The sequence below is a fragment of the Acinonyx jubatus genome, chromosome D1 (genome assembly GCF_027475565.1).
Source record: "Acinonyx jubatus isolate Ajub_Pintada_27869175 chromosome D1, VMU_Ajub_asm_v1.0, whole genome shotgun sequence".
Taxonomy (NCBI): domain Eukaryota; kingdom Metazoa; phylum Chordata; class Mammalia; order Carnivora; family Felidae; genus Acinonyx; species Acinonyx jubatus.
The window spans coordinates 33103262-33247440 of NC_069390.1; the positions used below are offsets into that span (position 1 = coordinate 33103262).

General features: G+C 38.8%; 2 protein-coding genes and 1 long non-coding RNA gene across 4 annotated transcripts; 1 reads left to right on the forward strand and 2 right to left on the reverse strand.

Annotated features, from left to right (window-relative positions):
• Positions 1-10015: 10015 nt before the first annotated feature.
• Positions 10016-68269, reverse strand: BBOX1 (gamma-butyrobetaine hydroxylase 1). 2 transcript variants are annotated; one of them, XM_027072966.2, is made up of 8 exons: positions 68055-68269; positions 61230-61658; positions 59859-59973; positions 42033-42231; positions 25852-25957; positions 20436-20632; positions 12938-13104; positions 10016-10565 (listed from the first exon to the last, which is right to left on the reverse strand). In XM_027072966.2, the coding sequence occupies exons 2-8, from the start codon at positions 61446-61448 to the stop codon at positions 10405-10407; spliced, it is 1164 nt and encodes a 387-aa protein (XP_026928767.1). In that variant the 5' UTR covers positions 61449-61658; positions 68055-68269; the 3' UTR covers positions 10016-10404. The 2 variants fall into 2 exon arrangements, with proteins under 2 accessions (XP_026928767.1, XP_014922374.1); XM_015066888.3 differs by lacking the exon at positions 68055-68269 and having other exon boundaries at positions 61230-61694.
• LOC113603432 (uncharacterized) lies at positions 63199-67114 on the forward strand. The gene is made up of 3 exons (XR_008290420.1): positions 63199-63472; positions 64831-64966; positions 66694-67114. It is a non-coding gene; the product is annotated as an uncharacterized LOC113603432 (long non-coding RNA).
• A 37366-nt stretch (positions 68270-105635) lies between the features above and the next one.
• On the reverse strand, positions 105636-107656 carry FIBIN (fin bud initiation factor homolog). The gene has a single exon (XM_015066887.3). It carries the CDS (start codon positions 107202-107204, stop codon positions 106569-106571), a length of 636 nt encoding a protein of 211 aa, XP_014922373.1. The 5' UTR covers positions 107205-107656; the 3' UTR covers positions 105636-106568.
• Between the last annotated feature and the right edge of the window lie 36523 nt (positions 107657-144179).

The following is a 144179-nucleotide window of genomic DNA, read 5'->3' on the forward strand; positions in this document are numbered from 1 at the left end:
TCTGTTCACAGTATACTTATTGTACATTGTTTTTTCTCAGCTTTATTGAGATATAATTGACATATACTATTGTATAAATTTAAGATATACAGTATTTTGATTTGATGGATTTATGTATTACAAGATGATTACTACCATAGTGTTAACTAACACTTTTATTATGTCACATAATTACCATTTCTTTTTGTGGTAAGAATATTTAAGATAGGATCTCCCAGTAAATTGCAAGTACATCATACAATATTGTTATGTATAGTCATAGTATAGTCATGAGATCCCCAGAACTTATTCATCTTCTACCTGGAAGTTTGTACCCTTTGACCAATGTCTCCCCATTTCCCCCATCCTCTGGCCCCTGGTAACCACTTTCTATTTCTATGAATTTGGTCTTTTTAGATTCCACATATAAATGAGATCACACAGTATTTGTCTTTCTTTTCTGACTTATTTCAAGTCATGGCCCTCAAGATCCATTCATGCTATCACAAGTGGCAGGATTTCCTTCTTTCTCATGGCTACATAATATTGTGTTGTGCATATAATATACACACACACACACACACACACACATGTTTATACATACTATATAAATGCAACAGAATATTATACATTATAGCTTTTAAAACAATTTTTTAATGTTTATTTTTGAAAGAAAGAGAGTGTGAGTGGGGAAAGGGCAGAGAAAGAGGGAGACACAGAATCTGAAGCAGGCTCCAGGCTCTGAGCTGTCAGCACAGAGCCCAACACTGGGCTCAGACTCAGGAATGGTGAGATCATGACCTGAGCTGAAGTCGGATGCTCAACTGACTGAGCCACCCAGGTTCCCCATATACAGTATAGGTTAAAAAAATTTTTTTTAAGCTTATTTATTTATTTTGAGAGAGAAAGGCAGAGTGCCAGTAGGGGAGGGGCAGAGAGAGGGGGAGAATCTCTGAGTTGTCAGCTCAGAGCCCTACATGGGGCTCAAACCCATGAAACTGTGAGATCATGACATGAGCCAAAATCAAGAGTCATACAGTCAGCTGACTGAGCCACTCAGGCACCCCTGTATGATAGTTTTTATACATTATTATATATTATGATATATGTGGATATATATGATATATGTGGATCATCCTTATCTGTTCATCCATTCATGGACTCTTACGTTGTTTCCATACTTTGGCTATTGTAAATAATGCTGCAGTGACCATGGGAGTGCAGATGTCTTTGATATACTGTTTTTATTTTCTTTGCATAGATACCCAGAAGTGGAATTATTGAATCCTATGGTAGTTCTATTTTTAAATTTTGAGGAACCTTGACACTGTTTTCTATAGTGATGGTGCCAATTTACATTCCCACTTAAAAATAAAAGAATAGTTGTTTTCTTTTTAGGGGATACATATTACTTATGAAAATCTGTTGGGATTCTGACCCTTTGGCTCAGGAAAATGTGCACACACATATCACACACACACACACAAATATGCATATTCTTTTACATATCATTTCAGGGTGTTTATGAAATCCCTAAAGTCAAAACCCTGGACCTAGGAGCCCATGAAAGAGAGCAGAAGACCCCTTGCATTTATAATGACTGGCATATGATATCAGCAGGTTAATACTGAAAAACATGGGGAAAAAACCCCATGAAAAGCACTCAGTGCTACCTACTTGTATTACATTCAAGTTCTAGCTGTCTCATGGTCCTTAGGTATTCTGTTCTATTTTTTTTTTTCAGTCTTTTTTCTCTTTGCTTTTCATTTTTGGAAATTTCTATTTTCATATTCTCAAGCTCAGATAGTCTTTCCTCAGGTGTGTCCACTCTACTTATAAGCCCATCAATGACATTCTTCATTTCTGTTACGGCTGGTTTTGATCTCTAGCATTTCTTTTTGATTCTTGCTTAGAATTTCCCCCTTCCTTCTCATATTATCCATTTGTTGTTGCATGCTGTCTACTTTTCTATTAAAGATCTTAGCATGTTAATCATAGTTCTTTAGAATTCCTGGTCTGATAATTCCAACACACCTGCCATCTCTGACTCTAGTTCTGAGACTTGTTCAGTCTCTTCAAACTCTATTTTTGTTTGTTTGTTTGTTTGTTTGTTTATTTTAGTAAGTCTTGTAATTTTTTGTTGCAAGGTGAACATGATTTATGCAAGGTGAACATAAAAAGAACTGTGGTAAATTGGCCTTTAATAAGGTAGTGATAAAGTATAAGTGGGAGGGTAAGTGTTCTATAATCCCATGATTAGGTCTCAGTTGTTTGGTGAGCTTGTGCCCATGGACTGTGAACTTCACTGCTTCCCAATTTGTTCTCCTCTTTAGGTGGTCCAGGATGACTGAGAAGGTCTAGAGTAGTATATTTATATCTTCCAAGTAGGTTTAGGCTTTCACATAGTCCCAGCAGATTAAGCACTGGTAAAATAATTTATCTAGAAGGTGGTTCTTTTTCAGAAGAACAGAATACATTGGCACATTTCAGTACAGTTCACTTTCCTTCACCCTGTGGGGACAACAGGAATTTATTTATTTCTTCTGGTGTTCATTATGTGGACCAGGCAGGGCTCCTGGAGGTAAAACTCACAAAAGTAAGAGGTCATTCCTATGACTGGGTGTCCCTGGTGGTTTTATCTCTTAGGCTTGTCCATCTTGAGCCTTCAGCAGTTTGTCAGTTATAGTTCAGGTCTTCCTATCTTGGTACCGGTTCCTGTGGAAGTTTCTACTCTGGCAAGTTGTGATTCTCTGTATTTGTCTTCTGTCTGTACATTTTTCAGGGAAGTGGTTTCCTCTATGACATCACTTGTCTGAGGGATCTAAAAAGAGGTGTTGAGTTTTCAGTTTATTTACCTTTTTTACTTGCTGTGAGGATGGAGCAAGGACTTCGAAGTTTCCAGTCCATGTTGGACTAGAAACTGGAACTTCCCTGTCAGAGTATCTTAAATGGTGAACAGACTGATTCTGGTAGAGGCTGGGAAAGCTTTTGAGGCTAAAATTTGGTATGTACCTAGATAAAATGTGTTACACAGTAGAGGAGGGGAAAGCAATGAGGTCCTGCCTCACACAAAAAATTGAGACTTTTTTTGGGTGACTGAGATCTTGAGGATGTGACCTGATTTCATCGAGGATGTGAAGAAGAGTACTCAAAGAAGCAACTACCATAGTTCCCCTCATTTATTCTACAAACATTTAGGCACTGGGGAGACACAAATGAAAATGTCTCTGCTTAAAGAGTTTACAATATATTGGACACTGTTGGTTGGCTGCCTAGCTTCTAGACTCATGGCTCTTTATTTCTTCAAGGGCACCATGCTGCCTCCCATGTGAGAGTTCTTACTCTATTTGCTCTGAGAGGCATACTCTCCCTTACCCCTTCACCTAGACAAGTCTCTCCTCTCTACTGTAGACACTGGTGGTTGCCCACACACCATTTAACCTTCATCTCCATTCTGAGGTTTTAGTTATTCACTCCTTCTCTACACAGCCATGTGCACCAGTGATAGAAACCACTTCTCCAGCCCAAGGGAAGGTCCATTGTCATGTATATACCATTTCCTTTTGCCAATAGTTAGTTTAGGAGAGTGTATTTGACCTAATTCTGCCTGAGAAGGCACGAGGAGAAGCCTGTCAGAGGGGTTCTAGGAAAGGCTTCTGTTCTTCCAAGAAAGACATAAGAAAAGTCATGTCTGAACACAAGGCCTGGAACTTCTGTAGTCATTCCACCAGCTTTCCCAGTGGATGAAGCACACATATGAAGGAAGACAGAGCCAAGATAACTACACAGAGGTGGGACTAGAGGTATAAAATGTGAGAGGGCTTCTGGACTTCATGTTTTGTGAGATAAAAAATTTCCTTACTGCTGGATTTAGAGTTTCTGTTAATTGAGGCCAAAGTACCATCATTGCGTATCATTCTTCATCAAACAGCTCAAAAGCTGTTTCCTCAGTGAAGCCTTCCCTGAGTCACACTTTCTTCATATTAGCCCTGTCCTCTTATTTTATGCTCCTGTAGCTTCTTGGACTTCCCTCCTCTAGCATTTGCTATAATTCAAAATTATTTATTTCTGTGATTATTTGATCAATGCCTGATATTCCCACTAGACCATTAGCTCTAAGAGAGCCCTTATGTCCATCTTGCTCACCCCTGTCTTACCAGTGCACTGACTAGTGTCTGGTGCATAATCATGCTCATGAATATCACTAGAATGAGTGGGTAAATATACAAACCTGTATGTAAGCCTCAGTGGGAGCCAGGAGGAAAAGGGTGCTTAAGCAGGAAATCAGGAAAGATTTCACAAGGAAGATGAAATTTAACCTGAATTTTGAAGGAGGAGGAGGAATTTTCTAGACTTAAAAGGCAGTGGGGAAGAGTATTCCAGGCAGCTGTAGAGATAGAGAGGTATGCTCCAAGCCATTCAGTCCAACCAAATCACATTTTCATTGCAAGAGATTTCAGCTCAAATGTGTCCTCAAAATAATATTTATCATAAAGGGATTTTTTTTGCCTATAAAATATCTATTATTTCTTAGTTTAAATTCTTGAACAGTGAAATTACCCTCAGCGTCCATCAGTTTCTCCATAGAATTCCTTCTTTTGCATAAATTCCCTGTACCAATATTCTCTTGCTCACCTTTTAGTGGTTGGCTAGAGGGAGCAATAAGAGACCAGTGAAGATACTTTGTGACCTGTCATTCTAGTGATCTGTGAACTTATTCCGATTAACCAGCCAAGCAGCTAATATTCTCCAAGTCAAATCAGAGCAATGGAACAGAAAGTAAGAATCCCCACTGCCAAATACGGGTAAATTCCAATCCAAGTTACCTCAGATCTATTATGAGTTTGGGGGAAAGTCAAATCTTTAGACTATTATATCCAGGAAACCCAATCATCCTTAGTCGGCACCAGCTGCCGTAGCCCATAATATGTCATATCCTATATAACACTTCAGAAATTGTTGCAACCGTATCCAATCCTTCTGTCCTTCCTTTCCAGGGTAGAAACGATTTTTGACAGAGAAGGAAACATCTAGGCCATGGGGTGCTGCCTTGGAATGCTGTCTTCTAGCAACAACATATGATATGTAAGAGGTCTAGCTGAGTTTGAATAGAAGCCACTGCAGATTCTTTATGTTTGGAGTGTAACTGATTCCACAAACTAGGCCAGTATCATTAGCTTATCATTCTACCATGAGGCTTGTGACCTTGGTCACAATCGCTAAATGTCTCCGGGAAAACAAGTGATGATTTCATCCACCATCTATATACTTTCCAAGTGGAGCGCTCCAATCCCAGGGTCTATCCTGAGCTGTGTGTGTATATATACATTCAGCTGCCAAGTGGACTAACTCAGGGGCAATTCAAATTCAGTCCGTTCAAAACTGGATTTGTTTTCTTGCCCACAAGCTTGCTTCTGCTGTTGTGGTTTTTCTCTCCTTGTACTTGGAATCACTGTTAATGTATCTCTCCCAAGTAGCAACCCAGGAGACATCCTAGACATCTCCCTCCTTGAAGCATCCCACGGCACATAAAGTTCCTCAGTCTTCTAGATTTGGCTTCTTAATATCTCTCCTCTCCTTGTCCCTCTTCCAAGAATTCTCATTCAATCCTTTCTAATTTCTCATCCGGCTTCTTGCAGTAAGTAGATTTACAACCTCATAAGTGGATTTATGGCCTCTAGTCTTGCTCATTTACAATTCCCTCCACAATGGAGCCAAATGGATCTTTAACTAATCAAAATTTGATAAAGGCACTTTATTGCTTAAAAACCTTTAAATGGCTCCTCACTGGTTTCAAGATAAAATATCAGATCTTTATTGCAACATACATTTCAACATTTCATGACTTGGTCCTGTCCCTGCATCCAGCTTCATATATCTCTTCTTACCCTAACCTATGCTCTTCTTCTACAGCCTCTGTTATTTTAACTAATAATAGTTACCATCTGTTGAATACTTACTTTCAGTTAGAAACTATGCTAAATGCTTTACATCAGTATTTCTCAAACTTCTCTGATGAGGCATATCACCCAGGATCCTTGATAAAACTAACAGTTCCTGGGCCTTATCCAAGACCCGCTGAATTATGATATTTAAGGAAGGAGTCTAGGAAGTTATATTAACACACACACACACATTCACAGAACTAGAACAAACAACTCTAAAATTTGTATGGAATCACTAAAGGCCAAAGGGCCAAAGCAACCTTGAAAAAGAAAAGCAAAGCTGCAGGCATTGCAATTCCAGACTGCAAGTTATATTACAAGGCTGTAGTGATCAAGACAGTATGGTACTGGCACAAAAATAGACACATAGATCAATGGAACAGAATAGAAGACCCAGAAATAATCCCACAACTATATGGTCAATTAATCTTTGACAAAGCAGGAAAGACTATGCAATGGGAAAAAGACAGTCTCTTCAACAATGGTGTTGGAAAAACTGGATAGCAACATGCAAAAGAAATAAACTGGATAATTTTTGTACACCATACACAAAAATAAATTAAAAATAAATTAAAGGGCTAAATGTGATACCTGAAACCATAAAAATCCTAACAGAAGACATAGATAGTAACTCCTTTGACATCAGCCATAGCAACTTCTTTCTAGATATGTTCCCTGAGGCAAAAGAAACAAAAGCAAAAATAAACTATTGGGACTACACCAAAATAAAAAGCTTTTTCATAGAGAAGGAAACAATCAACAAAACTAAAAGGCAACCTACTGGATGGGAAAAGGTATTTACAAATGACATATCTGATAAAGGGCTAGTATTAAAAATATATGAAGAACTCAAAACTCAACACCCAAAAGCCAAATAATGCAACTTTTAAAAAAAGGCAAAAGACACGAACAGACATTTCTCCAAAGAAGACATACAGATGGCTAACAGACACATGAAAAGATGCTCAACATCACTTACCATCAGGGAAATGCAAATCAAAACCTCAATGGGATATCACCTCACATCTGCCAGAATGGCTAAAATCAAAAACACAAGAAATAGCAGGTGTCAGCAAGGTTGTAAAGGAAAAGGAACCCTCGTGCACTGTTGGTGGGAATGTAAACTAATACAGCCACTGCGGAAAACAGTATGGAGGGTCCTCAAAAAGTTAAAAATAGAACCACTCTATGATCCACCAATTGCACTATTGGGTATTTACCTAAATAATACAAGAATACTAATTCAGAGGGATATGTGCACCTCTATGTTTAAAATGGCATTATTTACAATAGCCAAGGTATGGAAACAGCCTAAGTATACAAAGTAGTATAAGTATACAAAGAAGATGTGATATATAATACATATGTACATATATATGTGTATATACATGTATATATATATGTATATATGTACATATATATGTGTATATATATATGTATATATGTGTGTATATATATATGTACATATATATATATATTCAGCCATAAAAAAGAGTGAAATCTTGCCAGTTGCAATGACATAGATAGAGCTAGAGAGTATAATGCTAAGCAAAATACATCAGTCAGAGAAAGACAAACACCATATCATTTCATTCATATGTGGAATTTAAGAAACAAAACAAATGATCAAAGGAAAAAAGAGAGACACAAATCAAGAAACAGACCCTTAACCATAGAGAACAAACTATACCATAGGGGAAGTGGGCAGGCGGATGGGTTGAATAGGTGATGGGGATTAAAGAGGGTACTTGTTGTGATGAGCAGCGAGTGATGTATTGAAGTGCTGAATCACTGTATTGTACACCTGAAACTAATATAACTAATATGTTAACTGAAATTACAATAAAAACTTAAAAAGCCAGAAAAGATGTGGTAAACACACACACACACACACACACACACACACACACACACACACACCATGCTGACTTATCATTTGAGAAGTTTGGGAAAATACTTTACATGAATTTTCATTTAATCCTCATAAAAAGTTAATGGGACAAGAACCGTTACTAGTGTCATTTGTAGATAGAAAAACTAGGGTTTAAGGAAAGATATTATTTGTTCACATACACATAGTTAACTGATTGTCATCATTATAGTTTGAACTTAGGCATCCAATCCCAGAATTTACACCACTGCTATTCCATGATTTTTCACTTTTAGTCAATACATGCACTCTGTTCACTCTCAGTTCTTTGTGCCTCTTCTGCCCTTTGACTTGGAGAGTTATGTTCCCTTTTTTGCCTGAAAAACTATGATTAATACCCATTTAACTCAGACTGAAGCTTTGATTAATCAACCCAGTCTGGCTCTGTTGCCTTCCTATGAACCATTCTGTTAATATAGCACTTCATCATCTATATCCTTATCTGTTTCCCTACCAGACTATAAACAGTCACATCTCAAGTCCTTCTGTGTCCTAAATCTAGCAGAGTGCATGATATATAGCAGGTATGTGATAAATATCAGCTGAATGAATTAAAGTATAATAAGTCATGTTAGGGACTCCTGGGTGGCTCAGTAGGTTAAACGTCTGACTCTTGATTTCCGCTCAGGTCATGATCTCACAGTTCGTGAGATAAAGCCCTGCGTCTGGTTCTGCACTGACAGCATGGAGTCTGTTTGGGATTCTCTCTCTCCCTTCTCTCTTTCTCTCTCAAAATAAATAAACAAGCAAGCAAACAAACAAACATTAAAAAAAATCACATTAGCCTGGCAGTACCTAGGGTTTAGATGCTGTAAATGAATGAAGCCAGGGTCACTCCAGAAAATTATTTTTAGAATAATTTAGAATTATTCATAGAATCAGGCCATGGCTCTATTGAGCTCGACTGTTTTCATTCTAGGAGTGTCTTAAGAGAGATGGGATTGAAAACCCAACCCATTTCTTTTGAAGTTCAAAGACATTAATCATATGTGATATATTACTGTAGCCCTGATCAAGACCACATGATAGGAAAGGACAATGAAGGCCCCAGAAAAAAGGCAGTGTTGTCAGGGAAAGCGGAGTCTAGGCTGTTGATGTGGACTCAAAACCAGAGTTTGGAGAACCAGTGGGGAGTGGTGACAAGGGCTCACAGCACCTGTGATCTAGCCTCCCAGTGCCGTGGACACCCTGTGAGTGTGAAGTAGAAGGAACACATGGATGGAAGTAGTACTTTCACTTGTTCTTTTTTTTTTTTTTTCTAATGTTTATTCATTTTGGAGAGACGGGGGGTGGGGGGAGACAGTATGTGCATGTGAGTGGAGGAGGGGCAGAGAGAGAGAGAGAGAGGGAGACAGAGGATCTGAAGCAGGCTCTCACTGACAGCAATGAGCCCGATGTGGGGCTCAAACTCACGAACCATGAGATCATGACCTGATCTGAAGTCCAATGCTCAACCAACTGAGCTACCCAGGTATCCTCTTTCACTTGGTCTTAATGCAACAGGTGGAGTTCCATGGTGTTGACAGTCATTAACACTTTCCAAATAGGAAGCCTGGTTAGGTCCCCAACAATATAGACTAAAAATCTATGTATTACCAGGATTTCAGCAAATGGTAGTGCTGAGGCTCCCCTTTCAGCAGCAGTAGGGAAAGGACTGGTCTCAACATAAGTGGCATTTCCATGGCTAGCCATGACGTCTGTGTTCCACCACTGGGGACAAGGAGTGACCATACAGGAAGGCAAGACCAGCAGGGGAAGCTGTCCCGAGATTAGCAGACACTGTATCTGTGTATGAGTGTTGCATGCACTTTAGTTAGACCTTTCCTAGTTATTAGTTGAAGGCAAGGAATGAGAACTGATTCACAGACAGGTGTAAGCTATACTGGCAATCCTTAGGAGTGCTGACTCAGGGCAAGAGAAACATAGGCAGACTAGATTTCCCCTTCATTTGACATGTTTGGGTTTGGTGTCATAATTTAGTTGTTAAAGAAAATGTTTGGATCAGAGGTTGTTGAGGTCTGAAAACCTGGATAACAGAAATCTATAATAAAAGTGAATAAAACAGATCTTCAAAAATATGAAGCCTTACCCCAATCATGCTAAGGACAGTCACATGCAGTCATGAAAATTGAGACTGTACAGAAAACAGAGCAGGAACATGTTTTATTTGAGACAAGTTTTATTTGAAACACAAGCTTTATTTGAAACAAAAGCTTTATTTAAAAAGGGATTTATTTGAAAAAGTTTTATTTGATACAAAACTATTTGTAGGCATTCTGGAGCCTCTCATATACAGGCAAAAGAAATTAGATCATATATGCAATAGAGCAGAAGAAACACTTTATTTGGAAAGGAAAAAACACTGCTAAAACATCTAAAATGTTGGCATTGTATATGATTATGAGAAAAGGAAAACCCTTCTGATAAAGAGGGCATGTTCATGAAAGAAATTAATATGTAAATGACATAGATCATAGTCTGTGAAGACAACCTTGCCATATCTTACAAAATACACTCATTGGAATCTTACTGAAATTGTAGACAGGAGATTCAGTTTGTGTTCTGGATACACTGCCTTAAGATACGAAGCCTTGACATTACTACATCCCAGTCGGCATAAGCTCCTTCCAGATGGCGGGATATCTCAGTTCCTGCTTCATAGCTACGTCGGCCATGAAGTAAGCGCCAGTTATCAAAAGTAATCACATCACCTAGACAAAACATTTTTTCAATATGAATAATCATGTGTTTCAATGATTTGCAGAGCTAGAAAATATAAAATGCAAAATAACATGGATACTTTGTTCACATCAAGAAATAGTATGTTTCTTTTTTTCCTGTTGTTTTTGATGTTTGTTTTATTTGTTTCAAGTTTTTATTTAAATAAAAATGAAAAAGTTAACATATATCATAATATTGGTTTCAGGAATAGAATTTAGTGATTCATCACTTCCATATAATACCTGGTGCTCATCACAAGTGCCCTCCTTAATCTGCATCACCTACTTAACCTGGTGCCCCACCCACCTCCCCTCCAGCAACCCTCATTTTGTTCTCTCTAGTTGAGAGTCTGCTTCTCTCTTTCCCCCTATGTTCTTCTGTTTTGTTTCTTCAATTCCACATACAAGTGAAATCATATGGTATTTGTCTTTCTCTGACTGAAAATTGTACATTCATTTTTTCACCCAATCAGATCATTGAATGCAAACTGCTTTAGACCTTTTGACATTTATAGTCCAGGCTTCTGTAGACACTTTTATAATTTTTACCTAAAATATTATCTTTAAAAAATGTTTATTTATTTTGAGAGAGAGAGAGTGCACATGCACATGCACACATGACCGGGGGAGGGGCAGAGACAAAGAATCCCAAGCAGGGTCTGCACCGTCAGCACAGAGCCAGATGAGGGGCTCCATCAATCCCACGACCCTGAGATCATGAACCTGAGCCCAAATCAAGAGTCAGACACTCAACCGACTGAGCCACACAGATGCCCCTAAAATATTATCTTTGTGTAAAACTTTGAATTGCTCTTTGTGGTTGTTAGTTAGCTCTTACTTAGAAATATTTCTTTCCAAACCAATTTCACAATAAATTTCATATATTGGAAAAAAAAAGAAATATTTCTTTCCAGTTTAACAGCTTCAGATAATTATAAGGATAGTGACTTGGTCTGTCTTCTATGCTCCTAGTATTTTGTGTACATTATTTCTAAGCCTCATAAAAATACTGAAAAGGGTGTTAGTTCCATCTTTTCATTTGAGAAAACCGAGGCTCCAGGAAGTTGAGGGATTTGCCTAAAACTACACAGCCATTAAATGGTAGAGCTTCAATTCCAACTTCTATTTTTTGGTATTTTTCTCTCATGATATTTCCATTTTATATGTTACTGCTCTTAAAATCAACCTGTTGTGACTGCCTATCAGTGGATTTATAGAGGTTTCCAATATTACTTTATTATGCCAAAGATCAATTAAAAAGCTAATTATGATTAGAATCTTCCCCTCAGCCAAATCAACAGCAGAGAGAAATTCTGTTTTTTATGATAGGTATCAAAAGCCTCAAGTTTGAGATCACTTCACTGAGTCAAGGTGGTCCAGAACAAACACCATGCTCTCTATTCCTTTATTTCAAGTAGCTGGACTACTTCAAAAAAATTGTTTTAAAGTTTATTTATTTTTGAGAGACAGAGAGAGACAGATCATGAGCAGGGGAGGGGCAGAGAGAGAGGGAGACACAGAATCCGAAGCAGGCTCCAGGCTCTGAGCTGTCAGCACAGAGCTCTAACCCAGGAGCCGTGAGATCCTGACCTGAGCGGAAGTCAGATGCTTAACTGACCGAGCCACCCAGGTGTCTGTGGCTGGACTACTTCAAGTACACTTCATTTCAGGTAGCACTATCTCTGCCAGAGCAAATAAGCTAAATGAGTAAACATTAATCCTCTACTTTAGAGAGAATCATAGGGATAATTTTATTTGTTTTCCAGGATAGAAGAATTAAGACTCAGTTTGTATTGACGGGCTATCAGGATAGAAAACCTAAGTCATCAGTCTTGACATCAGAAGTGAAATTTCATTTGGTTTATAGCTTCTCTCTCATGTATTTATTCTTTAGGTTGGAGGTTATTAAATTTTGGTGTGATTAAAGATTACCTATGAGTCTGCTAGAAATGAATATTTTTAGGGGCGCCTGGGTGGCTCAGGCAGTTGAATGTCTGACTTCGGCCTAGGTCATGGTCTCGTGCTTCGTGAGTTTGAGCCCCACATCCAGCTTCCTGCTGTCAGCCTGTCAGTGCAAAGCCGGCTTGGGATCCTCTGTCCCCCTCTCTCTGCCCCTCCCCCACTTGCACTCTCCCAAAAATACATAAATATTTTGAAAAAGGAAAGAATATTTTTTAGTCTGAAGAGGCAATAGAGCAGTGGTTGGGGCCAGGAGTCTGCTATTTAATCCAGCTGGCTTCTCGCAAAGATTGTTATAAGTGTTCCACATGCCATATATGAGAGAAACTGCTCTAGATCTTGCTCTAAATGGTTAGGGTTGAAGAAAATCCCTGTGTTGAGTTTGAGAAAATGTGTTCACTGACCTGGATTCATCTTGAAAGTAACCTTGTATTCTTTACAGTTCATGAGGTCAACAAACTCCTTCAGAGCAGCATAAAAAGGCTGAACTCTTTCAACAGGTACATCAAATACAGTGTCTCTGGTTGCATTATTGAAGTTGATGCGGATCACTTGGTCTTTATCATCTAATCTATTTTTTAAAGAGAAAAAAGTTAAAATATATAAGCCATGAAGTATTTATTTACATTTCTGAGGGTCAATTTGTCTTGGGAGATGTGTCTGAAATACAGTATTAATGAATCCAGAAACATGTACAGAAGGTATTGAGGTTATCTGTGGTACAGTATAGTCATTTGCTGTTTATTCATTCAAGTTTTTTTCTTTTAATTTTAAATCCAGTATAGTTATACAGTGTTCTATTAATTTCAGGTGTATGATATAGTGATTCCACATTTCTGTACATAGTGCTCATCAAGATACATGTATTCTTTTTTTTTTTTTAAGTTTACTTATTCACTCTGAGAGAGAGAGAGAGAGAGGGAGAGAAAGAGAGAGGGAGAGTGTGCACAAGCAGGGGAGGGTCAGAGAGAGAGGGAGAGAGAATCCCATGCAGGCTCTGCACGTTAGTACAAAGCCCAATGTGGGACTTGAACTCATGAACTGTGAGATCATGACCTGATACAAAGTCAGGCACTTAACCAACTGAGCCACGCAGGTGCCTCAAAATATGTACGCTCTTAAACCCCCTCACTTATTTCACCCCTCCTCTGGTAATAGCAATTTGTTCTTTATAGCCAAGAGTCTGTTTCTTGGTTTGTCTTTCTTTTTTTTTTCCCTTTGTTTTGTTTCTTAAATTCTACATAGGAGTGAAATCAGATAGTATTTGTCTTTCTCTGACTTATTTTGCTTAGCATTGTGCTCTCTCTAGCTCTATCTATGTTGCAAATGGCAAGATAGCATTCTTTTTTATGGCTGAGAAATACTCCGTTATATATACACACATACATCACCTCTTTATCACACCTGGGCTGCTTCCATATTTTGGCTATTTTAAGTAATGCTGCAATAAACACTGGGATGCAGTGTATTAATGTTTTTGTATTTCTTTGGGTAAATATTCAGTAGTGGAATTACTGGATCATATGTTAGTTCTATTTTTAATTTTTTGAGGAAGCTCCACGGTGTTTTCCACAGTGGCTGCACCAGTTTGCATTCCCACCAACAGTGCATGAGGGTTCCCTTTTCTCCACAGCCTCACCAACACTTATTGTATCTTATGCTTTTGATTTTAGCCATTCTGACAGGTGTGACGTAACATCTCACTGTGGTTCTGGTTTGCATTTCCCTGAATATTAGTGATGTTGAGCATCTGTTTATTTTGGAGATCCATTTAGCAGGTGTTTTTTGAAATCTTACTACATAAGTGCCTGAATGTTTCAAATTAATTTAAAATAAATGTTACTGAAAGATTCCAGTTAAAAAAGTTGTTTTTTTTTATGTTTAGGAAAATGAATTCATTCTTCATTCTTTAAAATAGTAGCTTTTATGTATTAGAATATTTTTATGTTACAAGTTCATGGGTCAACCACTTTAAGGTTTTTAAGTATGATTTTATTGAAGCATGACTGGGAAGAAAAATCTATTTTCTAAAAGTTTGAAATGCACTGTTCTAATTCCATCCTTAGTTTATTTTTTTATTTTTTTAAAAAAATTTTTAATGTTTATTTATTTTTGAGACAGAGAGAGACAGAGCATGAACAGGGGAGGGGCAGAGAGAGGGAGACACAGAATCTGAAACAGGCTCCAGGCTCTGAGCTGTCAGCACAGAGCCCGACGCGGGGCTCGAACTCATGGACTGTGAGATCATGACCTGAGCCGAAGTTGGACGCTTAACCGACCAAGCCACGCAGGCGCCCCTCCATCCTTAGTTTATAGATAGGGAAACTAAGACACAGTGAAAAGAAGAATCTAGCCTAAGATATGTTCTTTGTATCTCTCTATACACTATTTATCTTAGTATATAGGCTTCTAGAAGACCAATACTCTAACTCATTTAGTGTTGTATTCTCAGTGAGCCTGGACATAATAGGCAGTTAATAAATACTCACTGCATAAGCTACTCTCTATATTTTTTCAGTGTCTTGGGACAGTACCAAGGTCTTTTTAGTATTTTGGAGATAGTATATTGTGATCACTCTATCCTTCCTTAGAATATGGATCATGATCATGACAATGTAAGATAATACTACTTTTGTTATAAGAATAGGTACCATTATTTCTGCATTTAAGCTATTCTGGTTAGAATTGGCACAACACAAGCATTGTCTAGACACAGAAGCAAAAGGAAGAGTTTTTGGTTTTTTTTTTAAGTTTTTTGGGAAGGTGAACTTTCAGCTAGTCCTAAAGCATTGACTAACTCTCTCATTTGTTTATATAGAAATAGGAAGGATGGATGAAAACTGAAGGTGGGCAAGGAAGGTGGCCAAGTATGGAGGGGTGTTCCTGGGCCAGCCCGGGAGGTGGTACTATGAGCCTATATGTGACTGGGACCCAGACCTGATGGGTCAAACCAAACAGACTAGCATGTGTGCCAGGGCTTGGTGACACTGCTTTGGGGTCTAGATCACACTTACCTGACCAATCACACAGAGTGAACTGTTAACAACAAATCAGGGTACAGGAGGAAAATGTGACTGCCTATAGTATCCAAATTGTAGCTCTCTGGGTCCCTGTGCTTTGTGACTCAGATTAATATTTAATCCTTTTAGCCAAAGGCAATTGTAATGGTAAACTCTAAGAATGGGTCATTAGCTTCAACTCTTTGCTTTTTGATAGTGATAGAAAACTACCTATTGGACCCACACTGGGGAAAAAAGTGAAAGAAAGGAATTGGTTTTCAGTAAGGCTCTTGGGCTCTTAAAACGAGAATTTACATATACTGATTAAAAAACAGGAGTGCTGGGTGGGTCAGTCAGTTGGGCATCCTACTACAGCTCAGGTCATGATCTCACAGTTCAGTTCATGAGATCGAGCCCCGCGTTGGGCTGTGTGCTGACAGCTCAGAGCCTGGAGCCTGCTTCGGAATCTGTGTCTCCCTCCCTCTCTGCCCCTCCCCCACTAATGTGCTCTCTCTGTCTCTCAAAAATGAATAAACATTAAAAAACTTTTTTTTAAATAAATAAATTAAAAAAAACCCAAATATGACTGAATAGGCAAGGAGAGACCTTCTTCTTTCCCCCATCCTCTCCACACAGGTAAAGAATATTCTGTGGCTTGCAGGTTGCAGCTTTATGAACAGAGAATCAAGGAAAAGGTCCATCAGCAGAAGACTGTAGACCTCCAGGTTTGAGTGGCACAAAGGGCAGTTCTTGACCTTTCAATTGCCCTGTTCAAGTTTACATTGCAGGTTTCAGACCCTTTCAAAGTTTCTGAGAACATTTTGTCTTTTATTCTTATCTTTGAGAATTGCCCCTGATCCTCTTTCCCTCCTCTCTCCCAGTTTTATTCTTGGTACATACAATGATAACACCCTTTGTACCATCCTCTCTGTCACTGACAAGGATGTCACAACTTTGAACCTTCTTGGACGTCTTCCACCCAAGCCAGTCTGGTGATCTGTTTCTTTTTCACTAACACTGTAGTTCCTTGATGGAAATGGTTGTGCTAGCAATGAGCTCTCCCTTTTAGAGTCCATGTGTGTATCCTCACCTATCAGTGAAAGGAATTTTGTGACCCATTAATTTAAGAAAAATCAGAACTGTATGCCCCATGGACCATTGTATTACACTTTCATTTCTTTATTTCACATATATAGATAATAATAATCAATATTGTCTCTTTCTCTCTGTCTCTTTTCATTCGCCTGGTGTTTACTCTGTCTAAAAAAAGACACAAATTCATTATTTAGCATTTTTAGCAATGACATGAGGGGAAACAGAAAGCAAACTTAATTATGAGTCTAGAGAAGACATTATTCTAACGATTGAACAATGTTAGAGGAGATGATTGGTTGACATCTTGAAGATCAACCTAAAATGTCACAGTAAGCAGGAAATTCTGCATGCTACCACAGAATGAAAGGGAGGTCCCAATTCAGGGTTACATGCTGAGGAAGTGTAAAAGGCCCCCATCGATGAGGAGTAACTGGCTATAGACTAGCGATATGTAAAAGGTAAACATTTAAACGTAAACCAGCATCATGGCGACTACAGATCAGCAAAAGCAAAATGTCATCAGTGATGCCAATAAAAGAGCCCAGTGAAAGGACTCAGAGAATCATCTCCTGCACTCAGAGGTGGTGCCATGAATACTCCTCATTAGTTGCAATAGTCGGTCTCATTGAGAGATGTGATAGTTGATAGGATTTTTTGAATTTGTTGTGGGCAAGTCATTGTGGTATTGCCCACCACATCACATTTTATTAGGATCTGCAAGAACAATTTATTTCTCACTTAGAACTATGTTGAATCTTGGGAATTGTTTATGTTCCCTCCTTACTTTGGTCTATAGAAACTCACAGCTGAAACTGAAATCTATCATGAGTAGATGTATTGGACTTTCTAGAATTTTGGCTAGCTAAAATTTATTCTGCCCTTTCCAGAGCCAGGCACTGTGATAAAGCAGTCTATCCATTGTCTCTATAATTCCCACTTCGATTATGTGTGGTAGGCATTAAAATTACTCCCTTTTTACCAGAAAAGAGACAGCTTAGCAAGTCTAAGTCACTAGAGCATGATCACCGCACTAACAAGCCAAGGAGTGGGAATGGTGTTCATGCGACTGAACTTGTAATCACTAGGATGCACTGGTGTAGCTTAATCTGATCCTTATGATTTTTTTCCTAGTTTATTTGTTTATTTGTTATTATACTGCCTTGCACCTAACTCTGCCAGCAGCCTCCGAGATGTTTTTTGTACTAGATAGAACATATACATCTCGAAAGAGTTAAAAATTTAACCGTGAGGAAAATTAAATTAATCCAAACACTCCATAGACAAAGTTCCTCAATTAATTGAAAACCCTATTTGTTTCACCTCCTGTTGTTAAAAATACATTTTTAAGTGGATTAATGTTATTCACTTGATGTTCCCAAGGGATATCCCCAAGACCTTGAAAATGGCCAAATTCTGGAATTTTACTATAAAAAACAACAAAGCCAAATTGCGATTCAGATGACATACACTCAACTAATGTCACTTACTTACTAAGGGTTATTTGTTCTTTTGTTTGTTTTGCCTCCATTCTCTAGCCTGCAATTATATTCACAACAAAACTGAAATCTGTTATGGGTTTTTAAGGCAATTTTTGAATAGTTAAAACCGACCTGTTAAAACTAAGACTCCAACAGTCATTTCTTCTCTTTCCCACTGTGATGACCAGACCACTCAGAGAATGTTATTCTGAACTACAATTTATTTTTGATGGCTGTCTTTCTCTGAAACCCTTCATCCAATCTGTCAGGAAAATATGCTGTTTCAACCTGCAAAATACATCCACAAGCAGACACTTCTCCACACTGCCACTACCACCATATGGTCACTCATGTTCAAGTTACCCTCACCTCCAGCCTGCTGTCCTGCAGCAGCTTCCTGACTGGTCTTCCTGTTCCTGCCTTTGCCCCTCTCCACTGTATTCAGCACAGCAGCCAGGGTGATCCATTCAAAATAAACATAAATTTATCTAAGTATACGTGTCTCTCTTCTGGTCAAAATCTTGCAGCAGCTCCCTATTTCACTAAGAGGGAAAGGCAATATGTTTTTAAACAATGGATAACAAGGCTCTACATGAGCTTAGCTCCCATCTGACCTCCTCTCTTAACATTGCTCCACGCGGGCCTCCTTGCTGTCCCTTGAACACATCAGATGTGTTCTTAAGGTCTTTAGGACATTTGCTCTAGCTGTTTCTGGAAACTGCTCCCCTTCTGAGCAAACTCCTTCACTCCTCTAAGTTTTTGCTCAACTATCACCTACTCAGTAAAGCTTTTCCTCACCACATACTAAATGCAAGTTCCATCATCCCTAAGTCTTTGGTTCTGCAGATTCCCCTTATTCTACCCTACTACACCTGTTTTCTTAAGTACTTAAAAAATGTTTTAATGATCATTGCAATTCACTCGTTTGTTTTCAAATCTCTAATTTTCTCTTCCCCCATTAGACTTGAAACTACATGAGGGCAGGAATCTTTGTTTTGTCCACGGATGTATCCCAACTACCAAGAAGAGTGGCTGCCTTTAATAAAAACTTGTTGGATGAATAAATGAAGGTCGCATGTTTATACAAGAGAGATGAGTTAGGATATTGGGGATTTGATTATTCAGTGACTTAATTGTCATATTATTTGTCTGTTTCTCCTAAAAGAAGAACACAGACTCAACTCTAAAATTGGAAACACCCCCAAATTCATGAACTGAGATTTGATTAAATAAATCCTTTCTTAGAAACACAAGGTAAGATAATTCTTGAATAAAAGGATAAATTTGTGGCCTTTGTAAGTAAATCCTTGGAAAAATTATGAGGAAATAATGTTAAATGAAAAAATAACAAAATCTTCTATATAGGGAAATATGATTTTGGTTGGCATTGATTTAGGCAGACATTTCTGGTTTTTTTTAATCAGCTCGTGAGGTTCAGGTGAGACTGACTCTGCTCCAGAGATGAACACGTAACCCAGAATGGCCAGTTGGAATTTTCTGATTTCCTGGCCATGGCAATCGCTTCAAGGATGGACTTAATTACAAATTGGGCAGTGGGTTGTCTAGTTTTGTTACAGCTATTGGGGAATGAGGACTTTCTGTGTGTGTGATTACCAGCTCTAAAAACAATGAAAGTGTAGGGCTTCTATTGACATCTTTGAAAATTAGGCCAACACAGAGGACGGCATAGCTATAAGATGAAGAAAAAAGAGATCAATATCAGATGATGTTGTTTAACATCAGATGATGATGGATTTACCTAATTTGAGTTATATTCTTTCCCTTCTGGCTGAAAGGATTTTGACTAGTACAATCCTAACTGATTATAATTCTGTAGAACTTGTATTTAAAATAAAAAAATCAAGTGTAGGGGCGCCTGTGTGGCTCAGTCAGTTAAGCATCTGACTTGGTTTCAGCTCAGGTCATGGTCTCACATTTCATGCATTTGAGCCCCGCATCAGACTCTGTGTTGACAGTGCAGAGCCTGCTTGGGATTCTCTTTCTCAATCTCTCTCTCTCTCTGCCCCTCCCCCACTTGCTCTCTCTCAAAATGAATAAATGTAAAAAAGTTTTTAAAAATCAAGTGTATATAGTCTTAGTTATTTCTCTTATATAATTAGCAAGAGATTTCATGGAATTTGATCAAGATTTTTTTATGATGAGAATATTCTTTTTTCTTCTTTTTCCCTCTAAAATTGGATTAAACTGTTAATAAAAAGTAAAGCTCTGGAGTTAATCAAAGCTCTTCTGTTTAAGCTTTACATTTAGGTTAATGAAGTTTTTGCAGTCAGCTGTTTAACTGCTATGAGAAATGTATAAATAGTACTTACTCTATAATCTTGTGTTTGGATTGTACAGAGAAATCACAGTAATCCACTCCAATGTCTGTAAAGTCCACGAAAGTGGAAGACAAAATCTGGAATGCTCGAGGATTTTTTTCCTTGAGCTTTCGGCATACATTAAACCCATCTACAATTTCTGAATCACCCCCCGTGACTGTTTGTTTTATGCAGTGCAGAAGCTGAACCTGTGAAAAGAAATAGAGAAATGTCTTTTAAAATGATAAACACACTTTTTGACACTGTTAAAGATTCAGACAGATACGAATAAAGTCAACAAAACTTTTAAATCTCTTTTGTGTCAGCAGGCAAAGGGATTGGAGAGAAAAAGTTGCTTTTAATCAACACCCTATAGTTCAAACATTGTTTCAGCTTGAGACATGAACACAGGCATAATAATTTTCGTTTGTAAACAAAAGGCACAGATCATAATGGCTACAGGGAGTGAACACTTCATATTGGAATATTTATGTACGTCATATTGGCTTTACAGAGGTGGTGGGATTTAAACTGGGAAAAGGAGGCTGGATAAGATTTTGGACAGTTAGAGGGGCGCCTGGGTGGCTCAGTCGGTTGGGCTCCTGACTTCCGCTCAGGTCAGGATCTCACAGTTTGTGGGTTCAAGCCCCATGTTGGGCTCTATGCTGACAGCTCAGAGCCTGGAGCTTGCTTCAGACTGTTTCTCCCTCTCTCTCTGCTCCTCCCCTGCTTGCGCTCTGTCTCTCTCTCTCTCAAAAATAAAATAAACATTAAAGAAAATTTTGAAAAGATTTTGGATAGCTAGAGCAGAATGGAGAAAGCAAATCACATGCAGTGATCATGATATGAAAAAATGCACGCTGAACGGGACATCAAAATGTTTGCCTGCAATAGGGGGTCATGACTGAAAAGAATGTCACGACTGAAAAGAATAGACCCAGTTGAAAAGGTAACCGAAGCCCTCATCATGGCATCTTGAATGTCAGATGAAGAATATTGGGCTTTCTCTTGGGTACAGAGGGGAATGGTTAAAGGCTTGTGAATATGGATGTAAGGTAGCCAAGACTGAGTTGAAGAATATTAGTCTGGGGGTGCACATAGGATAAATTTTTTAAAGGGGGGAGTTAGTGAGAAAGTAACTCCTTAAGAATTTAATGAGACAGTTCAGGTATAAGGATACAAAGGGAATGGAGGTTAGGTGGGGCTATGAGAATGAATAACCCCAAGAAACACTGGGAATAAGAAAACAAAACGATAGTTATTTTTACTAAGATTTAGGGAGAAATGTTTGACATTATTTATTTTGAAAAGCAAAAAATAGTAAAATTTTAAAATATCATTTTTTGAATGAAGTTTATATGACTCCTTTTGGTAAGTTAGCATGTGTGAGTGATTTTGAATACCTAATTTAGACTCAGCTTTTCTGCTAAAAGAAACGAACACTATTTAGCTGTGAAAACTTCATTCTAATTTAAATAAAAGTAAAAATCAAGTCCGACAGTTCTTGTAGAAAGAAAGAGGCAAATATGATCAAACATCAAGACCAGGAAAAGCATGAGTGGGAAAAATATCCATTTGGCTTGGTTATTTCCATAGATGGTCTAGAACGGGGCTATCCATTCAAACTTTCTGCAGTGATGGAAATATTCTTTCTGCACTGCCCAATACAGTAGACTCCAGTCCCACATGGCTGTTGTGCACTTGAAATGTGATCAGTGTGACTGAGGAAACTGCATTTTAAATTTTATTTCATCTTAATTTAAATTAAAATTTAAATGATCACATATGGCTGGTGACTATTGTATGGGATAGTGCAGATCCAGAACACAAATCCTGCTTTCTTTCCCCAAAAGGCACAGATCTTCTCACTATTTTAAATCTTATACATACTTGTTCTCAAATTATAGTTGTACGTTTATCAATTCCTTACAACAGTCCTTAGAATTTGATACTTTCATCTCCATTTTATGGTTGAAGAAACTGACACCCAGAAGTGAAAAAGCTGGGCAGCTAGTAAGAACGTAGCTACTACCTGGTAACACTGACATTCAAACCTTGATCTATTTGCTTCAAAATCTTCATAAAGCAAGTCCTTTCCTATAAAAGGGGAAATCCCTTTACAGGACTCTTAATAATTCAGTATTGTGTGGTGTGTGTATGTATGTGCTTTGTAAACTTAAATTCCCATTTCAGGTTGACAATGCCCTTTTTTCTGATGTTAGGGGAGCACTAGTCTAAATTAATAATGGTTCTGCCTTTAAATTGATGCCAATTTGTAGGCTTGAAAAAGTATGTACATAAGCTGACCAAGTCATCTTAGAAAACCATTTCATCACCAGGCTATGAAGGGTCAAGCAGCATGATTAACGAGGGAGAAATGAAGACACCAACCTCAAGTCTACCAAACTCTAAAAAGGCAAAATAATGACAGACCTCTCTCTTTGAGAGAATCAGTGTTCTTTCAATCCTCTTAGATTTTGCCATAATGAAGTCACAGAATATTTCAAATATAAATCTTTAAAACAGATCAACCGATGTCTTTTACATAGATGCAATCTTAAGAAAGAAAAAAGATGACTGATGCTGCCAGACAATACTTCCATGGCTAATTCAAAAGGTAAATAGGTGCCTGATGTGTATAAAATCCAATTTTATTTCATGTAAGTCACTCAGGACCAAAAACATTTTCTTTCTAAATGTTACTTTATGGCAGCATGTGACTTTTGGCCAAAGACAGTGAGCAAAGGAACATCCGTTTCATTAAAGATGTGTCTCCTTATCTCTGCCCCACATGATCCAAATTGATGAAACTCCACTTTCAACAGGTAACTTACTATTCAGATCATTTCATCTGCACTGAAAAGAAAAGCGACTTATTCTATATGTCATAAAAAACCTCAAACTTTAGTACAGAGACCCCTGAATGATTCAAAATGGAAACTTGAACAATAGCACAAACAGGTGCCTACAATCTAATTGTTCCCGTACTACAATCTAGACATTTTAGGAATCATCTTTCATTTGAAAATCTTCTGTCAGGTCTTTTATCCTTGGATGTTTCACTTGCTGACAGAGACAGGTACAACTCTGCGGTGTTTCTCTGCCTCTTTATAGCATATCTATGAAGTCTCTGTTACATGAAAGGTGCTGGGTTAATCTCAAGATACAGAAAAGTGTAAGATTCAGTTCCTGTATTTGACGAGTTTTTAATGTATGACAAAGCCTATGCTCATCACATTATACCAATTATGGTAATTAGAAAGTCCAACTCAAGACCAGCATGGTGTGTTGAAAAACTATACAGAGGCCTGGATTAAGTTTCAAGTGTTCTATTAGTCAGATGTCACCCTGTGAAAGCATTTAACCTTGCTGTGTGTCATTTCACCCTCATTTCATTATTCCAACATAAAAAGGCATAATCGTCTCCCTTACAGAATGTTAGGAGGGATCAAAATAATATAAGTAAAAATACTTTGAAAAAGTATAAAATGCTATGAAAATGTCAAGCATTATATTATACTTCAAGAATATTTGTAAATCACTTAAAAATGTGATTATGTAATGACTTTCCTTAGGCTTTCAATTGTAACCCAGCAATAAAACCTGAACTCATAAAAACTAGCAGATAATTTAAAAATTAAAATAGAATCTTTAGTTTTCTAGTGTAATCTTTTTTATTGCATCCAACTTCTCCAACCTGTCTTTGGTTGATGAACTGAGCTGATTAGTTTGGCTTTTAATCCCAAGTTTTAGCCAATCTCTGGGAAACATTTAGAACAAATCACATTGTGTGTCTTCACTGGCCCCTCATCTCCACCCAAAAGGTGACTATAGGACTCCTGTCACTGTCATCATTTTGTCCAAAAAAATCATGTGGTGTTCTACAGTCAACAAAATAATTTAAAACATGTGAAATTAAATACTAAAACTAGCTTAGTTAACACTGGCGAGGAAAATGGGTTAACTAGGGCACGGAGAAAACTTGTTCAGTTAACATGATGAAGAAAAACAGATTAATTTTGATTTTGGCCCATTTTGCCTTCACTGGCTAGAGAATTGCTCAAAATGTCCAGTTCTGCTTACCTTTGAAGATACAGATTTCTGTGTGGAGATTTCATTTAATCTCATTTAGCTATAAAAATAGGAACAAGATATCTTTCAAAGGTATCGTTCTGGCCATTTATTTCTTGGTTTAACAAAATGATGCTTTTGTAAATATGTTGCTGGTTTAGTAGAATGGCAATTTTGTAAAAACGCAGTGGCAGAGCATCCTTCCAGAAATTGTCCTGGAGGGTTTGTGGCTCCATGCTAAGCATCTCCCTCCTTGAGGAGCAATCCGATACATGGGAGAGTAGATGGTTTCCAAATACAGTAAAACCTTGGTTTGCGAGCATAATTCATTCCAGAAACATGCTTGTAATCCAACGCACTTGTATATCAAAGCGAATTTTAAGAACCATTGGCTCACTTGTGGTCATGTGACATTTGGCATCACGTACTACTCATATTGCAAGACATGCTTGTTTATCAAGTTAAAATTTATTAGAAATCTTTGCTCATCTTGCAGAACAGTTGCAGAACAAGTTACTTGCGATCCAAGGTTTTACTGTACAGCCATGGTTATTCTGCTCCTTGCATTCCCACCCCTTTGTAGTGAGTATTTGCAGCTCATAAAAGGTGGGGTTTACTTCCTCACCTTTTGAAGGTAGGCTAAACTTATGATTTCTTTAGATTAATAAAACATGGCAGAGGTGACATTGCACTGATGACTAATGTAGATCTCAAGAGGCCTTCATGTTTTGGCTTGCTCTCTGAAAATTTGCATAAGCCTGGGCTAGCCTGCTGGTGGATAGCAGATTAAGTAGAGCAGAGGCCAGACACCTTAGGTTTTCCACACAGGTCAACCAGTTCTTAGCCAGCCCAACAGCAGAACTGTCCAGCTGGACATAGCCTGAATTATAAAAACATGTGCTAAGTAAATGGCTATTCTTTTAAGCCATTAAATTATGAAGTGGTTTTTATGCAGCAATCGTTAACTGATACAAATGATGGCCATGTGACTTTATGGGAAAACCCTCAATTTTATTCCCTGGTTTTATTTTCTCTTTTAAGTCTCTTGGGAACAGTAAATATGCAAAAAGACCTCAAGATGCACTGCTATCATAAAATTTGTCTAGGCAAAGCAAAATGTGCCAATAATTATTTCCAGAAAGAAACAAAGAAATTTTTTTTAAATACATGAAAATCTTCTCTCCCTTGGGAATGTTAGGCTATTCAAGATTTAGGTATAGACATTTTGTTTCGATTGTGCTTGAAGATCTACATAAGATAGATTAGTTAGTGAAATATATGGACTTGTGGACTCAAAATATAGAAGGATATTGGTCCTTGGCCTGCCTTGTGGAAAATATGTTGAGGCTCACCTTACCCCAGGTGGATGATGGAGGGCTGGATAATCAGTGTGAAAGCTTAGCTTCCCGGTTGTGTAAGCCACATTGTTTGCGTCAATTTTGTCTTGCACTTGCCAAGTATGTCTGTAAAATACAAGAAACATATGTTTAAGCAGGCTGTCACCAAGCCAGAGGAAATGTGTTAGAATGAACTGGATACATAGGGGAAATGGAAACTTTTCATTTTATGAAATAATTACCATAATGATGTGAGCCAGGAAGAGAGCTCGACCTTTCCTTGTCCAAAGTAACCATTTCAGAATATGCATCTCCTCCCTTCTTTTCCCTTCTCCGAAGAAAAATACATTTACACATTAGTCTGTCCCACAGAGTTTATTGTAGGTTATGTTTTTTAATAGCTAAATGCATTTAAAAAGCATTTATTAAAGTGAAATTCACAGAACATAAAATGAACCATTTTATGTGGTTTTTTTTAAGTTTATTTTGAGAGATTGAGTGAGCAGGGGAGGGGGCAGAGAGAGATGGAGAGAGAGAATGTCCGTGCTGTCATCACAGAGCCTGGAGTGGGGCTTAATACCATGAACTGTGAGATCATGACCTGAGCTGAAATCAAGAGTCAGATCCTCAACTGAGTCATGCAGCTACCCCAAAATAAACTATTAAAGTGGACAATTCAGTGGCCCTTAGGACATTTCACAATATTGGTAACCCTTACTTGTGTTTATCTAGTTTCAAAACATTTCCATAACTCCACATTGAAACCTCTTACCCGTTACAAATTTTCTTTCCATTCTGTCCTTCTCTCAGTCACTGGCAAACACCATATCATAAATCTATCTTTAAGTTTTTGGGGAGCTGCCAAACTATTTTCCATAGTGGTTGGACCACTTTACTTTCCCACTAGCAGTATGTGAGGGTTGCAATTTCTTCACATCCTCATCAACACTTGTCATTTTCTAGTTTTTGTTGTTGTTCTTGCTGCTTCTGTTGTTATTTTTAACCATCTCAGTGGGTGTAAAGTAGTATTTCATAGTTTTGATGTGTATTTTCTAATGGTTAATGATGTTGAGCATCTTTTCATGTGCTTGTTGGCTGTTTGTATATTTACTTTGGAGAAATGCTTGTTCAAGTCCTTTGCCCATTTTTAAATTGAGTGTTGTGTTTTGTTTTTGTTTTTTTTTTAAATTTGTACGAGTACTTTATATAGCCTGGATACTAGAGACCCTTAACAGACATGATTTACAACTATTTTTACCCCTTCTATAGATTGTCTTTTTATTTTCTTAGAAATGATATTTGATGCTCAAAAGTTTTAAATTTTGATGAAGACCAATTCATCTATTTTTGTTGTTGTGTTTTTGGTGTTGTTTCTAAGAATCCATTTCCCAATCCAAGGTCATGAAGATTTATCCTAAGTTTTCTTCAATGAATTTTATGGTTTTATATCTAGGTCCTTGATCTCTTTGAGTTAATTTTTGTATGATGTGTGAGGAAAGGGGCCAACTTCATTCTTCTGCATGTGCATATACTGTTGTCTCAGCACCATTTTTTGAAGGGACTGTTCTTTCCTCATTAAAAGGGTTCAGCATCTTTGTTAAAAATCAATTAACCATGGATGTGTGGGCTTACTTCTGGACTCTCAGTTCTGTTCCATTAGTCTATATGTCTATTCTTATTTCAGCACCACAATATTTTGATTACTGTAGGTTTGTAGTAAGTTTTGTTTGTTTGTTTGTTTTTTATTGTTTTTTTTTTGATTGGTAGTAAGTTTTGAAATCAGGAAGTATGAATCCTCCAACTTTGTTCTTGTTTTTTTAGGATTGTTTTGGCTATTCAGAGCCCCTTGCAATTTCATATGAATTTGAACATTGCTTTTCCATTTCTACAAGAAGGCTACTGGAATTTTGGTAAGCATTACACTGAATCTGTAGATTACCTTGGTAATAATCACATCTTAATATTTTGTCTTCCAATCCATGAATGTGGGATGTCTTTCAGTTTATTAGGTCTTTTTAAATTTCCTTCAGTGTTTTGTAGCTTTCATTTTACAAGTCTTCCACCTCCTTGGTTAAAATGATTCCTAGGTATTTTATTCTGGATGTTATTGTAAATGAAATTTTTTTTTTAATTTCTTTCTCAGATTGTTCACTGCTAGTGTATGTAAACACAACTGATTTCTGTGTATTGGTCTTATATTCTGAAACCTTGCTGAATTCATTAAATACCTCTAATAGCTTTGTGTGTGTGTGTGTGTGTGTATGTGTGTGCACATATGCATGCATATTCTATGGGGTTTTCTATATATCGGATCATGCTATCTGTGAAGAGAGATAAATATACTTATTCCTTTCTCATTTGTATACCTTTATTTCTATTTCTTGCCTAACTGTCCTGCCCCAAACTTCCAGTACAATATTGAATAGCAGTGGTGAAAAACAGCACTCTTCTCTTGTTCCTGATCTACAGGGAACATAATTAATTTTTATTTTATTTTATTTTATTTAATAAATTTTTAATTACACTCGGATAACTATTACTCAGATCAGGAAATATAACTTTAAGCTTATATGTCCTATCCCAACCAGAATCTCTCCTCTCTCTTCTTCAAAGTAACTACATCCATAACTTCTGTATTTATCATTTCTTTACATTTCTGTATATTTTTACCCTTGCATATGCACCCTCAGACACTATGTTTAATATTTCCCATTAACAACAATTGTTAAGTCTTTCAAGTCTCTTAATCAGGTTTCCCCTCCAGCCTGTTCTTAAAATTTATTGTTTGAAGAACTTGGGAACTTGACCTATAGAGTTCCTCACAATCTTGTCTTTGCTGATTGCATATCATGGTGTAGTTCAACATGTTTCCCTGTCCTCTGTGTTTCTAGAAAATTGGCAATTAAGTGCAGAGGCTTGGGCAAACTCTACTTTCTCTCTTTTGCAAAACTACAGATGACATTGTGCTCTTTTATTCCAAGGTACAGAATTTTGAGATGTCTTTCTTTTTGTGATGTTTGTACACACTTATGCTCAGTAGCTAGATCCACTAAAGTTATTGGGGGTCTCAAATAGTGAAATACCAAATTAATAATTTCTTTTTTATTTATCAGTTGGAATACTCTTAAAAAGATCTATCTACTTTCCTTCATCTAGTATTTGGTTACTCTATGTAATAGCTTACTTAGCGATAATGAGATAAATACTTGATTCCTTCACTTTATTTACCATTTTATAATGTGATGGATTAGTTTTCTCTCACTCCAAGATGAATAATTAGTTTTTTTTGAAAATAATACTATTGTTGAAAATATATTAAAACTAGATAGAGGTAATGGCTTCACAACATTGTCAATGTACTAAATGACACAGGACTGTGTCAATTAACTTTAAAATTGTTAATTTTATGTTATGTCAATTTTACCTCCAGTACAAAAAAAAATAGCTTGGCTTAAAAGTTAAAAAGAAAGTTAGTAAAAGAACTAAGGATTACTTGCAACTCTGTGGCCAGAAAATAAACCAATATTCAGATTTTGTAAGGCTTTTCCTTTGGAAGATTGAGGCCATGTGTAATTAGAAGCAAGCTGTATTTTAAAATAAGCCAAAGCTGGTGTGAAAATTGTGTCACTATATATGCACATCATTTTATTGCTGTTATAATGTCTATTTACTAATTTATGTTCACATTTATCAAATCATTTTTCAATAAATATATGTTGAACAACTACTCTATTCCAGGCATAGTTTTAGCATTAGAGATATAGCAGGAAACAGGGAGTAAGAGAGACAAATAAACAAGTAATTACCAAATGCAGTAACAGAGATGAGTGCTATGAAGAAAATAAAGCAAGGTAAAGAGGTTAGGATATTGGGGGCCAGGAGAATATCATGGCAGGGATAATGCTTTGGGGGGTGCTCCAGAAGACCTAGAAGAAAAGAAGAAATGTGAATTTCTGGGAGATGTGTTTTAGAAAGAGGAATCTGAAGTGAAAGGTAGGATTTCTTCCCCAAGTTCTGGGATTGAGGATGAAACTAGCTATTTGGCTCCATGTTGTTTTTTTTTTTAAATTTTTTCCATTAAAATTTAAAATGGAAAGGCTGGTAAATCTTTCAGCAAAGTTTAAAGTACCATCTATATGTGGCCATAAGCTGGAAAGAGACCCAGTGAAAGAAGAGGAGTATATATAGCCTGCTGCAATTCATTTCAAATATGAGTCAGACAATCCATTATACTGTAGTGACTACAGCCAGGAAATACATGTTCTCTATGAATTCATGTCACTCTATGACCCATACCTAATATAGATTCTGGCTCTTGTCACCATCAGCATTCCAAGAATAATCAACATGTAGTAAAGGACTTAAGGATGCTAAAAAAGGAGTTTTATCAAATTGTAGAATATATAATATCTTCTAAGAAGATGATGCTTTTGATATTGTGAGTAGGAAATGACTATATTTAGATTTTCTTTTCAAGAGTGTTGATGGTTTTGCATTGATTCACCTACATTCCCTTTTCTGTTTTCTCCTATGATCAGGGGTAAACTAACTGAAATTCATGCAGCCAAGAGCTGGCTGAGATTCAAGGTGAACGCATTAGCCAGGGAACAGATCTTTTCTTTGTTTGACATTAACTGGCTGTAGAACAGGGATGGGGCCTGTGACTTGGCATCATCAAAGCAGTTCTCCAGCCTTCTGTGCTAACTGGCAGAGGATGATAAACATTTTTCGTCTTAAAGTGTCTTAGGCACGGTATGGGATGTGTAGCCTAAAAGTCTATAGGCGCACGTAATGATAAATCCCAGGAAAGGAGCTTGCCAATTCCAATCATAAAACATTCTCATAATAGTTATAGCATAAGTCTGGAAAAATCCTAGAAATGTCATTTGGTCTACCTTTCTACCTCTGTATAGAAATGAATCAGGCCAAGAAGGCTGCTGCTGATTGTTTATGATCCTAAGTTTTCACATATCCTTCTCAAATCCAAAGGAAAACACAGCAGAAATAAATGCAAATGTGACCCATTGGCCTGTGGAGAAACTGTTTTAAAAGCTCACTTGTGGGACCTTAGTGAGATGAGGGTGTATTTACATGCATCTTTCATTAGAAATAGATTCCAGTGTTCTTCCAAGTAAAACAACTCGAGCAGATTATCAGGAACCATCATGACTGAGGCAGAGATGAAGCACCAGGTTTCTCTAAAACTAGAGGTAGGCTCAGCATAGCATCTTAATCCATTGATATAGACTTGCCTGGTGTTGTGCAAGGACAGGTCATTGAAACTGTGCACACAATCCTGCTTTTGCCAGAGATGCTATTTTAAACAAATCTACGTATTTCCACTGAGCTACTTGTGTCATTCTCAGAATTGGACAAACCAAACACAGACTCTTAACTACAGAGAACAAACTGGGGGTTACCAGTGGGGGAGGGTGAAAGAGGTGAAGGGGATTAAGAACACAGTTATCAGGATGAGCACAGAGTGATGTATAGAACTGTTGAATCACTATATTGTACACCTGAAACTCATATAGCACTGCATGTTAACTATACTGGAATTTAGTTCCAGATAAAAGAAATTTCTTTTATATTTTCCATTTAAGGATTTTGTCAAAAGCTTCTGAACATTAAAATTGTGACTTTTCGAGACTATTTTGTGGGCTTGGTTTGAATACTAATTCACTAGATCCATCCAAGTTAGATGGCCAGTCATAGATATTCATGATATTTCATCATGTTTTATGACAAATTTGAATCTTTTTGTGTGTATAGAATGCTTACATATTGTTTTTGCTAGATTTGTTCTTTATAGCATTGGCGACAGATTTTATAATCTTTTGGTTCGTGGCACACTCTTGGAATATCATGCTGGATTTATTAGTAATCTTTTTCTTTTTTAAAGTTCTACTTATATGAAAAGATGCTCTACCAGTGCGACCTGGACTTATTATCACCAAGAGCTACAATCTCTAGTCTCAACCCACTGCAAGCTGGTCTCCTCAGGCAATAGAAGAATGCCTTCTTTTGATTATTATTACTTGTCCTGTTGGATCTAAAACATAATGCTCATATATGTTAATTTTTTTACATTTTTTAAATGTTTATTTTTGAGAGAGAGAGACAGAGACAGAGACAGAGCATGAGCAGGGAAGGGGCAGAGAGAGAGGGAGACACAGAATCCAAAGCAGGCTCCATGCTCTGAGCTGTCAGCACAGAGCCTGATGTGGGGCTTGAACCCACCACAAACCATGAGATCATGACTTGAGCCAAAGTCAGTGTCTTAACCAAGTGAGCCACCCAGGTGCTCCATGTTAATTTTTTTTTGAAGTTTTAACATAGAAAATTAAATTTCTAATTTATAGTCATCCAAATAAAGATTATATACTGTGTAATATTTCTAATTGTAGTTGTGACACATGCACAGATGACTTCCCAGATGCAGTCACTCTGCAGAGCTTCAGATATTTATTTTTCCACGATCACTTGTTAGATACACACAACGGCCAGGAATTGAGGGAGTGAAAAGGACAGACATGGTACTTGCTGTACCTCATGGAATGTGCAGTCTGTGGGGAAGGAAATTATTGTGATTTATCTTTCAAAGCTAAAGTACAAGGTCTTATGAGAATAAAGAAGGGAAGATTAAGTGGAGACCTGAAGATTGAGTAGGATTTACCCAGAAGGGCAAAGATCATTGTGGGGGAAGGGCCGGGGGTGGGGGGGGGGGGAGAAATAGTATGTGAAAAGGCCCAGTGGAGGGAGAGAACATGGCCTTTCAGAGGAAGTGAGAGAAGTCCAAAATGGGCTGGAATGGAGTTTGCTCTGTGGCTGTTGTTGGCTTTGCTTCAAATTTCTGCTTCCCTTTTTGTCCTGTAAAGTCTTACAAAAAGTCTCATTACATTAGGGAACTGAGTTGAAACATACCCTTTATCTCATAGCATTTAACCCACTGCCAAAAATATTTGTTGAATGAAGGCATGGACTGTAAAACAGTAAATTGTGTTACTTTCCTGGTTGTCTGGCTATTAACTTTAATCTTGACCTAAGTCATATGTTTTAGGTATATTTAAATTATGAATAATTTGGCCACCAATCATAAAGCTTTCTTCTGAGAAAAAGACTCCAAATTAAACAGTACAGGGACAGTAAGGACAAAGGAAAATGAAGTTCCAGATAAAAGTAAAGGAGAGAAACCAGGGAATCTTAGAATGTTATTAGCCATAGTTTGGAAACACAGCTTAAAACCATAACAAAAAGTTTCTGAATCATATCTCCTTTTAATAATTAAGGAAAATTCACATAAAAATTAGCAACATCAAATGATTAAGGTTTAATGTCATAAAGTTATTTTACGAAAAAGAATGCATAAGGGTGCCTGGGTGGTTCAGTCGGTTAAGTGTCTGACTTCGGTTCAGGTCATGATCTCCCTGCTCGTGAGTTCAAGCCCCACATCCGGCTCTGTGCTGACAGCTCATAGCCTGGAGCCTGCTTTGGATTCTGTGTCTCCCTCTCTCTCCGCCCCTCCTCTGCTTGCGCTCTCTCTCTGTCTCTCTCTCTCTCAAAAATAAACATTAAGAAATTTTTTAAATAAAGGAAAAGAATGAGTAGCAAAATAACATACCTACAGATAATACATACCAGAAGGACATGCCCTCCAAAGATAAAAAATATTCTAGTTTTTCCATTTCTAATTTCTATTTTCTATTTACAGCTACTTCTGTTGAGTCCAGAACACATTGATGAAATGATACAATGTATGAAAAGTAACCTAATCAGATATAGAAACTCAAGTATGGGATGATATATTCAGAAAGGAAAAGTCTTAAAAATCATTAAAAATGAAAACTAAGCTAGAAGAAATGCCCTATTGAATAAGCACAACAGATAACACCTTTGGATAATTAGAATATAAAAAGGAGAAAAACATAAATATCAAAAAAGACAAGAGATAAAGATTTGAGAGAAAGTAATACATTAAAAGGAACAGGCACAGAAGGTTTAATATATATATAATAAGAGTCCTCAAAAGAAGAAACACAAAGTAGAGAACAAATATTAAGAGCTATGATTTTAAAAAATCTTGAAATAAAAAAAAAAAATTTTTTTTTTTGAGAGACCAAACCAGACATTGCCTGGAAGAGTTGTCCCAGAACAACCAACACTATAAGAGTCTGTAAAATCACTGGTCTTTAAAGGGAAAAATCTTTTGGGCATCCATGTAAAAATATCAAATTATTCATAAGAAAAAGAAAATGAGATTACCAATAAAACCGTAGTGACATATTAAAGATTCTGTGAGCCAAGAACTTTATATTTAGCCAAACTGATTTTCAAGTATAAAGACCTTAAATTGCTGTCAACATGCAAGAATTTAGAGAATATTGTTCTCATGGGTCCTTCCTGAGGAATTTACAAGAGAATGGGATTCAGACAACCCAAATGAACAGAGATATGTTCACATGGCCCTGGTGCTAAGTAGTAAATTTTATTTACTAATAGAACTAATAGAGAATTTTAAAAAAGATATAAAAAATCTAAAAAATTGGGAAACTATTGTTAACTACTGCACATTTTGGTGATAATACTCTATCAGGAAAACAAGATAGTGAATACCATAGAATTCAGGAGAGCTTTTGGGGAAAGAATTTTTCTTTCAGGAAAGATTTTTCAGGAAAGAATTTGGGGAGAAAGAGGGGTTTGTGATCCTTTGGGGTATGTGGATGGGTTCTGGAGTGACTGGTAATGTTCTATTTCTTGACCTGCATGGTGTTTCAAGAGTGTTTGGCTTATAAAATTTTATTAAGCTATACATTTGTTTTGTGTGATTTTTCTATGTCTGTATTATATTTCACCATGAGAAATAAAATTTATTTTTAATTTATTTTGAAAGGTTAATACTCCCAATAATAAAAATAAAGACAGATAGTGATAGAAAGGTAACAAGTACCTCTATAAACATAGAGAAAAATGTTATAGCAATTTCCTCCAAGGTTCTGAAGGCTTTCATCATGAAAAACTAAGAATGCAATGCATTGCAAAAAAAAAAAAGTTTATGAGAATTCCACCTTAAGCACATTTAGTGGTTTTCTAGGGGGGGTGTTAGGTCAAATTGTGCTTAATTTATTTCATCAGAACAAGATCTAGATCCTAGTTTAGATTTTTGATGTGAAAGATTAAAATATAAACTTTATCTTTTCTTGCCACAAGTTCTCTGATTCCTTGTTAACTGTCACTTTCCCTTTGCATAAACAGTTGGCTATAATTTGAATTTAATAGAGGGGATGGGAATAAATATTCCGGTGCTGTCGTCATGACTTAGTTTGACAAATTTCTATATACCCCCATTAAATTATTCCCTTGCATCTGAGCTGTAAATGAGTAGAAGCCACATTTGATAGTTAGTAATTAGTTAATCATTATTATGGCCTTAGGAATTATGGGGGGATGCTGGGTAAACTGCCATAGGAGTACAGTGCAAAGGAAAGACTCCAGAGTGTTGAATCAGGTAAACCTGGGTTTGAAGCCTGATTCTTCTGCCTCAGTTTCCTTATCTCTAAAATGGGGGCAATGGTTCTTACTGGAATTGCAAAGATTCAAGATAATGACTCTAAAGCATTGAGTTCAATACTTAGCATGTAAAAGGTGCTTCATAGACAATTATTTTCCCCCGTTCCATTACTAGCTGCCTGTCCTGGATACTCAGGGGATAACCAGGGAGGTAAGGGATGTGGCTGGGGGTGGGGGGGGTTGGGTGTTGGGGTCAGGGCTTGTGGAGAAGCAAGTGGCTTGTTAGGGTCTCAAAATTTCCTCAAGTGATTTCAAGGGGAGCATGAGACACAGAAATTATTTTTCCTTTCATTCATGAGATGACCTCATACTCAAGTGGTTTTGTTGGCAGCAACTTTAATTACTGCGAAACTGAATATTACAAAGGGAACCCCAGGGACTGTCTCTTGGCTGATAACGTAAGCTGGGGTTCACAATGGCCCAGAGAACAGAGACTGTTACTTTGCTTGGGAAACCCTAATGCTCACAAGAATACATATTTTAAAGGTTCTCTCCCCTCTACTTAAACACGATGATGGTCAGTACTAAATCTAAACAACTCACGAAGAAATCCCAGTGTGAATTTTTTTACCAAGTAGGATGGAGTTACTATAACTAGTTTCAGAACTAAGACAGGTTTCCTTTGTTTTCTTCCCAAGTCTAAATTACTTTTTAGGTTGATGTTTCATAACTCAGAAGCCATTTTTATTCAAGAAGGGCTGTGTGGTTTTCTCCAGCAATTTCTTGGCTAGAAACTTCACCAAAATGGGTAAACTTGTTTCATTTTGTTTTGTTTTCTTTCCCTGTTTAGTCCCCACACCTCACAAATATTTTCTGGTAACATGTGTATCAAGTAAGTAGCTATTTCAAAGTCAGGTTTGGAGGGAGTGCTAATGGTAGGAGCGATTTCTAAGGGGCCAGCTGCCAAGGAATAATCATATTTTTCACTCATACACCCTCAATCTTTAATACAACCGAATGTGTGAAATGCTGCTGGGCTGGCTTACAGAAATGCTAGCAGAAATCCAGTGAATGCTGGAAAGGATATATTCTTGTACTCCCCAGAGGCCATTTCAATATTGTTAATTTTTAACTGGCCTGGCTGGTGTATTTGACAAACAGCCCACTAGAAACATTTTAGGCTTGACATTATGTTATTCATCTGATGAAGCCTGTATGCAAGAACTGGGCAGCAGTTGTAGCCTCTTACATTTTTCCAGCAAACTTTCATCTAAAGGTTTCAAAGGGCATGCCAGGTATTAAAATAGTCCTGTAGAAAGAGAGAAGCAAGTCCTCAGGAGAGGAGAATCATAGAGCTCCAGGAAATTACATGAAAAGCTTAGATCACCTTCTCCCCTACAAATAGCCAGTGGTGGAGCCATGATTCAATTCTGATTCTCTGCTGGTCCTATGGGCAGCTCTCTGGGCAGTAATGTAATATACAGATGCTGTGGGGTGTTGAGACCTCAGTTCTCCCCTTAATTTTTGGAATGAAGTGTTCCAAAGTATTTATTTAAATACTTCCACTACAACATGTGACTGTATAAGTTTTATTCAATAATTATGCAGCTTCCACGCTGGTCTCCACAAGATAAAATTTGACTACCACCAAGATCCTTAAGTTTCTTTCATCCCTTTTCTTCATTGTCTCTGCCTATGTTATTCCTTATGTTAGTGTTTCAGAAAAACATATTTTTCATTTTCACCTCATTATTCTTATTTGTCTAATCCCTGCTACATGTGTTAATGCAACTTGCTTATGCCAGCAAATAAAGCATTCTTAGAAAGAAGAAAAGCTGAAACTTCTGGACTGTATTCTGGAAAGAAAGCAGTCTTGTTAGCTAAGGTTGAAATTTGTATTCTCTTCTGCTTAACTTCCTGATGAAGAAGGGTCACTCAGAATTGCTCACAAGGTTAATTTTCTAACTAAATACCGACAATGCTAAGAAAAAACTTTTGTCATCTTGGCCAAATGAATTGCTCAATATCTTAGCATACATTCCCTTTTATTAAAATTTCCTGGGTGATCACTGTATGTCAGGCACTGAGCTAGTACTGAAGATATAACCGTGATTAGGCCACCATTTCAGCCTTCAAGGAGCTCAAAATGACAGCGACAATGGCCATGAGCTATGCAAGCCTTATTTTCAAAGATTATCCTGGCTGCTAGTTACAAGCAGAATACCTACTTAATGCCCAAAACTGGTCGTAAATATTTTTAAAAAATGGACACTGAATCCCTTCCTTCTTTGTGTGTGTCACACACACACACACAAACACACACACACACACACCATTACATGTAAATATGATGTGAATAATAAAACCCTGACCTAGCCAATTTATTTTGTTTTTCCACCAATTGGAAAAGGAATATTTTTGGAGTATGATTTTGCCCTTTCAGGGAAAACTGGTGGTTGCTAGAGGGGAGGTGAGTGGGGAAGCGCGAAATAGATAAGGGGGATTAAGAGTACACTAATTGGGATGAGCATTGAGTAATATATAGAATTGCTTATATTGTACACCTGAAATGAATATAACACTGTATATTAATTATACATAATTTTTTACATGATTAAATAAAAATTTAGAAAAAAATATTCAGGAAGGTATTTTTATTGATTTGGGGAGAAAGTTCAGGTACATGAGATGAGGCTTTTGGCCCCACTCTATACAACTATATTGATCCAAATTAAAGGTTTAAAAACAGGATTTGGATTTGACCTAACAAAATAATGACAAGCATCTGAGAAAATATAGATGTGGAAATGACATATACTTTTGTCCTCAAAGCTATTACCATTTTGATTTAGTATTTGAACATAATTTTAGGATTATGAAGTGCTGAATAATTATTGCATTTATCTGCTGCTTTATGTATTTTTTAAAGCATCCAGGTGTTCATCAATCATTAAGCATTTATTCCTTACCTCCCATATGCTGAAACTGTGCAAAATGCTGGAATCTACTGTTTTTTTATATACCCCACTAACGCTTTAACAACTGAGAGAAGAGCTAAGAACGAAAAATAGATTTTATAATTCTTACTTTAGACCCATGCAATTCAAGTTCTCTAAACTATTTGGATGGAATCCTATTTGAATGGCAAAGTGCTAGGTGGATATTTGTTTCCCAAGCAGGACATGTCTAAAGTAGCACCACCCTATTATTATTTTTGGCATCTAAGCAAGAGTAGAAACCAGGATCTTTGAGAAATCTACACGGAATGCAAAGTTGCCCTTTAACCTTCCTCTCCCTGCTTTCCTTTCTCTATCCTTCTCCTATTTCTGGCAGTCCCCTCTCTCCATTATTTATTGCCTTCATTTATTCATTCCATTCACTCACTCACCTGCCAGTTACTTTTTCAAACAAGAGTAAGGCACTTTGCCAGTGGAGAAACAAAGCTATGAAAAAGAGAGACCATGGTTAAGGCAACTACTGATTGTTATAAAGAGAAGTCATGTCCAGGCACTACCACAGTATAAAGAAGAACATGAAAAATGCCACTTCATGTACATAATTGTGAGAGTTGGGAGGATAGAAAGCACCCAAGCTCTATACCAACAGAGACCTGCCTTCTCTTAAAGTACCCCTGCTCTCAACCAAAGGTTTTCACCTTTGCTACACATGAGAATCGCCTGTAAAGTTTTAAAAAGTCCTGGTACTCAGATCACATCCAAATCCTGTTTTGAAAAATCTCTGGAGACTGGACCCAAATGTCAGCATTTTTTAAATTGGTTATTCCAATGTGCAACCTCAGTGGAGAATTATTGCTCTAAATATCCCTTCTTTTAAATCCCATGTTACAGAAACTTTAATATCGCTTTCCACATGATTGTGGGAAGGAGCAGAAAAGGAAAATAACTTGAGGAAAACACTTACTTTTCTCATCCTCTTAATAAAGAGCAAACAAGCAAACAAATACAAACAAAGCAACAATAGCAAAACTGTCCTCTTCTGTAAGTTCTTGCGGTAAAGAATCAAAAATTACCACCACCACCACCAACAACAATAGAGATCTTGGTAATCAGTTGTAGATGTAGCAGTGAGGTGGGCAGAAAGGCATTTCTTAGCATGTGGTATAGCTTGAGAGCTTCAGGAGACAGATGTGACCTCTGCACAGAGGATGAGGTGGAATAGGGCTAACCCTGTCTGGTTAGAGGCAAAGGTCTTGGACAAACAAAGTGTAACAGTAGCAGAAGGTCTGATCTGTTTTTGACAACCAACTTTGAATATTTATTTCAATAAATTTCACAATGTTAGATCAGGGGCCAAATTATCAAGACTTTTTAGGATTTGTAACAACAAAACAAAACGAAATGTAAGTTATGAACCAGGACAAAGAATCTGACCCTAAATGTGAGGGATGGGGGTGAGTATTAGAAAACTATAACAAAGACCACCCACCGCCCCGGATTTGGCTGCAGTTGTGCAATTATGAAATGGGTTGCATAGATACAAAAAGTGTCTTGTCAGTAAATAAAAATTGAGTAAAAGAACATAGAAGAGATCTAGTTTGAAGTGTTCTGTTTATGTCTGGTGCCTAAAAGCATCCTTTGCATGTTCTAGCTTTATATCATCAATAGTGAGGTGGATTAGGAAGCCTGTGGATAAAATAGACCCCAGTTATAACTCTGGTTTTTTTGGTTTTGTTTTGTTTTTTTTTTTACTACCTGTGAAAACTTGGGTTATAGTTGAATTCTCTGAGCTTCAGTTTCCTTATCGGTGTACAGGTGGATAATATCTGTGTCAGAAAATTATCAACATTAAAAAAAGAACAAATATTGGGTTGAGGCTCTTAATAATTTCAAGGCTTTTCCACCTCTTTCCTTTGTCTTCTGTTACTGATATAATCTCTAGAACAGCTTAAATTCTTGTAGATGTAGGGGAGAGAACAATCTTGACGTAATTTTGGTAATGGTGGAAGTAAATTCTTGGGGTGGGGGTGGAGTCTGGGTCTTCTAAGCCTAAACATGATAGAGTCTTCTGCCATGATTCAACTTTTTTTTTAAGTTTATTTATTTATTTTGAGAGAGAGAGAGAGAGAGACAGAGAGAGAGAGAGAGAGAGAGCAGGGAAGGGACAGAGAGAGAGGGAGGGAGAGAATCAATCCCAAGCAGGCTCCACACTGTCAGCACAGAGCCCAACATGGGGCTCAAACTCGTGAACCTGTGAGTTCATGACCTAAGCCGAAATCAAGAGTCAGACGTTTGACCAGCTGAGCAACCCAGGTTCCCCTGCTGTGAATCAACTTGATCAAATCAGTGGGGGCAAGTGGTGGGATATTTTTGAATCCTCTGTTTATCTATGTCTGTAGAGTCTTGCAAGAGGATCTTACTCTAGATTAGGGATGGCAAACTCAAGGGCAGGCAGGGCCCTTGTAGGTCTGAGGTGGGGGTGGGGTTGGGGGGCGGAATTTGTGCAACCGGAGAGTGAGAACATGCTCCCTTCAAGCAGATGGTTGCCATGTAGGGATTTAGCCTCAGTTGTTGCCAGATTTGATTTTTCAAGAAAAGTCAGATCCATATTTAATGTAAAATCTCCCACTTTTTAAGTGTTGACAACGAATTCTATTTTCTTTCAACATCCTGTGGGCCAAATAAAACATATCTGAATACAGCCTGTGTGCTACCAGTTTTGCAACCTTTGGATTTTGAAGGTTCTTTTCGCTCCCGATGTGCTCTGCTCAAGCAGAACCCAAGAGCAATTGTATACATCACAGGAAGGGTTCACCCTACAGATTAGAAATACAGTAATATCCCCACTTGTACCTAAGTGTTTCCTGTTGTGTTTCTTATCCATAATTAATGTTACCTCCCAGGTAATTCTTATGCAAACAGCTTCTTGTTTCAAAGTTAAAGTCAGTTACATTTCCTGTTACTTGCTGAAGTGCATAGACCTAATTTTCTGCAGGTTACTTTTATCTTTTTTTTTTTTTTTTTAACACATCTGGTGGGCGGCTTTAAATTCCCCAGGGCCCTACTTTATTTTGCACTGAGTCTTGGGTGGTAAAACTTTAATGAACTTTCAGTATTTATAAAAATCTTGGAGAAACACAGTCTTCCATCCCACCTGCTGTGAACTGAATTGTGCCCTCCCCCAAATCCCATGGTGAAGCCCTAACCACCAATATGAGTGTATTTGGAGAAAGAGCCTTTAAGGAGGTGAATAAAGTTAAATGAAGTTGTAAGGCTGGGGCTCTTCTTTAGGACTGGTGTCCTTATAAGAAGAGGAAGAGACACCAACAATGCAGGTACAGAGAGGAAAGGCCATCTCCAAGTCACAAAGAGAGCTCTCACTGGAAACCAAACCTGCCAGCACCTTGATCTTAGACTTCTGGCTTTCAGAACTGGGAGGAAATAAATTTCTGTTGTTTAAGCGACCCAGTCTATGGTATTCTGTTAGGGCAGCCCTAGCAAACTAACACACCATCCATCACTAGCCTGTCTTTGATGTCTGATGTCTTTGGGCTTTTAGGATCCCTTAAGATTTCAGTTATTCTCAGGGAAATCCCACTTTTAGATTCGCCTTCTCATCTGACTTCCTGTTCATGGCATTATGGAAATTTTGTATCTCCAGTCAAAAGTGTCCCCCTTCTGGGAAATATATCACACTTTACATATAATGGCAGAATACAGACTATTTGGTGACTCACCCATAAAATGTAAGGTAAAGGAAACCAATCCTTTTCCCAAGTTTTAAAACTTCTCCTCGTTTGTCAGATGCTCCTGTGAGTCGTACTATGCCTACTTTCTTGAGGCTGGAGAGCCACTTGTATGCATGGTCATCATTTTTTAAAACATCTTCAAAATCCAGTGTAGGTAGCTGGAGCTCTGAGCCCCAGTACTGACATTCTGTGAACAAGAAAAGAAAGAAACCAGGTGGGGTTACATTGTGTTTATATAGAATGAGAATCTCCGAGAAGGGGCTAGTTCATTGAAGCTGACCTTTGATTTATCATGGAATTTACAGAATTTCAGTCATATTAGGAATACCCAGGTTACCAGATTTTCTTCCCTGGAGACATGCCAATCTACTATATACCTCCTGCCTACCATTGCCTGACCCATGACAGGTATTCACTATACCTCATGTGTTGAGGGAATGTTTAACTTGTGGATAGCTCTTGATCTGTATGTCCTTAGGGCTTCTCTGCCTGGACTCTGCTTGGAAATAATGCTGAAATATTGTGTGTTTTCATCACCAAATAGCATTGCTCAACTCCAAATAAATGATAAAATCTGAATGATGGACTTAGAACAGCATATGCGTATTTCTGGAGGTGGGAGGAGTGTTTGCCTTGGTAGGTACAACCTCTTCCTCTTACTTCACTTGATAAGAAGCTTTCTCTGAGGCCAAATCATTCTTTGGAGTCAACAAAAACAGTCCACAGGGACAAAAAAGTGAAAGGTGTGGTCATAGGACGCATAAAAGATGCATTTTATGTAGACCCTTTGATGATAATGCCACACCAGATAAAGTCAAATCCCTCATGATCAAATGCTCATAAAAAATGTTTACTTAAGAAACAGAAAGGAAAACAAAGGGAAGAAAATAATTTGCTTGCCAACCAGGCTCTCCTAAAGGAGGCGGAACGCAAAGATGTCATTTTGCCAAGGGAAATAACTCAGATATTAGCAACTGCATTCAGGAAATACCCAACTCTAGTTAATCCATTTGATTTCTTCATTTTTGGAAGAAAGTGTTTGCCTTAGGAAGGCAAACCTTCCTAACAAGTGACAGAATGAGATCTTACTATCTCAATTATCATCCTGAGCAATGCCTCAATCTTCTAACTGGGGGAACCTATGGCACGTTACAGAAAACAACCCCAAAGCCCCCACTTGAGGAATGAGGAATGGGTCACTGTTCCCGTGCAGTAGTTGTAGACTGGAAATCATTCCCCCTTTGATGTCAACATGGCTGTTTCTGCAGACACAGGGATTTCTTAGGAGTCACATGGTACTTTACAAGTGAAAAGGTCCCAGCAGGTTCAGGAGGTCACTTCCTGAACTTCCACCAGCTAGTTAGCCACCAGCTAAACAGCCATATGCAGCTGGTATCGTGTGAGAGAGGACATGAACAGGGGGAAGAACACAGAGGCAGAGGGGCCTGGGTTTACATCATTGGGTTGCATCTTGCCAGCTAGTTTCTTAGTGTCTTTTCTGAGCTGCCGCCTCTTGAGTTACAAAACGCCCATGGTTACATCTACCTTGCAGGTCATTTGTTGACCATGCAGTGAGATAATGCAAGTAGCCTCGTTCAGTGCCTGGCACATAGCAGACCAGTGCTGCTACTACATTTGCGGAGTACTTTCAAGATGGCGGGCACAGTGCTGGGTGCTTCCCATATATTATTTCTTTTAATGTCCACAATATAAATATGCAATAGATGCTTTCAGCATTCCCAAACTATAGAAGAGGGAGCAAAGATCCAAGTCATGCAGAGTTAATGATTTGCAGAGCTGGTTAGTCAGATCCAGGCAACAAATTCCAGAGTCTGTAATTTTAACAACTACACATAAAATAAACAAGTGATGCCTTAAAATGCTGTTGTCACATATGAGAGAACAGATGTGTGAATGTCTATTGCTTATTCTGTCCCTTATAAAGGAAATCTACCAGATAAAAAAGAAAGGAAAGCATGTTACAATTAGGACCACTGAACTTGTTTAAGCACTGGTGTTTAAAGGTAAACCCTGAATGTAACACTGAGTGCTAATTATGCTGGAATTTAAAAAAAAAAAGTTAAAGATAAACTTTGGCTCCTAGTCCTGATTTTAAATGCAGCAAAAAACATGATGAGTAGGTTTTGTGGCACAACACTACAACATTGCTGTCCACCTTTTGTGAAATGAACCAAGAATTAAAAACCAGCTAGCTTCTTTCTTTAATGTATGCCAGTGCATTTCAGGGGTCCACGCTGGTTTGCTTTTACTTAAGGCCATTATCACTTTCCAGAGAATGTCAGCGATGGTGTATCAGGGAAATATAATACATAGAGATTGAAAAAGACATTTTCGCAAGATGTAAATGTTTTAAAAACTTTGAGTTCGCATTTTGACTACTTTGTGGTTTCAAGGAGGATCTCCTTAGGGCACACACTATGTACATCTCTATACATTTATAGTATGTTTTAATGAGTTTTTGTTTCTACAGGAGTCATTTTCCCACTACAGAATCACCCACACACATGCACAGCAGCGCATGCAAACACACACTATTCTTTGTTTTAAAAGCACAGGATGACTTAGGTTCTTTCAGTAAATATGTTGTTACTCTTTACATGTATAAAATTAACCATATTCACACTGGGACTCCCGTAGGAAGCAAGGCTGACTACGCATAGCATATCCTCCACAATTTCAGATTTATAAGAGTTGACTATCAGAAGGTGGTTACAATGCCTTTTAGGTTCTGCAAAGTTCACAATTTTCCAACTATAGCTCTCATCTTGGCACGCCATAGAAAGTGCTTTACAAAAATCAGCAACCAGGGGCTACATCTCATTATAGAACCTGTGTTCTACTGTGAGCCACTCATACACTCAGTCTGCTAAGTGTGATTTTTCAGAGATAACACGGTGACCAACCAGTTTCTAAATTCATCATAGCATCCACGATATAAAATACTCTACTTTGCAGGGAGAACCACATTTCAATAAATCCACCTAAAATCGTTTCATGATATCTGCACAGAAACTTTAACATTGAAAACCCAATTTAAAAGTGTTTCCCCAGTCTCTCCCAACTACAAAACATAACTACAGGGGACTCCGGAGAAAATACGTTTGACTAGAGTAAATCATTTGTCAGGTGAATACATTAAAAGCAAATTTAAATTTCACACTTGGATCTGGATACATAAACGGTATGGAAAATGACGGAATATTTAAGGCATGAACCACCCTTTCTAATTTAACTTATGGCCTTACTAATAAATACTTCCTTGAACATGTGCTTCACACATCATAAAATTTATGAACCAAACTCCATGCTGGCTTTCAAGGAACCATTTGTACAAGGTTTCCTTTTCACAGGGAGGCATGGCATTCCTGGATCCTGAGTTGTATTTCAAAAAAAGGAAAAGACACAAAGAAGCTCTTTAAAGACTCATGAGTACAGCATGCTGGGTTGCAATGTGTTATTTGGAGTTTAGAACCTTCTGTCCACCTGCACTGACCTGTGCTTTTGGCTCTGAACTAGCTCGTCTAATAGGCTGAAGATCAGTCAAACTCTTACTATCTTTTCCTGTAAATACTTGGCAGGGGCCCAGCCAAAACCAAAATCTGACCCCAGTAGAGGAAAAGTACCTCGGTGGAACTAGGACTTCGAGTCTCTTTTCTGTGCTAAGGGGATCCTGCGCCTTTAGACATTATTTTACTTCTTGTCGGGTGAACTCGACAGGTCTCAAGAATCTGATCACTTGTCCTCTCAGACTGAGATCTTCCAGAAGCTGACCTGAGATGAGGATTTGAATGCAAGCAATGTATTAAGGAGGTATCCTGTGGAAGAACTAATAGTGGGGGAAGCAAGATAGAGAAGGAAGCCTCTGGAAACCACTAAAAATTTTTTTAAGTGTATTTATTTATTTTGAGAGAGATGGAGACAGAGAGAGAGAGAGAACATGCAGGCAAGAAGCAAAGAGGAAGAGAGAATATCCCAAGCAGGCTCCACATCACCAGTGCAGAACCCGACGTGGGGCTTAGGCTCACAAACCACGAGATCATGACCCGAGCCCAAGTCAAACGCTCAACTGAGGAACCACCCAGGTGCCCCAGAAAACCATTTCAATGAATGGTTAAGGGAACTGCTGGCCCTCATGGCAATACTGTAGATGATACTGCACAGTCGTCCCACCCAGGGGCAAGGAAGCTGGGGTGTGCAGGCCACCCATGGCCATGCCTCATTGGCTGCTTCTCTAGGCATTCACTCCTGGGTCTTTCTGGCCTTCTCTGTGTGTTAGCCAAGCACGTTCCTCAGGCAGAGAAAGGCCTCTAGCAGAGTGTCAGGGTGGCAGTTGTGCACTAGAAGGTGGCAGGTGTGCATAAGAGCACTGAGGGTCTGTGGCGGGGCACTCTGTGATGCCCTCCTTTGGGGTCTGTAAGAATGGGCTCGAAGTCTGTCTTCTGTGGTCCCTTGGCATTAAAACACACCTCAGTCACAGTGCTTACCACGTTATGCTGAAATAAGCTTGCACTTATTCAACACATATTTGTTGAAAGCCTAGCTATGCAAAAGAGATCACATTTAGTGAATAAAAATAGATGTGATTGCTGCCCTTGGGAGGGAAAAAGTGGCTAAGCAAGGAAGCAAACAAACACCTAAAAGTAAACATTGTCGCAAGTGCTATGGAGGTAACAAACCGGGTGAATGTCTTCCGGTAAACAGTTATTGGGAGCAGGATGGGGAGCATTTTTAGACCTGGCAGTTAAGGAAGGTCTCACAGAAGAGATGTTGCTTAAGTCAGAGCCCAAGGGGTGAAAGAAGGCAGTTATGCAAAGGGCAGGGAGAAAAGAATCCCAGTGGGAGGGACAGTAGGAAGAGGGGGAATCTCTAATCTTGTTGGGGGAGCTCAGAGTTACTGGGCCTAGAACCCAAGCAAAGGGGAGGGTAACAGATTAAATGGAAAAGTAAGCAAGGGTCCATCAGGCAGGACTTCTCTCTCTCTTTCACTAGATTGCAAATTCCTTGCAAGGGACAGAGAGCATGTCCTATATGTTTATTTCCTCACCACTACTGCCCCCTTCTCTCCCCTCCCCCAACCCCAGCATATAGCCCAAGGCTGGCACCCAGTAGATTTTCAGAAAACTAATATGTTCTGTGTCCTAAACAAACCTTTGCCTTTTTTCCCTTTTGCTTGTTTTCTAATGAGGACTAGAGACTGGTAGCAACCCCTGAAAGTTGACTGTGTCTGAGTACTCTTCAGAATTTTAGAAGATGGAGAAATCCATAAAACCTTTTCCCTAGGTGATAATCCCACCAAACTCGAAAAGTCTCCCCAAGGATGTATGAAACATGCTTCTACACAAGTTCATGCTGCTTGAAAGGAGAGAAATACGTTTTTGTTTTGGACCGTTAGGTACCTGGTACCTGGTATATTCTATATGCTCAGCCCTATGACAACAGTGACCTTCTAGTTGGAGAAACCAAGAACACATAAAACCAGGCAGGGACACTAAAAGGCCGGGTGTGAGGAGTACTTGAAAATAGAGCTAACGTTTATCGAGCCCTTATGATTCCAGACACTCTCGTAAGCACTCTGTATGGATTAATTCATATAATCCTTACAACAACCCCATCACAGAGGTTCTAGTATTATTCCCATTTTATAGATGAGGGGACAGGTCTAAGGATTTTCGATAATTTGTGCAATATCTCACAGCTCATACATGTCAGAGCTGGGAGGCCACACAAATAATTTGATTACAGATATTCCAAAATTCAGTTTTACCCTCTGCTCTTGCTGTGACTGTCCCCTCTGACATTCCTGAAAAGGTTTTGGAAAACCATCTTGATCCCTTTCAATTATGTACACTGCATGCATCTTCCTGTGGAGAAACCCATACTGGTTCCAGACGGCTCCAGCTGTCACAAGCTGCTTCTTTATGCTGAGGCACAGTCTACCTTTGTCGCCTTGCTTTTAGGTGCTAATTCTGTGCTCCATAATCACACAGTATATGACAGTCTTGGAGATGCATACAAAGACAGCTACTGTGCTAAGTTTTTCTAAGCCCAAATAGCTTTTTTATTCCCCAGGTTTTTCAAGTTTTATGGCTTCTGAGCCCTGCCCCTAGGCTCTCTGCTCTCCAATGTACGATGTGTTCTGAGTTTGCTGATGCTCTCCAACAGCACTGGTGTCTTGAATCAGACGCAATACCATAGATGTGGCCTGGCCCATATCTGCATGGTGGGCTCACTACCACATTTGCATTCACGTGACCCAAATCCAATGAATCCTTTTTGGCTGTCTCAACCCTGTTAACTCCAATCAACATTTCAGTCAGCGCAAGTGTGTAAAAATTGTCTGTCAGTTATGTCTTCATTTTCTGAAGCTAGCTCACTGAGAATGTGTGAAGCACATGTAAAGATGAAGATACAGGTCTAATTTGATAGGGACATTGTATCAGAGTTAATAGCTCGAGGTCTGAAGGTGACAGACCTGGATTCAATTCTGAATTCTGATACTTCCCATCTGCAAGCACTTCAGAAAGTGATACATTCTCAGGGCATTTGGGTGGCTCAGTCAGTTAAGCATCCGACTTCAGCTTGGGTCATGGTCTCACATTTCATGGGTTCAAGCCCCATGTCAGGCTCTGTGCTGATGAGAGCCTGCTTTTGATCCCCTCTCTCCCTCTCTGCTCCCCCCCCCACTTGTGCCCTCTCTCTCTCTCTGTCAAAATAAGTAAATAAACTTAAAAAAACGGAAGTAATATACCCTCTCAGCTCAATTACTTCGTCTGGAAAATACAGGATGAAAATGACCTGCAGGGTTGTTATGAAATTTGAATGATATGCTATCTATGAACAATTTAACATGGTGTACCTGATTAAATCTGCACATGAACCAGAGCAGCCAGATGTGAACGTGGCTGAAGGAACACACACCACGATGACTGATCTTATTGCATGTCCCTAATGTCTGCTTAACTCTCTTACTAGCTGATCATTTCTCACATTCTTTAGCCTCAAACCTTCCACTCCCTCCTCCCACTTAGGCTCAGCTGTCAGCTTTGCCTTTTATTTCAGTGGAAAAATAGAACTCCGAAGAGAACTTCCAAATATTTCCACCACCATAGGCACCAACCGGCCAGTGTCCATGTCCTTATGGCATGTGATGTGTTGTAGATATATTTGTAAATTTACCAATGTGTATTACATATATATATTACATATATATTTGTAAACTTGTCTTTCTCTACCGGACTGTCAACTCCCTATAGACAGAATCTTTGTCTGTTTTGTTCACCACTTCATCTCCAACACCTAGAACAGTACCTGTTCTAAAATGTAGAAGACACATATTTGCTGAATGAATTCACAGTACATGGTGGGTGTTCAATAAATGACATCTTTATTAATATTAGTTATTTCCCAAGATTAGTTATTCCCCAGCTGGCTAGTGGGGAAGAGAGTCAAACACACAGATAATGACCATACAGTGCAATAATTGCAGTGACACAGAGATAGGAGCCCACATGAATCGCAGCCACCATACGTACAGGTGAGAGTGATAGAATGGTATTTCATAGAACAGATACTCTTTAGTCAAATCTTGACTCCGCTATGTATTGTCTCTTTGACTTTGGACTAGCTATTTAATTTCTATCTTTTTCCCCTTGTGTAAAATAGTTATAATGATGCTGCCTTTGTGAGGTTGTTGCTAGGACTAAATAGAGCAATAAATATTAGGTGCTGAGCTCAGCACCTGACACAGAGCAGTGCTTTTAAAAATGTAAAGAAGGAAGATTGGTGAAAGACTAGGAGCAGAGATAGAGGAAGAAGAGGGTGTATGATGTTGGTAGTTTAGACAGAGGGTTGGCGGTGGAGGCAGTGAGATGTGGATGGATTCTAGATTATTTTGATAATAGGGCTAATGGGTTTTCTCGATGGATTGGGTGTGTAGTAAAAGAGACAGAAGAGTCAAGGGTGATCCTGCTGCCAGAGAACTGGCGTTGCCTCAACTAAGATGGGAAAGAGTGGAGCAGGATTCTGTAAGACCATCTGTTCCCATCAGGGGGGCTGTCTTTCTGCTGGCTTCCTCATTTTTTCCTTATTGCTCCAAGGAAATCACTTTATAAATTCCCTTTTGGCTGTCCATCGTTTATTTGACCTGATCAATTTATTCTGGGCTAGAAGCTCCTATTATGTCCTGTCAAAGATAGAGCTTAGAGATTCTGTGCTTCTTTCCTGTATGAACACATTGTTCTCTTTAGATTCCTTCCCTTTATCTTCATTACTGAGATTATCTACTTTTATTTTTAAAATTTTTTTTAATGTTTATTTATTTTTGAGAGATAGAGAGACAGAGCACAAATGGGGAAGGGGTAGAGAGAGAAGGAGACACAGAATCTGAAGCAGGCTCCAGGCTCTGAGCTGTCAGCACAGAGCCCGACGTGAGGCTCAAACTCACAAACCACGAGATCATGACCTGAGCCAAAGTCAGATGCTCAACTGACTGAGCCACCCAGGCACCCTGAGATTATCTACTTTTCAATGGTCATGAAATTATAGCTAGTTTGGATCAGGGATTTTTTTTTTTCATCAAAGGATCTAGTTCGTACATGGAATATGATATATCTGCTAATGGCTGGCATTTTCATCTGTAGCAACCCTTAGCTAATAGATAACAGCCACTTTCTTCCAATTTCGCTGATCACCTCAGCTTCAGTAAACATTTCTACATCCCTGATTGGAATTAAGTTGATAGTTGCTCAGTCTTTTCACTGTCTTCCTTAAATTTATTTAAATGAAACTATCTGCCAGGTAGATGAAATTTTGGCTCAGACTTCAAACCAATGTCTGAGCGATTAAAATCCTTTTCATGGCAACAGTTCACCTCCAAGCCACTCTTATGTGTTTAGTCAGGAATAAGACATGATTATTCTCTATGTAAGGGGAACTCAAGCATAAGACTTTGTCATGCCACTATTGTTTATTTCCCCTTCTGTCCTTACCCAAATACTCTTTGCTACACCTCTGCTCCTATGTTCATGGCTGACTAAATTGGAGAAAAAAGGGAACAAGTACTTACATTTTATCATTTATTTTTCACATTCCAAAACTGAGAGTTATTGCTTTCTTTTTGTTTTGTTTTGTTTTAAATTTTTTAAATGTTTATTTATATTTTGAGAGAGAGAGAGACAGGCAGACTGCAAGTGGGGGAGGGGCAGAGAGAGAGAGGGAGAGTCAGACTCAGAAGCAGGCTCCAGGTTCTGAGCTGCCAGCACAGAGCCCGATTCAGGGCCTGAACCCACCAACCGTGAGATCATGACCTGAGCCGACGTCAGACGAACAACCAACTGAGCCAACCAGGTGCCCGTGGTTTTTTGTTTGTTTGTTTGTTTGTTTTTTACATATGGAAAAAGTGAAGTTCAGGTCATTTATGAAACTAAGTCAAGTCATACAGCAGAGAGTCAAAGCCAGCTTTGCTGACTCCAAAGCCAGTTCTCATTACGTAACACAGTGTTGTTTCACAGGTGAAGAGTGGTCTCAACATACCACACTTCATTTTCTGTCTCGAAAATTCTAACAGAACTGTTTTTGAAAAATGTGTAGGTTTCTGTTGTTATGTTACAGGCTTGCATTTTAGTATTGCCGGGGAAATAAGGTCTATTTTCTGGGCTTTCCTTCTCATCTGTAGTTTGTAATTTGGCTTAGGGATAATATAAACAGAGGGTGGAATTGTTGGCAAAGGGCTTCACTGGGATGTGAGGTGGGTCTTGCAGAATGAATGGGTGAAGTCTGTCCATACAGGAAGAATGGAATAAGTGATGGAGGAAACAGTCAGAGCTTGGACAAAAGTAGGGATCTACATGGATGTGGAGGGGCACCAGACTGTGGGATGTGGGTTTAAGAGTTTATCGTGCTGCAGTGAGACATCGGAGCAAGGGGGAAGGGAGATGAAGATAGGCATCAGGAAGAACACCTTGCAGGGCTGTGCAAGGTGGGTGTGAATAGAGGCCATGTTGTTTCAGTAAGCAGGCCATGAGATAATAAAAAGCTCCAACTAAGCTGTTGGCAAGAGGGACAACCTATGTAATTCCTTCCCCCATAACCTGTTGAGTATCAGTCTTCTCTGGGCAAGCGGGCAATGTGCATAGAAACCTGATGGCCAGTGGAAGAAAAGGAGAAAGAATTTCAATAACAGAATTCTGCATTGTTTTTCTTTTCATTTTTCTTTCTTTTTGTAAACTGATGTACTGTTCAAGAGGGTCAAGCCCCTCTCAAGGATGTTCTCTAGTTATTTATAGCTGCTTTTGAGAGAACAATGTGAAGATGACATGAGTATATATATAAAGTGCAACATTGCTTTTCACCCAACCTGGCACCACTTAAGAAGGTGAGTAGGTACCATTTCTATCTACAGATGAAGATTTGGCGCTATGGAAAAGTAAGTGGCTCAAAATCACAGACCTAACAAGGCCTAATAGGGTCAAGAGCACTCATATTTTAGTGCTATGTTGCTCTTTTGATTAAGACCAAAGTTACAGATTGAGAAAAATACAAAATTTTGACACAATAAATAAAGTTAAAGAATCCACTGAATGGAGTAGAGCTTAAAAATTATTATTTTTTAATTTACTGTTAGAAGTTAGACAAATTAACAGAATGTATAAATAGCAACATCATTTTTTGACATCTTTTTTTTCCTATAGGGATAAGACAATTGAAAAAACATCAATCAAATTTTTTTCCACTGACATATTTGAAAGTTTGGGATTGGAATTTCAAAAAGGAAATTTTTTGTGTGTGGTATTTAATTTCTCAAAATATTTTTAAAATTCTGAATGCTAGGTGATTGCTTTCATGTTTATTTAATAGAGAAATTAAATATAATTTAATAGATTTTTAATGTGATGATATTTCAAGGAAGAAATTTAAGTACAATGAAGATATCTATTATCCCAAAACTAACGTTTTGTGTTTAAATGTTCTGTCATCTTGAAGAAGCGAAGTGGAACCAGAAGTGAGAAGTAGTAGATTTTTAGTCATTTGCCCTATCTTTTTTTTTGATGGGCAAATCTTCCAATGTGTAGGCACTAGCAAAGAGGACAGGTTAAGTATATAACTTATGTGTAGGTTTGGCAAAAGTGATCCTGGCATATGAAGCAATCTAATTTCACTTCTTGAAATTATCACCATTTGGAATTTTCTAAATTTATAAATTCAAAATTTGCAGTCCAACTGCCATATGTTATAAAATGCACTCCTGGGCTATAAGAAAAAAACAAGCCTAGTTTGTGAGAAACTGAAGCTGTCACTCATTGAAGAAAGTCCACTCTACTTTTACTGTCTTTGAAAAAAAAAAAAAAGAAAAGAAATAAATGTACTTTAGTGTAATAACAGAAAATCCCTTTTCCAAGAGTAAAAAACATTAGTATATTTTCCTTAATTTTGGAGAAAATATGAAAAGGAAATAGACTGTAATCACTCTTCCTTAAGATGCATTTGCTTTAGGCTCTTAAATATATGCTCAGACCTTTTCAAGGCTTTGAGACACCAGCTTTTTAAGGTCCTGCTCAGCATTAACATTAGCTGATGCAAGGAGGCTTCATTTTACGAAGTGGTTAACTAACTAAAAAATGATTTTTTAAAAAAAGAATATAATTAGTATTTTTTATCTAAGAATTTTTTTTTATATTTATCTATTTTCAAGAGAGAGACAGAGGGTGAGTGCGGGGTGTGCAGAGATAGAAGGAGACACAGAATCTGAAGCAGGCTCCAGGCTCTGAGCTGTCAGCACAGAGCCCGACTGGGGGCTCAAACCAACAAACCGTGAGATCATGACCTGAGACGAAATCGGATGCTTAACCGACTGAGCCACCCAGGCACCCCTTATCTAAGAATTTTTAAAAGTCATAAAAGAACATACAGCCTTTTAAAAAACGTTCTGTAACATATCCAGTTGTAAAATAGACTTATCTTGAATATTTATCTCTGAGGATGTGATTATGTGTTTTCTTGCTGGAAGTATGGATGGAGATAAGAAAAGGCGAAAGGAAGGAGACCTTGAAGTTCAGAAGTGAAAACTGACACTAGGCAGAAGGCTGTGGGAACAATGTCCGGACCAGTGGCATTGGCTGCGTCTAGGGCACCAGGCTCTTCTCAAGCAGGGAGGCTCCTGTCTTGTACTCACTGACAGGACAAGGGCAGCTCCATCCCATGTAGGGACTTTAGACTCTTTAGACATGATGCCCAAATTTATCAGGTACAATGCAGAAATCAAGGGGGATAATAAATGGTATGTAATCCAGAGAACACATTGGAAGACATCAATATGGCACAGAGGACAAATGAAGTGAAGTACACAGACGTTCAAGACACCTGTATTCATTTTATAAAAATCCCAAAGACATTTCTCTGAAAGTCAGTAGGTCCATGGGCAAAACAGAATAGAGACTCTTCTTAAACATATGAAGACTTTGAGTGTGTCTCCCACCTGTGTGTCAGAGTGCGAGCCTGGGTAAGGGCAGGAAGGGAATGTTGACTGGGTCCTTCTTTGGGAAGGAAAGGCATTTGGGTACCTGATGTGATGGGCTGATCATTCTGATGCAGCTGTTTTTTAACAGAGCTGTTCTGAAGCCACTGACCTGGCAGCCCAGATACAGTGGGGACATTCTAAGGCAGCCTGAAGAAACAAGCTCCCAGCCCTTTTTATAATTACCAAATAATATATGAAGCAAAGACCCTCACTCCATCCCTGACTTGCACTGCAGACTCCTACCCCTGGGGGTTCAGGAATGGCCAAACTATGGGGCAAGATTTAGGGACGGGGTGAATTGTCAGTTGGGAGTTAGACACACTTATTGTGTTCACTACTTGCCGAGTAAAAAAATAGTGATCTTTGCTTTTTTGACAAATCTCTGTAAAAATAGCCTCTGTACCTGACCTACTCTGTTCTTTGTGCCATAATAAAAATCTTCATCTTCAAGGAAACACATGACCTTCTGCAAGAAAAGGGGAGCTCTGCCCCCCCCCCCCCGCCTTGTGAAAGGCATAGAGGTTCTACAGGGTCCTGACAGTTACAGAGAGTTTTGACTCCCTTTTGTGGAATGTTCCTTTTGAAACAAAAGAGGGGCTGATGGCTATAGACTGATGGCAGATAGCTATGGACTAGTTAAACGGACAGGTAAAGACTTGCTCTGCTGTATCAAATTGAGGGGAAATGTTCTTTTCTGATTGTGCAATGTACTCAGTCCCTGGGCTGCTGAGAAAAGTGAGTGGCCTGCTTCCATTGAAAAAAAGATTTTCTTCAAATTACAATCTTTTAAACCTCAATTTGAAATAACAAATATTATTAAAGTCAGAGAATAGTGTACAAATATTTCAGTACAAATTCAAAGAGGTAGGAAAATGAGTACTCATTCTGAAACTGAATGTTAATGGAAAGAACAAATATTTAGGTTCATATAAGAAAGGTCATGCTATATATAGATTTTTCCCATTTCAGTCTTATCAATTATATTCTGGGAATTTTGCATCTTGAAGTTAAACACAAAAATTAGTGTATAATTATTTCTTTTTCTTATGTTGATTTATTTTTGAGAGAAAGACAGAGCTCAAGCCAAGTAGGGTAGAGAGAGAGGGAGACACAGAATCTGAAGCAGGCTCCAGGCTCTGAGCTGTCAGCACAGAGCCCAATGAAGGGCTCAAACTCACGAGTTGTGAGATCATGACCTGAGCCGAAGTTGGATGCTTACCAACTGAGCCACCCAGGCCCCCTAATGTATAATCATTTCAATTTGACATGGAAGCTAAAATACAATTACATTTTTTTAGTTTATTTATTTATTTTGAGACAGAGGGAGAGACAGAGAGCCTGCTCTTGTGTGTCAGCTGGGGAGGGACAGAGAGAGAGAATCTCAAGCAGGCTTAATATTGTCAGCGCAGAACCTGATGCAGGGCTCCATCTCATGAACTGTGAGATCATGACCTGAACCAAAATCAAGAGTAAGATGCTTAACCAATGGAGCCATCCAAGAGCCCTTAAAATACAATTACCTTAATAAAAATCTTCATATTTCCAATGTTTTATTACAGTTTTCAATGTTCATGCATTTGTCTGGAAACATTTACACACTAGGCTTCAGCTTTTAAATTGGTGGAGAATTGAGAACAAGTTCAGGAACCTCTTGTCCTACAGGTCAATATATGTTTCTCTTAAATACAAATTCTTCCCCATCATCTCTGCTACTTCCCTAGGCTAAGTTCTCAGTGCTTTTTGTAGGACTATTTCTAGATTGTGCTATGGTTACCCTCCTCCCTGTCACTCCCCACTCCAGTCTACCCAATACAGATGACCATGACCAAACATTTCTGATAAAGATATAATCATTCCACTCTCTTTTGTAAGATAGATAGAAACCAAGGACCAAAGGGGCTACTGGGGGAGGGGAAAGCAAAATCACAGAAAGAGGAAGATAAGAAGACAGTCACGAGCTTTGTAAGCATTTGAGAAATTATATACATTTGGTCAAAATCAGAATGGATATAACTCTGAATATATAAAATGCATCTGAAAGAAAATAAAGCTAACTTCTTAAACTTATAAAGATATTAAACTCATTTCTCTGGCCGTATAGGAAGAAAATCAGCCTGGGAAATGAATGGAAAGGAATACACCTGATTTCTATGTTGTGAAAATGTCCTTGCGGAAGGTTTTGGACTGAGCTCCTTAGTAGGGCACTGAGGCCGCTTCATGGTTAGGCACCTTCCCTATTCCCTGTGGCTTTAATGATTTTAACTTCACCAATATTAAACTAACTGGTGTTTCCTAAGGCTACCCTGGTATGTCACACTTCCATGATTTTCTACATGCCCTTTTCTCTGTCAAGAATTTCCTTGCTGTCTTTGCCTGACAAACTGATTCTTTAAAATCCAGCTCACATATTCCTGGCTTCAAAGATTATGTTTTTGTCTCTTCAGATTCCTTCCTCTGTGTTATGATTAACCTTCTTTGCATGCTTTCTTGCACTGAAATAATGGATTGTACTTATTTCTTTTCATGGCTAGGGTCCCCCTCCTAGACATGATAAATCCTCAAGGACAGAATCGGTGTCTTTTTTTTTTTTTTTAACTTGGTATTTCCTTAAGGAGCTTCCTGAACAAAATAGATGCCCAATATATGTGCAACCAGATCAAAATTTATGATGGAATGACTATTATCCACATCTTCCTTCCAGCTGTGGCTGTCCATTGACAAGAGTCTTTTCTGGCTGATCATCATGTCTTTTCATTTTTGAAATTGACAGCTAATGCCAAGGGAAGATCAAGGAAAAGTGGTTTGCATCTTGATGCCAGATTTTAAAAGTCTTTTCTAACTCTAAGGAAAGAGCAGAAGAGGTAACATGGCCACTGAGGATGAAAAACAAAATCCTTCCACAAGTGTAACAGAGTTTGTTTACATGTTCTGGAGTATAAATGTTTGAAAATAAGTGATGGCAGTTCAATAAGGTGTCAAATTCTACAGGCAAAGAGCCAGAGAAGCAATACTCCAAAAATGGCTCATTGCTTTCTCCTTTACCCCACCAACTGCACAGCTCGGGGATATATTTTAAAAATCTGATCTTGTTTTAAACCATTAAAGTATTTTCCAGTGTCTAAATAGCAGCCAGTTCTCCTTATATTATTCATGACTGCTGCTGTCAGTGTGACTGGGTTTTTCCACAACTTAACTGAGTGTAGTATCATTTCCACTTTGCTACTGCCTGATAGTACTGAGAAATATAAGCTATAAAACTGCATTCGTCAAGAAATATTAATGGAGGAGGGTGGCTGTGTCTTTTTACAATGCTTAAAAGCCTAAGTTGTAATAATAAAAAGTTGGCTTTTATTCCCTGCAATAATCAAAAGAAGAACTTGAAGGAAATGAAAGCAAAATCCAACAGGATTACAAAATTAGGGCAGAGTGAAGGAAAAATATTTTGAGTACCAGAAGAAATCTAAAATAAATAAAAAAAATAATAATACATTTGTGAAACTGCTATTTGACCCAGACAATTGCTACTCAGTTATGTAACTGGAGACTCCTTGAAGTCTCTGTACAATACTCTCACTGGGGAAAGGCAGGATAAACATCTTTTTCTGGATACCTATCTGGATTCCACCAGCTAGCTGGGCTACATAAAGGAGACAGTGGATTCCTGGTGGTTTAGACAGAAAGCACCAGAGCAAAACCTTGTCAGTTGTCCGAATGATGAGATAAGGCCATGGAGGAACCTAGTTCTTTTTTTTTTAATGGTTTTATTTATTTTTGAGACAGAGAGAGACAGAGCATGAGCAGGGGAGCGGCAGAGAGAGAGGGAGACACAGAATTGGAAGCAGGCTCCGGGCTCTGAGCTGTCAGCACAGAGCCTGACGCAGGGCTCGAACTCACAGACTGTGAGATCATGACCTGAGCTGAAGTTGGATGCTTAACCGACTGAACCACCCAGGCACCCCAGAGGAACCTAGTTCTTGACAACACCGGTCTATGCCTGAACAGGAAGGGAACAGTATCATGCCCTATTTTTTTTTTTTTAAGTTCATTTATTTATTTGACAGAGGCAGAGACAGTGCAAGTGGGGGAGAGGCAGAGAGAGAGAGAGAGAGAGAGAGAGAGAGAGAGAGAGAGAGAGAGAGATTGAGAGAATCCTAAGCAGCTTCATGCTGCCAGCACAGAGCCTGACACAGGGCTGGAACTCAAGAAACCACAAGACCATGACCTGAAAGGAAACCAAGAGTTGGATGCTTAACCAACTGAGCCATTCAGGTGCCCTCATGTACTATTGATAACCATAGAACAAGGTGAAACTGTGTGGTTCAAGCTAATTAATTAGTAACATCTCCACACCCAGTAAACTGTTGCAAATCTCTCATTTAAAACCACCTATTATACATGTTTGAGAATTTCAGATCTGAAAGGAGTCAGGTGAAATCTCTGTTTTGGTGTCACAGATTTCAACAGGGCCAGTCCAATATATCTAGTTAACAGTAGAAAAGAAAGTTCAAGGATAATTGCCTTGTTAGTGTATTTGTAGAAGTCAAGTTCTACTAAATATATAAGAATCATGATATTTTTAGAATCTGCCTTTGACTCACATAGTTTATGATGCAAATCTTCAAACCATACAGAGAGCAAATAATTAACTTTCTACCTGAATTAAGTACTTCTTTTATTCTGTCTTTCAGCTCAAGAATGAAGACTTTTTCCACTGAATCCAACTATTGCAGATTTTCGGAACATTTTTGTGGTCACAGATTCTCTTGAGACCCATTGAACTCTCTCCCCACACAGATTTGCTGTCCACATGCATGCACACACACACATGCTCCCATGCACACTCAACACTGTGCACATAATTTCACTGGGCTCTGGGATCACATAATTTTATCTGTGGATACCAGGTTAGGAGTTCCTGTTGGGTTGGTTTTGTGTTGTTCTGGCTTTAGATAAAATTAAGAAGGGCGAGACTGCCTTTGGTTCATCCCTCTCCTTTGCCGTGGACACTCAGTGTCTCATGTCTCGTGTGCCAGGTTTCACATTAGAGGACAAGGGTACCAGTATTCTGTACTTTGCCTTTTTCTGCCTCTTTTGAATGTCCAGAACTCCTCTATATTTTCTTTCATCTCTACCCAAATGATCTGTGTTTGGTAAATCATTAAACATCCTGCCTAAATTATAATAATGTTTTAACCAAGGCACAAGGGTTTATATTTGCTTCTGAGCAAATATCTTACCATAAGAGTTTTAAAAGACATTGAAGACCATGGCAAGGTTACCTGGCAAAAATAATTCTCTTTGGAGTTTTTCTCTGGCCTGCTGTGAAAAGCATCTTTTCTTCAGCCAGTCAGCTTCAAATTCACTGTAATGCTCATTTGGCCACGTGATATAAACCTTATAACACAGAAAGCAGATATCACCTATATGTATATTATGCTTCTATGTACTTTGGTTCATTATTGCTCTGTTTTTTAATGTTAATTTAAGATAAGCAGGGGATCCACCTAGCCCTTACTTCTTTTACTTTTTACTTTATTTTTATTTTCACTTATGTACTCACACGTATACAATGCTCTTTTGGAAGACAGGCGAACTGAAAGCCAAAGTGATACATCTGAGCTCTGAGGCCCCTTAAACATCACAGAAAAAGTAAAATGTGACTCAATCTGAAGTTCTCATTCTGTATCTCCTAAATCTGTTGTTTCCAAAATTTCTGTGATGACTTAAAGTGAGCTATCACTGAATTTAATATTCCTTCCAAGAGTATCAGAACGAGGAAATGATGAGGAGGAGGCAGATCATAATAATAAATGACAACAGCACTCTGAGTGCATCCTGTGTAACGAACACTACAGGCATAACTCCTCTAGTCCTCATACAACTCTAGAAAGAAGGTACTACTCTTATTCACATTTTCCAAGCGAGGAATGTCTGAGTAAATATTTCTAAGGTCACACAGCTGGCAAGCGGTGAACCCTGGGAGTAAAGTCCTTCAGTTCAGATAAAGACAAGAGGGGGAAGAGCCATGAGCTAGCTGTCACATTTGCTTTTCTGAGAACTATCCTCATCACTTTGGAAGAGAGAAACACAGGATGGTGGTCACATCTACTTGGTGGTTTTGAGAGGCTTGTTTTCCAGAGTTCTAGAGCAAGCCTTGCGTATCGACTCACTCATTTGACTAAAACTACAGTCGTCGATACAAGTTTTTCAGTGTTCACTGCATGCCGGACACTGTGTTAAACATTTTTACCCATATTACCTCACTGAATTCTCATGTAATCTCTACAAACAAGTTCTGTCAGTTTCCCTATTTTACAGATGAATAAACAGAGGCCCAGAAGCACTCTTGTTATTATAGAGATAGTTTGATTGTGTCTTCAGGGCTGTTCACGAAATTCCTTCACGGAAGGAATAATGAGCAATACTGTAAGTTTTATTAAAAACAGTAGTAGTGATAAAACTACGAACAACAATAACAGAAGCTTCCATCTACTGAGCATGCTTGCCTTGTCCCGAGCACTACACAAACATGGTTCTCTGTGTAGTTATAGACATGATCAAATGAAACATAATCCCTTCTTTAAGTTATTGGACAGTAGCCCCTTCAATGAACTGGGGAGATAAAGGAGAGATAATTTAGAGATAATTACCTTTTTTCTGTCAAACGTCAAGCCTTTAATACCAATGTTCACATCAAGAGCTTCGATGAGAAGTTTCCGTGCTTTTGCAGAATCCAGGTAGCAATCGGGGCACTGGCAATTGTCTCTCAGCCATACAGCAGGGTAGAGAGACTCCGCACCGTCATGCCAGAAGATCTGCAACAAGTGAGCCCCATCCACCACTTCTGCCTTTTGGATGGCACAGTGCATGTTTCTGGTTCTTGCAGGTGAATCCTGTCAGCTGCCTGCTGTGACAAATCTGCGTTAAAAGGAACCTCAGGCGGCTCAAGTCTGAACTTGACTTCTAAGAGTGTGAACAATTCAAGTGGACTCTGGCTCCTGCTGTTCAGTCAGCTGCCAGAGTCTGCGGCTTGACTGATCAATGCTGGGACCTTTGTTCTGATGAGAGTATCTCATATGCTGTAAACAGAAACACAGTGACTGAAAGTACATAAGATAAACATGCTGAGTCAGGATCCAGATGAAAAGAATGCCTTGTTTCTTCCAGAAATTTTAGATAATAAGTTCAGAACCAGTGACATAGGCACTTTGATAATTATGTTTGCATGAAAGCTCTGAAAATTTTTTTAAAGGAGAAAAACACTCCACAAATTGGAAGTATAACTAATCATACCTGTGCTATTTTAACTGACATCCAATTACACAAGCCTTTTGCAAAAAAAAAAGTGTTTTTATGATACTAAATTAGTAAACTTGGTCTACTGATGGAAATTTTAATGCAATTATTGATTGTAACAGATACTATAATCTGGTACATTGTGCCATTTCTATCCTACCATTTACTTTTTGACTAATACAATTCATTTTCTAAGTGCAGTATGAAAGTTCCCAGGCTCTGCAGGCTTCCCATTCTCATCTTGCTTGATTTTGTTCTCTGGGATTTTCTGTTTTGATATAATGTGCCTCGATATTTTGGCTCATTTAATCTAAACCTTTACTGGGTATTTTTATGAACCTTCACTTTACTTTGGAATACATGACTTCTTTTTAGTAAGAAACACACCAAATTTGAGGACATGAAGTATGTATAGGAAAGGGAAAGAAGCGAAAAGAGGCACAAGGTATTATGGACTGAGTACATCAGTGTTGATTACGATTCCATCAATGACCACATATTTGGCTTTCAGAAATTGTGTCAGTGCTCTGAATTTCACTTTCTTCATACATTATTTTCCAGGACTCTAAACTTACATGGGAGAAATAGAACTTACATGGACAATGTAGAATTTATGTGGAAAAAGTAGACCTTCTTAACTTGTTCCATATAACGATTAGCCCATCATTAGTAGAAGGTGACATGTGATGATAGAAAGAAGACTTCATTGCCTTGGGGTGAAGGGGAGGCACACACACATACACACGCATACACAGAGTGACTGTGTAACAATTCCCTTCTAAGTACCAGGCACTGCAAGGCACCGGAGGGTTCAATGACAAGCAGAATAAAATATGAAATACAGAAAATAGCTCTCTTTATTCGTTCTTATATATACAGTTAAACTTATTCAAATAATACTAATCTTCTTTTTAAAAACATTTATTTATTTGTTTGTTTGTTTGTTTGTTTGTTTAGTGTGTGTGTGAGAGAGAGAGACCATGAGCAGGGGAGAAGGGCAGAAAGAGAGAGAGAGAGAGAGAGGGAGAGAGAATCTTAAGCAGGCTCCATGCTCAACACAAGCCTGACTTGGGGCTCAACCTTACGACAGTGAGATCATGACCTGAGCCAAAACCAAAAGTCGGATGCTTAACTGGACTGAGCCACCCAGACACTCCATAAGCATCTTCTTTGTGTCTGATATGCTGCACCAGAAAGTTCAAAGATTACCATGAAGTTCCAGAGTTCAAGAAGAAGTGAGATGATTATGAAAGTAAACAAGAAAATACAGCTTGGTCCAAATGGCACTAAGAGCTGTCTGAGAGGTTCCAGGACACTTGCTTAGAGAAGACGTCTATTTGAGGAAGTCTTACAGGATGTGATCAATGCTTCTGAATGCATACTAATTCCTTGTTCCTCTAGACACCCATATGGAGATGTGGCCATGTTTACCAGACATGTGGTTATACCAAGTCTTCTTCTCTTTACAAGGCTATGTTTTATCAGTGGGTGGCAAGCAGATGAGAGATAGAGAAGATTCTGGTTTCAAAGCAAATAAACACCAACCTGGATGATGGAATGTCCACAGGCAAAACAAAGCAGGAAAAAATCCATATATGTATGCTAATTTGTTTACCTTGTTATTCTTTTTGCTACTTAACCTGATGTATTTATAAACTGATGGATTATTCATTTGCTAAAATTACTTGCCAAGAATCAAAGGCAAAAGGTACCTCAAAATATCAACACACACAAAATAAACATATGTAGCTTTCAAGCTCACCCTCTTTATACTGAGAACATAGCTATCTTTTAAAATACATTTTTCATATTGGTCCTGGCCTGATTTTTCAAAACAGCACAGGATGTATTTATCCCCCTGTAATAGTTCTTCAATTACAATGAACCATAATCAAGTGCCTTTTCATCCCTCTCTTCTCTAAATCTACTCAACTTTTCAGCCTTTGCTTTATAATATGTGATCTCTAGATTATGTACTTTTCAGGGTGCATGGTCACTTTCCAGTTTACAAATGTTCTTCAAAATGTGTGGCTTCGAATTATACAATATAGAACAGATAGGATATTTCTAGTATAAAAAAGAAAAATTAATACCTTAATGAAGAAAGAAGGTTGTTTTTCTTTCTTTCTTTCTTTCTTTCTTTCTTTCTTTCTTTCTTTCTTTCTTTTCTTTCTTCTTTTTTTTTTTTTTTTTTTTTTTTGCCTTGAGAGTTTGGAAGCATAGTGGCAATTGTTTACAGGATCTTACAAAAGAATAGCTAGTTTGGTTGTACAATAAGAATATTGGTTTTAATTATATTGATGGTAAGATTACAATATTAGTAAGAGTTTACATTTACCAAATGCCTTCTTCATGCCACTCATATTTGAAGTGCTTTACATACAATGACTCATTGAATATTCATTACAACTCAGTGAAAAATGTACTGCAATTACCTGAATAAGCCACAGAAAAAAGAGGTTAGGGGATATCAGCATACTGATGATAGTAGAACCCGTCTTATGTTCTCCAAGGGAGTAAGACAATTAAGAAAAAAATAAATCTGCTTCATTTATGTTTATCATCAAAATTCCATGTATGTTGGTGTATACTCGAGACCCGACTCATTTTCGAAAATGTGTTCATTAATGAGTTTGAAAATGTTGTGGTTCAAAGGATTTTTATAAAACTAGAACTTGATACATTGATTCTTGATACATTGTTTGAAGGGCACATTTTCCACCATAATAAACATTGTCCCTGTGCTTAAAGATGACACTATGCCCATATCCCACTTACTGTTGAAGTGGTAACACCTAAAGGCATCTGTACCAACAAACACTAATTACATTCCAACCTGCCATTTGAAGCCTTCCACCTCTCTCTTTTTTCTTTCCTTCTTCTACTTAACACGTTTGAACTGGGGAGGAAAAAGCACACTTCCAGATATAGGGAAACCTGACTCTTTTCCCCCAGCCTGCTTGGCCAAATGGATATCCTGAGGAGGGTTATTTCAAGAGAGGAGGTGTCATCAGGACCAGGGGCTGATGGGAGTTGCCTGAGGCACACGGGAGAGTGTGGAAGAACTGGAAAAACTTGGGTGTTGCTGAAGGTAAGTTGTTTGGGTATCTGTGAAGGAACCTGTTGGGTCATTTCTACTCTTCACTATCCTTTTGTCAGTTTGTGACACATATGATTGATAATCTAAACAAAAGCAGGGAGAAATGGGAAAATGATTTCCCTCTTTAACTTATCTTGGTTTATTTCAACCTCTATTGCAGCAAATGCAACGAACATTCAAAAAGAAAGAAATATCAAGGATCATCAGTGTTTAAAGGCAAATTCTTTCTGAAACTTAAACGTTTGTACATGAGTGTAATTTGTTGAAATCTGTTTTTCCATTTAGCCCACTTGACCTGTTAAAATTGAGCCCTTTTTAAGTTAAGCATCATGGACATGTAGTTATTTGATAAATAATTGTGTTTCTCTGAATAAAAAAAAAAAAGGAAAAGTAAATATTCCTAGCCATAGATATAGATATAGATATACAGATATACTCTTTGTTAAATTCATGAATATATGCTAAATTACGGAGCACCTATAAAACAAAAATGTTTATTTGTTTTAGGACTAAATTATTACTGAGCTTCTCCTCATTCACAATTATACTTTGGTTTATGAAGTATCAGATTGGTTTTGGTGGGAAGGAGGAGATTTGCTTGTCCTGAAAAACAGATTTTGGATAAGGGGGATTTCAGTCTGAAAGAATAGATTTCTTTTAACTTAATCCAATCACTTGTGTGTGTGTGTGTGTGTGTGTGTTCCTTTCTAGCTGACTCACCATATTTTTCCCCTTCAGAGTTATAGAAGTTTATTTGGGACTCCTGTTTGGCACAACTAAACTGTCTGTTTTAGAGATTATCCTACTTCAGCAATGGGTGTGGTTTTTGTCTTTTTAAAATTTTTATAAATTTGAGTTTTGTCAGCTCGTTTTCTCCAGCAATGTTTGGAAACTTGAGAAAGTAGCTCTGAAAGTTATTTTATGCATTGATCTTGGAATTAAAAGAACCTGGAACTAGAACTCTCAGAGCCTGAAAGAAACAACTTGTGATATAGGTGGGCTAAGTGCCCTCATCTGAAATGCAAGGACAATGGAAGCTCAGAGATACTGAGTGTGATTTGTCCAAGCCCGCAAGGCTGGCTAGTGGGAGAGGTTGCTCCAAACCTAGGTTTGCCAGTTCACTGTGCACATATAAACATTTTCTAGTTCTAATAAAAGAGAGTGCAAAAATTCCTTGAACACTAATTACAGCTAATTTGAATCATAGGTTTTGGATAGGATTCTCAGGAAGTTGATGCAGAACCTTCATAGTTACTTTACATAAAATTTAAATTGATAGAAATTAATATGTCTGAGAAGCCAGATTCATCTATTGGATTACTCACCCCTAAAATAAAACACTATAATTTTTTACTATTTTTCATAATAGAAGGAAAGAATAGAGTGGACTTATGTTATCGAATGTCAGTATCTGTTAATTTCCATTTCCCTTCTTTAGTTAAGTCATCAGACCTGCTCTCAGATAGTAGGATTCTCTCCGGTGTTTGACCTCCTGATTCTAGGTAAGTAAGATCAGAAAATAATCAAAATGCAAGAAATATGCAAATTGCATGACAGAGAATTTGTGTGTGTGTGTGTGTGTTGTATGCATAAAACTATTTATTTTGCACTTATTATGTTATAGCCCCTCTGCTGATGCTTTCAATTACATAAACCTTATTTAATTCTTATTTAATTCATGAAACTATGAATTTAGTGCTATCACTTCTATTTTACAGGTGACCTTGAGCTTGGACAAGTGAGGTAACTGACTTGAAAGCAGAGGAATAGTAACTTGACCACTACTCAGTACTACATCATGGAGAATCTGTGGCTGAATAATTTTCCAGGCAATAATTTTAAGTTACCAAAAATGTGTTATTAAAATAATAGCCAAATCTCAAGTTTGTTGGTTGTTAGTTGACCTCACCATCCAACATTTCATCACTGCAAGAAGAGGGCAGAAAGTTTTCCAGACATTACACCATAAAGGCTTAGAAGGTATTACTATTATTTTCTATATCAACTTTTAAATCATAAAACTAAACTCATTTCCACTTGGTAAGGTAGAGGCTGACCAGACTGTGAGTGTTTGAGTGTCTGAACTTTAGTATCATTTGAATACATGCCCACTCTACTCATTACACTCGCTACCTAAGAGTCTTCAACTTGTTTTTTATTTGTTTTTAACTTGATTTAGTGAGTGGCTGAGCTGCTTAATAATTCATGAATAGACTCCTGTGAGTAATGAATTCTATAAAGTCATTAGGAAAAACAGTCCCCATTCTCTTAAGTAGGTTTACCATTCTGCCTGCTATCTTGTTTAAAGTATCAAATTTTGTGCAAACACTTCCTTCCTAAGTTATAAAAAGGAAAACTTTTTTATAAAAAGCTTCACTCTGGTAGCATTGCCACATTCAGACTGATACTTGTACATCAAAGTGTTTGTTTGCTGATATGATGTATATTTTTCTGGATCTAGATTTTATGACTGCTAAATCTTTGGACCAGAACATATACTCATTATGAGAAGTCCTATGTTTTATAATAAAATCAATTCAAGATACCTGGCATATCTCTTCTTGAGCTACATTCAAAAGCAAAACAATTGAAAGCACACACAAAGTTCAGTCTTAATTGATCAGTATTCTAGAAAAGCATGTTACATTCAGCTTTTTGGACTTCACAAAGGGCCAAGGTATATAATATGCAGTCCCTGTCTTTGGGTTGGATTGTGGATTATTCAGTGAATATTTCCAAATCCAGCCAGAACGCTCCCTTTCCCACCACCCAGCCTGTTTTTTAGACAGTATGCTCTCTGTCCCCTCTGTGTGCTTTCTGGATCAGCTTAGGGACTGTAAAGTAACTTGACTACTAGACTAAGCCAAACATAATTGGGAAAGGAAAGCTGCCAAGAAGCAATCAGATCCCCTGCATTCCAAAATCAAGCCTATTCCAAATGCCTGATGGACCATCCCCATCGCAGCTCACACGGCTGTAAGACACATGTGCCTGGATTTTCAATTGGATGCCCCCTACCTCCACCCCAATCCACAGACCTGAAGCCCTTCAAATAAAGCAAAGATGAGCTCAGTCATACCTGTTCTCAGATGTGCTTTAGGCGCCAAATCATGCAAAATTTACCGAGGAAAGAAAAGGTCAGCTTTGATCCTCAATGTCTTTTGGGGGAGGGAGCCTCCTGGTAACCTGCACATCCCAGATTGATCTGCCCGCAGTTTCCCTATGTCTGACATCTGATGTAGTGCTATTACTTGGGAGCCTTTCTTTCTGCTCCTGGCGGCTCCACAGAAGCCCTGCCCCCAGACACAGCTGAGGTTTGCAAATGAGGAAGGATGTCCCAACCTGAAGGTGTAGCAACTCCTGAAGGGAGCTGGGAAGGAGAAAAAGAGAGAGAGAGAGACGGAAGGGAAGGAAGGAAGGAGGGAAGGGAAGGGAAGGGAAGGGAAGGAAAGAAGGAAAGGAAAGGAAAGAGCTTTTATGACCTAGAGGAGAAGCAGTTAGAAAGAGAAAGTACTTGAACACCTATTAGTGCCTGAAACCACAAAACCCCCAGACTCAGTGCAAAGCATTGCCTTAGTTCAGAGTTTTCCTGATAGAAGGAAAAGCAGTTCTCACCTGTCTGGTCTCCTGACCCTGAGCCAGCAGCAGCAACCAAAGCAAGTGAAGGAGACTCCTGTCTCATCTGTTCAAACTGACAGCTCTTTTACTCTAAAAGTCACTTGGAGAAAAGACATTGAGATGAACATTTAACAGGGAGAAGCTACTAGCTCCCACCTCAGCAGAGGTGAGGTGATGTCTACTTGCCCATAGAATATTCCATTTGAGCCTCTTTGGAGGGAGCTTGACTATTTCAGGGGCAGGGAGGAAGGTTGGGATGGGTCCCCTTAAGCCTGATGCCCTCCTTCCTCCGCAGCTTTGGCTGAAATGAACAGTAGCTGCCAGAGACCCTGGGGCTTTTCTGAAGGCACCTGGTTGCCCAGTGACTTGACTCACAATTACACAGGCCTGAGGGCAACAAAAGGGAAGGCCGGGGTGAGCAGTGTGCCAGGGACCCAAAGCCTGGCTGCCAGGCATTCAGATGGAGAGTGCCCAGTGCAGGGGGAGGGCTGGTGGACGAGTCTCAAGTCCTAGTTCCTGACGGGGAAGAGAGTCCATTAGAAGAAAGTCTACAGATGACAACTGAAATCCAAGGGAGAGACACTTGAGCCCTGGGCCTTTGTCCCACAAAACCACCCTTCCCGAAAGACACCGAAGCAGCCTCAGCCTGCAACTTGTTGCTTCTTGCCTGAAGGACTCTCACAGCTGTGAGACAGGCACGAACAAAAGAGCTAACCATGGAGAGAGAAAATGCAGCCCAACTCTCCCATGGCCTCTGCTGTGGTTTCTTGCCCAGGACAACTGCCCCTTCCAGAACTGCAGTGTTCCCTTCCTCAGTGATGCCTTGTCAGCGACTTCCACAGTAAAATGTAAACGGTGTCTCTTCATTTGTCATCCCCTCCTCCATCTTCCTTCTTCCTTTCCCCCAAGTCTCTGGGTCAAATTACTGACACCCAGCGTCCAGTGAAAATAACAGCAAGTTTTATTCCCAAGTATGGGAGGAGAGTATGTGCACATGGCAGGCCCTCATAAATGTTGCCAGCATTTTAAACCCACGGTAACTGAGGTTATATGTATGCCAGAAGCAATCAGTTCATTATATTTTAAACATTCAGATGACATCGTAGACACAGATTCAACTAATTTCACATTTTGTGCTTTCATAACCATCACTGGAGTAAATTAGGTAAATTCTATTCCAGCTTTAAGAAAGTTGTTGAAAAAAAATGTGTTGCACATACATGGCTTCTTACAGAAGAGTAAAACAAAACAAAACAAAAACAAACCTATCAATGATTCAAGTTTTGGTTTGTTTTTTAAGTTTATTTATTTTGGGAGAGACAGAGACAGCATGAGCAGGGGAGGGGCAGAGAGAGAGGCACAGGGAGAATCCCAAGCAGGCTCTGTGCTGCCAGTGCAAAGCCAGACATGGGGCTCAAACTCATGAAACTGTGACATCATGACCTGAGCTGAAACCAAGAGTCAGAGAGTAGGATGCTCAACTGACTTAGCCACCCAGGTGCCTCAACAGTTCAAATATTAAATCCTGCACATAAAGAATTAATTCCCACATCGGACACAAACAACAAACAAATCCTACTCTTGACGATGTGAAACCTCTTTAAGATGAAAAAAATACAACGAGCATTTCTCAGAGGACTTTCTCCTATCTGTTTTAATGTTTCATAGTCTTCAGCTTGCTTTCACATGTGGCTGCTTACTGTACTATCCTGGAAGCAGCAAACCATATCAAATTCTGGATTTCAGATGGAGAAAATGAGACCATGATGGTTCATGAGCTATAGAAGGTGACCAAATGTGCAAGAGACACCATTGGTACCAGAGCCAGAAATGTGGACACTTTGCCCATGTGTTTTTGTTTTTGTTTTTTTTTTCAGATTTAAGAAAAGTTTATTTTTAAAATTAACTCCATGCTAAGTACGGCTAATGAACTTACGTGTAGCCAATGCGTTACACATTAGAAACACTGAAATAGAAGATGAGTGTGCACAAACAAAAGATGCTCTGGATTTCTTGAAAGCCTTCTTCGGTATTGCCCCAACAGAAAGATGGGAGGAAACTGCGAAAGATCTGACTCAGAGATTTGAAGGTGGGTGGTGTTTCCAGAGGAGGAAGTCTGGTGATTCCAGGGGCAGCCTACTTATATTGTACCATATTTAACACACCATGATGCTCAGGGAGTTGTCTTGGGTTTGAGAAGATCTTCTAGATGGCAGGACTAGTTAGCTTCCATGAAATCTAGTACCTCTGGGAAAATTCTGCTGCTTACAAATTTCCTATTTTGAAAAAGGAAAACCGGTAAGATTTACAAAGAATACTTACCGTATAAATAGGTGGTAGATAGCAGTGTTCTTTTGGTTTCAATTTTAGTAATTTTCTAGAGGTTTAAAAAGTACAAGAAAGGTTTTAATATTAAAATAGACTGTAATTTATATTTAATTTTATATGAAGAAGGCAAACAAAATGGCCCATAATCCCACTGCCCTCACATGATTAAGAAAAATATAGAAAGATAAATGAAAAGTAAGTCTTTCTTCTCCTTCTTTCGAATTCCTTTCCCCAAATGTCATTTCTGTTTCATTTTTTTTTGGCCTGTATTCAAATATTTACTATAGAGATGTGTAACCCAGTGGTGTGCTGTTAAATACTGAACAACCAGTTCTTAGTGCCCACAAGGTCCTAATCCTCAGGTAAATAACAAAAATGTTTTCATCAACCATGGTGAAAGGTCCCATGAGCAAGGAGTGAGCCCAGTCTAGAAATTGCAAAATGATTCAGCCAGGTAGGTATAAGGAACATTTGCATTGAGTGGGAAGCTGTCCTCAGTCTGTCCGATAACAAATACTGTGATGATAAATAAATATTAATAATCGTTTTGCTAACTAAAATAAATAGCTAGGCTCTGAATTTTTAGTCATTTGGTTTCTAAGAACTTAGTAATTTCTGAGTAAATAATAAGCTGTCAATAAATGGCAAATATTAATTTTTTTTTTTTTTTTTTTACTTGGGCTGAAGAAAAGGGTGGTAATATAGCCAATTTGATCTTGGGGATAATTTGTTTTAAATAATTAAATGATTATATTTCCTCTTAGCGGAACATGAACTCCATGAGGGCTCTGGACTCCTGTATTCAGTACTGCTCTTAGAACAGGCAATCGTGGCCTGTGTTTTGGGGAGCTCTACTCTGGCCCTCCTTCATCAGTACTACTCCCCATGCGTGATCCATCTGTGAGACCAAGGGACACACCCAGAACCTGCACCAACCCTTCCATTCTAGATAATGCTCTGCAAGCACAGGCCCTGAAATTTCACACTAGCAAAGACTTGTGCCTACTTCTAGTGTCTGTGAGTATTCCCTTCTCTTTCTCCAGGCCACTGAGGTTGCACTGTGGCCCTGGTGTGTACTCACATAGACCAGTGGGATGAGCCAGGAGCAGCTGTGTATGGTGTATAGAGAGATGAATTTGAGATGTGTATTCTGGAGTATCCACACAGTCTCCCTCCCTGTGCAGGATGAATCTTGGGGTAGGATGAGAAGTGGAGGGGTCTGTGGCTCTAGAGTCTAGGGACTGGCCTTCCCTCCCTTCCCAAATTCTGGTACGGAACAAGGCATCTGGGAATTCTATTAGTTTTGTTGTTGTTTCAAATTTTTATTTAAATTCTAGTTAGTTAACATATAGTATAATATGGCAACAGGGAATTCTAAATTCAAGCTTGGACTTCTACGTTATTATGAAGATATATTTTTCAAGGTTGGAGGATGGAACATATTTTATTCAACAGTTAGATTGTTAAAAGCGATGGTAAGTGTTCAACAAGATACCCTCTGAAAACAACCACCACCACTACCTAATATGTAGCATTTGCCATTTGATGTAGTGGATATATCTTCCTGTCATGGCCAATTTCAAGGTGCAACATTTCACAGATGCAACATTACTGCACATGAATTTGGGAAGAGACGCATCCAGTTGGCTCTTAGCAGCTGGCTGATAGAAGCTGGATCCAGAACATCACTGTTTATAATTTTCAATATTTAGACATAGAGTATAGGGGCTTCAATGTATACTCTCATCCCTGGCCCTCCAAATGTTAATGATGCAACCTAGTACACAGAAAAGTGCTGGCATGTAGTCGACCTCTTGAATAAAAAGTCCTATTAGTTGTGTGACTTTAGGTAAGCCGTTAATCTATAAAGTAATCTGTACTTTACAGAGTTCTTGACCAAACTATACAGTTCATGTAAAAGCATCTGGCATAGTTCTTGGCACCTTATATATAATCAATAAATGCTGTTGAAATAATGGATAATTGGCATTCAATAAATGTTAACATCTTTTTTATTATCATATTTGGGAAAAATTCAAATTTTTTTTATTTTAAGCCATTCTTAGGTGTTTGTAATTTTCTGCAGCTGTCTCTTGGTCAAGACAAATGCCCATTTCTTTCAGGGTTTTTTTTGGAGAACCCTTTGAGATAGACATCTCGTTTTATCCAGTTCCCAAGGGAACAGTGCTCACACAATGTTACTCATTTTAGTAAGTTTGGTAAAATTCCATTTGGCTACAAGTCTATTATCTGAGCCTAGGGGAGAAAGGCTGTATTTTCCTGTACTCTAACTTTGTTCTCAGCTGTATTTTGTATCCTGCTATAGTGGAGAGAAAAAATGGCTTCGAATTAATACTTAAGATTTAGTCATTCCATATATTATCCTCAGCGAGGGATATATTGAGTTTTCAAGATGAACATTTGAGAAATAGGAAGTATAAAGGATTCAGCAGTGGTATTCTCCTCCTCACCTGCTTGGTTAATTGCATGAAGCTTAATGATGAGTGATAATTTCTACTTGAGAAGGTTGTCACCCATGAACATATTCCATTGGTTGGTAATTGATACACTTAGTATAAGCATCGTTTCTTTTCAGTAATCCTTAAATAGCAGGTATCTTATTTCTCATGAGGATGTTTGCTTTCTCCTAAAGTATTTCAGTGTTGCTACCATGTGTTCAATGAGCCATTTGTCCCCCTTCTCAACATTTTTAGCAGTGAGACATTTTTTTTCTCTTCACAGTGCCACAAATAGTTTTTCATTTTACCTACAAATTCCCACAAAAAATTGCTTAGATGAATTCTGTTTCTATAACTTCAAAACTTTGGAAAGAAATCTCTCGTAAACATAGAAAAGATCTTGTCTGGGAATCTTCCTTTATACTAGTAAAAATCAGTTCTTTCTCCAAAATATCTCCAAAAAAGAGTGTTCTATAATCATATCACAACAGAGTGGAAAACTCATCTGATAGGCTGTTAATGACAGCACAGTTTCATCAATAAAAATATCAACTTAAAGGCAGAGCTCAGGAAAATCATCAGTATATGTAGAGTATAATTAGCCATTTAGAAGAATCTTAGACATATTCTGATCTAACAATCTTATTTTCTAGATCGTTACACTGAAACATGTCTAAGCTAAAAACATTACCAACCCAGATATCATCAGGGGACACTGTTGAGATTTTCAGTTGTATATTAGTGAGAATAGGTTGGGTTATTGTGCATAAATTACAGCAAAAGCTTGGTAGCTTAAGACAACTGAGGAAGGGGTATTTGCCCCTTGACATGACATGCCCATCGTGGTTGGGTAGTGAGATGTGCTCCATGAGCTCAAGGATCAAGATTGATGAGGTTCTGAAACATCACCAGATGCTGTGGCAGAGGAACAGTAAGAATGGCTAATCATGCCTAGAATTTAAAGAGACTCCCACCTGGGAATGTCACCTGTCAGTTCACCCATTTCACCAGTTAAGCAAGTCATTAGTCATGTATCCCTTCAAGGAGGTAGGGAGCTGCAATCCAACTTTGTTTTTGGAAGGAGGAAACTGGAATATTTGTGAACAGCCCCAATGTCTGCAAATCCTTACTACTCCTACAGTTAAGATAATTTTCAAATGTGTGAACTCAGACATAGATAGATAATAAACATGGAATATACTAAGGCATAATACGACTTTAAAAGAGATGTTTAGAGAATGCAGTTATAACAATTAATTCTAGAAAATTATAACGGCATTTAATGGCTAATTGGCTGAAAAGTTTCTTCCATCTCTCACCTGACTAAATTAGTAAGACCCAAACAGTTGCAGGATAAATGATGTTAAGATATCTAAGGAAAGGATCAGTAGGAAGGTGAGGGATCATTAGAAAACAGAAGTTCAAAGGGGAAAGCTGATACCCTCCTTCCAGCACCACCAACGGATTTGGCAATACAGATGGATGCATTAGTGTCTGCTAACACATCCCAATAACATTTGAGACCCACACGTAGTTCTTGCTCAATAAGCCATTTTTACATCAAATTTTAACTTTCATGGATTTCTTTTTTCTTAGAGGAAGAGAATGGACTTCTCAGGCTAATATGAATATTTAACATTGGAAGTTAAGGGTTCTTATTCTAATTCAACAAGTTGATCTCTAGTTTATAAGCTTTAGTTGAGGCAACCTCACTAAGTCTTATCAACTCTGGGAGACTGATACTTCTGGATCTACATGGCTAATAATTGACTGTGGGAAATTCACTTAGGAAATCCTACTGGATAAGACCCTCCACTCACCAATCAGGTAACCTGGCAACATCTGAGCTCCTGCCTCAACCATTCCTCACCCTCCCAAAGACGTTACCCTCCAAGTGTGATGTGAAAGGTGCTAGTTAACGTGCCTTCTTAATATGATCTCCATTCTGCCCAAAGTCAGTCCAATAGTGGTGTTACTGGGTGGTGAACTGCACAATTCCTCGGTCCTTGTCTTCTTCAAGGAAAGAGTTCAGTGGACTCAATAGAAAGTTGAAGCGGCTAAGGTTTTGTTTGGCAAACCAAAGGTACAACCTAGAGCCATAGGAGGGGGCTGACCCAAGGGTGGGTAGCAGCCGGCTGAGTTCCACATTGTGTGTGTGGTTTTTTTTCTTTTTTTCTTTTTAACGTTTTTATTTTTGAGACAGAGAGAGACAAAGCATGAATGGGGGAGGGTCAGAGAGAGGGAGACACAGAATCCCAAACAGTCTCCAGGCTCTAAGTTGTCAGCACAGAGCCCAACGCAGGGCTGGAACCCACGGACGCGAGATCATGACCTGAGCCGAAGTCGGCTGCCCAACCGACTGAGCCACCCAGGCGCCCCTGTGTGTGTGCGTTTTTTAAGGGGATCTATTTGGTCTCCTCCTTCCTATCTTATTGTCATACCACCCTCTGGATCCATCCCAGTTTCCTCCTTCCAGCCTTTGGCGCAGGGTCCTGTCTGCCATCTTCCCATGAGCGCCTAAAGCGCAACTCATGGGGGGGTGGGGCTAAAACCTCCATGTAAGCAATATTATAATGATATTATAATAGTCTTGGGGTTACTAGAGGACACCGTTTTCCTTAAGTGTGCATGCCCCAAAGTTGGGCCAGTCCCTGCAGCCCCTATCTCCTGCTTATTAGCTGTGCTAAACCTCAGAAGGGTTTGGTCTAAGGGAGATGGGTAGTCACTGGGCAGAGACTGGGTGGTCGCTGGTAATCCCCCATCTGCCATACTCCCTTCTCCCTTCCTGCTCCTGTCCATCTAACTGCCTACTCTAGTCAATGTGCCATTGACTGCCAGACACAGCATCTCCTCGTTAAGATTGAGTCTGGAAATTTCCTGAGATCTTTTAAAACATAACTGTCCTTTGAGAAAAATTCTACTTTGTCACTAATGTTTACTAAGCCTTTCTCATGGAGCAGACACTTTGGTCACTGTTTTATGCTTTATTTTGTTTAATCTTCACAAAACTCAGTGAAGTAAATGCTGTTATTCCTACTTTACAGATGAGTGAACTGAAGCTCAAAAGCTTGGTAACTTGTCAAAATTACCAAACTAGTAATTAGGAAGGGTAATAGGATTCAATTGCAGTTCTGAGTTCAAAACCGGAGCTTCTCATTACTATGTAGCAATGTAGAGGGTAAAATACAAAATACAAAGTGACTACAATCATCACTTACTCATTTATTCAACAAGCCTGTTTAAGAGCACACTATGAACTCTTCCAGATGCTCCTCAAGGAGTTATTATTCCATTGAGGAACACAGGCAATAAACAAAGAAATTAATGGGATAATTTCAGTTAGTGGTAAGTGCTATGAAAATACTAAAAAGGATAATAGGATGGAGAGAAATTTTACTGAAAGGATATTAGTGTGCTGGTCAACAAAATCTTCCTCCCACCCTTCCTTCCTTCCTTCCTTCCTTCCTTCCTTCCTTCCTTCCTTCCTTCCTTCCTTCCTTCCTTCCTTCCTCTCTCAATCTCTTTCTTTCTTTCTTTCTTTCTTTCTTTCTTTCTTTCTTTCTTTCTTTCCTTCCTTCCTTCCTTCCTTCCTTCCTTCCTTCCTTCCTTCCTTCCTTCCTCCTTCCTTCCTTCCTTCCTTCCTTCCTTCCTTCCTTCCTTCCTTCCTTCTTTTTTAATTTTATGGAGAAAATACTCAAGCTGAGACCTGAATGATGAAACAGAACCAGCCTTTGGGAGAAAGTGAAAAACATTCCAGGCAGAGAGAACAGGACAGGAGAGAGTATGAGAACATTTCAGGTAGGGAGAAGAGGAATGCAAAAATGTTTGAGATAAAGGTCAGGGTGGTCAGGCACTTGAGGAACCGGGATACCCTTGCAGATACACAGATAAAGGGTAGAGTGGGAAGAGACAAAGTTAGACAGATGGGCAGGACTCAGTTAAGACAGAAAAGAGGGAAGTGGAGCCTGGTTGGCTCAGTCTTTCGAATGTCTTAACTCTTGATTTCCTGCATTGTTAGGCTATGCATTGAGCATGGAGCCTCGTGGCTCACATGCTCTTTTTCTTAAAAAAAAAAAAAGGCAGAAAAGCAAGGAACAACATCTACTCTTGGATGCAAGTAAAAGGTTCAAGAAGGAAAAGGTAAGGAGTCTTGCAGGACAGAAGTATGTATACAAATATATATCTACAGTAAAACCTTGGTTTGGTTTGTGAGCATAATTTGTTCTGGAAACATGCTTGTAATCCAAAGCACTTGTATATCAAAGCAAATTTTCCCATAACGAAATAATGGAAGCTCCGATGATTCATTAAACAACCCAAAAACATTCATATATAAAAATGATTATAATACTGTAATATAACACAAAATAATAAAGAAAAATAAACAAATTAACCTGCCCTTACCTTTGAAAACCTCCGTGGCTGGTGTGAAGGAGACAAGACAGAGGAGGGTTATTGTGTAGGACGACTTTCACTATCACTAATGGAATCACTGCTTTCTATAGGCTCAATGGAATCTTTCTTTTTGTACAACTTTAACGAGGAACCTATCCAATAAAACTTGCTTTTGCCTTCTTTTGAGGATTTCACAGAAATGTGGCATTGCAGTGTCATTAAACGGATTCAATCGCTTACACTGCTACAGTCTTGTTTGGGTGGTTGTTTTCTACAAAATTTTGCACTGTTTCTCACATTTTACACATCCCCCTAATATCATTTGAAGTGAGGGATTCCTCTGTTTTTTTTTCTCCTCTTCCTCTGCAGATGAGATGCAGTCATAGACTTTCTTATAAAATCTTGCAATTTTTGTCACATACCTCGTTCATACTTATCGATGATTTACCTGTTAACTTCCACAGTAATCCTCTCCTTCTTACAGCTTTTCTTTTCAATTTTTTTCTGCATGGGGGCCATTGTATACATTTGCATGGATGCTGACTGCAGAGCAGTATTAATAAACTCTTGTCATATACTGTATTTGATGTAACTGGCAATAAAGCCTCAGAGGAAAGGGTCTATATCTGCAGGCAGCCTGACCTAGAATGAAGCAAATCATTTCTAAGCTTACTCTTGTATGGAAAAGCAAAGGACTGTCCATAGGTGCTTTGAAGTGACAAAAAATACACCAGTGCCAGTTGTGGGCACCTTCCAACGTTCTGAAAAATCACTGATTTCTGCTAAAAATCACTGATTTCTGATTTGAGACCAAGCATCCAAGCATGGGAGATGATCACCCACAGTCCCACAGTGAGAGAATGAGAGAGAACCATTGGCTCAGGTGTGATCATGTGATGTTTGACGTCACATGCTACTCGTATTGCAAGACATCACTTGTTTATCAAGTTAAAAGTTATTAGAAATGTGTGCTTGTCTTATGGAGCACTCACAGAACAAGTTACTCACAATCCAAGGTTTTACCAGATTTCTTTCTAGGGGCAAGCCCTGCTCCCAGTAATTTATCTTCTAAGGCCCAGAGACATATACTACAGATTTGGTTTCAGATATGCAAACCTTTGTATTCCTTCAAACACCTGTTGGAACACAAGATGGGAAGAGACTGTCTGTAGTACTGACTGCAGTTAGGTCCAGCAAACATTCTGGCAAACAGCTGGGCCTCCGCCACACCCACCCCCTCCAAAAGTTAGTGCTTAGAATTTTTACATTTAGAAGGATATGTAACAAACTGATGGCTGCTGAGGTTAACTCAAAAAGCTGGAAACAGGACAAAATGAATGCTACCTGTGAGTATGTAAACTGATAAACTGTTGCCTTCCCAAGATTATCAAATGGTTCTCAAACTAATATTGTAACATTGGTAACATTGGTCTGAATCCTATAGGCACACCTTGAAAATAATGGATTTCTTTTGATTCTCAATACAAAGGTCAAGTGATCTCAATGGTGGACCGTGTCTTTTATTCTTTAGATTCTAGGAGGCCCAGTAGGGTCCAAGGAACTCTCCATGCTGTTTTCTGGTAAGTGTATTTCCTGCGTGAACCCTTTCTGGAAACCAGCAATCAAATTACTTCAACAAAGTAACAGATAACTCTATTTGCTGAACTGTTGTTTAACAAATGGAATACTCTCCAGACTGTTTGAATACCTCAACAAAATGCTTAAACATATGCCTGGGAAAATGGATTTAGGATTTGATAATATGCTGTGGAAGATGAATTTAGAATGTGACTGGAAAAAAAAATGCTACATTGAAATCTCTTCAAGAACATGGTCCAAATGTGTGTAATCCATGGGCAAACTTGCACTTGGGAAAGCATATTAATGTCTTTTGCTCACTTGAAACTAGATCCTAAATCTTATATTCTTATCCAGATGTATTTACAATACTTTTTATTTGTTCTTAGCTTTATAGGGTTCTTTGTTTTTCTTTCATGATCATTTTTCCAATTAGCTCACGAGGCCCTGATTGCATTTTTGGCATAAAGGAGTGTAACTCCTTACTCACTGCATGATTTGGGCAGTGGGAGAAGAGGACACACTGTTTATATAAAGCATTTGAGAAATGATTTATCTGTTAATTATTTGTCTCATCATATATCAATTACTCAAAATATTCAGTATTTTACTACTTCAGAGAATATGTCATCTTGAGTATCAAAAGTCACCAAAAAAAATGCTTCATCCAGACATGTGTACTTGATTTGCAAATACAGGAGTAAATTTTAGTTTTGAGATGCATTTAGATAGATAAACTGGAGATATAAAAACATGTCATTGGAGAAGTTGTTTTACTCTTCTCATAAATTACTTAAAAGATTAGGTTGGTCCATTAATGGCTTTTTTAAAAGAAATGATAAACCCAGAGTTCTGAGACTGAAAGCCTCTTGAAATACAAGTGGAGATCTGGAACTCATTTGTTTTAGAGTACATCAGCATTACTTGGCTCCTCTCATGTGCCTAGTCACAGATGTATCTAGGGCGAGATTTTTAAAGATTTCATCCCACTGTAATTAATAAGAGGATTATTATCAACTGCCTTATCAAACAATTTTAAAATGTTTTTATTCATAACTTACTATGTTTGATACATTACTAAGTTAAGTAACAGTAATGAAAATGTCAAGCACACAAGAACTGTGGTGTATCTCATGTGTTAGTATCTCTATACTAACTTATTTCTTATGGAGGATGGAAATAAAAGATAAGCCGTAAATAGAGATTATGGCCACATAGTTCTGGAGAATAAAGACCTTTGCTTTATATTTAAAGAAACATTTTTATCTGTGCCATTTTATTATAAAATCTTATATGATCATAAAATTTTAATACACAACTAACATTCTCTCTTTATTCCCTTCTCCTCAAACTAGTTTATAAGAGAGAATCATGGTAACACTTCGCAGAATATTTTTCCAGATTTTAAATGTCTATTTAGGCTTATATAAAGGTGGCCTATACACACACACACACACACACACACACACACACACACACACATATACACGCATTTATACACGAGGCATGGGTAAGTTCATGTGTATACATAGGAAATAAGATCATATTACATATAGTTGTGCAACTTACTTTTTCTCTTATGTTGTGGAAACCTTTCCATGTGTGCACACATAGTAATACTTTACTACTGTTTTCAACCACTGATATTGAAACAATAATATTCCCCTCCCCCCCTCCCCTGTTTGGTAAAACTGGAACGGGTTATTCAGGCCTGCCCTTAGGAGAACATGGAAAAAAAGGCCCTCTTATACCCAGTGGGAGGGAATGTAAATAGTGATGATATGAATAGTTACAACAGCTTTCCAGGTAATTTTGGCAGTGTATAACAAAGTCTTAATGTGCAATACCTTTGGCCCAGAAATTCCTTTTCTAGTTCTCTAGTTTGTAGAAATAATCTCTCATATGCACTACGATATATGGAAAGATATGTTCATGGCAGCAAACTCTGAACTGAAAAAAAATTGAAAGAATATAAAACCTAATGCTTATCAGTATAATAGAATGGCTGGACTAAGTCATACCTATCCATTTATTTCTCACATAGTGCCAGTTGCCTGGGTTCTAGCTGTTCTAGACTGAGCGTGGCTGTAGTTCATGAGTTGGATTCATGCCCTCTACATGTGTCTCCCTTCCCTTTTGGACCAGTGACCAACTGAGGCATATTCTTCTCATGGTGAAAGGCAGGAATGAAAAAGGGCCAGCCAACCCACATAAATCCTGTTTAAGTTCTTGCTTATGCCAACTCTGCCAACATTCCATATGCCAAAGCAAGTACCATGGCCAAGCCCTACATGAATGGGAAGGATTCATGCTATTCTCTTCCAGCCTATGGAGGAGGTCAAGGGAGAATGAATGACCATTTGAAAATAATCTGATGTCTAGTATGTTACTAATCCAAACTATTTTAGACAGATCCAATATGTTTCCAGTAAATTTTAGATACAAAGAAGTGCAGTCCAGTCTAGCTGAATTTAAAGCCTCCGTGACATACTTAACTTACTGCTTTGTCCTGCTCTTTTGCATCCAATTTCAGACTGACCCAAGGCAAAGATCTCTTCTCTCTCTTCCTTTTCTTGGTCTCTCTAGAATGGAAGAAGATGGAATAGGACAAGTATCTCTAAGGTAGCAGGTCACTTCAATTCTACATGTCTCTGGTAGTTTCTGAGTCTCTGACTAAGACCCGCTGGCTGCTGATGCCCGTGTATGGCAAACATGCAATGTTGATTCTATTGTGGGATGCAAGAGGGCCCTTTGAGGTTTCCTTATTGCCTAGTTTTCTAGTAAGAGATTCTTTCTGCTTTACTTTCTTAAAACCATTCAGTTTGTGCTCCTGGAAGTTTATCCTATAGCTTTTTGATGCTCCTGATATCTTACTGGGTGCTCAGCCATCTTGGTTGTGTTACCAGTTTTCTGTTCAACTGCCTTTTACAATGTCCACTTAACCTTGAAAATTTCACACACCTTTGGAAGTCTCACCATTGATGACCTTATCTGCATGCTGCCATCTTTCCTTAGTCCCTTTCTCCTGCTGAAATAGGCATATTAGCATCTGTATTGCTTAAGCATAGGTCCAAACTGAGGAATAAGATGACAATTCCACACTGCCGCAGGCACCCCCAGGCTCTAACGTGGTTCCCTGAGTGCCCTCTTCACTTGGTTTGGGGTGAGATTAGGAGGCACCATCCCCTAGCCCAATGACTCCTTACTCCCATACACCTCTGGCTCTTTCTCTTTATTTAGTCTGGAGGTTGTGGGGAATGAGGAGAGGAAGATTAATTCATGTAGCTGAGATACAGTTGGATTTGGAAGAACCATGTCTATTGTTTCTAAGTAAGTCTTAGAGTTTGGCTCAACTTTGGTTTTCATTCAAATGTCTTTTTTTTTTTTTTTTGGTCAGCATTGGGTCTTAGGAGTCAATTCTAAGGAAATGGGAAAAATTCCATACAATTCCATATTACATGGTATAGGTGAAATGGATTTGCAGTCAAGAGCAGCTATGCTACTAGGGAAATTGTTAATCCTACAAGATATAACTTGACTGCCATGGAAAGATCCTGTATTGGTTAAAAATACACACCCTTAAAATTCTAAATCAATGGGAGCCTAGGGATAAGTGCTGTTTCCATAAGAGAATATCTGTCTTTTCTATTATCAGTTCAGCTGTCAGGCACCTTGTGTCTTGGTGGGCCAGAATTGGGTAGATAATTGGAACCAGCTTGAGATGCCAAGTGGAAAGTTATCCCTTATAATCACCATATATAGTACCAGCTGTAGTCTTTCCAGCAGAAAAATTCTCATCAAAATAAGGAAATCGTTATTCTTTCCAACACATTGTGGATAACATTATTGATGTAAGCTAGACTTCTGACTACCTGTCATGATGGAGAGGAATAGGGGTGCTGGAATGAGAGAAATACACATCATAATCTTTACCTACTACTTCCTAGCTCTGTGACTTTAGGCAGTTAACCTTTCTAAGTTTGGTATCTGCATCTAAAAATTACAGATCTTAATAACTACCAGATGACATCATTGTGGTTAAATGGTGCAATGTATATAAAGCCCTTAGCACTCAGTGTGTGCTTAACAAATGGTTACTATTATTATTTAGAAAAGTATGAAAGCAGATAACTGATTGAATTAGTAGGACATGTACATGCTTGGCTGGAGAATATCTGCTACTATCTCCTAATAACTTAAATTGTAGAAATGTTTAAATTTGTTCGAAAAACCCTCTCTTTTTACAACTCTTAATTTTGAAGAACCTGCAATGAATATTGATTATTCTTTTTTGAAAAATATTGATTATTCTTGAATGTATTATACTCTAATTGACTATCTGGCCAAAAGTAAATAAGTAAATAAATAAAAGGAAAATTCTATGTTTTGTGAAGCAATTCCCAGGAAAGGTGGTCTTGGATGACAATCAACATATACTGACTTTCAGTGTTATGATTGTTTCCGTTTTTAATTATATTCCTGTGTTCATTCCAATGCATGCACACACACAGCCTCAGTCAATGTAGTTTATTCCCTGAGTTACTAAGTCAGGGATGGCTAGCTCTTTGTATAGTGCAAGTTGCTTCATGGGCATCCATGGATTCAAGAATAATGAAGAAGCACTTCACACAGCTTTGCTTGGGGTATGTTTTTCATACTCTAGTAAACTCACTACTTTAGTCCAGGAAGCACATGTGCCCTAGCATCACAGAACTTGTTGCTCATGGCCTGCCATTATCATGTGATAATTCAAAGTCATTTTTGCTCTATGGCATTATTTTCACAAGAAACAACCTATATTACATTGGGCAGACCATGAGGTTTGGAGCCTATAGTGGAAGTTACAAGCTGTCCACTCAATTTACCTCTTCCTACATTTACCAGACTCCCTACAGTTAAGTGTGCTTGTGTGGCATTTTCTCAAATGCAACTTGAGTAGGAATAAGGAATATCACTCTAAACCTGGCCTATATAACCCCCTAGTGTGTTCTTTCATTTTCTCTCATACATACAATAGTAAGGATCTAGAGAGTTATGGAGACACAGGAGGAAGGAATTTAGGCCAAATGATGACTCAGTGATGTGACTCAAATGATGTGCCTGGGACCCTTATGTGAATGAGAAGTAAATAACTACTACGGTAAGCCACCGATAGTTTGGGGGTTAGTGTCACCGCAGCTTAATCAAACTAACACATAATCAATAGAGTTACATCCAAATCTGATATTTAACTTTTATTAGATACATAGCGTTGGGCTATTCACTTATCCTCTCTGAGCCTGTTATTTTGTGTAAAATGTGGATATAAAAGTAGCTACACCACAAATTATTATTAGGATTTTAGATAAGGTATATTGACCACCTAAGTTAAAGCTATATAACGCCATTTTTCCTTTTGTTTTGCCTCCAGGAGCACAGGTTTGGATTAATCATAGTCTTTAGTCACAAAGTACTCTCATCACTGGCTCACGAATGGCTGCCCTTATTTGGCTGTTTGCTTCTTTGTTTATACTTATTTGTTTTTTAAAAATACAACCACTTAAACATTCACCACTCAATGTAAGAACTAGAATTTTGCTTGAAAGTCCCCTTTGGCTACTCCATTAGGGGTAGGTCACAGTTATCTAGCATGGCCAGATGTCAGATGATTGAAGATTGTTCTTTGGTTGTAGGGCTTTTAATCTGTACAGTTAAGTCTACTCCAGCTCCTCTCCCAATGTGATTAGAGTCCAAAGTAAAATAGCAAAGTGACATAACAGAACCTTTAGCTTAGTAGATGGTGCCATCAACCTCTCTGTCACAGTGATCAGGTCAAATTCCCTATCTACCACTTGCAAGCGTATAATGATGAGAGTGAATGGCAGAATTTGCCACATGACATGAGTGTTCATGTTTGCAGAATCACTGTCCATCATGGGGCATAATCAGTGTGCTGGGGTCAAACCCTTGAGGTTAACCAGAAGTGGTGTCACCTTAGGTATTTGACCGATGCTGGTTTCCATGGTGCTTTGTAGGAGGCCAGCTCCATTTCTGGGAGATCAGCTTGCAGTGGATTGGTCTTTAAAAGTTAATCTTTACCTCTCAATCCTATTCATCTAAATTTTTCCCAATATTTGGTAATTGTCAAACATTAACATTTTTATTTTTATTATTTTGCCAGTCAACAGGGTCTAAAGTGGCATTTTATATTGTAATTTGTATTTTCCCAATATCTGGTGAAATTAAATCTCTCTTTGCACATATATTGATTGGTAATATGTTTCCTTTACCTCCAAGTACTTGCTTATGAATTTGGTCATTTGTTATTGTGTTATTTGTGCTTTCCTTATGATTTCCAAATGTTCTTTATATATCGTTATTAATCTTTTATTGGTTATACATGTTAAAAATATCTTCTTCCAGTTTATTATACAAATTTTCATTTTCTTTAATGTGTCTTCTCATTAGTAAGTGGTCTTGATTTTAATGTAAATTCATCCATTTGTTTTCCCCTATATTGGCGCATTTTGTGTCTTAAGAAACCCTTCTCTACTTTAAGGTCAGAAGGAAATTCACCTATATTCCCTACTAAAATGTTCTGTTTTTTGACATTTAGATCTTTAATCTATCTGGAATTGATTTTTGTGGGGCTGGCAGAAATCTAATTTTATTTTTTCCTATATGGATAACCAATTTGTAGTGGCTTTTCTATTACATCATTGGTAATCTCTGGAATTTGAGTTTGACATTCTAGGGTTAAACTCATGCATGGACAGAATGGACCACCACATCCTTTCTTCCCTGAGACAGACAAAGTCCCCATTATTACCCTACTGAGATGGGGAAGGTTCTCTCCTCACCAATTCTTTTTTTTTTTCTTTAGCAAACCTGATTTAACTTTCTTTCTTACATTTTTCTTGGTGGCAAAATTATTTGATTTGCTTTGTTCTAAGCCATTTCTCTTAAGGAAGTTCTTTCAGGGTGATTTCCGTGGACCTGGCCATATATTATTTTCCCCCAAACCTCCCTCCCTGTCATTAAGTGTTATGTGTCTTAAGTGTCCTTCAGTGCAGGTTTCATCATTGATATTCAAGGGTCACTTTGAAGAAAGTATAGGCTTTAGTGTTCCACATAGTTGGGAAAGAACATACTGGGTTTTGAGTGAAAGGCTGCTGAGATGGTTTTGTGTGCATGGCATATGTGTACCCAATAGAAGGGGCAGTGTTTACTGGGTTCTGTGGCCTTATTGATGAAATCCAGATCTCTGTGGTTAGCAGGAACTCGTGGTTTTCAATGACAGTTCTCTTCAGGGAGAGAGGTTCATTCTCAGGAAGGAGTAAAAATACTACTTGACAAAGTTAACATATAGTCTTGTTTTGGTAAACTTTCGAGCCACATAAATACTGGCTTTTTTTTTCCATCAAAGTCGATTCTTACTATTTTTAAACTGTGTCTTACTGAGTAAGTTTCTTAAGAAGAAGAGTTTCCCAGGATCACAACTGCAATCTCTCATTTTTATTTAACAGACTTTTGCACAATTGCCAAGTAGAATTGATATAATCCTCGATAAGGGAGGTACTATAGAAACCCAGTAACATAGAAAACATTTTATTTTCTGTGCTTCAAAAGGGAAAAACCAATCGACGTTATTATCCTCAATTCCTATTCGGCATACATTCCTTCATCTGATTCTGCAAACCAATGTTGCTGTTGAGTCAGAGTCTGTGGTTAAACTGAAGGCTCAAGCTAACAGTGCGGTCCCTTACAGTCACTTCACAATGACACACTGCCGACAAACATAGGCAGTTACTTTGGAACAACATTATTTGTAGATCCGTGCCAGAACTCCTAGTAATAGAGCAACACATAATTTGTCCACGAAGTGTTTAACTAAAGAGTTGCTGAAATCTCATTTGTCAAGATTCCGGAATGTGATCTTGTGAGCACAATTTTCTGAATGGTGGTGAAATATTCTAGTTTCATAGTTCCTATGGGTTTGAGAAAAGCCTGTTCAATTCATGTCAATTCAATTCAATCCAACTGTAGTGGCTGAATGCCTAATACACAATAGGTCGATCGTACTGACTTTATTGAGCACCTATAAGTAGACGGCACTGTGCCAGGGAGGTAATGAGAGGCCATTTTGCTGCTTTCATAAGGAGACTAAAAACTTATTGACAGCAAGCAATAAAAATCCCTTTGAATACCTTAAGCAAATGGATTTAGTAGAATTTCAGGATCATAGCATCAGAATTATTTTGTCTGTCATTTATAATACCCATATGAACAAATCACCATATAAAAAAATTTATATAGCTACAAATGACTTAAATGTACACTTGTCATTGTGCACTTGTCCTTTTCTCCATATATTCATTTTTGTAATATGTATGACAAAATAAACATCAATAGTTTATAATGGGCACCTGGGTAGCTCAGTAGGTTAAGTGTCCAACTGTTCACTTCAGCCCAAATCATGGTTCTCATGGTTCATGAGATCAAGCCCCACATTGGAGTCCATACTGACAGCACAGATCCTGCTTGGGATTCTCTCTTTCCTTTCATCTCTTTGCTCCTCTCCCATGTACACACCCTTTCTCTGTCTCTCTTACTCCCTCAAAATAAATAAATAAACCTAAAAATTTTGTAAAAACAATTTTGAGTATATGCATCCTTGTTTATACCTTTTGGAATCCAGATAAAAAATTTAAGAAAACATGGGTAATGTGTATAAATGTTATTACCCTTGAAATAACTTGAGTAATATTACTGAAGATATAATGAGCATGGGACATGTTGTAGAAAATTAGTCTTTTGTGGTTTTCTTCTGTGAAAAATCTCTTGATTTGTACCATACATTAAGCATTTATATTTGGTTTGTCTCAGAGCTAGTGAGATCGCTAGATAGGAATACTTGAATAAAGTGTTGAAATATTCAGTAAGCTGGAATCTACAGTTTTGATAAATCCCATAGTTGGCAATGGAGTTGTATTAGAGATCACTGATTTCTAGTGCAAAAGGATTACCTAGCCAAGGCTTCAAATTCAAGATATTTATCAAAAGTGTCCTCAAATGCAATAAAAGTGTTAGTGCATTTTTTAAAAAGGTTGTAAAAAGATAAGGCTTAAGAATAATAGAAACCAATGTATAACCAAATAATATAATATGATATAACCTAATGTAATATACATTGTAATAGATATAATAGATAATATAGATTACAAATTGTGAACTATAATATATGAAGTATAATGTATAATACACTTTGCATTTATTGTGTATGTGTGTATATATATATATTGACATGTATATACACATATAGATTAACATATATATATATCAGTCTACATACATCAATCCAGAGGCCCAAAATGCAGTAAGCTTGGACCATTTGACAAATATCTATATTATTCTGTATGCTGGTGATATTGCAGTGACTGTCACTCTGTTCTCCCCTGTCATAGGAATGGCTGCCCCTGAAAACCCAAAATCTTCTGATTGACTGAGATTTGATCATAGTCCTATATTGGCTGAACCAGAGTCTGGTCCACAGTTGGAGGTAGGTATTTTCAAGCCAGGAATTACCTTTCCACCAACTTTAAATACAATGGGGAGAAGGTAATTTCCCTCAAAGAAATTGGCTGACCATTGAGAAGAGAGATTATATTGGGAAATGCCTACTGCAGACAAGATGAACATTGTCAATGTTGCATACAGAAGAAGGAAGATGAGGACCAATAAGGGACCACTGAATTCAGAGATAAATTAAAAGACCATTACTCTTGGTGAAAGATGAGGGTAACCATGAAGGGCTCTCTAAGAACACACAGGAAGTGAAATAGGATGGCCACAGGGAGTTAAACTATAAAACAGACACTAAGTTTGATGGATAAAAGACAGGCAGAGTTATGTTAAGAGAGACAGATTCCTGACCAGGCCAGTAAGACAGGATTGAAACCTGACTGAAGGCATTACCTTATCAAAGGAAAGAATGTGTCATTCAGAGGGGAGGTTGGCTAACAAAGGAGAAGCAGAGAGACACAAGCCAGAGAAGCTAGCTAGTGCCCAGATTAGATGATATAAACATCCACTTTTCACAGGCAGATACCTCCTTATCCTGGAAGCAGACACACTGGAGTCATTAAACATTCCAATCACCAGAGTTGACTATAAGACATCCAGTTCTTTGCCTACCAAGGTACCTTCTAATAAATTGGCTTTCATGTGGCTTTTCTACTGGGAAAGAACACGCAACAGAAAAAATTGTTCTATTTCTCTTTCTAAACACATATCCTGGGTTATACATTCACATCAGCAGGAGTCATCATCCCAAACATAATTAACTCTGAGAAACTGATAAAACCAAGTTTATGAGTAACTTTTGAGAAATGAGTTTCAGTGAAGAGATGGTTGGCGAAAGCCAGACTTCAGGGGGTTAAAGCATGAAAATGTCTTAATAATAACACTCATGTATACTTTTGTAGTGTCTTAAAGTTTGCAGAACACTTTCACTTATGTTATCTCATTTCACTATTTTGTGAGGGAAGCAAGAATTTCAAAACCCACTTGAGAGTAGGGATGTTGGCATTTAGAGATTATATGATTTTCACATGAGAAGTGTGGAGAAAGACCTATATCTTCAACCATGTAGTGTTTTTCCTTTGCTCTATATTTCCTATAATTTCTTAAGCATTGTGGTGATCACTGTGGGATTGTAAAAGGTGGGTGAGACACCATTCAGTTTGCTCAAAGAGCAAACAGTGGGATAAAGCTACGTGCTTACATCTTTTATTTTGTGTTTAAGCTTTAAGAGGGAACAAATCAGTCATTTGCTAATCCAATATAAGCACCAGAGTTATGATGGAGAATAGGCACAGATGATCTTGGCTCTCAACAACCTTCAAATATAGAAGGTATTGGGTGTCTACTTCCTCTTTGCTTTGAGGTCGAGGGGCTTAGAACACCATATTATTGGATGTGTTTGACTATACATAGTCCCAGGGACATTGTATGAATTATTTCACAAAATTCTCTTGACCACTTTATAAGAGAACTTTGCTAAATCAAAATCTTTTGAGGAGGCTGTCAGCTCACTTATCATTTTCTTTGCAGATGTCTCTTTCCTATAAACTCCATGAGGGCAACTGCTAGCTGTCTTGCATGGAACTTAGCATGGAAGGTGTTCTGTAATATTTCTTGAATTGAATGGAAAGAACTTGTCTTTTAGAGATAAATAGTTCAAGTTCCCAATTTCTAGAGATTGCAAGTGGTGAATCAAGATTCAAACAAAAATCCAAATGAGCCCAGAGTCTGTGTTTACTTGTTGAACTGAATCTTGTCTCTCAATATATTGAGTTATAGTATCTTTCTGTTCAAACTCAACTCAGAGTTCTATAACCATGAATTTCCCTTCCATTTATGCTAACAATTTATCTATTCTTCTGCTAAAACAGACAAAACTAAGCTTTGAACAAAGATCAAAGGAATGATTTAAAGAAAAATTTAAAAACAGATAGAAACCCAAGATGCATGTATATTTTCATAGATAGTACATATATATGCATGTATGTATATATGCTTACATGTATATTATTTACATGTATATGTAAATATATATGCATAGATGTGTATGTATATATTTTTGTATACACATACATATATTTATATATGTATTGTATGTATGTGTGTATGTGTCTAAAACCAACATTTAAAAATACATAAAAGTATAAGGAAGAAAATTGAATTATTTAATTTTGCCACCCCTCCCATATATATTTTACACACACATTGACATCAGCTCCATTATTTTCTGTTTTCATTTTTATTCTTTTTGATCTTCATTTTCTTATCTTCATTGCTTGACTTTATTTTTCTTTTAATTTTTTTTTAACGTTTATTTATTTTTGAGACAGAGACAGAGCATGAACGGGGGAGGGTCAGAGAGAGGGAGACACAGAATCCAAAACAGGCTTCAGGCTCCAAGCTGTCAGCACAGAGCCCCACGCGGGGCTTGAACTCACGGACCGCAAGATCATGACCTGAGCCAAAGTCGGCCGCTTAACCGACTGAGCCACCCAGGCGACCCCATTGTTTGGCTTTAAAGGAAGGGTCTTGGCTGCTTACCAGCCTTGAGACGATGTGTTTATAGCATTCTGGCTTTGGACCTCTTTGGAGGTCCTCTTTGGACTCAACTTTGGACCTCTTCTGCCTTTCTCTTTCTAGCAGGGAAATATTTTCTAAGAAGGAGGAAAAGGGTATTTCCATGTTTCTCTCTTGCTGACTTCCTCTTTTAAGAATTCTTTCTTTTTCTATGTAAAAAAATTCCCAAATGGACTATGTGCTTAGGAAACGTAAAATGCTTTCTTAAAATTTGTCCTCACATTTAGGAAGAAGCATTTCTTCAAATTGAGAAAGAATTTTCCCTTTAACTCCGATTTCTAGCAGAGGAATAGGGCAGATTCCACATCTTCTTTTTCTGAGCAATTTTTGTAAAATGAATATCTGATAATTCAGGGGATTCCTTAATTAATTAGTAGCTGGATCCTTAGAAGGTTGCTCTAAAAATAGCTTTGAAAAATATTCTAAAAATCTGCCACCACAGAAAGTTTAGTGATAATGTTACTTATATGAAAATAGTTAATTGAACAGTAACTAGAAAGAAAATAATCCCCCACTCTCCTGCTGGACATAACGTGAAGATTTTTTCAAAACAAGCCTTATCTTCTCTGACTTCCCTCCCAGTTCTAATCCCCTCATTAAAAACTGTTACGGGCAACATATGGAGCACCTGGGTGGCTCAGTCAGTTAAGTGTCTGACTCTTGGTTTTTGTTCAGGTCATGATCTCATGGTTTGTGAGTTTGAGCCCCACATCAGGTTCTGTGCTGACAGAGTGAAGCCTGCTTGGGATTCTCTCTGCCTCTCTCTCTACCCCTCCCCCCACTAGCTCTTTCTGTCTCTCTTTCTCTCAAAAATAAATAAATAAACTAAAAAAAGTTAAAAAAAAACTGTTACAGCAATGTCTACTTCTCAGCTCATTTGTCATAGCTGCAACTATTCATCTATTCACTTAATCTACAAGTATTTATTGAGCATTCTGCTCTGCGTCAGGCATTGTTCTAAGCACAAAGTTCACAGCAGGAAGCCGTATAGTGAGGTCCCTGTTCTCTCACGGTTTTTTTCCTGTTGGGGGAGGCAACAGAAAAGTAAAGAAAATAATTTTAGGTAGTGATTAGAGTTTTAAAGAAAATTAAAAAAGCAGGATAATGTGAAAGAAAGAGAATGTGGTAGACGTTTACCTTAGATAGGATGTATTTTAGTTATCGCTTTGTAACAAATGATCTCCATACTTTGTGGTTTAAAAAAACGGCAATTTAAATTTTTCACGGTTCTATGGGTTGACTGGGTTCAGCTGGGTAGATTTCCTGTTTCACATTTGAGATGTGGTTGCTCATGTGGCCACATTCAGCTGGGAGACCCTTTGGTCCTGCCATGATCAACATGACCTCTCACCTTCCTGGGTCTCTCTCTGGGATCTTTCATTTAGTAGTCTAGCCCAATGTTCCTCACACTATGGTGGATAACTTCTAAGAAACAAGGGTGGAAGCCAAGCCAAGAGGACTTTCAAAGTTTGAGCCCAGACTTGCCACAGTGTCACTTTCAACATAGTCTATTGGTTAAAGCAAGCAAGATTCCAGGGGAATCCAGGGGCATCCAGATACCAGGGGATAGAAGTAAATGCCACTTTCAGATGAGTGAAGCAATAAAGAAATGGGACTATTTCTTTTTTTTTTAATTTTTTTTAATGTTTATTTTTGACAGAAAGAGAGACAGAGCATGAGCAGGAGAGGGGCAGAGAGAGAAGGAGACACAGAATCTGAAACAGGCTCCAGGCTCTGAGCTATCAGCACAGAGCCCGATGCAGGGCTTGAACTCACAGACCACGAGATCATGACCTGAGCCAAATTTGGATGCTCAACCGACTGAGCCACCCAGGCGCCCCAAGAAATGGGACTATTTCTAATTCATCAAGAGGTAAATGATTATTTGATTACTAACTTGTTTTATTAGTCTTTCAGCTCTGAGAACCTATTGTTGCTCACTGTTGCTACACAGGTGTCTAGAACTGCTACCAAAAATGAATGACAAAGTCAATAAATACTAGGGAAAGATGAGAAAAGCAAACATTTGGTTCATGTTACCACCTACCCATCTTGTAATCATGAAAGGTGTTACATTACAAATCATAGAATTCTTTTCCTTGAACTGTAATAAGATGCTGATATCCGCTTGACACAGTGATCCCAGTAATTTTTACCAGTCAAGTTGTTATGCATCATATCAGAATTGACAGGAGCCTCAGAGAAGGCTTTAGGGAGGTAGAATTAGCTGGGCTTGGAAAGATATATAAGGTTTGAAAAAGTAGAAAGAAGAGACCAAGGCCTATATGTTCCTTTAGATGGATTAGAACAAGGTGTCCTTTCTTGGCAGATGAATAAAAAAGAAACAAAAGCCAAATAACAAAAAGACAATCTCTTCCTTCTGGCTGGATGCATCCCCTTGGGTTTGTGAGCAGACAGAAAGTTATGTGTGAAGAAAAAGGAGCCCCTTTCTTCAGACAGATACACTCCTGGTCCAGGGACTGTGGCTTCACTTAATGCATTTATGGGTTTCACCAACTTCTCATGGTATAAGGCAATTGTGAGAGGCTATCTGGGTAGGAGCAGTCTCAGGGAGACATAAGTGAAGGTTATGCTTGAGTTCTTCATTTTCAACTCCAGAGCTCCTCTTTCTTATAAGCAATGGTCTTTCAGGTTGAAGATTCATACCTACAGTTCTTTATTTTAGGATGAGTTGATTCTACCCTGCTATCAGCTGGGTTTATAATGATGACTAGCAAGTATCCAACAATGATTATCTTTCCTCCATGTCAAAACCACCCAGTGAAGAATGAAAGCTCCAATCAACCAGATGTTTTGTCTACATAATGCCAAACTATTAGTTAGACTAAATCAACACCTCTCATCTCCTTTAATTGTCTTGCCAACGTGTAGGGGAAGCCCTAATGAAGGGAAAGACCAGAAATCCAGTCTTTTTGTCTATGGAGGCCAAGGAAATAAAATTAGCCTGTTGCTAGATGCTTTCACTTTTCAGTCAGATGTTGGGGCTTTATAACCATGATATGATATGAAATATATGAATTTGCATCAAGATGCCTAGAACACTCTAGTGTCTCTATGTGCTAATATATTAGACAAACTTTTATAATACACATCTTGCTAAAATTCTATTTTCTTTATGCCTTGAATCCTATAATAAATTCATTACCTTTGGGAGGATTTTAGTCTGATATTCAAGATCCTAGTCTAACCACTACCAATCCCTGGTCCCAATACATCGTTATGTTTTACATGTTATAAAACAAGGGTTTCTCAACCATGATCTATTGACATTGTGGGCCAGATAACACTTTGTCATAGTAGTTGTCCTATGCACCATTGGATGCTTATCAGCCACCTTGGCTTCTTCGAAGACTGATTGCTATATGTCACTTTACACTTCATAAAATGGTGTAGCACCCATGCCAGACCATATACCAAGCTGAATTCTCTCATTTGGTCTTCTTCAAAATCCTAGGCAGTTTCAATCATTTACCACACACAGCCCTGATAACAAAAGGAAGAGCCATGATCAGTGCATGTCAGGCTGTGTCCGTGAGTCTCTCCTTAATGCTGTATTAAAGTTTATAATGGTCTAGGAGATATTATCCATGAGATAGTTTGATTTGGTTGCATCTTCCTGTTATTGAAAGATGGAGCACCTGGGAGAAAAAGCCAATTGAATTCCCATCTTCCCTGTGTATTTCCATTCCAGGGCTTTCATTTGCTTTTAATGACTTTCTCAGGCCTTCCTCTTGAGAGTGAGACCTTCCAGGGCTGAGCTCAACCCAAACATGAAACTTTTGGGAAAGGGTTAGGAAAGTCTGTTCATCTGTTTTTGTAGAAGAGGGAAAAAAAGATATAAAGTACCTTTTCTCCCATTCCCAAAATAACTTAGTGTTTGGGCTTTCAAATTAGCATGTGGTCAGACCTTTATGAAAAAGTCCAGAATTAGTTTAAAAAGACTTGAATTTAAGATTCCCCTTCTCTCCACTTACTGAGCAGAGTCATGAGCATGAACACACTGCTCATCAGATATTGATGAACTTGTGGGAGAATAGCCTGTACAGAGTGGTCCACAGTGGCTTCTTTGGGTTCTCCTTTGGGTCTTTCTCCTTCATTTTTCCTTTGGTTCTCTACTCCACAGGATCTTCTCCAAGTTTGCTATTCATTCTATAAAACTCCCTTATTCACACGCAACTGGGGGTTCATTCGTTTGTCCATTTAAATGTATTTTGAATTCCTAAGGAGTGCTAGACACGGTGCATGGAGTTTTATGTATATTATTTCATTTATTCACCCCAACTGTACTTTGAGGTTGGTATCATCACCACCAATTTCCATAAAAGAAACCCAGGGTGTGGGGAGAATAAGTAAACTGCCCTTGGACATTAATTCTGCAAGTACAGAAGAGGTTCAACCCAGAGGTTTATCTGTTGGCAAGCACATGCTTTTAGCCACTGCAAATCATTATTTCTTGTAAAGCTAGGAGATGTTGGTTATTGTTTAAATTACAAAAAGAAAGTTTGGAGGAACTTGGAATATTGATCTTGTCCAAAGGAGCCAGATCTTTGATTAACTTGAGGTGGAAAGGAATAAATGGGGCTGTGGGTTCCTGAATGATGGAAGACACATGGGGAGAGATGTCAGATCAAAATACAGAAGAACTTCCTAAGAGTTGAAACTCTCCAACAGATGAATGCACTCCTACAGAGAGAAGGGAGTGCCCCATAATTAGGGGAGTGCAAGCGTGGGCTCTATAATCACTTGGAAAGGCTGTAATATTATAGGGAAGATTCAAGCAGCTGATGACCTGGTGAGTATTGAGCTTGGCCCTCTGGGCTGTGATTCTATGACATCTTGGCCTTAATACCATGAATTTATATGACCCAGAATAGGTTTCTTCACCTGTTTAGACTTCAGATTCTCCATTGGTGAAGGTTATTTCTAGCTCTGATGTTCTCAGTTCTCAGGGCCAAAACTATATGTAAGAATATAGTTACAAGTACAGTTTATTACTATTTTAACCTGACAGAGGTTAACATAATATTGAAACCTTGGGTTTCACTCTCAGGTTGTCTGGCTCAATCCTGGAAACTTGAGCCTGGGGTCAAGGTTCTCTCTTGCTAATTTTCTCTCATTTCTTTCTCAGTTAAATCCAAAGTTTGTTTTATTTAGCTCCTTGGTCACTGAGGAAAAACTTTCTCCAACTGTTCCTGAACTCCTGACTTAAAGACCTCCTGGTACTTCCAGAATTAGGTTTCCCTTAGAGAAACCTAATAGATAGAACAGCTCAGAAGAGACTGGTAGTCAGAGAAGGGATTTTGGCAAGGCTGGATATCTGGGAAGAGACAACAAAAAGAGTTGGCTTAGGCATCAGGTGACATTCTAGAGAGGTAGCTGAGCAGTTTACAAGCAATACTTGTGAATGGTTGTTGCAAAGATTACCTGTGTTAAATATATGTGACACTTTCAGAATAGTGTGCTGGACACGTGGTAAGGAGTGTAAAAATATTGTCTATTGTTTCATTGTCAGTACCATTATTATTGCAATTATCACCCTCTGAATCTAGTTCAGTGATTGCACGTACTACGTACCCAATAAATATTTGTTGAATGAATACAAAATGAATGAACAGTCCCTTGGAAAAATAGTTTTTTAATAATGGTTGAAAATCAAAGTGATGGCTACATGTTTGGTAATGGTAAGGTTTTTACAGAGGAAATGGGAAAGCCCTGTAAACTCTGACATCCTGTTAATATTACGTCGTTATTGTGAACTGTCAGTCCAGATTTTTCACTGTGATTCTTTTTATGGTGAAACTCTCAGAAATTATAGGGTCTATGGAAAATGTGATTGTGGGATACGTATTTATCATTAGTCTGGCCTTTGCCAATTTCTAAGCCTGAATGAGTTTTTGTTTGAGCCAAACAGTTAAAAATCATTATACTTCTGAAGTTTTCCAAGTGACCAAAATGCCTCTAATTAGGAAAGCAATATTGCTTATTCACTCCCTATATGTATTGCTCATTATATGCATGTATCACTGGGCCAACACGTCTGCTTTCATATTGAAGAGGATGTAGATTCAAGTCTTTGCTGGGCATGAGTTGCAGGGGTCACCGTGCCCTATCCTGAGTCCTTGTTCAGCTGAGCCAAGGCCCCTCCCCTTGCAGCCTGGGTAGAGGTTGCAAGGGAAGGAGCAGGCAAGTTAGAGAATTACTGAGCTGCCTTCTTACTTTATAAAGTCTTCAAAACTACAGATGTTCCCCAGCTACTCCCACTGAAGCCCACTTAAATGTGTGGGCGTAACTAAGGCTTGGATCATTCCCGTCTACCAGCACCGGCAAGCCCGTGACCTGGAGACTCTAGAGGCCTACCAGGCAGTTGGGGACAGCAAATCACACAGACAGAGTCTGGGGTTACGTAAAGAGACTCATGTTTTCACCCTACTGCTTTCCATATCAAGGTCACCGCAAATGGGATCTCGCCTTCACTCTGGTAGGCCCAACAACTGAATTTTTCCAAGGTACCCAGAACCAAATATGCAATTGGTGCTCAATAAATATTAAGAATTAATATTCCAGGGCACCTGGGTGGCTAGTCGGTTAAGTGTCTGACTTCAGCTCAGGTCATGATCTCACGGTTAGTGGGTTCAAGCCCCGCATCAGGCTCTGCACTGACAGCGCAAAGCCTGGAGTCTGCTTCGGATTCTGTGTCTCTCTCTCCCTCTGCCCTTCCCACACCTGCACTCTGTGTCTCTCTGTCTCATGAAAATAAATAAATGTTTTAAAAAATTTAAAAAAGAAGAATTAATATTCCTACTGTTTCTCACCTGTAGCCCTGTTGCCGAGTTGTGAGAGTTCTTTCACTCTAGCTACCTGTATCCTGAAATTCCCATTTCATGCACCTCACCCTCATGCTGGAGGCAAAGAGCAAAGGCACTTTAACATTTGGAAAGAAAGGATAAGTAAGATTTCTAAGTTATTTCCTGCTTCAGAATTCATTCTCTTGGCCCAAATAGCAAGGAATGTTTGCAGTGTAAACACATGTACAGTAGCATCTCTTACATGAATGGGAGAAAATGCCTTTTGGCTTTGGAGGTTCCTGCCTAGAATTGGAAGGAAAGTCCATACTGGTTTATGGAACATACATAGAAAGTCTAAGGCTTATTTGAAATGCATTTTTTTTTAAAATTTCAACCTTTTCAAAAGGTTGCCCCTTCTGAAAAGACAGTCTTCAATGAGCTACACATGGTCAGACAGTGTGGGATTACTGGCACTTTTGCTGAAGATTATAGTAACTCCTTTCCATACATGGGCTTATCAAATCCTCACAAAATCCATGCAAACTATGTGTCATAATCCCCACCGTACAGTGGGGAGAACTGAGTTACACAATTTGCTTAGATTCTGCAGTTAATGAATTGCAGAGGCATTACGGGAAACAGTTTTCTGACTCTATTTCCCACATTCCTAACGGCAAGAAGAGGGAGAGAGAGAGAGAGAGCGAGCAAAGGAGGAAACAGGAAAGAAGGAGCTTGGCTAAGCCAAGGGGGAGGGGAAAACCTAGGCAGAAGAAAACTGACACTTGAGGGGTAGGCAAAAATATAATTCAGAGCAAAGCAAACCCACTAGGTTTTCTGCTCTTTATAATTTAATTTGTAGTAGAATCATGTGGAAAATGTTAGTGGTTGACTCAGTGGGACTGCCAGCAAAGCATACATTTTGAAAGTTGAGTGGAGCGCCCACATTTGCTTGGTCTTGGAATGAGCACTGGGCAAAGATCAAAGCAAGACAAGACGTTCAGGAAACACGTTCTTTAACTGCCTGCAGGAGGAAACTTTTCACAACTGGAAAATGTTCGCCATTACTGCCAATCTTGGAGCATGGAGGCTTTACCTCATTAATCATAACTGTCAGGTTCCTCTCTGTAAACAGCAAACTGTTGACACACAAAATATCTTCTGTGTTTGTGTGTCTGTGTGTGTGTGTGTGTGTGTGTGTGTGTGTGTGTGACGAATAGCAAAAAAGGGAAATGGTGCAATGTATAAGCCTTCTGAGAAAATGCTTCCTAGAGTCAAAACAAGATGCTCTGTGCTTTTACCAAATACATGGCAATGAGAAATTCTGAAGTTATCAGAAAGCCTCAAGAGAAAAGTTTTACATTTAGATATAGTGTATCTACTTAAAGCTCCTGTGAAGAACAATTCAGAGATGCAATGATGATGCTTGAGATCATTAATAAAGGGAAGATAGATATCTAAGCTTTAGTGCAATCACAGTTGTTTTTGTGTACTAGTCTATTATGTGAGGCATTCCTGTGGTTGAGCGTAAGTCTCCACCTTTGCTGGTGTGTAATTCCAGCCCATCAAGTAGGTCAGACAGGGCTTGGACTGGCGGGCCAGAGATGGGGCTTTGAGTCACAGGGGTCAGCTGGGGTCCATATATTTCCTGATGTAGCCAGGGGAGCAGCTGAATTCCATTCCTACATATCCAACCACCTTGGTGGGGGCAGGGAAGATCAAGAATCTGAGAGAGTCAGTGCTGTCAAATCCAAAGTTTGAGGAAGAGAAGAAATGGAGCCAAAGAGTTATAGAATTGAGAAGATTGAGAAGGATGACATTCTTCTTGGACAAAAGCAACAATGGGACATGTAGAAGATTGAGGCCAGTTCCTGCCACCTTCACCACTACCACATTAGATCAAACCTCCATCATCTCTCATCAGCATGACCTCATAGCCACCTGACCAAGTGGCCCTCCTGCTTCCATTCTTGCTTCCCTACAGACAATCTTTCCCAGAGTGTCTTTTTTGGGTAAATCAGATCATATCACTCCTCTCTTTAGACCTTCAGTGAGTTGCAATTCAAATGGAAATTGGATCATTGAAATTTGGGTAAAATCCAAATATTATTCATTAACACTCATTTATATTAGTTACATATGCATATATATGCTATCCACATATGTCATCTCCTTAGATCTCCTGTGCATTAAAATCATAACAATATCCAAATTTCTTATGATGGCCATCTGGTTTCTATATTACCTTGCTCATTTCTCCTCTCTAATTTCAAATTCTTTAATCCTTTCTTTGATTTACTCTGCTATAGCCCCACTGTCCCCCCCCCCCCCCCCCTTCTCAAACATATAAAACTGTCTCTGCTTGAAGGACTTTGTACTTACTGTTCTTTTACCAGGAACGTTATTTCCTGTAACATGTACATTCTTGGCCTTCTACTCAAGATTTAAGGCTCTGTTCTAATATCTCTTACTTCCTCAGAGAGATCTTCCTTAAGTATCTTAACTAAAATAGTACATATCACTGCCTGACATTCTATTATATATATATTTAGTTTATTCCTCATAACTTACCCTGCCTAAAGGAGTCCTAATGACTCATTCAATTTGCATATTTCAATATCAGATCAAGGAAAGCATGGATTTTGTCTGATTGCTGTATCCTGAACAGTGCCTGTACTCAGTAGGCATTCAATGAATGTATTTTGTTCCGATTTTGGCATACATGCTGCTGAAGCAAGCACTCAGTGAATGTATTTTGAATGAATGAACGAATGAGTGAAAGGCATACCTGTAAGGTTAGTGGTGGCTGGACAAGAATTCCTCATAGCTGGCTTCATTCCTGACTGAATAACTTTTCTAGCTGTGAACATTGAGCTCCCATCACCAAATAGTGACCATCACCAAATGGTGAACACCATGAACTGTCCTGGCTAGTTCAGCACCTATAAATGTGTGTTACCAAATATGATAGTACATGGGAAAGTTCTTGGAAAATAGAATATTTAGCAAGAAGCCAGTTGTCCTTAGGCAAAAAATCACAGAGCAACACATGCACGCATAAGAAGATACCTCACCCAACTTAAAATCAAGCAAAGAAATAAATTCTTTGAGAAAAATTGGGTTTGTATATTTTTAATTAAGGAAATCATATAAGGAAAATGTTCATTTTACAGGCCATTTAGAATAGGAAGGGAGTTAAGAAATTATGTGTCTAGTGTCCTGCCTTCAGAAAGTAGAAGCAACATTAGTGGTTACTATGATGGTAGAGGAGACAGACCGTCTGTATTGGAACCTTGACCCCATTCTTGTCTGGCTGTGAGACCTTGAGCAAGTCACTTAACCTTTTTGTGTCTCAGTCTCCTATCCAAAGAAAATAGAACATCTGCCTGAAACATAGCACTGGGAGGATTGTATAAGATAATGTACTGAAAACATTTTGTTTAATATTTAATAAATATTAAATATTTATCATTTAATGATGTCAGCTGTTTAATAAATATTGGCTATTATCTTCATTTTACAAACAACAGGATGGAATTTCAGAACATTTAAGGGATATGCTTAAAGTTGCACAGCTAATACATGGTAGGGCAAGATCTAGAATCCAGAATCTCTCCTCCTGAAGCACACTGGGGAGATTTAAGCATTTTTAAAAGGTCTATGCTACTGAGCATATTTAATAGCTAACAAAGACATTTACTACAAAATAATGTATTACTAGAATATCACTTTCACCTAAAGAAAAATGTTGTTAAAGAAAATGAAGATATGTTTTTTAAAATACTGAAAGAATAAGTACACCAAAATGCAAATAGTGCACGTATGCTGGGGGGGAGTTTGAGAATATGAATGATTTGGCCTTCTTTGTGTTTTGCTGTTTGCATGTTATTAGAATATAATAGCTATGACTTGTATAGGTGGAAAAATGTTACTTAAAAACAGAATAACAATAATGACAGCAACAATGAAACCCCTGTATCTCTTGAATGTATAATCATACCAAATCCTTATTTTATTTATACTGCTTTCCATTTCCCAGACAATTAATTCTAGTTTGGACTCTTGCTAAGCTCCCATAGAAGCTGGTACATATACCAATCTTATATGCTGCCATGTTCTGATTCTTTATTTAGGTGTCCTTTTCCTCATGTGCCAAATTCCATTTTCTATCCTGAGTACCTCATCTAGTGGCCCTTTCAAAATGTTGGATGAATGATATATCCATCAGGATCCTTACTCTGGAGATAGTATTCCTAAAGACAACCCCAATGCCAAAATCTTGAAGATGATTCGCATAATCTCATTCTTGATATTAGTGAGTTATCATTATGCATTTGTATATTCTAACTAAGACTTAGGTCTCCAGTTGTTTTTCCTTTTATATGAAAACACTGATTAGCCACCAGTAGCATTTATTATCTCGTGAGCAATTCTTGCTCCTTATCAAGAAGATTTTAATAATCATTCTCTGAAAAATGTCCGAAGGAAATTTGAGCATATTACCCTTTCGGGTGATTTCATATTGTTAGTGGTTTTCATGAGCATTTTTATTACCTGCTAAAATAGTTTACAGTCTAAGTTTCGAGGCTGTTCTCAGAAAGCTTTGAGCCTATTTCCCTAGCAGAGTTATAAACAAGTTTAAAAGGCAACGGAAAGTATGTAAAGTATGGGACAGCCTCCCCGTGCTGCCTTCCACAACGCACCTCCACCAGCGGGCTTCTGCCAGCTTCTGTGAGTGTGGCTTTGGTTGCTGCAGAGGCTCTCATGGCCTGGTGTCCTTTATCAACAGACTCTGGATAGATACCTACGGAATGTTTCAAAGTAGGTATGTGGAAATTTTCACATGGTCTGATTGGGAGAGCGGTGAGGAGTGGCATTTAACAATGCATCACACAGAGACAGTATCAGTAAGGAATTCTGTAAACATGGGAGCCACTCAGCTTCTGACCGACGACAGTCAGACATCTGAGCTGCTAGAGGATGTAGGTTGACTGGCCTATAAGGACAACATTTGCAGTGGATACCTGGTGGCCCCAGTGAACCCCTACCCTCCACCCACATTCTTATTTGATCTATGTTCCGCTAGATAATCACCAGTTTGAAAAGTGAGAATATAAGTGGAGAATATAAGACATCACCCAGTTCTCACCTGGAGAACATAACCTAGGCTTTCTGGGCCTCCTTTAGAAAACCAAAGATAATAATAATACCAGTAATAATAGTAAGTAACATTTATTGAGGATTCACTCTGTGTCCAGTACTGTTTGAAGCACTGGCATAGGTTAATTCTTTTTCTCTAACACTTTCCTTACAGAGTTTGTTGCTAGAATTAAGAGAAGTAACTCAGGCCCTGACTGATAATATTGAGTTCTCAGAAAAAGTTAGCTGTTTTTTTATTGTTGTTTTTGTTATAAGTAACTACAAATTATAACAATAACAAGAAATTCCTCCTACTCCAAATAAAACTCCACAAGGCTTTTAAGCAGTTTTAGTTAGATTAAGTCCCAAGGCTTTGTAATATCCCAGAATTACCTACAACCTCACTCAGTACCTGACATGTATGAAATGGTTGACATTTATAAAAATAATGAGTATCTTAAGTTGTATGGGTGTTTTGTAAGGTTTCTCATGGAAGAAAGCATGTAGTTTTCTTTAGATTCTCAAAGTATTATTTCATGGTCTAAGAAATAAAGGAGCACTATTTAAAAGATTGTGTCACCTCGAGATTAAGGAGGTCCTAATAAGCATAACAAGGAAGTAGGGAGGAAAGGTCTAAGTGGGGCTGGCTCCCCACTGTAAGAGGATTTGGAAAAGCCTTGTGATGCTAGCCTCTGGGTTGGTAACAAGGACAGATCACTCCCCCCGACCTGGAAATTCTCATTTGCCCTCTAGGGTCATTTACATAAGACTCTGTGGGATTACTGGCTGTACATCTAGCCTTGAATGGATGATTCAATGTCAGATAATTTCGTTCTGGTTTTGCAGGAATCATAGAATGTTCACACTGGAAAGAAGCTCATACATAATCTGTTTCAGGGTTTTCAAATTTGTAGCACATGTGCCACCGCTCTCTGTGCCCATGGAAGGCATTTCTAACTGGGGACAGCACTCTTTACATCTGTGCCTTTTAAATCCTTAGCGGTATAGTACACAGCCCTTAGGGACTGATTGAAATCAGCATGCACAGGAGACCAGTTTTCCAGCCATATCACCTGCTTACTGTTCTCCTATCCCAGACGGGAAAATCGAAGAGATGACATTTAATGTGTCTATGGATTAGTCTTGGATACTTGGAAGTGAGTGATGGGGATGTTTTGAGATATTAAGTGTGGTGACAACAAACTACAATCATTTAAGTGCCAAAAGTCATCTCCTGTTTTTTCCCCTCATCTTTCATAGAATAAAGAAGAAAACCCTTTTAAACAATCATTTACCCTCCCCCCACACACCAGTACAGAGGCAGCTAAAAGCAGACCCTTGAGTGATGAAAAGAAATTACAAATGATTCTTTTAAGTATTATTCCATGTGTTTTCCTTTTTTATTTTAAACAATGAGGTAGCGATGCAAAGGTTCAGGTCTCAGACCACTCCCTCTCATCACTCAGCATCCTTGAAAAGAGCAATGTGGAAAATTCTGTACTTAAATCTAAGAGACCTGGAGCTGTTACAACAAGCTGATGACCAGTTGCTTTCTGGGCCTCAGTTTCCCCTAGAGTAATAGGAGGATATGTTGGAAACATCATTGCAATAGGAAACTGGATTCTTTGTGCATGAGAGAGAAAAAAAATTGTTCACTGTTGAAAAGTAGATTATGCACATATTTATTTTTCTCTCTGTCTGTGTGTGTGTGTGTGTGTGTGTGTGAAAGGAAAGCATATTTAAGATGAGAGTGAGGGGCTGGGGAAAGACATGAAATAAAGTGCATTTCCACCTTTTAAAGTCATTGATCAATGACATAGACCTGGCTTCATAATTATTAAACATTATTACAGTTCCTAGAACTTAGAATGGAGCCCTCCCTCTGCATTCTGAGGGCATAAAACTTATGAGCCTTGTCATCAACTTTTCCAGTTGATGCTGCAGAAAAAACTGGAAAAATTGGAGTTTTTAGGCAGACCAGCAGAGATCAACTTCTGGCAAGACCCAGATTTTTTTCTTTTGAACATGGGTAAGGGTGGCCAGGGTAGGGAGGATTGCCAACTACATAGCCATCCCTCTCCCTTCTTTATCACATACTTTGAGTAAACTGGCTTAAATCCCACCCTTCTCTTTCCTCTTGCACTGACTCCTCTTTGCAATACAAAAGTTATGGATATCAATTAGAAAATAAGCCAGCATTACACGAGAACATATTTATTGGCTGAATAATAAAACTTAGTTCAGGAGTTATTAGAATTAGAATCCCCCCCCTACTTGAAGTACAAGTTTCCAGTAAGCAAACAGAAGAAAACCCCCAAACCAGAACAAATACATTGGTAAGCTACAACATAGGCATTTGGGGGTGTGTTCAAACAATCTACTTTTTTTTTAATGGACTGTAGCTCTGAGGACACAGGCATGCAGTGAGAGACACAGCAAGTCAGCTTAGCAACGTGTGTACCCACCACAAAGCTTGCACTTCCTCAATGTGGCCACTTCAGCTTACACAAACTCGCAGAGGCACCTCAAAGGTCTCCCTGCAAAGGACTATTTGCGTATAGCTTCCAGCCAATACTCTTAGAAAACCCCCCACAAAAACCCAAAAAACTAAAAACAAAACCTTGAAGACCACGGTTAATAAATTAAGAGAGAAAAAGAGGAGAAACAGGCGTCCGCTGGCAGGCAGGCGGCACAGCACCTCAGACAACTGACAGCTTTCAAAGCCCAAGAGGGAAGGCTTAAGGTGAAAAGGAACCATGTGCTCTGCTCTCTGGGTATTTTCTCCAGGATGGGGAAGGTTAATCACTCCCTCCTGCATAAACCGTGTCCTTCTAGACGTGGCGGAAACAGGTGTTTGTGCAGAGTTAGAAAGTCCTCTAAGAAAGGCGGGAGGCATGGCTTTAAATCGGTCTTTCCAAGTAACAAGTCAATAGCAATCCCATAAATAATGTACAAAAACAAAACAGCTCGGCCCTCGCTTATTTCTTTTTAAAGATCACTTCAGATGATTCTCCAAGTGCAAATCCAGATATAAAAAATAATAAGTATAAGGGAGACGTTAGCCCTGGCTTCTGTCCCCACCCTCCACAAACGGGGCTGATTTGATGCCCTCTCCCAGGCAGCGCGCCCTCACACCTACACTTTAAGATAATCATTTTTCAGCCGACCCAGCCGGGTCCCATGGCTCCGGATGGTGAGGGCCAGCAGCTCGTATTTGTCCCTGAGTCCCACAGAGATGTCGAGTGTTTCCTTTAGCAGGGACCTGGTGTGGACCAGCATCCCCAAGAAGTCCTCGTTGAGCCTGCTCTCTTGCCGGCTGTCCTGTTCCTGGCCCTGCTTAAACTTGCTTTCCAGCTCAGTGAGGGACTTGTCCGAGTTGGAGTAGGCGTCCCCGATCTGGTGGGACTCCCGCCGCAGGTACTTGCCATAGCTCTCTTCCCCGTCCAGGTCGTAGGAGATGCTCTTGCTGATGCCCTCTAGGACACGCCCAGCATCCTCCACCTGGCGGCCCAGCACGGTGAACTCCTCCCGAAGGCTGAGGCTCAGCAGACTGCTGGCCTGGCTCCCCTCCCCCTGGGAGCAGCGCCGGTGGTCACTCACCCTGAAGAGCAGCTGGCACTTCTCGGGGTCATCATTTTCTTCATAGTCCCCGTCGGGCACGAAATAGTGGTGCAGGGTCCCATTGGACATCTCCGGATAGAGAGGGCCATCGAAGTAGCCCTGACACAGGTGGCAGAAGAAACCCATCCAGAGGAACTTCAGCAGCACCATCCTGGATAGGCAGGATGACAGGGGACCCCTGGAGAAGACTGTTCGCCCAGGCACGATAGAGGGGAGGGGGTCCCCTTGGCAGTCAGTGCCTCCCTAAGACGGCGACAGCCTCGGTCCCCGCCGGCTTGCTGCACCCTGGCCCCGCCTCCCCGGCAGGCTTCATGTGGCTGTCACCAGCGCCTGGGTAGCGCAGGAGGCGCCCCGGCTCTGCGCTCCTGCGCTCTGGGCTGGAACTCAGCCGGGTCAATCCAGCGGGATCGAGGGCAGGGGAGGGAAGCCCTCCTCCAGGGCGCTGGCAGGCCGCGGGCTCTGCTGCCCCACTCTCTCTCAGAGTTCCCCCTTGCTCCTGAAAGATGGAGCCTGTGGCTGGAGAGAAAGACTCTGGCCTTCTGATACTATTTCAACCTCTGCACTGGGTGGGAATGCGGAGCTTTTCCTTTGGCTAATGATATCCTGAGGATCTCTCTGCTCTCAAATTACAGCTGGTTTCGTCACTTGGAAGCCAGGGAACAAGTTTGGAAAGAAACCTCTCGTCAGGTCTCTTGTTATTAAAGGTACAGGATCTTTTTTTTTTTTTTTTTTTTAAGACTGGAAGGGAAACCTTGCAAAATAGAATTTAACTTGAAGGAGAAAACGGGAACAGGGTGAATAGAATTCCCACCACAGAAAGATCGGTTTGCTATTAACATATGGGGGGGGGGAGGGTGATTGCCCTGCAGGAATACTGCTTCACATTTTAAATAAGTACCAATTAGATTGGATTTGTTAAGTATGCCTACCATCATTTTCAAAGTTTGTGACTTTGAAGGCAAATTTCCCTTGTAAGACATGGCAGTTTTGTTTGCAAATGGTTAGTTAAGTAAAATTTTTAATAACAATACCTGGGAAACAATAGCAATATAGAATACTGATTATCGCAGTAATCAGTTGCTAGTCTGTACAGGAACAAAAGCTGAAAATGGAATTTTGCTGGTTTAATAAGTAAGTGAACCACTGAGAGGATGGTTTAATCTTATGAAAAACCATCCATGCTAAGCTTCTGCATTGCATCTTTAGCCTAACACCACTATTGTCTCTTTTGAGATACTTACAAGTTTTTGAAGAATGTAGGGCTGGCACTCTTATCTCCATTTTCCAGATGGAGAAACCTAGGGGCACAATGGGAAACAAATTGTTTACAGTTACAAAGTTAGATTGTAGCAGAACCAGCACCCATTAAGTCACAGGGTCTTTTCATTTAATTTAGAAAAAAAAAAGTATTTTTCTTCACAAGGCCATTTTAGTTTATGATCTCTGAGTTAATTAGAAAATTGCCATCCATCAGGCTAACTCATTTGTTCGAGAAAATTTATTGAGCATTTACTATATGCTAGAGCCTAGTTTATTTTATTTAAAAAAATTTTTTTATCTATCTATTTAATGTTTATTTTGAGAGAGAGTGAGAGAGCATGAGTAGGAGAGGAGCAGAGAGAGAGGGGGAGGGAGAAAATCCCAAGCAGGCTCCGCACTGTCAGCGCAGAGCCCAACACAAGGCCCAGGAAACATGAGATCATGACCTGAGTGGAAATCAAGGAGTTGGCCGCTCAACTCACTGAGCCCCCAGGCACCCCTAGAGTCTATTTTAGATAGTGCTAACAGAGCTGTGAGAAAAAAAGGAGACAAATACTTGCCCTTGTGGAGCTTACATTCTAGGAAATTGAGAGAAATTAAATAACATAAACAAGTAAGATATATTGTACGTTGGCAGTGATAGGGTTGGAGAAAAGAAAGGATGGGAAAGTGGAGGCAGAATTCCTATTTTCGTAGTTCTTTCCTTTCTGCCTTGAAATATAGCTGAAATACTCCTGTGATCTGCCTGTGTTAGTACTTATCTTCCTCTCCAAGTCATAAGGGACTGGTGTCATTCAGAGCTACAGTGCCATACAATTCTCAGACTGTCATACTTGTTGCCATCACTTTCTGACATAAACAGTCCAGACTCTTGGAGAGACGATGAAAAGTCTGGTTAAGTAACTGGATATTTTGTCAAAGTGGTGCCACATGCGTAGATTTTTTGAGACATGTTGAGTGCACATTTTACTTCCTATCCAGATATTTCGCATCGTGAAAACACAGACAAAGGAGTTTTCTTAGCAATTACGCTAACTAAGAAGTCTATGACTTATTTTCACTGCATTCCAGGAGAAAACTACCACCTTCTCCATTTGAGAGACTGGACTGTTGGACTCGACAGCCATATTACTTATTCCTTTTTTTTTTTTTTCTGGGACATTCACAAATGACAACAGATGGATTCAAATTGGCCACTTGGCCAAAGAAGGCAAGAGGAATTTACTTGGATTCTCTCCACTTCTTGCACAATCCCTCCCTGACTTACTAACCAATTCAATTAAGCAAATCTAAATTAAGCACTTATTACTACTCTGTGCAGACACAGTGTTAAGTTCGCTATAGATTCAAAGATGTGCAGTGAGACGTTTCAGCCTACAAAGAGCTTGCTCTCTCTGGTTAAAGAGTAGGGCAACTATACACAGACAATCTTGATAAGAATGGCTATGAGTAGTTACTTTTTCCTACAATTACCTCATCTAAAGATATAAACCCCAGATCATGTATCAGGAAGGCATCACTTTGGCGCAAGTAACTGAAAGTCTAATCCAATCAGACTAAAGTAAAAAAGGAATTCACTGACTTACAGAAAGTCTGTAATTAGATTTTTAGTCCATGCCTGGTTCAGAATCTAGTTTCTCTCTCACCATCTTTTGGTTCTACTTCCTCAGCTTATATTCATTCTTGGGTAGCCTTTTTCATTCGTGGTTCAAAGACGGCTACCAGTGTGTTTGGGGGCTATAAACTTCCTTGTTTATGTAGAGTAGCAATGACAGCTTATAAATGGCGGGTCCTTCCAATCAGCCTCAGTGACCATAGTTGGCTTCATTTGGATCATTAATTCATCCTTGAGCCAGACTGTAGTCAGGGGTTTGGGATCAGCCAGAAGGCTTAAAACAATAAGAGCCCGGTTCTGCAGCTGAAGGCAAGGTACCATGCAAATGACATGGCTGAAAATGTTAAGGTCTTATCTGGGAATGGAACAGTATAAGAATGGATTCCGGGGTAGTAATTACAAATATTCCTCCTACCCCATGCCTTTGTCTTTATTAACCACATCTGAAAGTCACCGGCACTGTTTTGTGGTTGTATAGTGTCAAGTATTTAACAGCTTGCTCTATGGGAGAAAAAAACCTCTTTGTAGCATTTGCTGATGTCCATGGTGTGAAAATGCTCACCACGCCTGGGTCCTGAATGCAGAGTTAGAAGGATGTGCGCAGTGGCATGCCATTATATAACATTTCTGTCATACAGGTACATTAGATCCAGATAACCCCAAGAGCATAGAAAATAGGAAAATGTAGTAAAATAATTGAGAAGTGATGAGTTCTACATATGCATTCCCTTTATTTTAATACAATTTATTTGACTACAAGTTTAAATAACTTAATTGTTAGTAATGATTGTGTTTAACAATTGACTTGCGAAATCCCCCAAAACCTAACAATCAGCTCTCATGAGCCAGTGCTAGGAAGCTCCAGCAGGTACTAAGTGCCTTTTGCACTAAGCACTTCATCTTGTTCATTTTTAAAAGTTATTTATTTATAGGGTCTTCGTACGTGTCCAATCCCATCCTGGGCTGGTCCACTAGAGTCAGAGTTAAGGTGGACTCCTAAGGATTGGCCTGAAGTAAATGGAGCTAGAAGAAATGTCCCAATCCAGAAATACCAGGCAGAGGACTTGGGAGAGTAACATTAAGCAGTACCCTCTGCTGATAAGGATGATGGTTGAATCTAGGGAGGAAAACTAGAGACAAAGTCGAAGGACAGGCACTGCGTAAATTTAAGAATAAAAGAGGACCCCAGAAGCATGTGAGTAGATAAGCACCTAGTACCAGCTTGCTTATTTGCAATCCTAGCCATGCAGTGCCAGCAGAGTTGGCTAGCTTAAAGCTTGTGTGTTCTTTCTTCTTTTCAGTGCACTTTAAAATCTTATTCCTTGGATCCAGTTACTACCTTGGAGAGGGATGCAGGAAATCAGGCTGGCACCATGAGCCTCAAGACCTATAAGATTTCTTAAGCTGTATGATTTCCCTCTGCCGAAGGTTTTTGTGATTCCCCTGACTGTTCCTGATTATCATATGATTATGATAATAGTGGAATTTCTATAGAAAAGAGGTTTGTATGAGGTGAGGTCCCACTATGTGGTCTGGAGACACAAAAGGAGCCTGGGAGGTGGAAGCTCTCACTCTCAATGGCTCCCTTCCTCCAAACTATTAGGCTGAATCCCTGGATTATATCAGAGAAGGAAGAAGGACAAAGGGAGTTAGCTTGGACCAGAGTAGAGGTTCTGGGGTGGGAGAAGAGAGAAAAGAAAGACAAAGGGGGGAAGATAAGAAGGCCCCAATATTAGCACTTTGGGTATTATTTTATCAGTTAATAGGTAATCACTAGCATTTATTGAGCATCCATTGTTTACGGAGGGTGGGCAGGAGAAAAGAAGAGAAATGGACCAGAAAGAAAAAAAAGAGAACTAGGGAAGAAGACAGGTAGCAAGTAAAGAAGGAAGAAAGGAAGAGAGAGTAGAATAAATTTTGATGATCTAATCTATTTGTCACATTAACTTACTGAAGTGGTCATTATTATTTGCTGTAAGAACATTGGTTAGAGGCAAAACATTATTAATTAACAAGAACAATCACAAAGTTCCCATGAAATATAGGCAATAAAATATACTCATGAAAACATAATGAGAATGCTTACAAGGAAATAAGTATAATGTGGGAAGGAGTCTGATCAGTTCTCCCAGTCTGTCTCCATTAGTCAGAATAGGCTATGATATGCTGTGGCAACAAAGATCACCAACATGCTAATACCAAATTCAGGTCTACTGCAAGTCAGGATGACTCAGTAACTCTCCTCTATGCCTTAGTTGTAATGGCATTTACTCTAAAAGTCCCTCCTTGATTTCTCGATTTTAATTAGTTCTCCCTATCAGTGCCTTTTATATCACTGCTTTTTTGTTTTTTGTTTTTGGTTTTTTTCTCTCATGGCACTTTCCACTATTTATAATTGCACTTTAACTAATGTATTTATTTGTTCTAGGCTTGTCTCTCCATCTTGATTTACACTACATAAAGACAGGAGCTGTTTTCCCTTCTATTTCCACAGGGCCTAATATAGTGGCTGGATCATGAAGGGCTTAATGAATATATGTCAGCACCCTAGGTGAAGTTCGTCATTTCCTTATTTAGTGTTTCAGCAAGATGTTTTGTAGTTAGTGTTTCAATGATACTTTTTCTTTGTTCTTCTGTTATGAGTGTTGCATTATATTGGATTATCCAAGAACAAGTCTGTCTTCTCCACTTGACTGTGAATTCTTCAGGGGTTGGGATATGTTTTATTTACCATCATATTCTCTGTGATTAGCCCAGAACCAAACATATAGCAAGGGCCAAATATGTGTTGTTGTGATAGTTAAAGTGTAGAATTTAGGGAATTCTATTATTTAATAATGGCCAGATAATCTATTTGAGTACATATTTTGTCTGGCCAACAGTCAGCCAGTGATGTCTCACACTTAATCTGGCAGGAGAGAAGGGAAAAAGTCCTGTGAATTCCAATATTCAGAACATTTAGAAGGGAGTATCACTCAGAAGGGTGACTTTTGACCCATCCTAAGTAAACTATGCAGCAGTCTGTACATACGGTCTAGAGTGTTCTGGTCTGTAAACTACAGAAGCATAAGACCCCCCTGCAGGGTAATTTGCCATTTGCCTGGTGAAGATTTTTGCTTTACCGCTGTTGGAAGTGCACATCCTGGGTTATGATCCAGCTAGGTCAGAGAAGAATCAAACCTTGTTTGTTTCCCCTCTTCAAGCGGTGTTTTATTTTTCCTCATCATTTCAGTTATCGAGTCCAATAGAACTAGGGGAGATTAGAAAAGGCAGAGAGACAGAGCAAGAGAGAGGATCTACCAGTATTACTTTGATTCTGCAAGCACTTTGTTCAGCATCCACACGGGCAAACAGGGAGGAGTAGAAGCAACCGTACGGTCTGTTGAGGTTGTGGGGGACATGGGGCGCAAAGGGTCTGCAGATGGAAGTATACAATGAAGATCAGACAACAGGGACCTACAGAAACTGTGATGAGCTGACAGAGTGAAAGCTCACATCGGAGCTTAGGAACAGGACAATGTCATGACATTTTTAGGCCAAGAGCCACTGACTGAGGTTACTGAGAAACAATGGGGCTGAGTCAGTCCCCTTATTCAAGGAACTCTGCTAGTTCTGGTCTTAATAAAACTTATAAAGGAGTCCAGAAAGTGGCCAACCAGATGCCCATCAGAAATCAGTCGGGGCGGGGAGTGGAGGGATGTGGCAGGATTAGTAATAGCATTTCACGTTCTTTGTCGGAAAACAGGAACTTTTTCCATACTTGTGTTTCTTGGTTCTTGGCTGCCTTTCTTCAAGATCTTGGAGATTTAAAAATTGTCTCGCAATGAAAAAGTCCTTGATTATGTTTTGAATCCAAATCCAGTTTTTAATTCTAAAGAAATGCAGTTGGAAGAGGATGATAGGGGCTATTTTGAAGATGAGTCAAAATAGGCTTGTCGGTATTGCCTTTGGGAGGAAAAGTCTGAATGCACTTCAGAAAGCTTATTTCCAGATCCCGGTTCCAGGCTCAACCCAATTTACTCCACTTCTTATTTTGCAGCTTTGTTTATGCTGCCTAATGAACACTTGCACCTAACTTCTCACTCCTGTTATACTCCTCATTTGGCCCGTATTGCTGATGACTAATTGTCAAACAAATGAAGGCAGACGACTAAGCTCATAGAGACATTTGCGATATAACAATTCACTTAAATATTCAGGTATCGAATCTTTGTTAGGGCATGCGCTTGTTTAAAACTGGGATGCTCTTCAATCTGACCTAGTTCAGAGTAGGTGCTCAGCAAATATTTGTTGATAGAGGTATTAAGCCAACGATTACAGGATGAGTGACGTTACCAATTTAATCCTGACCATATGTCATGAATCATGGAAACGAGCAGGCTCAATGCTATAGACTTGAGACACAATTCATTAGTGTGGTTAAGACTCTTCAACAGGGTTTATATATGATGTAACTAAAGATTATCTAGACTGGAGAAACATACTCATTTACTGATGAACTTTTCCTGCAAAGTTTTTGTTCACAACAAACAACCCTTGATGTGTCAGGAGTGAATCTGAGTCACAGTCTGCCTTATCTTTAGCTAGCATGTGATTGCAATTCTGCAAAGAACAAACAGCAAAGAAACAATGTAAAGATCTATGAAAGGAAAGTATGATAGATTCCATGACATAAAAAAGTATATGTGGAAGTCATTATGGTCGTGATTATAAATTGGAACATTTGCAACACATTTTGATAAGAAATGTTTAATATTCTTAGTGTATATTGTGGTTATAGAACTCAGTAAGAAAAACACTAGACCCTCAGAAGATACATGAGCAAGTGACATGCGTACACAGTTTGCAGTAGAGAAAATTATTCCTATTTAACATATGAAGTATGTAGCCTTGTAAGTAATGAAAAACCAGAAATGAAGATAGCAACCAGGTAGTGTTTATCCTAATATTAGTATAAACTAGTTATACTTCTTAATGCTATAATGACATAGAAAAACAAGTATTGTCATATATTATAGATGGGGATATTAATGGGTTTGACCTTTTTTAAAAAAAAATTTAATGTTTATTTTTGAGAGGGAGGGGCAGAGAGAAGGGGACAGAGGACCCACAGAGCCTGATGAGGGGCTCAAACTCATGAGCTGTGAGATCACGACCTGAGCCGAAGTCAGACACTTAACCAACTAGCCACCCAGGTGCCCCAATGGGTTTAACCTTTCTGCAAAGCAATATGATTATTTATATTGAGAAATTTAAAAATTTTCATATCCTTGGACCTAGTCATTTTGCTTCTAGAATATGTGCCAGAAACATAAATACATACAGAAATACATGGAAAAAAATTTAAAAAAAGATGTTGGTTGCTGCGTTGTTTTTAAGAATAGAAAGGAAGAAACAAGCAAAATGTCCCGAATAGAAAAAAAAAAAAAAGCAACAACCAAAAACCAAAAAACTAAACTAAATACATAGTGTATCCATATGTTGGAAAGATTTTACATCTTTTGAAAATTAAATTTAAGATTTTTTTAATAAAATGAGAAAGTATTATGATACAATACTATATGAAAAGTGATTAGTAAAGAAGACAACAAAAACCATACAAAGCCAAGGTGGTAATATGACAAAAGGTAGACGCTTACTTCTATGGAAGTAACAGCTATGTTCGTCTTTAATTTGGTCTCCTTTCTCACCTTTCCCACAGTAGGGTATAGTATGAATGTTAGGAAGAAAAAAAAAACAAAGAAAGGAAAATAGTACAGAGAGGTAGAAAAGCTTAGGCCGCATTCTGAAAGCACTTCCTTCATGCGGCTCCTGACTTTACATTCTTTAGGCAGAATGCTTCTCTGACATCCTGATCCTGGGTCTGCAGACTGCAGACTTTCATTTGTGTTAGTCTCCTAAACCACCAGGCACTGGAGCCAGATACCCAAACCCTTTGGATTTGGAACCTCGGGTAGACACATTCCACTGTCAAAATAAAAGCACATTCTCTTACTGTGGATTTTGAGGGTAAATTCCTAGATTTTTTGGGTGGGAATTTTCATTGCCAGTATTAATGGTTGGGCTAAGAAGGCAAGGTGAGGGAAGATACAATCCCTGTGTGTCGTAGAGTGTTATTTTGTGATACAGCCTCTCAGCACTAGGGTAGGATTTCTAACCAGAAATTCTAAAATCCAGGAATTACAGTCGAGCTAAATAATTCAAGACAACTGGATTTTAATTTTTTTTCCTTTCTCGTGTCCAGGTCCCTTGTATATTTATTAAGACTGCTGCTTCCCAGATTTTGCCTCATACCCCCACCTGAATGGAAGGAATTTCTATTAGGTAGCTTCAGAGCCTGAATTGTATCCTGTCATGTACACGAGAAAATAAAACAAAAAAATCTACATCATTACATACTTACCATATTTTTTCTCTTTCATTTCTTTTAACGTAAATGAAGATTTCCTTCAGGGATAGTTAAACCAAGTTTGGAGATGTGTGGTTGTCTGCATGCAAATGTTATAAAGAAAATGAGAGAAAAAAGTATAATTTCCCACTCTCAAAGATGAAAAATAAAGAGTGCAGGTTTTAATAAAATTTAACAACAAAATTTGTCTTCATCTTAACACAATTCACTGAAAATACCTTTTGAAGTATTTTTTGCGAAGCTATAAAAAAATAAAAATGAAGTTTGGATGTTAAGAAAGTTTAAAAATAGAGCATGTACTACCAGGGAGGTCTGTCAAGTAACCAAGTAACTGATGATGTTTAGAAAGACTCTTAACCACTTAAAAAAATAGAGAATCCTTTTTTTCCCCCCTTAAAGTAGGCCAGTTCCTGATACAAACTGACAGCAAACTATAATTTATGAATAGTGGAAAGACTTGTGACTTATAAATAACAGTGTTGTGACAACACAGTAATATAATAGGATTGAAGATGTTTAATACAGAGAGAACACAAAATAAAAATGTCCTCAGCCTTAACGATTTTAGTTAGTGTTAGGTATACTGAGCCACTTCACTGTGGGGTATGTTACTGGGTCCACGCGTGTTTGGGTAAGATGAGCAAAAGGTTTTCTGCATAGGATAAGCCATCTTCCTTTTTTCTCCTCCCAAATGGTTTATTGATAATGGCTTTATCTCAAAAGTAGAAGCCAAATGGAAAAGGACAAAATGATCCCCAGAGAAGAAAAATATTCCTGCTAGGAATAATATAAACAAGTTTAAAATAACTAAAAGTGATTTGTCATTAAAAATTTACTTTCCACTTGTAGAATGACTTTACAGTCTCCAATTAGAGAAAAATATTTCTTATTTTTAAACCTCATGGACCTTCCTTGGCTCAGGTATGGCTACATTCCAAAGCTGCTTGAAGAGAAGAAAGGGATTAGCTTTGGAATGGTGAATTGTCTGTAGTTTGCACTCATGGATACTGAACTCCCACAGCTGACAGGAAAAGTAAGCATTCCGATGTTAGGTCTATACGAAACCAAACATCAGGCTGGCTGAATACATCTACATTTTAGATACTTGGCAATATGTAGGCAGAATGTTTCTGTGTTTTGTTCTTACTGTGGATATTTTAATATATTGGGATCTTAGCCTTAGAATTCTAAATACTGAGATGCTTACAGATATTTTAATTTGAGGAAGAGAAGCTGTTGATTGAAAGTGCCATTCCAAATAACCCCAAACAGAATTTCACCAGAATATACAGATTCGAGTATTACCAGTAAATCTAAGCCACTGGGGGGAAAAAAAAATCACTCTTTTGTGCTTATGGCCAAGATGAGATATCAGAGGATGAATATACCTTTCAACTTGAAATGACTAAAACACCTGACACAGTACATTAAGTAAGAGTTTTTGGGACACTGGGCATTAGGCAAGGAGGACAGTGACCTCAGAAAGTTGGAAAACCAGAGATGATGTAAGGAATGGTAGCCCAGGTGGAGAAGTGGGCTGGAGGTCTAGTATGGCCAGGTTGGCTAAAGTTCATAGAACAGGGTAGTGGGAAGATAGAACCACACAGAGAAGGACCTCCAGAAATCTGCCAAGGGTCTCCCTCAAGTCTTCAGCTGAGTATTGATCAGTCCATGCATGTAAGGAAACTCCACAGAATTGGAGAAAAAACCACGGACAGCGTTAGAAGGCGCAGTCTCTAGAACTCACACAGGGCTGAGAAGAGGTTCAGTTCCAGCAAGGCAGGGTGGAAAACTTCATTATTCACTGAGTGTTGGGTAGATTACATGAAAGAATTTTGCCTCAGTAGTGGGGAAGTATTAGCCATATTCTAAATCTGCTCTGATCCAGATTTAAAAAGCTTGTAAGCAAAACCTATAAAGATCAAACTATTTCCAGGTAATGTACCCTTATCCCCAAACAAAACTGAGGAATATTTATAAGAATACAAAAGTATGTAACACCCAACAATGTAAAATTAATAAGGTGTACTATTTAATTAAATATTACCAGGCATGCACATTTATCAGGCATTCCTCATCTGGATAAACAGAACCCTTGATGAGGAGAAAAAAAGAAATCAGTCAATCACAGCTGACATAGAAATGAGACAGATGATTGAATTATTAGGCAAGGACATTAAGACAGTTATTATAATGGCTTTTCATTTATTCAAGAAGCTAGAGGAAAGATTGATGATATTAAGTAGAGACATAGTATAAAAAAGAATCAAACTCAACTATAGAGATGAAAGCTAGAATGTCTGAGACATAAAAGAAACCTGACCAGATTAAAGGTAGATAATTCATGGCAGAAAAAGAGATTAGAGGACCAAGGCATGAAAAATATCCACAATGAAACACAGAAACACAAAGGATTAAAAAAGTATGAAGACAGCATGAATGAGCTGTGCAACAATCTCAAGCAGCTTTATGTATACGTAATTGCAGTTCTTGAAGAAGAAAAGGAAGGGTAAAAAGGAAGAGTATCTAAAGATATAATGGTCAATATTTTTCCAAGTTTGATTAAAACTATAAACTCACAGATCAAAAAAAAAACTTAAAAAAAACCTCGATAAAATAATCATGAATCAAGCTATGTAAAACTCGTGACAAAGAGAAAACCTAAAAATCGGATGAAGGAAAAGGACAAACTGTGGACAGAGGAAGAAAGCTGAGGATGGCAGCAGATTTCTCTCATGGTAAACGATGCAAGCCAGAGGACAGTAGAGAATCTTTAAGTTACTGAAAGAATAAAAACAAAAATCGACAACAAAAAAAGCAAAAACAAAAACCATCAACCAAGAATTCTGTATCTGGCACAAGTATCTTTCAAAAAATAAATCCGCGGAAGATGTGGCCTGAAAGTAGGGTCACTCTTGTACACTCTTGCCATGACGTACAAGTCGCCAGACTCATGAACCTACCACATGGGAATCCCAGCTGTAGGATGTTGGTAGAATGAATGAGAGGCCAGACATGATAAGGACACTAGAAGGTCAGCATAAGACTCCCCTTTACGTGCTCTAGTAGCGTGAAATATTGTGAGGGTCTTGCTGTCCTTTAACATGTCCAGATGAAATGGGTTTCACCAAGCGCATCTACTACTGCTCTACTGGCAAGTATGGGATATTTCTTTAAGGTGCTTTTCCTTTTTTCTGTGCTGCACCAAAGAAAACAGGCCCGGGAGTTTTGCACTTTGGGATTTGAGAGGATATTAGGGGTTCTATTTATTGTTTTCCCTTACTCCTACCCCAGGGGTTTATTCTTGGAGTCAAAATTGTGTATAGGTTTACCAAATTCTGTCTAACTTTAACTTTCTCTGAAAATTTTCTTCCTATCTCCTCCAGACTGTAGAATTTCTATGTATTCTCTGTGTAGAAGGAAACGGTGGTTAGCTTCCTGCAAATCTATTGTTTATGCCAGAATCTGAACTAATGAAACCTTAAAAGCTTCAAGCTGAGTTATTTTATTTTTATTTGCATTTTTTTTATTATATCTCTTCACAAATGGATTGTGGAAGACAAAAAAATACTACACATACTCAGGTTATCATTCCATTAGAATTCCAAACATTTTCTCCTGGCACATTGCTTATGTTTAACTTGCTTTACTCTGTTATTTCATAGCTAGCTAAGAGTCAGAAGAGTACTCTGTGTGTGCATGCACAGGTGTGCATACCTACGATGAGTTACTGAAGGGGAAGGAGGGTAACACGCAAGACAAATTTAGATGATGGGCAACATTTTATGAGGGCTGTCCCTGGTTATGATCTTGAAAGCCCTCTTTAGTGCCTTCCTTGGTCTACAGACTATTATTCAGATTGGGAGCTCACAGCCCTGGCAGGACGTTCACTGGGGAAAAATCTATTGAATCATTTCTTGGATTAAACAGGCAAATCAGTCATGTGTCTGAGCCTAGAAGTGTAACCAAAAGTTTCCCGGGAGGAAAGTCACAGGAGGTTACCAAACCTTACTGGATATGTAAGAAATAGGTAAATGACTGAGTTTTAAAGTTTTGTCTAATTGCTTGATCATTGTTGTACCTATTGTAAAATGGACCTTGATAGCTATGGAGCAAATTTAAAAGTGTCAAGTGGCTCTGTTTTCCATCAATAAATACTTTTTGAGAGAAATTTTGGTAATGTCATAGAGATATAGCTATAATAATAGCTAACTCTTGTCATATTTCATCCATTTTAAGATGTTAGTCAGTTTAAGATGCACCATTATTTTGTATACAAAAGAAAAAAAAGATTGTCAATAAAACTATAGAAGAATGCTATTTTAGAGTTCTTTCTTTTTAATTTATTGAAAAAAAGCCCTTTTAGGCTTATTTAAACATAGACTTTTATAATTTATTCCTTTTGGGCATAAATGTATGAAAAGGAAAGTATAAGAGAAATTCATTTTTTCCTTCCTTCCTTCCTTCCTCCTTCCTTCCTTCCTTCCTTCCTTCCTTCCTTCCTTCCTTCCTTCCTTCCTTCCTTCCTTCCTTCCTTCTCTTGTTTTGGTCTTCATGATCCTATAGCTCTGGAACTTAAGTTCAAAGTTAGACTTTTTTTTTTTTTTTTTTTTTACAAATTCTTATTTAATACCCTATTGTTTGCCCTATGCAAAATATGAATTGGTCATATCAGTTTGTCTTTAAGATTCTTTTTTTTCCTCTTCCAGACAGCAGTTTATTCTGTCTTAATTTCTACTGCTTGGTGTGTGATAAGACAGATGATCTTTTTGTAGATACCTCGTTAACAAAATGTTAATGTCTTCATTTACTTCTGGGTGTCTTTCCTTCTCAGGTCTTGGTTGTTGCTTTGCAAGAAAATATGGACTTTTTTGTGATTTTTCATCAATGATATTTGTGTCCTTAATATCAAATGTCACAATATTCCTTTTCTGTGACCCTAAGCATATATTTTAACTTTTGTTTCAGTTGGAAGCACAGTGCTGTCTTGTTGAAAGCCAATGAAAAAGCCAATGACACTCAGTACATATGCAAACAACTATGCAGATACATCAATTAAAATGACAATAATGTGGGCATCCATGGTTGAAATTATGCCAACACAAAGAATGACATTTACCTCCTAAATCCTGCCTGGTCAACAGGGACTACAAATTGTTATACTGTTTTGGGTTGCCCTGGGCCTATTGATAATGGTGCTATAAAGAAGAAATGCCTGGGGGCACTCACCTGGGCCCATACCTCTTGTGAGCCCTATAAACATTTCCTGATTGGAGCCATTACTCTTCCTGGACTGGCCCTTGTGGTTCTTATTTTTGAGGGCAGGGCCCACCTCAGCAACAATCATCAGGGAATTTTGAAACAACAAAGTTTATTACTCACAAGTCCTAGAGGACACACAGCAGACTCAGGGCCACGCAGTGAGGTAGCAGTGAGAGAGAGAGAGAGAAAGAGAGAAGCCAAGAGAATGAGAAAGAGAAAGAGAGAGGCAAAGAGAGAGAGAGACAGACCTAGTATTTTCCAGGTTCACTCTAATTGGTGAATTTAAAACAGAAGAGTGGGAAGTTAGCCATGGGAAGGGAAAGCAGGGTTACTCAGTGAGTTATCTAGGTCAATCAGGGCTTTCTAAAAGGGGAGATTCATGGGTGGGGAGTCCTGGCTCTTTGTCTGGTTGTGTAGCTGCCAAAGTGTTTATTTGAGATGCATGTCTTTGAAATGGATGCCTGGACAACCAAAAGCTTAATGTCAAGCACCTACAATACAATATATATTTTTTTAAAAAAGCGAATTGTCAGGCATTTACCCTACACATCTACTGAAGATACTTCCTAACTTCAGAGATGGTAAGGCTGTGCAGAAAATGCATTTTGCAACTGAAGAAGTGCAACATTGAGCATGTATCTGGCTCAGTGCTTCACCTAATTTAATAGTTGCAACAGACATGGCAAATCAGGATTACCAGTTTTTTCATCCCTATTTTGCGGATGAGGGAATTGAGACTCATGGAAGTGTATAACTTGCCCACAGTCATAAAACTGATGCACTGAGGAACTGAGATTTTCACACAAGTCTGCCTGACGTAAGCCCCCAAGCTCCTTACCACTGTGCTAACCTTTCTTTTTGGGGACTGGAACGAGGGAGTCCAAGCCTCCCTTAAAGTTTGTGTGGCTCTCCAAAATCACTTGGACATGATTTTTGCTCTCAAAGCAAACTTCATTGTATGACTTAGATAAGTATTCACTATACATTTGTAGAATGAATAAAAGCTGTTGCAATCTGTTCTGAATATTGAACGTCCATAATATGCCAAAGTTATGTTGTAGGAAAACACAGCTTTTGAGAAAAGACTTGTAATGGGAACTCACTTTCATAAAGATGCGTGCAAAAACTCCAGGGTCCAGCAGTGTTATTCATTACTGCTATATTAAAATGTAATAAATACCACTGAGAAGCTATTACGTGACAGTCAACAAATAGTAGACTGTTTTGTGATCATCCTTATTTTGAATATATATTTTCTGCTTGGCTGTTATACCAAAGGCAATGAGCATAGATTCTCATGCTCAAAATAAAGTGAGTTGGGCAAAGGAGAGGAGCACAGTGAAAGGGAGAGCTACAATCACCTGGCAGAGCACATCCTTTTCTGGGAGGCCAGATCCAGATGTGGTGCAAGAAACTGCTATTCATTAGAGACCTAAGGGTGATGCGTCCTGTTTTCCTCCTTTGAGTCTGTACTAAAGAAAAGAGGTTTCAACTGCTTTCTAACACAAATCTTTGTATTGAGAATCACCTATAATACTCATTTGTTCTCTCCCAGCCACATCCCAACCCACTGATAGAACCCAGGAAGTAACTGCAAACAAGTAACATCTTACAGTTATACCAAGGCCCCTTTTACCATTTCTCAGCTCTTCCTTAGAGATCAGGTAAATAGTATCTATTCTGGGGTTTGCACAGTACGGATTGGGTTGAAGTGTGGAGAGATTTTCTTCACTATGAAAGACATGGTAAATTATTTGTGTTTTATATGTGATGTAATACTAATCAATGTGATTTTTCTTATGTACTCTGTAGAGTCAATGAATCATGGTATCCTATGGCTAGATATCATTTAATCTAACTCCAGTGCAATAGAGGAATATTCTCAATCACATCACTAGTTAGTGGCCACTGATGTCTGTTGGAACTTCTCCAGTAGTGGAGAAAAAAAGCAGCTTATTCCATTATTAGAGAATGTTTATGCTGAGCTGAGCTTTATATCCTGGTATCATCCGTCTCTCGGTATTCGTAGTACCCCCTACTATATCATGTCTTTCTCTTGCTTAGACATATTCATATTGTACATGTCAGCTAATTTTTCTTTTTGTTTAACCCCTCCTGCCCATTGGGCAACAGATGATTGAGTTACGAGCAAACACAAGACCCAGGAATTATCCCCCCTTGAGATTTTGAACCAAGAGATGCTGAGACCATGACTGATCATTGAGAGCTTCACAGTGGATCCCCCAGGATTTAGAGTGTTTATGTCAGTGGGTCTACCATAAAGAGAACAAAGCCCAAATGGAAAAATTGACTGTCTCTTGAATCATGATGAACAAGAGGTAGAATTGGTTGGTGGAGAGAAGAGAGGCCTGTCAGGTAGGATTAATATTCCATTCTATTATTTTAATTACACCTTTTAGTATAACTCTATTTCAAGAGTATTAGAAAAGTGTGATATGTGATGAAAGAACTTTGGTAAACAGAATAAATTTCTTGGTTTAATGGACACCAAATAAAGCAGAATATAAATGACCTTCTTTATCTGGTCTGTTTGCTGTAGCAAATACCGGAATCGAACTGTCAATAGTGTCATCCCCAGGTCTTTCCTGACAGTGGCCAAGTGCTGAACCCCACAGAATGTGACCTTAAGGTCACATTACTTCTTAAAAGTAATATATTGGTCTTTGAGAGAGAATTCTTAAAGAAGTCTTTGGTCCTGAAAATTCACACTGAAGGCCATCCCTCTGCCTGCTGAAGTGACTGTGGGAGCATGTATTAAGAGGAGCCTCTATCCGCCTGTTTCTTTAAGTGACCGCAGTGAGCAGAAGCCATTGCCAAGCCAACTGGATACTTAGCATGAGTAAGAAATCAACTTTTGGTCTGCTCTCTGCTGCAATTTTGCAGTTATTCTTACCACACCATAACCTGGTTTATCCTGACAGACCTGAGAGAGGTCAACTTTTGCCTTGATCTTCCTCTTTGTTCAGTGCTGTGTATGAGAATGTCAAATGATTGGGGTATCTATTTCAGGAGGACTACATACTCAGGTGCTCTAGTTAGCACACCCCAAATGCAAGATGAGGTAGCTGTAAATATTTTGAATATTTAGTGTTACCAGGCAAAACTGAACTGAGGCATCCATCTTCACATAGGGATTTTCCTGCCGCAAGAGGATTAAAGAACCCACACCTTTAACCACTACACAGTCTTCATTAAACTGTCTTTAGTTGACACTGGTAAGAACTGCCACTCTGACTCTCCTTTTTTCCATATTCTTTGTGGACAAACCCTCAATCTGCTACCTCTTTTGGGTTTGACGCATTCAGGTTGTGACCATGAGTAAACCAGCCAATCCGTGCACCTTTTAATCTCTAGTCTCCTATTGTGTCTTTATTTTGGAATTGGACTCTTAGAGGCCAACCTATTTACACCAATTTCCCCACTTTTTCAACCTCATTTTCTCCCATTTCTTGTCTGTACTACAAAACCAGGGGATTTAAAGCTAAATTAATCTCGCCCTCCAGGACCGATGTCCTACTCCAAAGATAGAAGTTATATGACATAGGCTGTACCACAGCCACAGAATACATCACAAATCTTTCACAACACACCTTCTACTTTGCCTTATGCCTTTCTCAGCAGGGCTATAGGCAATTACTACCGATCCATTTATTGATTTATCGGTACATTCATTTTACCTCAGCAAGTATTTCTTGTTATTATTCAAAGATATTTATAATTTTTGCACCTCAGCAAGTATTTATTGAACACTTGTTATAGACCAGGTCCTGCTCTAGGCATTGGATATAAACTGGAAATTATAATACTGAACTTGAGTTTCCAAGATGAAATGACAATGCATTTCAATACTCTTGTGAACTCTAAAGCTCTAATCAAAGAGATTGGAAAGAAGTTTCCATATTCCTCAATTTCAAATTTTCTCTTTATGTAACAGTTTTGTAAAGTATGGTTCCTAATTTATCACTGATATTTTACTTGGTACTAAACCACAGGCAGAAAATTCCACAGGCTCAGAAATCTAACAAATTTTTTAAAAAATAAATTGTCTAATATTTACTTGGCCAAGTTATTTAACTTTTCGGGTCTCCATTTTTTGTTTTTTGGGTTTTTTTTGTGGAGATACTTAACACAGTAATAGGTATATAAGAACTCTTGAGAGGGTGAAATAAGAAAATATTTGTAAAACATTTAGCATTGCAATTTGCACTTGGTAAGCTCTCCATAATCTTGGCTATTGTTAGTACCCTAAATTCAAATAATAAGCATTTTTCTCCATGAAATTCAATAGAACTACTAGAATTTTGAAGAAAAAAGTGATTTATAAGCATTTTTATTTTCCTTAAATTATCCCTTGTGCAAATTTTTTTTTTTTAACCAGTGATTAAGTATTGTTACCACCTGGAAATTGTTACAAATACAGAACTTCAGAACCCTCCCTAGGCTCACTGAGTCAGAATCTGTATTTTATCAAGGTTCCTGGGTAATTGGGATGCACATTAGCTTTGAAGAAGCTTTAACTGGGTGGAGGGGTGCATAAAAGTTGCTCATGACTGATCAGATTCATTTTCATTCCTGTTCATGCTTCCAACTTTGGCATATCAAATTTGCTATCCCATTCAGCTTTTCAGCTTTCCATAGTCAATCCAGGAACAAACAAACAAATGAAAATAAAGAAGCACAGAGTCCAGAATGAACTTTATCCATTGATACCCATTTATTATCCATTTCATTTGGTGTCAAGTGCAACCATGTACTCTGCGTACATATGCTTTATCTTAAGTCTTTTAAGTCCATGTAACAATTACCCAAGGTAGACTTTATTATCTTTATATTATAGGAAATCAAACGGAGTCTCAGTGATATTGCTAATGCTTTAAAAGGACACAGAGCCCTTAGGTGGATAAAAAGCGCTTAGCCAGATTTTTCAATGGATTTGAATGTAGGTTTGTTTTCTCTGCAAATGATATGTTTTGTTGTTTTGTTTTGTTTTCGAACACACCAGTGTGACAATACATCAGTTGCCTTACGTTTCTTTTCTGTAGGTACTTGATCAAAGAGGAGACTTTCCTCCTTTCCAAACAGATTGGAAACACAGTATTTCCATCTCTCCAAGAATATTTATCCTGCTACATTAGTCCCCTCCCCTCCATTTTTATTGGGTCTTAAAATGGTACACATTTTACAAATGAGAATTAAATTATTGAGCCAACATATGGTTTCAATTGAACAATTCCAATATATCATTGTAGGGAAAAAAAAAGAAAGAAAAAGAAAACACAAACTAACCTTTGTACTCTTGCAAATGTGTTTTAATAAAAATCTATGAAGTGAAAGGTCCAGAGTTAAGTAGAGACACATTTGTTTATTTTTACCTTTACTGTTGATCATGCCTAACAGCCAGAGCACTTTAGACACAGCTTTCATTCATCTGCTTTTATGATTTCCCCGAAGTTTGGGGCGCTATTTACCAGAATTTCAGACTATAGCTTACTGTGTCTGCCTATGGCCTTGTGGTGGCCCAGGAGCTGCCAACTTGAGCTGGATATTTGTTCCAGAAAGATTGTAAGGATTTAACACACTGCTCCCATTTTACTGAAAGAGAGATTCATATGCTTGGGTAGGTCTTTCCTCTGAAATGTTTTAGATTAAGAATCACTGAATTTCAGTTAGATTGTGGTTATCCACACCCAAACCAGTTTGGTAAAACCTGATGTGGTAAGTTGGAGGCAGTGGTTGAGGTAGGTTATGGGAGAAGTCTCTCTTTTTGAAAAGATTTGGCACAAAGCAGAGGAGTCTCTGCAGGTGACTGAAATGATGACAATTACTGTCCTAGTTTGTGGAGGGCTTACAGTACTTTCATATCCACTATTGCACTTCATCTTCATAATAGATCTTTTGAGGTCGGTACTATCAATATATGAATGTACAGGTGTGGGAAATTCAGGTCAGCGAAGTTATGAGTTGCCCCAGTCACAGTTGGTAACTGATGCCACAGGTTATACATAATGCTCTCACTTTTCATTTTGAGACTTAGCTTGGCTTTAGTAATATCATTTTAAGTGACATTTCATTTTCTCCTCTTCCAAGCTGCCATTTCCAATGGCCTTCTGATGTTTTCCTCTTGTTGACTGAGGCCGTATCCATTGAGGTGCCTTGAGGCATGTCCCTAGCCCCTTCTCACTCTATCTTCTTGTAGATGATCACATTTCTTCTCATGTCTTTAAATACCATCCATACGCTGATGACTCTCAAACCAAGCAGAAGGGATTTGTCACTTCTACCCCATGGTAGATGAAACAGTTGTGAAGGCTCCATATTCCTTCTCTTTCTCACACAGATTTAAAAATAAAGGACTCCAAAGTGATGAAGTCATGAGTAAATGAAGCTCACCATTGCCTCTACTGGTATAATATCACATGATAACTGAAAATATTCTTATGAAGAATACGATTAATAGCCACAGGCTACAGAAACTACTTTTCATGAGCTTCGTGGATTTATTCAGTTGTGTCTTTTTCTACTTCGTTCATCTTTTTACCATGATTAGTTGTGATACATCTTAGCAGATTCCACTTCATTTTATACTGAATTATGTTTTTTCAACTTTGAAACTATTTCTGTCAATAATCATTCTACTCAGATCACTCAGGCTAATTCTTCAGTCACTTCTGAACTCAGTATTAGCTCCTTGAATAAACAATAACTGAGCAGTATTGGTAACACCTGTTGACTCATTAAGGGCCATTAAAGGCACGTAAAAACATTTATTTTGTTTCTAATTGACTGTTGATGTTGTTCCCCATGTTCTCAACTATTTGAGCACTGGTTGTAGCTGAAAGGGTTATTCATAATCTTAAGCGAGGTTTCTCTGCACACTTTTATTGGGCTGCTGCAATCAAACATGATTTAATTAACTCAGCATCAGTAACTTTCCCTGTTTGGCTAGCTAATAAATGAGCCACTTGGAAATCTACTTTGGTTGTAGCCTTCCTCTTATTTCTAGCTGTGTGAAGAAATTCTGCTCTGATGAGATATTAAGTTTTAAACTTCTTAATCTTTTTGAACTGTTGCTTTCCTGTGAATTGGGAATATTTTGTGAATGCTTGGTATGGTAATATCGTCACATAATATATTCTATAGCTATAATGTCATTGCATAATGATCTCAGCGCTTTGCTATCTAATTCGATAACAAAATAATCCACACTCTGCTGTGTCTTAAAAGCACAACATGTGAAATCCACTTTTCTCTTCCCTTTTTTTTTGACTTGGTGGGTATTCACTGGTAATAAAAATTACATAAACTATCACATCATGATAATATGTGTGATATATACTACTGTGGAGTAGTGACTGTACCACTGTGATTTATAGCGCACTAAGGAGAAGCGTGAGGAGAATAGTGCCACATGTGGTTTCTGTCACATAATGCTTAACCCTGTCACTGCAGTGCAAAAGACCATGTGTAAATGAATGAGTGCAGCTGTGTTACAATAAGTTTTCTTACTAACACTGAAATTTGGATTTTGCATATTTTTCACATTTCACAAATATTTTCCTATTGATTTTCAGCCATTTATAAATGTAAACACCATTCTTAGCTTACAGGCCATACAAAAACAGGAAGCTAGTGGATTTGGCCTAAAATCTATAGTTTAGTTTCTGATCTTGACTAATACAGTGTCTATAGCTGAGTTATTGTTTGTACTTCCCAAAGCAGTTATTTTCCCAACCTCTCCACCTCTATGAAGAGTATCTCACTACCCAAGTTGCTTGAGGTAAGACTTTACTTCAATCCTAAATTTCTCCCTTTCTTAATGTAAAAATATTGACTGTATTTATCATTTACTTTTTACCTGTTTATATTTTATATTTAAAATACATTTCTCCAGGGACACCTGGGTGGCTCAATCGGTTAACTGACTTCAGCTCGGGTCATGATGGTGAGTTTAAGCTGTGTGTCGGGCTCTGTGCTAACAGCTCAGAGCCTGGAGCTTGTTTCAGATTCTGTGTCTCCCTCTCCTTCTCTGTGTCCCTTCCCTGCTAATGCTCTGTCTCTTCTCTCAAAAATAAATAAAAACTTTAAAAATATATTTCTCAAAAATAGCATTTTTTTCTTTTAAATATGACAACCTTTGCCTTTCAATCAAGATGATTGAGGCTATTTACATTTTATGAAATTATTGATGTAGTTAGACATAAATCTACCATTTTGTTATTTGTTTTTTATCCCATTGGCTTTTTGTTTCTTTTCCTCTTTCTTCTCAAAAAATTGAGTATTTTAAAATTTGATTTCCATAACTTTTCATTATGTCTCTCATTGTTTTAAATAATTGCTCTAGGGTTTTCAATATGTATATTTAACTTATAATCATCCACCTTCAAATAATATTATACTACTGAACATTCAGAATAAGAACTTTAACATATAGATTTCCAATTCTTTCTTCTTATCATTTGCATTATTGTTGGCATACGTTTTACTTCGACATGTGTGATCTACCCTAAAATGCATTCTCAATATTTTTCATTTGGCTGCTAATTATCTTTTAAAGCAATCAGGATCAAGAAAGACAAAAAAGTGTGTGTTAATATTTACTCTCTCTCTCTCTCTTTTAAATATATTTACTCTCCTTTGGACCCTTCTGGCACTCTTCATTTCTTTGGGTAATTCCAAATACCCAACTGGTATCTTAATTTTTCTGTTTAAGAATTTCTTTAACATGTCTTGTAGTGTAGGCATTCTGGCAATAAATGGTCCCAGCTCTTATTTGTCTAAAAGACATTTTTGCTTGATATAAAATTCTGGCTTGACAAATTTTTTGTGAGTACTTGAAAGATGTTATTCATTTTCTTTTTGCATGCATGTTTGCTATAACTTTTCTTTGCCTCTCTGTAATATTTTTTTTCTAACTGCCATCAATATTTTCTCTTTATCTGTCTTTATCAACAGTTTAACTCCAACATATCTAGAGGGATGTGTGTGTGTGTGTGTGTGTGTGTCTGTGTGTATGTGTAATTTATTCTGCTTACAAGTCTCTGAGCTTCTTGGATCTGTGGGTCATTAATTTTTGGGAATTCTCAGCCATATCTCTTCATATATTTTTCATGCCCTCTTTTCTTCTGGGACTCCATTTATGCCTTTACTAGACAGAATCCTATAGTTTAAATGTTCTGTTGTTTTTTTCTCAACTGCTTTCTTTCCTTCCCATCTTTTCTTGTCTTATTTTATGCTCTCTTCCTTTTTCTTCCACTTTGCTGTTTTTATTTACAATGAGAATTAAATTTCAGGTTATCAAAATGAGCGAAAGAGTTTCACATACTCTAAATTTCCCCATGAATTACGACAACCAAGCATTATTAGATACTGACCTTACTGCTTTAGCTTCTGGAAGGTGGGGGCATCTTACTGTATCCGAGTGCCCTTTGTCCCAGAGTAAGTATGTGCTTGGGGTGAATGAACACGGAGGAATTTCTGGACTTTGTACTGGAGATTCTGCGGACTTCTGGCCTTTTCTCTAGCACTTGCTTCTTCATTACCCTTTGGAGAGGGTGGGGTTTGTGGCCTCTAACACTAGCTCACAATGGACATTTTATAAGCAACTGTGTCTTGACAGAGAAACCAGCCTCTTCTGAAATGTATTTGGAAGGGTGAGCTAACAAAACCAGCAAGGAGTTAGGCAGTTTGTAAACATTAAGTATTTTTCTTGGTGCAAATATGCAGACATCATACATGAAAATATGTAGCTCATTTTGGAACAACTTGTTTAACAACCATGGCCAATGACATTAGTGTTTTATGATATCACACACACACACAATCATCGTGCACATGGTTTGTGCCAGAAGCACTTGGAGTTATTTTTTCCTGTGACTCTAATATACCTACAGTTTTCTACTGTTTATCTACAAACCAGCATGTGTAATTCATCTGTTACCTCTAGCATATAATTTTAATCTGTTTTGGAAGATTAAATCACTCTTGTAGTTGTTTCTTAAATGTACCATAAATATACATTTCATCTCGGTGATTCTAGCACATAGCATAGTCACTGGCATAGAATGGCAAATCCTTATCTGTCCAGAGAATGAATCAATGCTAGAAATCAGAGCCTTTTGTGCAGTTTAATTCAGAAGCTGCCTATCTCCACTGTGCAAAGCTAATTTCACATCTTGGGCCCCTAGATCTGGTGCTTCTCTGGTCTGCGTATATTTGAGTTGAATCCCCTGGGTGATCTCCTCCATGGATTCTTCCTAGCCATTAAATCCTTCCCAGGAAGAACAGGAAGTCTGGCACTGCTTTTGATGACACATCGATGACGTGATGTCTAGTTTCTATTAAAAATTGAAAAAGCAAAAGATTTAATGCCAGAAACAAAAATACAGACAATGTCATATGCAAACGTTAGTATATTGCTTAATATACTAAGCAACCAGCCTTGAGGGCTGCCACGTGGACAATGGTATGAGAGGCCTAGGCAAGGATGGCCTATCCCAAATACCATCGGCAAATATCACAGGTAACCACAGGCTTCTTCCATTATGGTCTTTTGAATTTTCTGTTAAATAGTCCTAGTCATGTCAGCTAGAACTGTGGTAACTACTCAGTTAGAAACAAAGTTGTTTCCTGGTAGGGTGTTGTGCATCTTTTGAGTTCAGAGTTTTAGTTTTTTTTTTTGTTTTGTTTTGTTTTTAATGTTTATTTATTTTTGAGAGAGAGAGAGCACGCAAGCAAGGGAGGGGCAGAGAGAGAGAGGGAGATACGAAATCCAATATGACACTCAGGACTCAGCTGTATTTCTATTGTGCTTGAACTAGTTTTCAAGGGTTCCTCTATCTAAAAATGTAAATAAGTATATTATCTAACAAAGAGCTGAGCATCATCTACTTTATGCCAGGCTCTGCAGGAGGTTCTGGAAAAAAAACATAAATACAATGAGTGTTTTACTCTCTAGGAGCACACAATATAGTGGAGAGATAGAATGTAACTTGTAAAAACTATTCGGTACAAGGCAGGACATTGAACAAACCAGGAAAACGGTCACAGGCATTTTTAGGAGATGGTGGGCATCAGATTCGAGGTGCTTGCCATGGATTATTCATTCTTCCTTGGCCCAGGAATTGGAGATGCTTAAAATAAAGCATAGCGTGTGGCAGGTGTTCTGGACTGAATGTTTGTATCCCCCCAGTCCCTGCCCCAATTCATATGTTGAAATCGTACCGCACAGTGTGATGGTGTTAGGAGGTGAGGCCTTTGGAAAGCCATTAGTTCATGAGGGTGGAGACCCTGTAAGTGGGGGGGGAGGTAGTGTCTTATAAAAGAGACCCCGCAGAGATCTCTTGCCTTCTTTCTGCCACATGAGGATACAGTGAGAAGATGGCCACATGTGAACCAGAAAGAGTGCCCTCACCAGGCACCGAATCTTTTGGCAACCTGATCTTAAACTTGCCTGCCTCCAGAACTGCGAGGAATAAATGCCTGTAGTTTAAGCCATCAACCCTATGGTATTTTGTTAGAGCAATCCAAATGCCTGGGACAGCATGGTGAATTGCTGATAGCATAGCAAAGAGCAGAAATGCCATGAGGTCTCACAGGTAGGAGGATTTTTTTGCCAAGAGTTAAGGAAGAATATTAATATTGAAACATTAATATCTCACACTGAATTTTACTATGTATTAGGAAGTATTCTAATAACCTCTATCATCTCATTTAATCTTCTAATAATCCTATAAACTAAGCATTAATCCTGAGAATGAGACTCTTGTGGGGAAAAGAGAGGAAAGAAGTTGCAGACCAAGGAAAGGCCTTAGAGAAGACAGATACCAGGGGTTAAAATGGAGTGAACTCTGGAGAAAGCATGTCAGGAAGTATCCCACCCAGGAGACATATTTACTGGACTAGAATCTGAGGCAAATGAGGGTGCTACGTGTCTTGACAGGACTAGTTGAAAGAGACGATGGGCACAGGAAGGCCCGGTGGGTAAGTATTTTTTTCTAAAAGTTTCTTGCAAACTTTGGCCCTCAATAGTTTGGTAAGTGGTCCACTCTCAGATGTTTACTTCCTTTGGAAAATAACTACCTTTTTCTTACACATGGCTAAACAGTAACAGTAACTGATGTTCTTTTAAGAGGGTTTACTATGTGCCAAGAACTGTTCCAAGCATTGAGCATGCATTATTTCGTTAACTCAGGTTACTTCATTAACTTATATGAGGAATAAGCTACAACCACTTCCATTTAATAGATGAAAAAACTGAGGTTTAGAGAGGTTAGGTAACTTACCCCAGGCTCACGCCTCTTTGCTCCCCAGGGATGGAGCCAACAGTAAACACTGGAGCCGACGGATTCCAGACGCTATGCTGGAAACTGAGGAAAGTGTTAGATTATAAGTCAAGGCGAAACATTTAAGCAGGGGTGGAAAAAGCAAAGAAGTAAATTGTAGCAAGATGTGTCCTTTCAAAATTAAAATATGGTTTAAGTATTTAACAATTTTTTGCTCGGAGGCATTGCAGGCGACTGATGAATGTGTGCTGTCTCAGGAGGAGGTTGGAAGCAACGCGGTGGTGAATTTTAGCCATCACCCTGCGGTTTCCTGCAGCTGTGATTTTCCACTGATGCGGTTTTGGACTATCTTGTCCCTAGCTTTTTGGCACCAAAGCCTTCAGAAGGCATAACTTCTCTCTGTGTCCATCTTTCTGTCCCTACAGCCTCAACTACCTCCGAACCATGGCTTATTACCTGCCTTGTGCCCTTTGTTGTGCTAGGATCTTGGTCTGGAGGCCATTTTTCCTTATTTCAGTTCTCATTCTTTTTTCCAAAATCATCTTCATTCTGAGGCGGGGAAAAGGTCTTGTCTTTTGATGATTTTGTTGATTTTTCGCTGGAAGAAACCTGCAAAATTTCTTTTCAAAACATTTTAAATGGCAGCGAATGGTCTGGAGGTGTTAAAATGCAATGGAAAAACAAGGGATTCATGATTTTCAGGAAATTTGCACTGAAAAAAGATTCAAGCTGTTTCAAATGCAGCTTCGTCTGCCGAGGTGACCTTACACATGACTCCTCTTTCCCAGGAGCCCAGGCTCTAATGGTTTTGAGCTGACAAAGGTAGGCCAGCGGAGAATAACCCAGGCAGCAGAACAGAGCAAGCAGGGGCATGGGCTTCAGCAGCCAGCAGTCCCCTACTGACGTTACAAGCAGGGAGGCCTTGGCAAGCAAGTTCCTGTGCTGTGCAGTGTCAGTTTTCTCACCTGTAAGTTGGGGATAATGATGATAACTACCCAATAGCTGTGTGAAGACGAAATGAGGTGTATAAAGCTATTTGCAAAGTGGTTGGTAATCGTAAAAGCTGAATACCAGGAGATTTTAATACTTATTTTATAAGTATCTTTTCTTCTCCCAAACTGATGTTAAAATAGCAACCGTAAAAATATCTGTGTTGGTATGGACTCTTCATTAAAAGGACCCTAGAAGACTCCGGCCTTCATCTAGTCCCTCCCCCAGCAAGGGACCCTGGCTCTCTGTCCTAAAGGCATCACAATGTGCTCGTTACTGCTACAGATGAGCAACTCACTCTTTTGTATGATAGTCCATTGCATTGTTGGAAAACTAGCTCAGACTCCTAGAAAGTCCCCGTTCCAGGCACTGTTTTCTAATCATTTCTACCCATTGTTTGCCATCTGGTCTCTCTGGGACTACCTGGGAGTGTCTAGTCCCTTTTCTGTATCACAGGTCCCCAAATAATGAAGATACCGGGCAAGTTATGTAATGTCTCTGGGCCTCAGTTTACTGATACATAAAATGGGGGTTTCCTGAGGATTACACACATGTATGTGTGAAAAGAGCTCAGCATATAGTAGGTGTTCAATAAGCTGAACTGTGCCAAAGCCAGTTTCAGTGCTTTCCCAGATTCTATGAGTTGCTGGCATATGTGACTCATGACTCTTGAGCAAGGTCACCTGCCATCAACTGCTCTCCTGCAGGACACAAAGTGGGGAGGTGTTGGTCTTCACTGAGCACAAGGCAGCCCTCCATGGTTTGAGACGTGTCTTCTTGGTACTCTCTCACATGTCAGCCAGACCCACGCGGAGGAATTTACCTGGTCCCTGGAGTCACTGGCAGTCATGACCTGGCAGAGCCTGGTCTCACCTCTGACCTCTGTTCTAGGGCCCCTCTGCTTCCCTGGGGCTCAGCGGACCTTGAGACTCACTTGGTGCCTGTACCCGTGCTTTGACCCACTTGACGGGGCCAGTGAGACCGCTGGTTACAGGCTGCAGGTGAGGTTGATGGCCACCAACAGGATGTCTCCTCAAGCCCTGGCTTGCGCTGTAAATATCTCTACTGCTGTCTTGGTTTCCAGCTTCTTCAGGCCAGGAAGGACAATCCCGAGGGGTGGTGGGGTCAGTGTCCCATGGGACACCCTTTGAGTAATAGGAGCTGGGAGCCGTTCCCTCCTCTTCACTCCCTGACAGCCAGTTTTGGAGACAGTAATTTCAGGCAGCTCTCTGAAGAGGCCCCATGAGATGGAGCGCTCAGAAGTGCTTGTTAGGAACATGCTCCAAAAATTGTTCTCCCTCCTCCTTCCCTGCCCTACTTCTCTTTTTCTCTCACTCCCATTTTCAGAGATGGTGATCCCATTGCTCTTTGGGGAGTCAGTACGTAAACTTGCGTCTCAGTTTTTGTGTTTTTGGGAACCTTGGCAAAGCGGTAATGTTAGTATTATTGGCACGACCCCTCCTCCTGCTCAGATTTAACTTGATTATCAGCTCTCTGCTCTCCTACTCACAAAGCAGAGCTTATTTCTCTGCTTTAGGAGCCGACGCCTTTGGCCCAGATTATCTCCCTCTGTGTCCTGGCCAGAGAGTTCTTTTTTTTTTTTAATTTAAACCTCTGCTTCCAAACCTCATGTGGTGATTTGATCTCAGACAATATGGTAAAAGGACAAGTGGCTCGATGTGTCACTTATTGGAAATAGTATGTGAAAATTTCACAAGGGTTTCCTGAAGAAAGAGAACCTTAAGTGGAAACAAGGAGCTGGCAAACTTCTGAAGTGTTGGAGAGGGGGTCAGTATGTTAAGCTTTGCTGGCTATGGCTGTATAGTCTCTATCACCACCGAGACTCTACTCTCTTTCTAATGAAAAAGATGCCATAGCAGATATGCAAATGAATGGGCGTGGCTGTGTTCCAATAAAACTTTATTTATGAAAACAGGTTTGGGGTCAGATTGAACCCATGGGCTGTAGTTGCAGACCCTTGCTCTAAACGATAAAATTACAAGAAAACAAGTAAAGCAGAATTTTGGGAAAATATGGGCTCTTTAATATCTCTCAATTTCAATTTCTTTAATTTCTTTTTTTTTGTTGTTACGTTTTAAATGTTTATTCATTTTTGAGAGAGAGAGAGAGAGAGAGAGAGAGAGAGACAGAGTGCAAGCAGGGGAGGGGCAGAGAGAGAGGGAGACACGGAATACCAAACAGGCTCCAGGCTCTGAGCTGTCAGCACAGAGCCCGGCACGGGGCTGGAACTCACAAGCTGTGAGATCGTGACCTGAGCTGAAGTCAGATGCCCAACTGACTGAACCACCCAGGTGCCCCTCAGTTTCTTTAATTTAAATTCATTTTAATTCAGTAAAAACATGTCAAGAGAAGGAGAGTGAACAAACTCTTATGGAATGGACCAGAGTTTAGCTAGGGGGTTTCCATCTGATACAACACTCATTGTTCTTAGCAATCCAATTATTTTTCAAAAATGGGCTATCTCTAACCTGAAGGCCTATGTCTAATTAAGTTCCTGCTATGTCCAAATTTCTGCACTTCTGCTGCATAAAATACAGAGACAAATAAATCAGTTCCATTTCTTAGTCTAGAACAGGAAGAAATAGTACCTAGTGGGGAGGTACGGGCCATCAAAGACATGCCTTGTCTTCTTTATAAGTTGGCCAAAGGTTTTGCTCAGGCCTATGCTTAAAGGCCCCCTCTGAGTCTAGCTCTGGCCTGGGTCTGGCCATTACTTAAGTGAAGTCACCCTTGTCTAATATCTTGAATGGGTGTCTCATTGAGTACTGAGGATGGAGAAAAAGAATTTTGATCAATAGGAACAAAAGGGCACAGAGTAGGAGCCAGTGGGTCAGAGGCTGAGTAGATACTAGAGGAAAAGAATGCAGAAAATAGTCATAGGTAGGACTAAAGATAGAGACTAAGGAAGTCTCATAAAAGAATGGGCAGTCCAAGACTTATTATTTTCACATCATTTACTCTCCCTACATCATGAGGTCTACGACGGCAGGGACCCTGTCTGTCCTTTTCAACGTGCTATCCCCTGCATTTAGCTTATCACCTTGCACATTGTATGTACTCAATAAATATTTGCCAGTTGCTTGATTGAATGAATGATTGAAATCAGCTAGATTTCCTTTCCCAGTTAGAGAGCTACAGCCTGAATCTTGTCCCAGCCTCCTTTAGCAGGAAATGCCTCTTCCACGGAAAGAGTTCTATAATCCACTGGTGCTTCCCACATGCTCCTCCCAGTCTGTGAAGGCTCAAAGCCAGGAGGAAGTGCTCAAACCACCTAGAGTAACCAAGAGTCTTGCATCATCCACAGAGAGAGGGAGATTTTCCAAGTTCTTGTTGCTGTGGAGAGATGAGGTCAAACTGTAAGAGGTCAGCGGTGTTCTTAACACTGCCTTTGTGTTGTTTTCGTATAAATATTTTTACTGGGACATTTTTTGGCAACCAAGGCTAGCGCCCAGGACTGTGGAGAGAAGGGAAGCTTTGCTCACCACATGCCAATGGTATGCACTCGAGTCAACTTAGGGCCAGTGTGATTTGATATCATGTCCTTTTTCACTTTTGTCTTGATGCTTTCCCACTGACTCAGTGTCTACCCTTTATCCTTTCTTCAAATGGGAAACAGCTGGGCTCAAGGAAAGTTCATGTCCAAATTCCCCACCCCCTGCCCCGTCAACGTCCCCACCTCCTTCCCTGGCCAAGAAAGCAGCAGCTGCTCCTGAGACACTAATCCTATTACAGATGTTTTGCTAATTACCAAGAAGCTCACTTTGGAACCTTATTGGTGGGGTAGCTAATCAGATTCACACACTTGAACATTTTCTGCCTCTCACCTAAAGTTCTGTTTAAGGACTGTTATATAAATTTGGTTGGAGTCTGAGCTCTGAGATGGTGGCTCTTTACCCAGATGGGGGAGTTTAAGAAAATTCAAACAATAACCTCTTGATCCTTTCAGAGAGTGCATTTGATTCATTTCCATGTCCTTCCTGCTCTGCAATCCCTAATCCACACCGGTGTTAACATGGTTGCATGTGCAAGTGAGTAAACTCAAAACTATCTGTTGCATTTTTCTCTTTGTCAAGGTTCTGCTTTGTCCACAATGTGTTTGACCTGTTTCTTGGTGCTGAAGACTAAACTAAAATAATATTTAGTAATAAGATCTCGTGATAATAAAAATATCTTACATATTAAAGAGTTTTACATCTTTTTCAGGTACTTTCTTAGCCATAATCTTAGTTCATTTTTGCCACCTAGGGTAAGCAAAATGCATTATTTTTATGTGTTAGTTTTTTCCTCTCCTTCAATCCCTATATCCAATATAAATCCAAACCGTTGATTCTACCTCTGCAGTGGTTCCCAAGTCAGTTCCTTATGTGATCCTATGGTGTTATCAGCTTAACCCAGATTGTTATTTTCTCTCATATAGACCCTTGCAATCGCGTCCAAGCTGGTCTCCTTAACTTCTGATTCTCCTATTCACAATATTGTCACGATCTTTGCAAAGCATGGAGTTGATCTTGCCACTTCCCTTCTTCTGGCACGCCACTAGCTCCCCGCTGCCTACCAGGTCGAGTACAGACCCATTGGTGTGATGCATAGACTCCTTTGTCTTGTCCTTGCCCGCCTCTGCATAGTTTCCAAACACGTTGTGGTTGCTGAGACATCTCATGCCCCTTCATATCCCTGGGCCTTAGTGCTGCTGCCAAGAAAGTGTTAATTGATTTTGGCGTTCTCATCTTCTTTCCAGAAGGCCTGTTTAGAAAAGAATTTGAGTACTTGGGAAATCCTCGATATTTTTGGAAAGTAGGTTGTATCAGAACATTCTCTGAGTCCTAATTAAATTAATTTTCCCCTTTTTTGCTTCTGTACATAATAAGTGTAAAAATAAATATTTGTGGAACGAGTGAATTCTTAGGTTTCTCTCTGGCCAGCGGTTTAATTGCCAAGCACCGTGTTCTCTCTGGAATGATCACCTTCTCACTCTGGTAGATACAGCACCTCTCTTCTGTGAGCTGCCTTAGCTCCCTGACTTTGGAACCAGTTGACTGTGGGGTGTAATTATATACATTTGAACACACACGTGTGTCTCTGAGTAGCCTTTAAGTCCCTCAGGCAGGACAGCACCTTATTTCTCTTTGATCTGTTGCAAGGCCAATTGCAAGAGTCAGCATTCAGTAGCTACTTAATAGCCATGGCCAGGTAGTCTCTAAAATGAAAGTAGCAGGGGAAGAGAGGAGGTTAACTACGATATTGGGGTAATATAGGTATAAGCTATGTAAACAGAATTATAGCCTCAAGTTGAGGCAGTCCCAGGATTGGTTCTGTTTAATTCTCGCCACCATATTCTGAGAAATAGGGACAACCTGGAGCACAGAGGAGACAAGGTTGGTGATTGCCCGGAAAGCGTGTCATACAAAGACTGGTTCAGTGCCCTGGAGGCATTTACTCAGGGAAGAAAGGGGTAGAGCTTGCATGATAGCTACCTAAAAATATCTGAAGAGCTGCCGTGTAGCAGGAAGATTAAGTGTACCCCTTCATGGGGGTGAAACTGAGATTGGTGGGTAGAAAATGTAGGCAAGTGTGGAGATGGGCGTCCTCTGCAATGTGCTCCATGGAAACACATTTATATGTCTAAAATCACAACCCCCCCAAACGGCAATATCTTTACCAGGTTCAAGGGTGTACATTGCTCACATAGGATTGCTTTTGGATGAGATATAGGGTGGTGTATCACTCATTACATGGGGACAAATATTTGGTGCCTATGCCCTGCTCGGAAATCTTCAACCAGAAAATGAGCTTGGGACAGGAAGCATGTTACTCAGTAAACAAGCCTAAGTAATTATATAAAATCTAGACTTTAGGACTAGGGTCCTCAAACCCAGCATATCCATGGCACCACTCTGTCAAACCTCTGAAATATTTTAGTAACTAGAACATCAAATATATTCAAAGTTTGAAAACCATTTGACTGATTTCTATCATCATCATCATTTGTTTATAACAGAGGAAGGGGTAGTGGGCTCTTGAAGTTATGGAAAGAACCTGAGCCTCCCTGATTTGCCAGTAGACGTAAGGCTGATTTTGTTACAATCTTCTACTGGGAGTTAGATTTCAGCTTCATAAATGGGATGGCTTCCTAGAAGCTGGAGTTGACAGAAGATGAAATGTACTGCTTTGGTGCATGGTAAGCTTTCTTGAGGACTTTAAGCATGGCCTAAAGAAATGGTCTTCTGAGTGTGTCTGACACTATAGAGAGAAGAGTTAAATGCACAGGCTTTCCAGGGTTTTGGTTCTAACTGTCACTCAACCTCTTCTGGGCTCCACACACAGCCATAGAGAAGCCGCAGTGCACACTCTTGCCGTCTTCCATATTTGTTCTCATCCACTTTTCTTACCATTCCTTGTACCTTCTCCCATCTGACTTCTCTCCTGGCAGAAATGAACCTTGTTGTTAATTCTCCAAAAGCCATCCCTATCTTACTAAGACTTGATGTTTTGTCCTGTGACTCCGACCATCACTTTGCTTCTCTTTAACCCAGCTCTGCTGCCTCTGAGTGCCTAAGATAAGCACAGCCTGGACCTTCTATCCTGAGATCATTCCCCTTCTCTCTCTTCCCTCTGCAGTTCACCTTTAACGCCCATGAACAGATACAGCAGCAATCTAGAGGATTCTCAATTCTCTGGATCCTTTTCCTGATGCAAAGTCCACTGGTTCTCGCGGTTGCAGAGACATGAACTTATGCGGGAAGCCAGATGCTCTGTCCTTTTACCCAACCACTTGGAAGGCTGAGTTCCTCCAGCGGATCCCAATTCTATGGCTTCCGAGTACAGAAAAGAGCTGTTGTTAAAAAGGCAATACAATGAGGTGTGCTTCTGTCCCTCAACATCTGTATTTCCTTCACTGAACCATGCTTTGTACCACATAGCCTAATTAAAGCACATTTACACACAGCAACATTTTAGATTTAATATTTTTTCAAAGAAAAGATGAAACTGAGCAATAAATGAACATGAGCTGTTTCAACAAAAAGCATCTGAGCTATTTTCCAACTTTTCTAATTTAGGCTTACTAGTTGGGAAAACAATGTATTCTTTTTTTAAATTAAAAAAAATATTTATTTATTATTGAGAGACAGAGCAAGACAGAGCATGAGCATGGGAAGGGCAGACAGAGGAGGAGACACAGAACCCAAAGCAGGCTCCAGGCTCTGAGCTGTCAGCACAGAGCCCGACACAGGGCTAGAACCCACTAACTAGGAGATCATGACCTGAGCTGAAGTCGGATGCCCAACCGACTGAGCCACCCAGGTGCCCCAGAAACAATGTATTCTTAAGTGTCCTTCACCAACTTGCCTTTCAAACCCACTCTAATGGTATAGAATAATGACTGGATATAACATTTTTAAAAAATTTTCCATTTTTTTTCAATATATGAAGTTTATTGTCAAATTGGTTTCCATACAACACCCAGTGCTCATCCCAAAAGGTGCCCTCCTCAATACCTATCACCCACCCTTCCCTCCCTCCCACCCCCCATCAACCCTCAGTTTGTTCTTAGTTTTTAAGAGTCTCTTATGCTTTGGCTCTCTCCCACTCTAACCTCTTTTTTTTTCCCTTCCCCTCCCCCATGGGTTTCTGTTAAGTTTCTCAGGATCCACATAAGAGTGAAAACATATGGTATCTGTCTTTGTATGGCTTATTTCACTTAGCATAACACTCTCCAGTTCCATCCATGTTGCTACAAAGGGCCATATTTCATTCTTTCTCATTACCACGTAGTACTCCATTGTGTATATAAACCACAATTTCTTTATCCATTCATCAGTTGATGGACATTTAGGTTCTTTCCCTAATTTGGCTATTGTTGAGAGTGCTGCTATAAACATTGGGGTACAAGTGCCCCTATGCATCAGTACTCCTGTATCCCTTGGGTAAATTCCTAGCAGTGCTATTGCTGGGTCATAGGGTAGGTCTATTTTTAATTTTTTGAGGAACCTCCACACTGTTTTCCAGAGCGGCTGCACCAATTTGCATTCCCACCAACAGTGCAAGAGGTTTCCCGTTTCTCCACATCCTTGCCAGCATCTATAGTCTCCTGATTTGTTCATTTTAGCCACTCTGACTGGCGTGAGGTGATATCTGAGTGTGGTTTTGATTTGTATTTCCCTGATGAGGAGCGACGTTGAGCATCTTTTCATGTGCCTGTTGGCCATCTGGAGGTCTTCTTTACAGAAGTGTCTATTCATGTTTTCTGCCCATTTCTTCACTGGGTTATTTGTTTTTTGGGTGTGGAGTTTGGTGAGCTCTTTATAGATTTTTGGATACTAGCCCTTTGTCCGATATGTCATTTGCAAATATCTTTTCCCATTCCATTGGTTGCCTTTTAGTTTTGTTGGTTGTTTCCTTTGCTGTGCAGAAGCTTTTTATCTTCATAAGGTCCCAGTAGTTCATTTTTGCTTGTAATTCCCTTGCCTTTGGGGATGTGTCAAGTAAGAAATTGCTACGGCTGAGGTCAGAGAGGTCTTTTCCTGCTTTCTCCTCTAGGGTTTTGATGGTTTCCTGTCTCACATCCAGGTCCTTTATCCATTTTGAGTTTATTTTTGAGAATGGTGTGAGAAAGTGGTCTAGCTTCAATCTTCTGTATGTTGCTGTCCAGTTCTCCCAGCACCATTTGTTAAAGAGACTGTCTTTTTTCCATTGGATGTTCTTTCCTGCTTTGTCAAAGATTAGTTGGCCATATGTTTGTGGCTCTAGTTCTGGGGTTTCTATTCTATTCCATTGGTCTATGTGTCTGTTTTTGTGCCAATACCATGCTGTCTTCATGATTACAGCTTTGTAGTAGAGGCTAAAGTCTGGGATTGTGATGCCTCCTGCTTTGGTCTTCTTCTTCAAAATTACTTTGACTATTCGGGGCCTTTTGTGGTTCCATATGAATTTTAGGATTGCTTGTTCTAGTTTCGAGAAGAATGCTGGTGCAATTTTGATTGGGATTGCATTGAATGTGTAGATAGCTTTGGGTAGTATTGACATTTTGACAATATTTATTCTTCCAATCCATGAGCATGGAATGTTTTTCCATTTCTTTATATCTTCTTCAATTACCTTCATAAGCTTTCTATAGTTTTCAGCATACAGATCTTTTACATCTTTGGTTAGATTTATTCCTAGGTATTTTATGCTTCTTGGTGCAATTGTGAATGGATCAGTTTCTTTATTTGTCTTTCTGTTGCTTCATTATTAGTGTATAAGAATGCAACTGATTTCTGTACCTT

Coding starts and splice junctions, on each gene's coding strand:
- FIBIN (XM_015066887.3), bottom strand. CDS start 107,204: ATGGTGCTGCTGAAGTTCCTCTGGATGGGTTTCTTCTGCCACCTGTGT.
- BBOX1 (XM_027072966.2), bottom strand. CDS start 61,448: ATGCACTGTGCCATCCAAAAGGCAGAAGTGGTGGATGGGGCTCACTTG. Junction 59,974..61,229: donor TGACGTTTGACAGAAAAAAG/GTAATTATCTCT, acceptor CTGTGTTATAAG/GTTTATATCACGTGGCCAAA. Junction 20,633..25,851: donor CCCTCCATCATCCACCTGGG/GTAAGGTGAGCC, acceptor TTCTTTTCACAG/GTTCAGCTTCTGCACTGCAT.